The 144,179-nt window shown below is 26.7% G+C and overlaps 3 protein-coding genes across 3 annotated transcripts; all 3 read right to left on the reverse strand.

The window, feature by feature from the left end:
• Window positions 1-13,957: 13,957 nt before the first annotated feature.
• LOC145840938 (uncharacterized) lies at window positions 13,958-53,024 on the reverse strand. Its single transcript, XM_082948294.1, has 8 exons — window positions 52,804-53,024; window positions 42,014-42,170; window positions 34,597-34,723; window positions 31,685-31,824; window positions 16,046-16,159; window positions 15,593-15,760; window positions 14,787-15,021; window positions 13,958-14,422 (listed from the first exon to the last, which is right to left on the reverse strand). Exons 1-8 carry the CDS (start codon window positions 52,883-52,885, stop codon window positions 14,180-14,182), a joined length of 1,266 nt encoding a protein of 421 aa, XP_082804420.1. The 5' UTR covers window positions 52,886-53,024; the 3' UTR covers window positions 13,958-14,179.
• Window positions 52,908-84,025, reverse strand: LOC145841382 (lim and transglutaminase domain protein ltd-1-like). Its single transcript, XM_082948744.1, has 11 exons — window positions 83,942-84,025; window positions 80,671-80,799; window positions 74,212-74,347; window positions 68,712-68,869; window positions 65,088-65,257; window positions 61,523-61,671; window positions 59,471-59,613; window positions 58,360-58,453; window positions 57,475-57,639; window positions 52,979-53,230; window positions 52,908-52,913 (listed from the first exon to the last, which is right to left on the reverse strand). The coding sequence occupies exons 1-11, from the start codon at window positions 83,962-83,964 to the stop codon at window positions 52,908-52,910; spliced, it is 1,425 nt and encodes a 474-aa protein (XP_082804870.1). The 5' UTR covers window positions 83,965-84,025.
• Window positions 84,026-84,053: 28 nt separating this feature from the next.
• Window positions 84,054-104,253, reverse strand: LOC145841383 (uncharacterized). Its single transcript, XM_082948745.1, has 9 exons — window positions 104,218-104,253; window positions 103,789-103,957; window positions 100,479-100,627; window positions 99,993-100,216; window positions 96,984-97,218; window positions 94,323-94,459; window positions 91,397-91,672; window positions 86,994-87,225; window positions 84,054-84,532 (listed from the first exon to the last, which is right to left on the reverse strand). The coding sequence occupies exons 1-9, from the start codon at window positions 104,251-104,253 to the stop codon at window positions 84,296-84,298; spliced, it is 1,695 nt and encodes a 564-aa protein (XP_082804871.1). The 3' UTR covers window positions 84,054-84,295.
• Window positions 104,254-144,179: the final 39,926 nt, after the last annotated feature.

The raw sequence follows: 144,179 nt of genomic DNA on the forward strand, positions 1-144,179 counted from the left end.
TCCCGGTGTACCTATCTTTAAACTGACCTCCTGTCGAACCAATATACACTTTATCCTTATTATTATCATTAACCTTATAATTACTTTTGTTATTATCTTCGTTTGGCAGTATTTTACAGGTATGGAACCAAACTAGAAACGGAATGGAGCATCCTTCACCACGCCAACAATAACATCAGTAGCTCAACAAGATCTGCCAAATATGCAACCTTGAACGAATGGCAATTTTAGCAGAAGATAGTAAAAAATTACTAAATAAAAGACGTGATATTTCAAACAACTGTGCACACAACCGACGGTTCTTCTTCAAATAACACCTTGGCGCTTTCTCATCTTTCATATTTTTCATTCACCTTTCACATACACACACACATTCACTTAACGTATATTAATATAATTATACATCCTAAGTAATATATAGTTTTATTAATTTATTATTTATATATCTATTTCACTTAAGTCACTTTCTGTTCTCCTACATTTCATAAATTTACTTTACCTTCCGACTATAATTCTTCACACCTTTATATGTTAAGTTCCAAGTTTAATTGGAAGCCTGTATTCAAACCACAGATAAACCGTGCTTTTTTACCTACTACGCCCAAGAGAGAGCTTTACTGCAGGTTTATACTTAGCATATGACCACCTTGTTATTTACATTTTAACTTTCATATATAACACAGTTTACTTGTTAAATATTGAAAATATCTGTATGGGATATTTAATTTAAACACCCGACTTCTACTTTATCAATCAATTGTTTCAATAACTATTAAATACAATATTTATGTAATTTAAGTCATTGTGATTTTATGTATGTCGCTGTAACTTAATTATCGGTCAGTACTTTGTAAGCTCAATAACAAGTTTTTGTGTTTGTTTTCTTAAATTAAAAAAAAATCATTTTTGATTTTAATATTTGAACCAAATCTGCTTCCTAATTGTATATAACTTTGATTTAATCATTAAAAAGATTTAATATATAATATACATGTTACATCGTGTTTCTGTGACTTTTATTGTCTTCACCGTTGTTAAGTTTTATTAAATTTTATTGATACACTAATGGTTAATGTTTTATTTTGTTCAAAATAGATTACAAAAATAAAAACTAAATTAACAAACTTTGCAATACAAATTAAATACTTGAAATAACCTCATTTATATCGTGACGTAATTATTAGATTTAATGAAAGTATTTTGTACATTCATTAACAACAGTAAAACTTGAATCAGTTATTCTTTCCATTAACGTGAGTTGTTTGTTTATATTATGATTTGTTGTTTTGTTGTGTATTTGAGTTTACTTTACTTATTTTAGACTTAATAATCAAAAATATTATATAGTTTTATAACAGTCGGATTTAATATCAAGTATTTTACCTAATATTAACAAAATATTTTATTTTAATAAAAACATGTATACACCTAATTTATTCTATGCTTCTATTCTTTCATTACAATAATTATTTTTTTACAAAACCCAGTTAAAGTGTGTTAATTCGTTAACACACAGAAACATATGTTGGTACAATAAAGGAAGATTACTATACAATTTGTTTTTTATTTATATTCCAGTGAAGTTACTTTACTAGGATCTTTTGTTAGCAAATGATAAAACCTATATTTTTGAACAACTTTTTTTTCGATGCATAACTTATTTAAAAAATATAAAAAAACACATTTCATTTTTTTCCTGAAATTCATTTAAGTACTTTCAAAGTAAGTCTTGTCAAAAATTGTATCTTACTAAATTAAACTGAATTTAAATTGAAAAAAAAATTGGCTTTAAAATTTATCTTTTAAACATTTTTTTTGTATCAGAAAGTTTTAGTAATTTTTTTCCTAACACTCAGGATAACCCAGGGTTTTATGAAGCTTTTAAAAACATTAAAACAATTCTTAGTTTTTTTTTAAAAAACAAAGCTATCCTAAGTCAGCCTAAGTTAAAAAAAAATATTCTGAGTTATCCTGAGCTCTACTGTGTCATATTCAAGTTTTCAAAAACTTCATAAAATCCTGAGTTATCCTGAGTGTAAGGAAAAACTTTACTAAAACTATCTGATACAAAAAAATGTTTAAAATATAAATTTTTTAAGGTCAATTTTATTTTAAGTTTTTAAAAATTTACAAAATATATAACTTTTCCTTATCCTAAAATCAGTTTATCTAATACATTTAGAAGATAGTATTTTTTAAATGTTACAAACAGTTTGTAGAAAATCAGATTTAAAAAAATACCACTTTCAAATGCAATTTAAAATTAAATAAACTTAAAACAAATCAATTTTATTATTTAGATTAAAAACTATTTGAAAAAGATCTGTTTCTACAAGTTGCTTAAAATTTATTCATGATCAGACTAAAAATTTTTAAAAATAATTGGCTACAAATATTGATGATTTTTTTAACTCTATGGTTGGTAGAATAACAACATTTGATTTGTTCATTATCTGAGTAAAAAAGAAACTACTTCAACTAAAAATTTTAAGTGTACTGAAATTTAAATAAAACTTTTTGTAAAGTGAAATTGACACTGTTATAACAGTATAGTCTGTTTATTTATTATTTGTTTTAAATTATTATTTTTATTTCAAATAATTTTTTTATTTTATCATATTATGTTATTAATATTATTTGTTATTAGTTTATTTTTACTTTATTAGTAGGTAATTATTGCTAAATTGTTGCAATTTGTTTAATTTTGAATCATTATCACCATCGGATAAGTTTAGCTTGATGGTTTGTTTACAAAATCTTAGCATTTTTCCTTGTAGAAAATCGATCATAACTGTATACTAAAGCGGTGCACTACGATAGATTTGAGTCTAAATTCTTATGAAGTTTATGAATTAAAAAAATAATAATAACTATTTTCATCAAAGCCGGTACACAATGATCTCTACGCACCGGAGCCCGGCTATGCACGTTTGGTATTCAAAAATTCGTTTAACTTTTCTAATACTACATAAAAATAGTTGAAAAAACTAAACTAAACAGGGAAATTAAATAATTAATGGATAAAGATAAAACATTCTTTTTTTTTTCTTTTTTTAGGTTACACGCATACGCCAGTGTCCCTCCCCACGCTACGCCCCTGGTAGTGATTACGTGGAAAAACATCTCAAAGGTTTCACGTAAGAATCGATCAGCATGTTTCGAAAATCTTGAAAAGCTGGTTTGATGGTCGTTCGGAGAAGCCTACGAAAAAATACATCTCGGCGATTGGGCAACATGTTGGACAATCATGAGTGTGCAAAAAATTATGATAAAAAGAACTTTTCAGTTTAAGTGAGAGTGGAGAACTCTTTTCAGCTGATTATTTTAGAAGCCATATACATTCAATTTTTAAGGCCCAGTTTATCTGAGCAGAAAAAGTTCGTATACCAAACAAGACTTTTTAAATCCTTATATTTAGTAATTGGTTTCGAGTAAATTTTTTTAACTTTTGTTTAAAGTTTAGGTTTATTATTATTTGTTATCGCTGATATATTTTAGTTTGATTTTAATCTAACAAGTTTTATTAGTACAGCAAAGTTCTTTAGTATAAACATTTAGTTAAGTTTCACACTTGATCACTACGTCATTTTATATTTTAAAACTTTAGACTACAGTATAGTTTTATTTCAATTTCAATTCAGTTTAACTTAGTAAGATACAATTTTTGACAAGACTTACTTCGAAAGTAATCAAGTGAATTAAAGGAAAAAATTAAAAAGTATTCGTTATATGTTTTAAATTCAGATAATAAATATGTTTTTGATTCATTTTTTAAATGTTTAAACGGTAGGGTAGGGATAAGGGTATAAACTAAAAAAATATTCAAGAAAAAGGTTTAAAAAATTTTTACTGACTCAGCAGATATAGGTATTTATTTGGAAATTTTTCAAGCTAACTGTTTTATCTACTTAAAATGAAGTTTTAGCTTGAAAATGTATTCAAAGTTCAGTCTGAGCTGGATAAAAACTAAGTAAGCAAAACTTTATAAACTCTTTACTTTTTTAATACTCTTATTCCTAACCCACTTTACCCAAAAATGTCAAATTTTAATTGAAAAACAATTTGATAACTTCAATTATAAAATAATACGCTTTCTTGCTGACTCTTTATTTTTTCAGCTCAGACCTTTAAGCTTAGTAGCCGTTTTAGCTTTATTTGAATCTCCCAATTTAAAACTATTTGGAAAAAATATTTGAGCCAATTAAGATACAAGTAGTTTTGAAATAATTTAATCAAAAACTCGACCGATATGTTTAAGGACACTATTTCTAAAATAATTGGAAATTTGAGCCACTTTCTTCACTTTATAATATCAAAACACAATAAATTCTTTGGTTTTTAAATTTATATTTACAGAATTTTTGAGCTAAATAATAAAGCTAAAATAAAGTGTTTTCCTTTTGAGTTTATTTAGTTAGTACTAGAGCCTATAAAAAAAGCGGGACATTTTTGCTTTTTTTAGTCCTTAGAACATATATCGAAAATGGGTAGGTGTCACTTTTGAACGAGTGGACAATTTTGCACGGCTCACTTTCGCACAGATGGTCACTTTTGTACGAGAGGGTCACTTCTGCACGGCGACTCTTTTGCACGTAGGGTCACTTGTGCACGGCAACATTTTTGCACATCGAAACTTTTGCACGGCGTCATCTATTGCACGACGTTACATTTGCATGATGACATTTTTGCAAAGCATCTTTTTTGCACGGCGTTATAACTTCACGGAAATATTTATGCACTGCGAAAATTATAAACGATTGGTCAATTTTGAACAGAGCTTCACTTTTGCACGCTTCTAATTTCAAATTTCTAAAATAAAAAAACTAATAATTGAATTATAAAATTCTATTTTTATCAACTTAAATAAATTTCGCTTTTAAACGCAATCTATTTTAAAATTAAATGTGAATTTTTTTTATATAATTAAAGTAAAGTAGATAAGCACAACTTTTTTTAATATATAAACTTATGTTCATCCAAAATATCAATATAGACTTACACAAGCATTGCATGATTATGAACCAATAAAAAATGATACTTGAGAGTTTGAACTCAAGTTCATCTGCAAAAAAATATTATATATAAAGAAGTTGATTGATCACCAAGCAGAATGGTTAAAGTTAGATTGAGGATTGGAGCTACGTCTTTTACCCTATCCTTGTCAAACTTTACAGTTTTGTTGTTAAATTTTGGGTTGTTTATGTAAAAAGTTTTATTACGCACTATACAATTTTTAATTGAACTGTCACATTAATTTCATTAGTTTCTTAAATGTATTTTCAATCAGTTATTGTTGAGAGCTAAAGTAAATTGTTTTGTTTATACAAGTTACACCTTATTTATAATTCTCTTAAATTTGCATTATTGGTTTTCTACTGTAAGTTTATAAAATTTTTCATACAAGCAGGGTTGCCACTTTACCTGAAAATCTATAAAAACTTGGAAATATCTGCAATTTGACATTCTAAGGAAAAAAACAACTGGTAAAACCTATTAGTTGATAAACTTTATAAATTACCTGGAAAGACCTGAAATTTTAGCAAAAAAGACTTGGAAAATTTTTTTATTTTCAACAATATTTATATCAGGGTTTTATTCTTTATAAGAATGTTTGAAATTATTGATATAAAAAAACTTGGACAAAAAAAAAAGAATAAAAGCTGTTAATCAAAAAATTTTGATAAAACATTTAATGGTATTTTTTACATTTTAAAATTTTCAAGTATAACTAAATCAGAATTCTAATTATTCCAAATATGTACTATAAAAAAAACTTATATTATTATGTCACAACTAAAATCTTTAACGATTCCGTTTTTTAAAAGTGCACTAACTTCTATGTAATTTTATGCTTTTATGATTTCTTTGAGCTAAGTTTAATCAGAACTAAGTTTTATTTTAGTTGTCTGTAAAATAGTTGTTTAACTATTTCCTTTTAATTACTTTTAAATGTTGATTTCCATGAAGCTTTTTTTATTTTTGTTGTTGTATTTGTCTTTTACTTTTTTTTAATTACTAGAAACTTATACGTTTTAATCGAAAAGCTTGGATTTTTCTACTATTACTCGAAATAATATGAAAAAAACGAACAATATAATTTGTTTAAATAACTGAAGCAATTTAAATTTGTAGCATTTGTTTTCAGTTTTCGTCTAATGTTAAATTAATTTTTTTTTTTTTGTAAATGTTATTGTAAGCAATAATATAATCCTAAAGTTCTATAGATTAGCAAATAAGTCTTTGATTTATAAAAATGTGTTTTTTCTTAAAATCATTAACAAATGCAAAAATCTTATGTCGGAAACATAATTAATCTGAGACTTATGTCATTTTTGTTAGAGAAACAATGTACGAGCGTCTTTTTTAAACTCTCCAGTTCTGCATATAGTTTTTGAATTGCTGAAAACATTTGTTAATGTTTACTTTTAACGAAAAAAAAAAAAAAAAAGAATATTTCTTTCATTGATATTTTATAAAAAGTATAATTTGAATCGAAAAAGAGGGGTCCGATTATAATACGACCGTGAGTCCCCTATTATAGTTAGTAAATTTAAACTATCATATCAGGGACAAAAACTTCAAACATATAACTAGTAAATTTAAACTATATTATCAGGGACCAAAACTTTAAATGTAGACTTATAAATGATGTATACCAAATTTGGCCATATTTGACATATTTTGCTAAAACTGCCATAACTTTTCCGATTTTGCCATAAATGCTATATTTTACCACAATTGCTGTAAATCGGAAAAATTTTAGCATATTTTCCCATTTTAACTATTTTTGTTATAATTAAATTTTACCTGCCCTAATTTGCAATAATTTCTCAAGTTTTGCAATACTTGCTAAATAATAATTATAATAATATTTATAACGTCATCATTTGAAGTATTTGTCCCTAATAAAACAGTTAAAATTAACTAGTTATACATTTGAAGTTTTTGTCCCTGATGTGGTAGTTTAAATTTATTAACTAAAGTAGGTGCTTCACCGTATAGTACCATATCAACGTTCACCTTAAGATCTATATTTTTTTATTAGGTTTTTCCATGGTGACGTTATTAAAATATCTTTATAATATACTTAATGTTTTTAAATATATTGCATAAAGCATTAGATGTACTCCAGGATACTTTGGTTTTCGCCTCGGCAGTTTCGACAGGAGCCAGATTAGCAGTAGCTTTGGGTCAATCTTGAGTTTTAGTTGATACCTCGTTCTGCGACCGAAAGCGAGAGGGTTTAAGAGCTAATACCTTATTAATTTTACTTATAAACTTTATTATACAATAAAGTAAAAGACACAATAAGAAAGGTTCACTACTTTAGAAGGCTTCTTGCAGTTCACTATTCTAGTTGTGCTGTAACAAATGGTTGCTCGTACAGTTTACTGGTTCAGAACGTTGGGACTTATACTTCCTTGTTGACACCGGATGTAGAGCTCACGAGTTAAAAAGTTTCAATGTTAAAATAAAGACACAAAAAATAAAAATTATAAGTTTATGCCACCGAATGCGTGGGCTTATGCGTGGAGTTCAATGTTTAAATTGACCCAAAGTGGAAGTTATTGCTGGAGGACAGCTTGGCTTCTACAGTAAGCGTAGGCTTATGAGTATGGCACCTTGAGAATTCAAATCGAGTTGTATGCCCCGTCGACGTTGCTAAAGTAGGTATACAAAATGTATATAGAACAAGATAAAAAGACTACGAAGTTATGAAGTAAAGTACAAAGTAAATGTTTTAGAAAAACAAACAAATACTTGAATAAGAAGGTTTTGCCGGAGATCATCTAACTTTTTCAGAATGGCGGCTTACGCTCAAAGCACCAAGAAAAAGTTTTGCCGGAGATCAGCTTGCTTTTCCAAGATAGTGGCTTACGCTCAAAGCGGCAAGTGACGTGAAACTGCTTTCTTCTTGAATTGAAGTCGGTAAGACCTCCTCTCTCGTTTCCTCGACTGCTTATATACGTATCGAATTGCATAAGAATTCCGAATGATCAAGGCATGATTGATGATCATTACATGCTGATTAAAGCATGATACTTGGCGTGATTGTCAGTTAATTCTACATGGCATTAAGCAAAATCCGTCAAGCGGTTGTTATTATTTGATCGAAACAATGTTTTTAAAAACCACAGTGTTTTTATCATTTTAAGAATTAATAATATAAGAAAGCGATTTAAAAATGAAATTATTTATAAATTCGACTTTTAGACTATCGAAGCGAAAATGATAAAATTTTCACGTCGATGTCTAACACGTTATATTCTAAATACCTAAACAAGCAGAGTTTATTTAAAAGTCCAAACAACTATTTATGTACGTAATACTTTCTTGAATTACGGTGTTCTGCTGCTCATAATATATGAAAAACTCTATGGAGTCTGTAAATAATAACGTACAATTAGAAATTATATAAAATTGTTATTATGTGTTTGATACATTTACGATAAACATTTCTAAAAACAAAAAATATTAAAAACTACGTTAAAATATTAAAATCTAAAGTTTCATCAAGAATTTTTTTATAAATTATACTATTGTTCCTCATATGACTTTAATTTCCAAAAATTAATTATGTTTTTTACCATTTTATTGTTTTAAATATAATTTTATCGTATATATATACAACACATAAATACAAGATTTGCATTCCTTCTAATTTTGCGTTAATACTTTTAAAATTCCACAAAGCTGTTGATATTTTATGAGCAGCAAAGCACTGTTAGTCGATTGAATATATTGTTTACTCAACGACAAAAAGAGCGTTCAAAATAATTTTTCTTAGGACTTGGTCTACAGAAATAGTTTTTGGCTATATTTCGTATTTTGTAAAAAACAGTGTTTTTGTACTTAATGTTAAAATTTTTGTATTTCATTACGAAAACCAATATTTCAAATTCAAAAATCTATTTTATTTAAATGTTTTTTACTAATTATACAGTTTAACTTTATGCAATATGAATAAACTAGATAAAGTCTTGAAAAGTAAAACAAAAACTCATAAACTATTATGAATATCATTTTATAACCTTTTTGTTTTTTCAAAAGTATACGCTGTTAAAGTTAAAAAAAGAGGTTATTTTTTATTTGGTTTATTAAAGTACTTAATTAAATTTTCATTTATCTTTTGACAAAAAACCGTTTTTGAATTAATCTAAGAAGTTATACCACACACTGTATGTTTTAAATTTGCTTTATTATAAATTAGGGAAGGTATACTTAAAAATCAGTCTTAGCTAAAACTGAAAAAAAAATGAGTCAGCAATTTTTTTAAAGCTTTTTCAACTTTTATTTCTTTCTACTGTTATTTCTAACCTACCTTACCCAAATATATTACATAAAAATCAAAGAACATAGTTTAAATAATTAAATTAAAAAATAACATGAAAAAAAGCTTTTTCTTTTTGCTGACCCAGCTTCTTTCAGCTAAGACTGACCTTTAAGTATACTAGTCTAAAACTAATATAATTAATTTCTTCATGAAGAACTTTTAAGTTTTTAAAGTTAGTTTAGAATATCCAACTAACCCATAGTATTCTTTAAAACTATTTACTGATTTAGTATTTTTTTAGGTGAAGTAGAATAGTTCTATTCATATCCCACTGTTTGTCATACTATTAGTCGTTTTATATAATCTACTAATTAAGTTTTCAAAATAATAATACTTTAAAAAGGCTAGTATACTTTAAGGTCAGTCTGATTTGCATATTTCCTTAGTCAGAAAAAAAAATTATGATTTTTTAAACTTTGATTCTTAAAGCTTTATATTTTGTTTTTAATATTTTTGTGTAAGGTGGGTTAGGGATAAGGGTTTAAATAAAAAAAAAACTTATTCTTTATGCTGACTCAGCAAATAAAAATCAGACTTACCTTTAAGTATTATATCCCTTTAAAAAAACGTTGTGGATAAGAAAATATAACAAGTTTTTAAATTTAGTAGATCTTTTCTATTTCTTAGTTTTAAATTTTGTTGTCAAATATGGGTATTTTTTTAATTTTTTTTGCCGGCTATAGTTTTCTTTATTAAAGATTGTTAAGTGAGTGCACACGTGCGCATTTCAAAATAGTAAAAATGATAGAAGTAACAAGTTTAATGCCGCTTTTCGTCTTTACGTCAAGTAGCGCAAATTTTAAGTTTTACTTAGTTTAAGATGTTTCACTTCTTAGAACATAACAAGACTTAACGGCAAATTTAAACTAAAACAGTTATTCAGGTATTTTATAGTTATCATATCGGTTATAGCTATTAGTTTATCATAAATTCACTGAAGACGGACTTTTTTCTGAAAGCGTTTTGAACTAAACTAGTATGCAATAAACTTGTAAATTTTTCAAACCATCGTTTGATTTTTTCTAACTATTGATGCAGAAGAAAAATCACAAGTAAATCTATATATTGATCTTAAACTATATCTTAAGTTGAATCTTTATAAAGTTAATTAACTGTGTGCTTGACTGATTTGAGAACTTCATATAAATCTTGTCAGGTGTTTAATACTAAGGTCCTAGTGCTAAAGTCACTAGATTGTGTTTGACAACTTGTGAACTGTAAGTTAAGGATTAATAACGAACTTAGAAATACTCAATTTCCGTCCGTTTTGTTCTATATTAAGTTTATATAGTAAGGTATACGTTGAAATCACTAAAATTAAATTGAAGATTAATTTTCTAGTCTATATTAAGATTATAAAGAAAGTTATTTATTTTAGAATAATCATAGACTAAGTTAAATTATTACAAAATGACGCATAAGTTATTAGAATCAGAGGGTTATAGGTTCGTTAAGTATTTTTAAAAAAGAGCAATTTTGTTGCTGATGTTAGTTCTTATCGCTGATTTATTTTAATTTATTAAGTTTTCTTAGTACAGCAAAGATGTTTAGTATTAACATCTCGATAATTTTTAAGCCTCCACTTGATTGTTACGTCATTTTATAGATTTAAGCTTTAACGCAGGGCTCGGCAACACATGGCCCGCGGGCCGCATGCGGCCCTCGAAGAGTAAATCTGCGGCCCGCGAGCATGTTGATCTGGCAGACACTAAAAATTTAATTATATTTGATTTGTTTGGTTAAAATTCTGTTTCGGTTTTAAGTATTTTGTCCATATTTTGTCCTTTATATAAAATACTCTATTATTTTTACCGCTAAAAGTTAAAATGACAGATTGTACATTTATGAGTTTTTATAGCTTGTTTTAAGTTTGTACTTAGATTTATTTCAATCATAGGAAGTATTTTTCTTAAATTTTGGTTCTGTAAAGTTTTGCTAATTCACTGTTATTAAATTTATTTTTTGTATTGTATAATATTATTAAACTTTGTACTAGTTTTATACTACATAGGGTTGCCAAAAATTTAGGATAATTTAACATTTTCAAAGAGCTAGTATACTTCAAACTAGTTGTTTTTTTTTGAAATTCTATCTAGCTTAAAACTTTTATGTTGCAAATCTAAAGCTAGTTTAGATAATAGTCATAAGTTTAAGAAAGTTTGGAAATTTTAAAACCCAAGTAGTTAAGTACTTATGTAATCACAATAATAGTAATAGTAATAATACTTACTAGTTTTATTCATTTTAATTAGCATTTATGAATTTTAAAGTACTTAAGTTAGATTAGTTAGTTTAAATTTCTTGTCTCAAAATGTGGCTTGATAGAAAAATAAACAGCTTTTTGCAAAGTCTAAACATTAATTGTCGAAATTAACCTAGTTTTTTATAACAAAAGTAATTTTTTCGTTTATTTATTTTAGTTTTTTGATTAAAAAGACTTAAGTTTTATCAAGTGTTTAAACTTTAAAGGACACATAAAAAAAAAGACTTAAAATTACAATCTTAGCTCGTTTATTTCGTGCTAGTAGGTGATAGTTAAGTAATTTAATTACTTAGTATGAAATTAATAGTTAATTAGACAGATAGTGAGCTCATTAAGACAAAAATCGCAATTTTATCTTTTGATAATAAATTTTGTATGCATATATAACTTAGACTGAAGTATTAGACTGATTGAAACTAAAAAGTTTTAAATGTCTGACTAAAACTAAAACTGCTGCCCCCAAACATGTTTCAAATTCGAAATTTGGCCCCCGAGCACCTCAAGCCTGCCGACCCCTGCTTTAACGTTATAGCTTCATTATAATTTTAACTAATTTCCAATTCAGTTTAACTTAGTAAGATACAAAATTTGAAAAGACTTACTTGCGGAGGTGTCAAATTTGCACGATCGGACATTTTTGCACTAGCTGAGAATTTTGCACAGGTTTAATTTTTATTTTTTTAATAATATTTTTTTTTATTATCACTGTTACCCCTAACCCTTACCCTCGGTAAATTATTTTGATATATCTTTTTATTAATTTGTTTTTAATTAATCTTTTTATTTTTACTACAACTGTTACTGTTTATCCTAACCCTCGGTGGGTAGCTTTTGTTTTCTTTTTAATTTATTTATTCTTATTTACATTTTCCTTGTTTTTTTAGTAATAATTTTTGTTAGTTATTTCTACTATCACTGTTACCTCAACCCTTACCCTCGGTCAGTAACGTTCATTTTTTATTAATTTACCTTTTATTTTTTTACTCTCGTGAAAAATGACCTTCGTGCTAAAGTATCTTCGTGCAGTTTAGTCCCTTCGTGCAAATTTGACCCATTCCCGAACTACTTGAAAGACTTAAATTTAAATATAATGAAATGTGTTTTGTTGTATTTTTTGAGTTTATTTCATAGTTTCTTCCAATTGGTGCGAAATCTCTTTTAGGCGATATTGGTTAGTCAGTGAGCAAAAAATAGTGAATGGAGGTGATTCTAACTAGTATGTTTTTCTAGTGTTTTAAAAATTCCAAGCTGAATAATAAATATTCTTCCTGAAGTAAAATTTACAAACGTACTTAATTTTTTTATGTATTAAAACTAAACATTTAAAAGCTATATCAATACTAAAATTTATATTAAAAAATTCCTAAAATACGTACACTTTAAAAGTATTTCACTAAAAGCTCATTCGATCAAGTGTCATCTTATTTTTAAGTCTGAATTGTTTTTGTCGTTAATTTTGTTAGGCCTTGGTCTAAATATTCTAAACAACGTCTTTATATGTTCTACTTCATTTTTTTACCAGCTTATGTATATTTCTTGTTCGTAAACCTATCATTTGTTTTCCAACTTTATATTTCTAGCCTAAAATTAAAATAGTTTTGTTGACTTGCTTAAAACTATTAAACTTAGAACGAGTTAGAACTATTATATATCTTACAGTTGAAATATTTATTTTGATAAAAAAATTTGTCGATAAATTACGCTTTTTTCTATACTTGTTATAAATGAGAAAACTTATTGAGAAAATTAATCTTAAATAAAAAAAAAATCAGTTGTAACAGAAGGGTTCAAAATAGTATTTATATAAGTATTTTTTTTAATTTTCAGTTGGCTGTTACAAAGCCCAGTCGATTTTTTTTGATAATTAAGTTAATTGTTTAGTTTGCTTACTAATTAGTTTACAACTTTATGAGCCTGGTTTGATGAAGTTAAAAAAAAGTTTTTGTTAATTTGAGAATATTTTTAGTATGAGATTTATTATTTTATGGTGCATAATTAATATTTTTTGCTTGTTCTTTAGAAGTAAAGTGATCAATTAAAAAACACTTTTTATATATCTGGTGTCATATATGCAGAAAATAACTAAGGTTAAATTGTTCAAAATTTAAGCGTTAAGATTAAATTGTTTGAACTTAATCTTTTGGAATAAAGTAAACTTATTAAGAAGTTAGAGGTCTAAGTTGTTGAATAATTATTTTTTGAACAAAACTTGATAGTTAGAAATAATGATTTCATCGATCTAAAAACTAAATAAATTTTTAGTGATAGTCAACAAAATACAATTTTTGTATACAAAAAAATTATTTGTGTGAGTAAGTTTAAAAATTACACAAAAAGGGTTGGTTAAGTTTAAAGTAAATAATAAAAGTCATTGTAAACAATTATTATAAAGAGTACTTTTTATAATTTTTACAATTTTGATTTAGAAACTAATCTTTACAGTTAACAGAAAAATACTACTGACAGCATTACCAGACTTGGTTAATGATGTGTTTTTTTTAAATTACACACATTACACAAAGCAACTTAATAAAAAAAAAAACTATACATCATAGTAATAGAACCAATAAACAGTTTTGTATTTAGTGTTGTAATATTTCATATTTCAATACATGTTTAGCCTCGCTTATTTGGTGCTTGTTTACAACGGCAACTACTACTCTCATATCACCTTTTTGAGGTTTGTAATTAAACTCATACTTTCCAGTGTCACCAGGTTCATTTATGGCCTGGATTATTCTATGATTGTCGACTATTAAAATAACTTCTTTAAAACATTCTTTTGTAATGAACTCTTCTTTTTTCACAATACTATATAACTCAACCTAAAAGATTTTCAATAGAGTATTTCTAATAATTATTTTATGAAATAAAAACCTTGATTCGGATAGTACAATCAAAGAGTTTTACGTTTTTTAAGGAAATGAACTATAAAATTTTACTATGTGTTAATAAAAATATATTTAGATGACTGTTTGTGAACATTTGAATATTACGATTACTCCAGAAAATACCAAGAAAAATTGTTATCGAAAAAATGAGTAATTAAAACTATCAAGTTAAGTTTAAACTAAAAAAAATGCCTTACATAGTTGGTAAAATACTTAATGTTTGATAAAAATAATTTGGCAAATATAAAAAACTTTAAAAAATCTAAGCTTGAATTAAAAATAGTAAAATTAAACTTACAGCAAAGATAGTTTCCTTTGCCATTCTAAAAAAGTGATTTACTAGTCCATTGTTTTGTAAATCGTGAACAGTATTTGACCACAAGTCTAAAGAAGTTGGAAAGCTTTTTACACTACCAATAACATTTTCAACATTTATAACACAATAGTAGAAAGGCTTAAACTTTTGATCTTCTTGTTGATAAGAGAAGTCAGAACCACACAAAGCGAGCACAAACCATCCAACCTCTGGAAATCTAATAGTACAAATGTACGTCACCAGCACAAATTAGTTAGACATTCGTTTTAGTTAAATTTTTTTGTCTAATTGCCAAGCATTTTCAATTCATTTATTTTACTCAAAAAATTACATAGAAATATTATTTTATAAATTAAAAAAGGTATTCAAAAAATTAATTTCCATAATTTGTAATAAAGAAAGTTTACTCCCTAAAACGAACTACCCAAGGTTAAGAATCGCTGTTTTACACAATTTCATTGCAAAATATTTTCTTTTTGATAAAAATAACTAAAAAAAACTTTTAGAAAACTTATATGTATTAAACCTTTAATTTCCTGAGTTTGATTTAATTTTTAATTTTGCTTGCTATTACATAGTGCACAATCAAGTATGCTTTAAAAAAACCAAAATTTTCAAGTTAAAAGTTTAAGAATTTAAATAAATTCATAAATTCTGATTATCTTTTCATTAAAAACATTCACACATTATTTAAATTCTATATGATTTTAATAATATAAGACTCATATACTAATGATAAACTTTAAAGAAAAATAGTTAAAACTTTGTAACTTGAATTAAAAATAAACCTAGCTCTAAAGAAACAACTATTAAGAGTTGATTTTTCACTTATCACATAATTATCAAAATCTACAGTGTTTGGTGAGTTTTGACTTATTTTTCTTAAAATAGGTTTGATTGCAAAAGGAAAACTATACTGAACGGTGAATTTCATATCTTCTCCTTCAGAATACACCCTAAATATAAAATAAAGTTTCATTTGAAAAATTAACTACCTTCGATTAACAGTAAACTATAGATATAACTTAGAAAATGCTACAATTATAGTAGCCCATTGTATTAAGAATAAATTAGTTCAGTTAAAAAATATTTTAAAAGTAAAGTTTATAGTTCATTTTTATATTAACTTTGTATTTATCAAGTAATTGGTTTAAAATGGCCAACAAATAAATAAGTTAAGTTAATTATTAGGTAAAAACCTATAAAACTAAAATTTAAGCAACTTAATTTTTATGATTAACCTGCACGGTAAAATAGATGAAAACTGGTCTTTCGGATCATTTATTCCGAACTTTTTCTGTGTCCATGATTGACTATTAGTAAACTCGGTAACTGTAATCTCCTTCTCATGGAGCCTAGAAACAGATTATAAAATTAAATTTTAATTTTTAAAACAAAACACTTTTATTGGTACAGTAAGTAAAAACTAAACAAAGTTGGCTATTGCACTACGTGAGTTTCCGTTTTTGTTAAATTCATCCTATGAAACCTGCATTACTTTTTGATAGATATGCCGTCTAGTCAAATTCCTAACTTAAGACGATCATCAAAGAGAGTTGCAATCCACAAATGGATACTTTTTTTCCTAGCTTAAGCTATACAAATAATTAAGAATACTATCATAGTCCAGGAAAATACACATTGTAGATTAGAGTATCTTGAAAAATGTTTCCACATTTCAAGTTAAATATAAAAATTGCCTTTTGATTAAAATTAATTTTGCGCAAAATTTTAAAAGTTAACTTTATTATTATTATACTAAAATACATAGAACAATGTAAAACTGTTTTGAATATATAAAGAGCTTTTAAAGTAATAAGCAGAAGAATATTAAACGTACCCATAATCATTTTATTAGTTTCTATGCACAGGAAAATAGACACTTTGCATACTAGTTTTAGTATCTGGCTGCTAGATTAGCAAGAACAGCCAGAATGAGTGGCAATTTTAATAGGAAAATAGTATAATTCAGGGTAAGGTCAATTTAAAGCATTTTAACAAGTACAAACGTATTAAAACAACTAGAAAAATAGTTAACGCATCTTTGAATTAATTTATGTTAAAAATATTAGTATATTAAAAAACTCTCACAAACCGTTTTAAAATTATTTTAGCGTATATATACTTCATAATAGAAAACCCATTTTTAAGTATCAAGAAACATTTATTTTCGAATACTTTTAAGAAACATTATGCTTACGAGTTAAGTTATTGTAATTATGTAAGCAAACTAAATTTCATTTAATTTTAAAGCTTTAACTCAGGAAATAAAAATCGATTAGTAAGCTTAGATATAGATAACATAAATCAAAAATAAAAGCTATTTCTAACTTAAAGTCGACTACTTTCTCTCATTTGCTACTTAATGCCTATTAATCTACTAATTTTTTCCACACAAGAGATAAACTTTACTTCTAATGGAAACCCTGGTGTAAAGATTTTGTGTTTTATGATCTTGAAACAAACGGTTGTACAAGCCGTAGTTCGGGAAACGCAGCAGAGTAATAATTTAGAAGATTCTCTATTTGCTAATCGATCTTTTTAATGGGAGTTCTCTAATCTGAAAGCCTTTATAATTGTTTAGATTGATAGTAACTCTTTATAAGATTATTAGAACTCATTTTAATGAGCTATAAATTATTTTGAACCTATCTTTCTTAAATTTAAACTAAGATTACGGATTTCGAGCATTAAGGGGCTAGCGTAAAAGACAACTTTTTAGTTTTATTTTCAAAATTAACAACAACTAAGTTACCATTCAATTTTTATCGTTTATCAAAGTTCAGAAATATTTATTTAATATAATTGACCAAAGTTTGAGAGTTTCGTAGATTTGTTATAAAAGGCGCACTAAAAAGTCAAAAAAGCCTGTTCCACTAAAAATCTCTATCTGTGACGTTTTGCCCTTTGTTAATTAATTTATAATTTTAATTTTCGACCATTTTTGTCATGTATTGGCGGCTAGTGTTTATTTTATTGATAGTTGTTGTAATCATGAGCGTGTTCATATTGCCAACCTGTATTTTGAAAAGTATTAAAACTCCTGTTTATAAATAAACTCAGCTGAACATTATTCGAATACTATTTATAAATTGTTCGTTTATGTATTGGTGTTGTTAATTTAAATTACAAAGATTAAACTATGTGTAACTGTAAAACTGATTGTTGTGATTTCACACCTAGATTTAAGTTATAAAATTAAAATATTTACGATTTATTTTCTTGAACATTTTTATAACCATGGAGCAAAAAAACGTATACCTTGCCCCCAGAGCCAAACGCTCTAAGCGTTTGACTAATAAGAATTTAACAGTAAGAGAAACATTAATTCTACTAAAAGTATTCCCTTAACTAAGGACTCAAGGGTTACAATTGGTGACTCTGATTTTGACACCTAACCTTCTAACTCAGGAAATGTTAATAATGCCACAATGGCTAACCGTTCAGGCAACAGGACTTTAAGAGTTTCAGGCAGCAATCCAGTTAGGGCCAGTGTCCCCACTCCAGTGAGGTAGATCAGTCATCAAAAGGACTGTTTGGAGTTCAGGCTGTAAGCAAGATAGGGTTAGAGTTCCCACCCCATGTGAATTGACCAAATCTTTAGAAGAAAAAATAAGGAACTAAAACTCCGAAATAAAGAGTTGGAGAAGCAGAAAGCAGCTAAATTACTATAAAAAGAACTCTACCAACTCAAGCTCCGAAACCTTGAATTGACGAGACAGATAGGTCAAGAGGACCAGGCTAATCAGGAAAGAATGAGGTCAAGTCAAGAAAAAAAAACAGGTATGATGTAATGCAGAGCCTTTCCACTTCTATAAGGCAACCCTCAATACACAAGGAGAGCCTAAAGTTTGCAGCCAGCCCTAGATATACAAACCGTGGATGTGGCAACCCAGAAATATAATGAGAAATGTGAAAGCTTTCATTTCACGGAAAGACTCATGTGACATCAACAATGAGAAAAACAGACCGTACAACCTGAGAGAGAGAAAAATATTATTAATTATGCAGAGAGTTTCAAGGTGTAATGCATTGGCAATTCATTCTTGATAATAAGTAGTTTCATGAGTATCAAAATAAAACTGAACGTCCAATAATCAATCAACAAACTTGCTAAGTGCAAGTCACTTGTATTAAGTATAAAATGCATTGTTGCTGATGTTATTTTTTAGTTAAACGAAATCATTTTTATAAATGGTTTGCAGTCAATTCAAAGCTTATTGGACCACAGGTTGTTTGTTTGGTTCTGAGTAGTTAAAGCAGTTCAATTATAACTGATTTGTATTTGAAAATACTGCTTATTGGAACACTAATTGTATATTTGGCTCTGAGTAGTTGAATTGGAACCCAGCAGTTTGTTTCCAGTTTGAATTAAAACAACGCTTTTAACTGCTATTATATACAATTTATTTAGGGATTATATTAAATTAAACTATTATCAATAAAGTTTTTTATTTAATAAAATTGCCAATTTTTTAGATATTTATTTATTTGTTTTGATTTTATAGCTTGATAAATTTGGTATTTAACATTGCTTGCTTGTCTTGTTTTTTTTATTGAAATTATCTTAGACTCAAAGCTATACCTAACATAAACCCTAATTATAAACCCCCTCTAGTCTAGATTTAGCTAAGCTACCTTCTAGAAAACCTTCACCGCGGTTTAGCATGGCCATTAATGTAACCACCACTCTGGGGCATCACCCCACGAGTTTTATTGGTTAACTCATCAAAAATGAAATTTTTAGGAAGTTTTCAGACAAATATTAGCCTCTTAGGTTTTAACCATCTTAAAATTTGGTTTCTCAGGAAATGTTCAGAAGAAAATCAGTCTCAAAAAGTCTTTTTATTTGAGTCTTTAATGAGACTATTTATTCCTGTAAGTTTAACTATTTAGATATTTTAGAAACTCTTTTGATTCTTGGAAATATTTTATGCCTTCAAAGGTAAAATAAAGGTGAGAGTTAAAGCAGTTTTTTTTTTTTTTTTCATTTTATAAAAATGCAGTTTTTTATTAGAATGATAGTTAACTAAAAGTTAAAAAAAATCTTAAGTGTTCTTGCAGAAAAATATTTTTCTTTTAATTTATCTTGAGCAAGATTTTTCTTTTTTGTTAAATTTGTAAGCATCATTTGCTTGTTCTCAGAGACTTAAAAATAAAAAAGTTTTATACTCTAGCTTAACACTATATAAAGCCGAGCGCGGCTCGAAAGGAGAGCTTTTTTTTACAGTTTTTGAATATTCTTGAGTAGAATGTTAAAACTTCCGTCGTAGATAAGCGTCGCAGCTTTTTGCAGGGTCATTTTTCGCTTCCGTTTCGGCTAGCTAACATTGTTGGCAAGCATAGTTACAATTCGTTACAATTAAAACAAACGCTCTTTTGTATTAGCAGGCAATTTTTAGATTTATTGTGAACCAGACTTCACTATTTTTTGTTAGAATCACACATTGTTTGACTTAGTAACAAAATGAACCTCGAAAAATGTTTACCAAAACGTGTTTCGGTCTAGTTGTGAACGTCACTTAGATTGTATTTTAGCGAATATATACGTTCAGCTTTCGTTGTATTTTAGCGACTGTTTGCTCAGTATTGCACTTATTTTGTAGTCCTCTGACTTCAATAAACACCGCTGAGAAACGAAAGCAAAAGTAATTCATTGCACTTTCCGACTTTCGTTGATCGCTATAACCGTTTTTTCGAGCTCACTTCTACAGTGAATTATTTTCTTGTAAGAATCGCCGAAAAACTAAAGCAAGCGTAATTCATTACACTTTCCAGCTTACGTAGTTCGCTACAACCGTTTTTGAGCTCTTCACTTTTACAGTGAATTATTTTCCTGTCAAAATCGCCGAAAAACGGAAGCAAGTGTATATTTGTCCGGTATTGATTTCCAGCTTTCGTTGTTTTTTTAACAACCGTTTCTCAAGTAGAAATTTCTATTGTAGTTCAACGAAAGTGGACTTTTAAACGTTTCATACGCTTTAAGTCCTAGCTTGGCTCTGACATCAGTAAGAATAGCTGAGGACTGTAAACAAACGCTAATACATTGAATAAAAGTTGCCTTGCAAACAAACCATCGAGCTCTGACTTGCATGTGTGTGAGTGTTATTTTTTATCGCTTGTTGTTCAACATTGTAAAATAAACTTAGAGTGCCAAACCTATACTTTTAGTATTAACAGTAGAAAGTAGTTAAGTAAGTGTAATATTAATCTAAATAGTGTATCGTATTTTGTTCTCTATTAAAATTGTATAGTGAAGTATACGTTAAAATCACTAAGATTAGATTAAAGATTTACTTTCTAGTCTATATTAAGATTATATATTAAGTAAATATTTGAATCATATCAGACTTATTAGAATTTCAATAACAGCAGAGGGTTATAATGACATCCTTTATTGCACGATTACGCTAACCTTCGATAACACTAACGAATATAAATCCGATATTTAACAAAAAATACGCCAAAACTGTCTCGCGTCGAGCAGCTTTCCACTTTTACCGGTGGAAAGTGATTGTGGATCATTGTATCCAACACCTGGTTATAACCACAACAATCACAAAACGGCGTCAGAAAACATAAATAAATCTAATACAACCGTAGATCAAGTAATAAAGAGCCAAGAGCCCTTTTGATCACAATTCAAAAGGTTGTAGTTAACTTAACGCGCGTAATAGAGCTGGGAAATATGGCGGTCGCACGGTACAAGAATAAGCAAAAAGTTCGACTTTCGAAAATTCTGACAACAAGGAGGGTCACTGCTCACAGCAAATTAGACCCTACGTCCGAAAATTTGCTCACGAAGATGAGTTGAACAAAATGGCGGACGTACGGTGTGGGAATAGTAGAGAGGCAGACTATTTGTCACCTTTCGAAAGTACTAACACTAAAGAGGTTCGTTGCTTACAGTAATCTGCACTTTCCGCTCAACGACTCATGCACGACGGTGAGAAAAAACTCGGTAAAAACGAACTGGTCAGGGACGAGCGAAGAACAGGCTTCGTGCCAGTTTTCTGTGCTTAGAGCAACCTAGACCTTACATTCACCGCAAACCGGTCTACGTCCACGACAACAGTGCTTTTATTAGAAATACTAGCGCGGACAACTTCGAGAGTAAGTTTCACCGTTTTACTAAAATTAAGAAACCGCACCAAACCCTGAATTATTTAATCAGGGAATTTGAGCGACTAAATGTTACAGATGAGCGCACCAAGTATAACATCAAAGTCGGCAATTAGGTTCCCGACGAGGTGGCGCAATACTATGGGTCGGTCAGTTCTGAAAATCACAATTTTCATTTTTTCAAATAATTTGTTGAAAGACGTGATCATATTTTAGCACCCGTTCTTGGTAAACCTCCGGTACACACGAGTACTACTTCGTTTAGTGCGTTTGTGGCCGAGGCTACCGAATGGGCAACGGCTCATGAAGATGACCGTATTAAGTTCTTCTTATATCGTCATGCTCCTAGCTCTCTAAAAAGCAGAATTGAGGAGTGTTTTCTAGAAGACCTTACTCAATTTAAGCGCCGTGTACAGGTCATATGATCGCACCAAAGTGACGACCATCCTGTATCGTACCCACCAGTCAACTATGACAGGTCGATAAAAAACCAAAGCCACCAGAGACACGAAAGACGTCTTAATAACGGCCATTATGGTTATTAACCATAACGATGGCAATGGTGGTAATTATGTGCAAGATTTTAATGACCAGAACGAAAATTATGGTAACGGTGGTGACTATGCACAAAGCTTTAAAAAATGAAATAAAAATTACGGGATATAGTAATAATTACGGGCTTAACTTTAACGTCCGAAATAAGAACTACGGTAGTTCTGACAGTTGTGACTACAGTTTAACGGTAGAGATCAGAATTACAATAATAATTCTGATAACTACAAAAGTTATTATGATAATAGGGGACAAAACTTTAATAACGGCTATAGTGATTGCCGTAATGTTGCTCATTCGAATGAGCTGCCCCCATAGGCTGAATAATGTTAATTATTTTTCACGACAGGGAAACTTTGTCCCACCCTCGCAGTGAAGCGAGGCTCAGGGGGTGGGGTCAACGATTCTCGTATTAGATTCGTCAAAGATACTCCAAAAGCTTGTAAAACAGGTTATAGACGATCTAAAAATAAAACTGCACATAGTTTTTATAATAAAACTTTCTCTAAATCAAATGTAAAAATTGAACCTAATTACTTACATTTTGATAGAGAATTACAGAAAGAACATGCATATTATAAGAAGAGCAAATTCTCTGTCGTCCCTTTTCAAAACAAAAACATCCAGCAGTTTGTTTCTGCTGACAGTGATCAAAATATTTCAGATCTTTACATACATAGTGATACTGATCGTCATAAATACAGAATTGATATTATAGACGTAAAACTGTCAGATATGAATCCAAATGTCCATATGAAGGACAATATAATGCCTGTATGCTCGGAAAATTCTCGAGACAATATTAAGGCTGAAAATGATAACTTTCATAGTAGCGCTTCCATGAAAAAAGCGTTAAATTCGAATTTAGTTGTCTGAGGGAAAGACAAAAACGAGCTAAATTGCTCGAGAAAGCTACCGAAACAGTTTTGATACTGCAAACGATATCTTTTATAATAACGCTTCTATGAAACAAGCGCTAATTTAAATTCAGTTGTGAAGAATAACTCCTTGTCAATTTAGTTTAATAATTTATTAACAATGTAAAATATGAAACGAAAACAAGTATAAATATAAACATTAAAATGAGCTATAGTCTAATTATTCTACAAGTTGTCTGTGAAAAAGACAAAAACGAACTAGATTGCTCAAAAAGCTATTAAGACAGTTTTGATACTTCAAAAGATGTCTTTTATAATAACGCTTCTGTGAAATAAGCGTCGTATTTGAATTTAGTTGTCTGTAGAAAAGTCAAAAACGAGCTAAATTGCTCGAAAAGCTATCGAAACAGTTTTGATACTGCAAACGATATCTTTTATAATAACGCTTCTATGAAACAAGCGTCGAAATTGAATTTAGTTTTCTGTGGGAAAGACAAAAACGAGCTAAATTGCTCGAAAAGCTATCAAGAAAGTTTTGAAACTGCAACCGATATCTTTTTTAATAACGCTTCTATGAAACAATCGTCAAATTTGAATTAAGTTGTCTTTAGGAAAGACATAATCGAGCTAAATTGCTCAAAAAGCTATCGAAACAGTTTTGATACTGCAAACAATATCTTTTATAATAACGCTTCTGCAAAAGAAGCGTCGAGTCTGAGCTTAAATGTTTATATAAAGGGCAATAAAATGCCTAATTGCTCGACAAATTCTCAAGACAATTTTCTACGAGTACTGGATATGAAAAGTTTTTTAATAACGCTTCAGTAAAACAAGCGTCATATTTAATACAAAGTGTTTGTGTAAACGATAAGCACGAACCTGACTATATAAAGGTTAATGTTTATGTTTTATTATATTTCTTGTGTTTTTTGCTTTTGAGAAAAATTACGTTGTTGTATTTATGGGTTGTTTGACTTGCAAGTGTTTTTTATGTATGATTGATGCATATTTTGAAAATTTTTCGAGTATTAAGAAAATTGAATTTTTTGAGCAACAACATTATTTTCAAATATCTAGTATTTTTTGAAATGCAGTAAATTAAGACTTAATCCGACTAAATTTATCAGATGTTTTTAACCTCAGCCGATGCGTTAACAAACATTTTATTACACAGTTAACCGAATAGGAGTGTTTAAAATAACGTGTACAAATTTAAGTCGGTAGAAGAATACTCAAAATGTATGCAATCCTAACTATAAACACTAAGTAAAACCGTTTTTGCTTACAAAAATGAATTTATTGATCATTAAAACATTTAACAAAGTTTTTTGCTACCAAATACTCCATAAAGTTGTTCAGCCGACAGTTTAAAAACGTTTCCGACTTAATTGAATTACAATACTTTAAATAACGCAAAGTTTAGTCGCACTTTAAAATGCTTGTCATATTAACAACATTAACCTAGATGTTTTGTTTGTTTCAGTTGTAAGACATCTTTTTTGCAATTATTAAAGTATCTACCAAATATGAAAACAGCTCACAAAAAGAATGACTGATTTACAATCTTACACAAACAAAACGACTTTGCGTTTAATAAAAAACCTTACTACTTCGACAACATCAACATTAAATGCTAACAATTAAAACTGATTCAAAACGACCTTTGTTTGTTTCGAAGAGCATAATATCAAAATAATACATCATTGATTTCATTTACAAGAAAAACAACTATTCAAATGATGTGACATGGAATCTAATAATAGTATATTAAACTTTTAAGTATAACTAAAACTAAGGGTAAATAAATCATTAAAAACCGAAAAACATATCAAAACATTACTAAATGGATTTGTTAAAAATATTCTACCATGCTTTAAAAAGCTTTTGCTTACGCCAGAGTTGGAGTTTTGCGAAGTTAACAAAAATCTTGCGATACAAAACTTCGACGCGTTTTCACATGCTGAAGTCAACAACAGCAGAAAACTCCTATTTTAAGTTGAGTTTAAAATTACATCAAACTTGAAAAAATTGATTTCATTTCACATTTGAATTTTTTGTTTCCTCAGCTGAATAGCTATCAAATATAAGAAACTTGAAATAGTTTAAAACGATAGACAATCTTTTTGCTAAAGTTTGTAAAAGCAACACTTTTAACACTAAAACAAAAAATAAAAATGCAGCTACATATCTTAAGCTGTTAAAAGCTTTATCTTATTTATTTCCTTTATTCCACAATTTCCCAGCATTTCATTTCACAGTTAAATTCATTTTTATTTTTTTGTTTTTTAGAAAAAAAATTATGAAATATTCCAATTTTGGGAGTCACTGAACAATATAAAAAATCTTTATATAAAAAAAGTTGGGAAAAACAACTTGTCAACACTAGAAGATCGAAACTTACAAATGCAGCTGCAAAAAAATTATACTGTTAAAAGCTTTCTATTATTCATTTATATTTCAAAAATTCCTAGCTAAGAAAACTTCATTTTACAGTTGAATTTATTTTTAGCTTTTTGAATGAAAGAGCTATTAAACATTTTAATATTGGGAGTCAGTGAGAAGAACATTTAAAATTCTTTGAACAAAAAATTCGTCTAAAAATATTTTTTTAACACAAGAAGAAAAAATTAATACATGCAGCTGAGAATATTGGACTGTTAAAAACGATCTTTCATACAAATATTTTCAAAGTTCTCCAGAAAAGGAAGTTTAATTTGACAGTTGAATTAGTTCTTGGTTTTTATATATAATAATAATAAAATATTTTGATAGTCGGAGTACGAAACTTACAATATATTTTATGCGAAATATAAAAGGTTCCTTAGAAAATATTTTTTTCAACACTAGAAGATAAAAGTTAAAGGATGGAGCTGAATTTTTTCAAGTTAATAACATTTATAATAACATTAATAACATTCTACTTGAATAAGATTTACAATTTGAAAATCCGCTTTGCGGTGAAACCTAGTAATTGTTTTTTCTCAGAAGAAATAAATTATTAACAACATTTATAGTTTAACTGTCAAATACATAGTTTCAAAATCTTTAAAAGTTCAACTTCACCACTAAAAAATATTGATTTTATAGAAAGGAAACAATTTAGAATTAAAAGAACATCTCTAACAATGAAGTAAAAATACCATAAACAATACAAGCAAACTAACAATATAAACAGAGGAAGGTATTAATAAGCAGCATTACTAAACTATCGACGGTCGATTTGATTCATATCACTTGACAAATAACGTAGGCTGAAGTATATAAAAATCGAAACTAAAACATGCTTTTGTATTAAAACAATCTTTTAAGCTGATCAAAAAATAATTGCTCTTTTATAGTACCTTTAACAAACGCTACACGCTGAAATGCAAAATCTCTAACATAATCTTTCGAAGTAATATTGACTACAATTTCACCTACAAAAGTTAATAATGAATTTAGAAAAGTTCTTTTCACAATTTACTTATAGAATAATAATTGTAAATCAAAAAATTGTTTTTAAACAATCGAGAAAATTATTTAAGTCTACCAAATAAACAAAAATGTAGCAAATTTTATTTTTTATGTATTTAAGAATAAAAAATAACAAGTTGTACTATTTAATTTAACAATGTTATTTCTCGATGAGTTGTTAGACTTTATGCTCGAAATGAACAAAAAATTTTTAGTTAGTGTTTTTTACTTGCAAATCAGACAACCTATAAAGATGCTCGCCGCGAATTTTTCTTTGCAATGAAGCTCAAGAAAATAATTGCATTTTAAAAAACAAATTGTATGACAATATATGATGGTTCACGAAATTACCTTCAGAGCAGTAGTGATCCATTACAATAAACTATCTTTAAAATCCTTATGCTTGTGTTTACCACTTGTATGAACAAGATCTTAGAAATTGAAGATGCCTGGTATTTGTAAGGAATAATCAAACTCATGATCAAATTAACGTCATCAAGCTTTATAAGTTGCTTTAACGCTTTATCACGCTAATAAGTACAGCAAACAAAATATAAATAGAAGCACGCAGCTTTGTCTTTTTTTTCCTTGCCACCAGAATGTGCACGCTTGTTTGTACCATTTATGTGCCCACTGTAACACTTAATAGTGTTTTAGCAGTTGAAAGTGGCTTTCTTTCTTTTTTCTCTCTCATTATTTAGCTTAAAAGGGCTAGAGCCACGCCCGAAGACGGCTTAGTTTTTAGTGACTTTAGTCAATTACGCTTCTATTGCTTGCAAAGTGCTGTATTCCCATCGTTACACTGTAACGATGGCGACTGTTTTTTATATGGACATTTGAGTTAAAGTAGTTTGTGTACCAACGCTATTATATAACAGTTGGAAGTTCTGATAGGGAAGTGGATCTTATTACGACAGTAAAAAGCAAGTACTCAGCAAATGCTAAGCAATGCTTGAAACTTAGAGAGGGAAAAAAAAAACTTTCATAAACCCTCAGTTGTCATGTACTTGAATTTCTAGAGACTAATACGATAATTAAATATGTTGTAATATACTTTTGCAAGCGTAAAATATTGTGTGATAGTTTTGATGTTATTAATGGTTAACTTTTCACAATAAGAATTTTAACTAAACGATTTGTACATTGATTACATTTAAGTTTATAACATACCTTAACTTTTTTGTATAGACAGGTGCCTTTTTCGTCACTTTTTTACAATATTTTTCTTCCACTTCAATAAATTTATATATCACGGCCCTGCATTTATCCATTTTGTATTTTTTTTTGTGTAAGCATGCTTTAGATTTTTTTGTTTCATTTTTTTGTGTCAGAGCTTGAGTCCAGTGCTTAAAGTACTAATCTAGAATGTAACCTAAAATGATTTAAAAACAAAAACAACTCATCTGAGCAGGGTTAGGACTCAAAGTCGGTGTGCCTCTTCTTTTAAAATAGTTTAAAAGATGACAGGATTGCCACTCGTTTTTTCAAAAAATTATCCAGGTTTTAAAATTACACATTTTTGAGTCTATTTTTAGTTTAAAGTTAAGTTTAAGGTAAAATACTGTGTTAAAAAGTATAAAAACATTTAAAAGATACTGCAGAGCTACTTTAATATGATTTTAAATAATTTTATTTTGATAATAACAAACATTTTTATTTATATGATAGATTTTTGGAATCAAATTAAACTTTACTAGTGAACATGTGAAAATTGTTAAAATTTCAGGTTTTTTTAGTGACATTTGTTCAAAATTCCAGGTTTTTTGCAAAACTTCTCAAATTCCAGTTTTTTTTGTCTAAAATGTAAAATTCCAGATTTTTCAAGGTTTTTCCATGTAAAGTGGCTACCATGAGATGAGCAAAAAGTGGTGTAAGCATTACCTGCTTGTTCCGAAAGACTACAACAGAAGAAAAAAATAGTTTGTTACTCTAGCTTAACACTATATAAAGCCTAGCGCGGCTCGGAAGGAGAGATTTCTTTACAGTTTTTGAATATTCTTGACTAGAATGTTAAAACTTCCGTCGTAGTGAAGCGTCGCAGCTTTTTGAAGGGTCATTTTTCGCTTCCGTTTCGGCTAGCTAACATTGTTGGCAAGCATAGTTACAATTCGGTACAATTAAAGCAAACGCTCTTTTGTATTAGCAGGCACTTTTTAGATTTATTGTGAACCAGACTTCACTATTTTTTGTTAGAATCACACATTGTTTGACTTAGTAACAAACTGAACCTCGAAAAAAGTTTACCAAAACGTGTTTCGGTCTAGTTGTGAACGTCACTTAGATTGAATTTTAGCGAACAAAAAAACTTATAATGTTATATACGTTAAAATAGTAAAAATCAATGTGAGTCATGTTTTACTATTTTAACGTATATAACATTATAATTTTTTTCTAGTCTGTTTTACCAACAAAATTCTTAAAAGCTCAAGAAATTAATAAGCATAAAAGCTCTTATTTAATAAGCATTAAATTTTTACTCAAGTTTAGTATCTTTAAGTATTATTTTTGTTGATAAACCATTAGTTTTTAATTTTGTTTTACTTCCACTTATTTTGTTCAAATATTTTTTCAGATTTGTCTACAACAACTGAGGATCTCCTATATGCAAGTATAGGAGTGAAACATTGTTTTGTTAGTAATAAACTGTTAAAAATAATATTGGATAAAAATGTCCAAAAAGAGATTTAAGTGGAGAACAAGTCGAGAACAAAGTGGTGTCTGAACAATGCTTTCTTAGTTAGTTTTGCTCACATAAAGCCTTGATCAATGAGAAAGGTCTTCTGGAATAAATGTCAGAAAACACCACATATGAGAAAATTCCTGTGAGATGTGTGTCAGAGAGCACCACAGATGAGAAAATTCCTGCAGATAAGTGACAGAAAATACTGCCATTGAGAGCAAGGTAGTAGAAGATGATAGGACCAGTCACGGGACCTGATTCAACCGTGAGCATAAGCGACGACATTTGAACGCAGTGATAAGAGGGAACGGTCAAGACGGAGAGGAGTTTGAGAAGAAGCAGTAGCAGCGACATTTTTAAGCCGAGATGAGATGGAACGGTTCAGAGGATGACGAGTGCGTGGTGAAGTGGCAGCTGACGCTGAAGGAATAAAAATTTTGTAAGACTTAACTAACTCTAATAACTTATCTGTGAATAAAAATTGCTCAGTTTTTCATCGTAAAAGTTTTTGATCTTTCACAAAATTCATGATATAATTCAGCGCTTGATTAATTTTTTTGAATTCACATACATTTAAATTTCTTAAATTTAATTTAACAAAACAAACAAGGTGATAGAAACTTCTCACAAGGGCTTCAGTTGAAAGGCCAAACGAAAGAAAATGTGACAAATTAGCCCTTTTTTATTAAATTGTAATTTTAACTTTCGGTCATTTTTGTGTGTTCGCGGTTAATGTTTTATTTAATTGAGCTGTTGTTGATTATAAGATATTTCTGCATTTACTTTGTACATATTGTTTATAAATTCTTTGTTTCTGTATTGCTGTTGTTAATTTAAATTACAAATGTTAAATTATGTGTAACTGTAAAACTGATTGTTGTGATTTCTCACCTAGATTTAACTTAAAAAATTAGAATATTTATGATTTACTTTCTTGTATTTAATATTTACTCTTTTGAACATTTTTATAACCATGGAGCAGAAAAATGTAGATCTTGCCCCCAGCGCCAAATGCTCTAAGCGTTTGGCTGATAAAAAATATAACGGTAAGAGGAGCTTTAGCTCTATAGTTAATTCTACTAAAAGAAATCCCTTAACTCAAGGGTTACAAATCCTCTTAATATTTTTCAAAAAAAAAACATTGGCGAAAGTCTGCAGAGCAGAAGCCTGGACTCTCGTATGCCGTGAGACAAAGCTCAAGTTTAACGTAGCAGGACGAAACCGGTTTCAGTCTACCGAGGGCTTGTGGTCTGATAATCGAATTGGTGTGATCAACCCTTTTCTTACAATTTTTGAGCAAACTTTTTAAAACTTTTTCAGTCTAGTCAGCATAAAGTTTATAAAAACTAGTAGTAATTTAATTTTTTATATAATTTTCCACTTTTCAAAATTTAACACAAATGAAAATACTTTTTTTTTATTGGTAATAAAATTTTTGAGTTTAATTTATTTAATTTTGTTCTGACATACTTTTCTAAAAACGGCAAGGAACTCTGCCTGAATTTTTCTAAGCCCTTGCTTAAAATTGAAGTTAAAATCTTTTATAGTGAACTTTGTAATTTCAGAGAAAATTGACTGTGAAAAACATTCGGTTTATAAATTTTTAACAGATATTTTTACAAAAGTAACTGTATTTTAGAAACTATACGAAATTTTAGATTTTTAGAAAACTAGCGGATTTTTATCTTAGTTATCGGATCAAGTTTTTAAATGACCAGTTATGAAAAATCCGTTAGATGTTTAACTTATTTTTTTAAATAAAAAATATATAACGAAAACAGCACAACATTAACTTCCGTACACGATATTTAATAACAGACTGAAAATATCGACTGAAAATATGTAGATCTTTAGATAAAAATAAAGGATACAAATATTAATTCATAATACTAACTCAAAATAAAAGTAGCAACTTATGCTTTTTTAAAGAGAAAAAAAAAGCTTATGTCGTTCGTCATTAACTAAAAATACTATTATTGTAAACTGTTTGTTTATGTGTTACATAAGTTTAAACTATTGTGCTGATGGCACTGTATTTGCCTGATTACAATAATCAAAACTATAAACTAAGTTTTTGTAAAAATTCTATAAACAACTATGAAGTGTACATAGTTACAAAACTCAAATCATTATAATTTTTTAAAGATTGTATAATAAAAAATTTAAGAAATATCAAAATTAAGCCATAAACATACTTGCTTGAAATTCCACCCCAACTAAAACTTGGACACTGTGGAAAGCTTGGAAAACCTTTTCTTGTAGGTTTATAAAACTGAACATTAAACGTGTAAATTAAGTAAAAGTGTGAACTCTGATCAGGTAAAGAAGCATATATCTGAATAAAGTAGTCTGAATTGTTGTTAAATAACAGTAAATGTTAAATTTACATTGAAATAAAATACAAAAAAAGAATTATCAGAACGCTTTTATCATAATCTGTACAATATGAATGTTAAACAAACTAAATTTTATAAAGTAATTCAGTAAAAATGTAATAATCAAACACAATTTAAAAGAGCTGACAATTAGTGATTCAAAATGACTAAGTTGAAAACTATTTCATTCTATAGTATTAGAATAGGGGTGGGCAACAGAGTTGGTAAAATACTAATAGTTGTTATACCAACTAAGCACAGAAGCGTATAAATTTTATTTGTTTTATGTTAAAAATTTCACGCCTGATTAAAAACATCACTGATTTTTACCAAGCCTGATGGACAACGTACGGTCCGAGGAGCGAAAAAGACCGGCTCACCAATGTTTAGCAAATTAAGTGGAATCCAGTCCGCGAAGAGTAAAACTGCGGCCCACTAAACCAAGTTTTGAAACTTATGATAGATCAGGGGTCGGAAAACTGCAGTCCATGAAGATTAAAATATGAAAGGTACAACCTACGTTCGGGAAAAAAAAAGAATATTCTGAGATATTCTGATACCACTAGATATTCTGAGGTTTGAAATGAGGAGCAAAAAAAATGTTCATAGGTAAAATTTATGGGTAATATAAAATTTACACTAGATATTCTGAGGTTATAGTGAATAGCAAAAAATAAAGGTCTTTTAAAATGAATTGTATAATTTTCGTGAATTAAATTAAACACTTTGGACCGCAAAGGACTAAATTTTTTAAAGTCTGGCCCGCTGGCTAAAAACCTTTTCCACCCCTATAGTAAAACAAGAAAAACTAATTATTTTAGTTAAGTTGTAATATTACTAAAGTTTTAAAACGTTTACTTTTTGTTTGACCAGAGCATAAGTGATAATATTTTTCTCTTGTAAGTTTTATTGCTTGGAATACTAACCGACTCATTAATTAATTATTTTATGTTACGGCCATAGACTGGTCAAAGCATATATTAAGTATAAACTACTTATATAATACAAAAACTGAAATGAATATTTGAGATTAAAATAGTTTTGTAAAAATTTTCCGATACAAACGTAAGGACCGCGATTTTTCATTGTAAGTTTTCCAAGAAATTTGTAACAAGGTCCGTCAGTCTGCGCTATCAATTTGTTAGTCGACACTATATAGTCTTATGTATGCATATACATATAAATACAAAAACAGCAAGATAAGTATTAATTTAAGTAGTATTTACGCTCATCACGAAGGTTTAATGCTAGTGTGTGAGCCTTAAGGACTGTTATACTCATTTTATCATATATTTTTTATTTACTTTTTATCGTAATAATTTTCTTTGTTGTTACTTTTGTAATACTTTCAGGAAAGAAAAAAAACAGAAAAGATCTTGAAAGAGGAATCATTTACAGGCTGGAAAGTTAGGATTATAATTAAGGTTTAATACAACTTTACACGACTAAAATTTAATAACTTTAATGGTATTATTCTCTTTGTAATAATGTAAGTTAAGATAAATATAAGTTGTAACTATTAATTTTTAATTATGGTAAACCTAAATGATCTGAATAAATAAGGTAGAAATTGATTTAAGTTAATTACTAACATGAGTGGAGGTACGCATAATTTATTTAATAAAGAGATATTAACTAATTTATATATTAGGTAGACATTGAGCCTACAGCAGGGTTTCACAAACCCCTTTTCATAAACGCCCCTGTTTCAAAAAACTAAAATTATCGCCCCAATTCATTAAAAACCCAAGAAAATCAAGTGTAAGTTTCAAATCGCCTGTAAATTGCGCCTAATAGTTTTTTTGCACTACAATACAAACACCAGAGTAAATAGTGTAAGTTTCAGATTTCTCGTGAAAACTATCAAAGAACTTTTTTTTGGCACAATATCTAATGTTAGTTTCAAATTTATCGTGAAATGCACCACTTTAGTAATCACGACCCTTTTGCAGCTTATCCCCTTAATAAAAAGCGTACACGTACAGGCCTTGCCTACAACGTCCACATACAAGTTAATGTTTAAAATAAGTTAATTATTAAAGTAAATCTACGACTGATCAAGTAGTGGGTGACTCGGCAGTGATTCCAGAACCTTCGACGAGCCTAGCATTACAACAAAAGTTAATTGGTTTCGAATTCATTTTTTTATTTTTGAGTTAAAAAAGTTAAAAAGTTAAAAAAAAATTCCTTAAACTGTTTAAAAGTTGTCATATACTTTCAATCAAAAATATTACAAAACAAATAAGCCAAAAAATAGGTAAACAAATAAATCCTCCGATTGAAGTATAATGTTATAAGTAATGGACAGACTGCAAAAATTAAATTGAAATTGGTTATAGACTGAAAGAAAAGATTTTTTTGTCATTTTAGTTAGCGCCTTCCATAAAGAAACTTATTGAGCTCATTAAGTTTGATTTCTTATATTCTCAAAAATTACTTTATAAGAACAAAAAGTGTATGATCTCAATATGAGCTCTAAAAACAATACCAACTTGTAAAAAACAAGGTGAACCCTTTATCGTTTCAATCAAAACTTGTTACTATAAATTAACTATTTTATAAAGTCGGTATTAAGTTCATAAGAACTTGATTTTGTATTGAAAAGTATAAATAAAAGTCAGACTAAAGCAACAAGTTGTATATAACATTTAGTAAATTAATATTACATATTTTACAAAACTTTATATAAAGTTAAACAGAGATATATTAACAGCGATATAAGACTACTAAACCTTATATACAAGTTCTTTACTTTCTTCAGTAGTTAGTGTGCATTTAGATGTTATACATGTAAAACTTGATGTACTTTCGATCATTGTTTCCACAGAATCATCTCCTTTTACATTTCCAACCATAAATCTAAAAATATTTACAGTTAAAAAAATATTTTTCTCTCATATATTTTAAATTAAGATTTTTATTACTGTTAGAGAACATAATATATTTACAGGGTTGCTAACGGTTTTTGACAAATTTTTTCCAGGTTTTCTGAATTTCTTCAAGGTTTACGAAAGTATAGGTTTTTTTTTGAATTGGATATGATACAACGACTACATATCAAACGGGTAAAATTTCTTTGCATAGACTCAATTTTGTTAATGTAATTTTTTTAATTGGGTGACCAATTTTGTGTATTGTATTCAAGCTTAGGACTAACGTATACTTTAAATAGTTTTGTCAGTACAGTAGCAGAATTTGTTTTAAAACTTTTTAATATTTGGTAAGATGAAACTTGTGCAACATTATATAAATAATTTATGTGTTCGTTCCATTTTAAATTTTCAGAGATTTACATTCCTAAATCATTAAAAACTTTAACTGTTGGTATATATGTGTTATTGATTAAAAGGTCGATCGGGTCAGACGGTTTGTTTTTCTTGATTGTTAGAATTTTACTAGGGTTTAAGAAATTTACTTAGGGTTTAAATCAAGTTTTCTTGTTTCTAGCCATTTGTAGATATTATCTAGAGTAGATTGTTAAGAGATATTTGACTCACTAAATTTTTTTGTATCATATGTAAATAAACTCAAATCAATTTTAATATCAATGTTTGAATTATATTGTTAACGTAAGTTAAAAAAAGAAGGGACCAATTACAGGGAAGAATTACTAATTATTACACCACCTTGTCGTACTTCACTGACTATCGATAAAAGGTTTGACAACGTACCATTAATGACCACTCTTTGTGATCTCCCATTCAAAAAACTATTGAACCAGTTCACTAAGGATTCATGTAGTCCATAATGACTGAAAATATACTAATAATAACTTGTGTGATACTGAATCGAAAGCTTTTTTAATATCAGTGTAAACACTTTAACACATTTGTTTTTGAGATAAGGAACTATCCATGAATGTAAGCATGTTAGTAGTTGAATGTTCGACGAGCGGTTAGGGACAAAACCAAATTGTTTATCAGACAGTAAATTATATTCAAAAAGATGATTTAGAATTTTTATAGATATAATGTGTTCGAAAATCGAGAAAAGCCACTAGTTAAAGATATTGGCCTATAATTGTATAGTATCTAAAACACCTTGTGTTTGTTACCTTTCTCGAATAGACTTAATGACAAAAGACATTTTCCGTTGTTTTGGTACTTCAGCTAATTCTATAGAACAATTGAAAATCAATGAAAGAGGAAAAATTATGGATGGAATTGCATACTTAATAAAATAGGGCGGGACATTTTCTGGGGTTCTAATGATTTTATTTTATTGAATTATTAATGTCTTCATAAGTTATAAAAAAGTTTTGCACTTTACTACAACTTTTTTGAGTTACTTTAAAACTTTGGTGGTTATCACATTTTTAAAATACTTATTGAAAACTTCTGTTAAAAAGTGAGGCTATTTAAAATCTGAGGTTAATGTTTTACCTTTATCATTGTCATATAAAAGGGGTATTGCAGTACTTAATTTAAGTTAAGATTTTACATAACTATATTTTTTTTTAAATTTGGGTTTTTGCAGAAATTTTCTTCATATTCAAAATTGTATTTTTTAACGGCTAATTGATATTCTTTTGACATATTTTTATCGTCTTTAGAAAATGGCCTTTAGAATACGTTACGTCCTTTACCTAAAAATGTAAATTTGTTGTCATTATAATGTTTGGAGCATTCCGGGTAGTAAAGTAAGTGATCTTCAATTGCCGAAGGAATTTTGGTCGGTTTATTACCTCTATTGGCCATCCAGTTTTTGAGGGAATTTGAAACATGCCGATCCTTTCTCAGATGGAATCTCTGAGAAGTTCTCCCAATATAGACACTGTCACAGTGACACTTAAATTGATATTGTTTTCAGGATCCGGAGAAACATCTTTAAATATTCCATTTAGAGGTTTTCTTGTGGAGTGAGTAACTTGAAGATTCACTGCTCCAAATGTATTATTGATTGTGCCCAAGAAGTTAGCTTCATTACATTAATAGGGAAGTCTTAAACACACTAAGCACTTTTTTGGGCTTTGTTTTGCAGGACTAGTGAGTTTTGTGATGGTCTTGTCAATAGTTTACTTGATAATATCCGTTGGGTAACCTATTGATCTGAATATACTACTAATACTATCAATTTCTTTATGTAATTTGGCTTTTGGTCATATTTTATACGCTCGAAAATTTAAGCATAAAATAAGATTTGTTTTTTGTTAAGTAGCACAGAAGGACTTCCATAGGATGTATTGGCCAACAAATGTTGGCTTCCTATATATAGTTGTAATAAAATAAGCTGATGTTAGTTGTAATGACACATCTATAAAAGGTAAACAACCGTCGACTTCATTTTCACGAATGAATTTAAGTGAAGGATGTAGGTTAGAAATTTTATTAAATAAATCTTCTACGTTGTAGCCTTTTTTGTTTGAGATAAAAATATCATCTACATAAGGGTAGTTGGTGGTCGCGGGCCCAATTTCAAGTTTATAAAATCTTCGCGGGCCGCAGTTTTAGTTTTAATGACATTTAAGTAATCCTTTGGCTTTAGTCACACTAGAGAAAGTTTTACTTTTATTCTCTTTATCATTTCAATGACTTTTAGCTACACATAGAATGCCTGTTTAAATTATATATATTTATTTGAATAAAATTTACATTGAGTAATATGCTTAAGGCTTAATAACTATGTATTTTCTTAAACACTTAATAATTTAAACTAGATAATTTTTTAAATATACTTACAACCTAAGTACCTATAAAAGAGCTTAAAAACATTTATGGGTCACCTTTATACATTTTTATATTATGAATCACTTTTTCATACTTTTAAATGTATTAACTTTAAAAAAAATTTTTTGCGTCTTGAATAGTTTGCACTCTTTAAAAAATTCAGTAATTAGTCAACTAAATAAAATTGATACCTATTTGTATTGTAAAAAAGCTAAAACAAATGTTAACATAATTAGTGCTTGAATACTTAAATGTACTATTTAAATGTATGTCCTAATTTGAAATTAATACTCGGATTCGGTAGATCACTATTTAAAAGCAAATGTGCAATGCACCAGCATAAAGTTTTGAAAGTACAAATTTTTGCTTCTATTTTTAATATAAAATTAAGCTAAACGTAAAAAAATTGTCTTAAATAATAAAGCAACAATAAAATGAAACTGTTAAGCAACTTTAAATGTGTGTTTAAAAAAAAAAGTATTTATATGGTAGATTTCCTGTGTCACATCGTTATTTCTTTACTTACCATCTAAAAATTGTTTGAGTTCTAGATTTTTTCAAAAATTTTCAAATTCAAGGATTTTCTAAGCATAAATTGTCAAGTTCCAAGCTTTTCCGGGATTCAAGTTTTTTTGCTGATTGTTCACACTTATATATGTACAGCTTATATAAACAATATTTCAAACTGTATCAGCTGCAAGACTTAAAATTTAACATATTTTATAACTTAAACAAACACTTTAAATTGAACAAAACATAAATCATAAGTTTAATTTGCCACCCTAAAAAGCAAAAAAGCCTGCCTGAATGACCTAAAAAACTAGCCTGATGTTTTAGTATACAAAAGGCAATTCAAGCCAAAAACTGAAACATGACTAAGTTGGTCTTAGATTTGAAGTCTTCAAAAAGTCATAGTTATTGTGTGTGGCAAAGTTTAGTAGTTAATTTGCTTGATTAGAACTATTTTGATTAATAATGCACAAACTTAACAAATTTACTATCCCTAAATCTAGTTTGTGTTAAATAGGTAGTTCCAAAATATAGCAGCTGTGTATACTTAGAATGCAACGCATAAAAATTAAATAAACTTGCCAAAAAACACTGTTTGAAAAATGAAAATGTGCACCTAACAAAATCTATCTTAATTTATGTCATATATAATGTTTTAATTGTGTCTATAGGTATTTAAATATTACATGTAGAAACAATAATATTAGAAAATTATGCATAAACTAATCATTATCAAACTTAAGTATTAAATAAAACATAGTTTAAAATATAAGCATCTTTGTATATTAGTGTGTATAGGAATCAATTAAAGTGCAAGGAAACTCCTAAAAAATCAAAATATGTCAAAACAGAAATAAAATAACCCTAGTTTCTTATTATCATGTTATTTTATATGTTTTTGTGCACACTAAAATATAACATTTAGTAATAAAACACATATGTAGAAACTTAGAAATAAAAAACATGTAAAAAAAATCTAAATTGTAAAGAATTGACATTTTATTTAATTATTGTGCATTACTTATGTACAAAATCGAAAATATTTATACTTAGTTAATGTATAAATAGGTATTATATAACTAACTTACTAAATCCAAGCACTCTTTACACTTAATTTAAAGATAATAAATTGCTGTTGTAAGAAGAAAGTTATCATGAAACTGAGAAAAAAACCCTGGTGGAATGCCAATCTGTCTTTTTAACATTTTTCAGTGAAAGCAGTAAAGTATTTTAATTGTTTTAAAATACTATACAGGGACTTATACGAAATTAATTAAATTAAACCAAATTACCGGAAAAATTTCACTTAAGATACTTTTTTCGCTCAGCGGGCCACATTTACATGCTCGTGGGCCGCATTCCATTAAAAAAAACGTGTTCGCGGGCCGCAGTTTGCCGACCGTATCTAATGGAATTTAACTGCTTTTCTTTTTTCTTAAATAAAATAGACTCAAAATACCCGACGAAAACATTCGCCAATACAGGACCTAATGGACTCTCTATCGCGACGCCATCAGTTTGTCTATAAACAAAATTGTTTAATCTAAATTCAACATTCTTCACAGCCATGTATAACATGCTCTTAACTGTTTCTTTGGGGATAATTGGTGGGTGAAGATTTGTGTTGTAAAGTTTGTTAATAAATGTCTATCGTTACTTCAAGTGGGACATTGGTAAAGAGGCTTTTAAAAGAACACATTTGGTCTAATGAAATGAAGTTGTAGCGCAATGCTTTAACGAAATTAGAAGAGTCTTTAACACAAAACTTGGAAAACTTTTTTGAAACTAGATTGAAAACAGAAATAAAAACTTAGCTAAATTATATTGTGAAGATTGGAGATCACTTACTTAACTACCCAGAATGCTTCAAACATTAAACAAACTAACAATTTTAACTAAAGGACATAACATATATCATATAAGTGTTTTAGAATCTCTTTTTATAAAAACCTATAAGCCTAAGCTTTCTAAACAAAAGTTAGTTTACAATACCAACTTGTACAAACTGTTACAATTTTTATTTTTTTATTTAATTTTGTTTTAATATTTTTATTTAGTTTACTTTAAATACTGTATTTAATTGCGTAAGTATACTTTCGTGTAATTTTTCTGAAACCTTAATTCTTTAATACTATAGCTTTATTCCTTTTAAATAAGTACATTGACTAAATTCTGATAATTATATTTTACTTTTCATATGTTTTTTATTATTACTATTATTATTTACGTTTATATAGTTTTGAAACTTGAATGTATATACTTTATTGTAATATCCTTCTACCATCTTAAGTTTTCTATTTACTTAATTATGCTTAAAAAGTCTTGTTTATTTAATTTTTACCAAATTCTTATCTAAACAGTTTTTTTCACATTTTTTATATAAACTCATTATGACGTATATATTATATAGCTTTAATACATTTTAATATTATATTTTATAGCTTAGTAAAAGACAAAGGTAGTTAATAAAAGTGTTTTGAAAAAGTTTATATTTTAAATAAAAAGTAATGTATATGTGGAAATAAATTAAACTAGTCGAATTTCACTGTACCCACATAAAGGGCTTTAATAATTTATTGCAAAATGTAAAGTTTAAAATTTACAGTGATTTCTATTTCATAAATTATTTCATAACGCTAAATGTTCTAATCCTTAGATTTCAAACAGCTGAGGAATAAAACATTTATTTTTATGAAACATGTGTACTGTTTGTTTTGAACTTAACATTTTCAAGAGATTATATATATGTATATGTATTTCTGGAAAATGTTATAATTAGATAAACTAAACCACCTTCCACAGGTAACACACTTGAAAAGCTTTTAGATAGTTTATTACAAATTGTTTAATTCAAAAAAACAACACATATGTTTCATAAAGCTAAATGCTTTATTTATTTTATAATGCTAAATACTTTATCTTAAAGTTCGAATTGTAATGTGGTTTACATTAACACAAAAGTTACAAAAAATAAAAAAATACTATGACGTAATTATGAAGTTTTGTAATAAACAAATTTCAGTGCAAAAATTGAACTTTCTTCTAAACAAAAAACTAAAAATCACTAAACTACATATGAGTGACTAAAACATTAAATATATTAGAATTTATTGATTTTTAAAAGAAGTCAGGAATTCTCTCCTGTTATTTAAGCAACCCTCTTTTTTCAACGCATACATAACGGCAGTTGATTCTTTTAAGCACAGCCTACACACATGGTTATTACCATCTGCTATAGGCTGTGCTCTTTTTATCAACTCCGAAGTTAAAGTAAAATCAATGTTTTTGTGCTTAAGGTCACAGACATACTTCGAAACCTTAGTCTCATTTTCATATACACCACCTTTAAAATATTTTTAATAGTTAGCATATCTGAATCTGAACTGAGTTGAAATAAGCCAATGTAGAACTTCTTTTCGAAGTCAGAACTAACTGTTGCCTTGTAAATAATGTTCTCCGAACGGCTATTGCCCCCTTTCAAATCATATTTGCAGCCACCAGCGCATTTACATTGATTCTGATTACCTTAATCAGAATTTTTTTCGTTACGTGAATTAATCTATCTCTCCAAATTAGCCGTAGATGAATGACTAATTCGCATATTATATCTGTTGGAGATTTTTGATAATGGATTGTTTTTGTTGAAAATATTTTCAACTAGATTTATAAATTCTCTGCCGATATATTTTTCAACTGAACTACTGAATGGGGGATTATACCAAATTAAATGTCGTTTTCTTTGAATTTTATTGTACTTTTTAGCTTTCTGCTACGTTTTTTTTTTCAAATTTCAGTTTATCATTGTAACCGCATATTTTCATTATTAATTCGTAATCGTGTTTTGTCTTCAAAAAAATTTCTTGAGCTTGAAACATAATGATAAGCTAGATTATTCTAAAAACTATTGTATATATAGTTCATATAAGAATTCTTAACTATTAAAAATAATTAAAATACTCAAATGAATGCTTACCTTAAAGGCTGTTCATGAGAGAAACAAAACATAACTTCTCCAAAATTGCTTGCTTTAATCCAACTTACATCTATATTACAATTAGATTTACTAGGTTCAATTCCATATAGCTTACATTTTAATTCATTGAGTTTCGTTTGTACTGGACCTATTCTTCCTTAAAAAACTATATTCAAACAGAACTTTAAAATATGGAAAATTTGATGGCTGATACTTTATGCTTTTACTTTAATCAACTTGATTATACTACAGTTATTGACATCTGTAACTTTATAAAATAAAATTACAATTATACGACATTATACTAAAATAATAAATAATCAAATTAATATACTTTTAGAACGGTTTCAGTAAAACGGTTTTAAGAACTGTTTAAATATTAATTAGTTTAATTTAAGTTAACCTTACCTAACTGAAACCATTTGAAATACTTGTAGTTGGAAATTTGAACAAAACTTAGAAAACTCAGTGAGTATTTAAACTTATCAATATTAATGACCTATCAATTTTAAATAATTAAAAGTTAAACGTTTAATTAAAACTAATCATTTGTTTACTATATATTTGTAGAAACAAATATAATTTAAAAAAAGTTATCTTAGTACTGATTTTTATTATGAAATTTGTATAAACATTACTCATTTTAAAGGTTGGATAAGTATAAAAATATTTTAGTTTATGACATAACATTTGGTGTGCAGCAAAATGATATTTTTATGCAATTTATGTTAATTATTTTGTGGTAGATGCTGTCTTTGTTAAGTGCTTATCTATTAATTCTAGGAAACAATTGTCAATTATGGTCTGTACAGACTTGCAAAAGGGGGGTTGTAATAAATGCAATTTATATTTCTATTTTTGTTAATGTTTGTACTATTAAACTGTTTGTAGGTTAAATTATATTTAAAATTACTTTTAATAAGAACAGTTACTTCATAAAGAGTCAAATCTAAATAGTATGTGTAAAGATTAAAGTTTTGTATCAAATATATCTTTTTATTGATTCAAAGTTATTTTTAAAATAGAATTAGTAAAACAAAAACATTTTACTTTATAAAAAAACTACTTAAAACTAAACTAAAAAGTAAAACATTAGAAAAACTAATAACAATAAGAATACTAAAAACCCGCTATACGTATAGTTTTAAGTTAATAATTTATTACTTTTAAGAAAAAACAACTACTAAGTTTCACCGCAGAGCGGATTTTAAAATTGTAGATCTGTAGTAAAACAATAATGGTAAAATGAAAAATTGGTTTGAATTAAGTTTTTTGTTGACAAAAAAAAATTTACAGAGTTAGAAATTATAAAGTTGTAAATATATTAAACACATTGTTCCTGTCATTAATTTATAATGTAATAATGTATAAAATAACACCAGGGGGTATACACTAGAAAGTTTTTTTTTGAAAGAATTGTTGTTGTTAGCTCAGTTATATTATGATATAGAATAAAATGGCTTTTTGTGAAACATGTTATTCAAGCGGAAGATAGAATGAGGATTATATTTAAAATATTAAATTAAAATTAAAAAAAACTTTAGTTAAGAAATAATCATCGAGAATATAATCTACTAATAATCTAAGTCAATAAAAATTATAATAATTTAAATAAACAAAAAACTTAAAACTGGAAATGGGTATATTATAAAGCATGCACAATCTATTTAATATCTTTAAAAAATAATCTACTAATAATCTAACTTAATAAAAAATATAACAATTTAAAACTGAGAATGGGAAAACTATTACGATGCATGCACAAATATCCTAATATCTTAATACAATTTATACCTATGTGAGTTATAATCTATAAATATTCATTCAAGTAATGCGGGCATTAGCTTATCAGTTCGTTTTTTTCGTTTAAGGTTTTTCTTTTATCTGCTAGGGGTATATGGAGTCTTTCTAGGTTACATAAGGTGCACATGTTAGTATGGTTTTTGTTTACTTTACTGATTCTACTATTTTCCATTCAATTGAGTATTTTATATGGTTACTGTTTAAATCCCATTGGTGATTTGCAAGTTGGGTACAACTTTTAGGTTTGCTTTTAAATGGTTTGGGAAAAAAAGGCTTTGTGTTCATTATATCTAGACTTAAATGTTCTTTTGGTTAAGTCTATGTAAATTTTGTGGCCATTTTCGGACGTGGAAACCTTAGCTTGATATATGACGTTATTTAGGCAACACTTGTTATCCACGGGGCAGTTTGTTTTTGATCTACAATTACAAAGTTTTCGTTTTTATCTGAATTCTTCATAAGCTTTTTGTTGTGTGAATTAACAAGGGCCATAACATTTGGTGTGCAGAAAATAATATTCTTATGCAACTTATGTTAATTATTTTGTGGTACATGCTGTCTTTGTTAAAGTGCTTATCTATTAATTCTAGGAAACAATTGCCAATTATGGTCTGTACAGACTTGCAAAAGGGGGGTTGTAATAAATGCAATTTATATTTCTATTTTTGTTAATGTTTGTACTATTAAACTGTTTGTAGGTTAAACTATATTCAAAATTACTTTTGTTTAATGCATTTTGGAATATGCCTTTTATGTTGTTGAAAACTTCTTCATTTTTAGATAATTTGCATAATCTTTTTTAAGTCATTTTTGGTATAGTGTTACGTATATTTTTAGGATGGTTGGAGCTGTTGTTGATGTAGTTAGTTTTGGAATTAGGTTTACGGTAGGGGCAGTAGGTGTTTAGGGATAGGTCAAGGGAGACGTCAAGAAAACATGAGCTAGTCTTGCCAATGTCAATTGTAATTTCAAAGCCTATTGAAGACATTTATTTTATAAGGGATTTTTTAGTTTTTTTAAGGGTAGTTCCAGGGGATTTTTTTTATAACTGCAAGGCTATCATCTCTATATAAGCCTATATTTGATGGACCTGTAATTGAAGATATTTCACTTAGAGTATATTAATTTATTAAATCACAGATTTCGGCGCCCTGGAATGAGGGGTGGGTGTCAGAATGACACAGCGACAAAATGACACGGTGCGTCACTTTGGCACGGTGCGTCACTTCGACACGGAGGGTCACTTTGGCACGGCGACAAAATGACACGGTGCGTCACTTTGGCACAGCGACAAAATGACACGGTTCGTCACTCTGGCACGGTGCGTCACTTTGGCACAGCGACAAAATGACACGGTGCGTCACCTTGGCACGGTGTGTCACTTTGGCACGGAGGGTCACTTTGGCACGGCGACAAAATGACATGGTGCGTCACTTTGGCACAGCGACAAAATGACATGGTGCGTCACTTTGGCACAGAGGGTCACTTTGACACGGCGACAAAATGACACGGTGCGTCACTTAGGCACGGTGCGTCACTTTGGCACAGCGACAAAATGACACGGTGCGTCACTTTGGCACAGCGTCAAAATGACACGATACGTCACTTTGACACAGCGACTAAATGACACGGTGCGTCACGATAGCATGGATTAACAAACTTATATGCAAAACTAAACTTCTTCAGTAATATAACTTTTAATTGTAAAATTTTGATAGTAATTAGTTAAACAAAAGATTTATTATACTTTTTTCAAACTATAGTAGCTTGATACATTTGAAACTATATATGTTACATTGCTTTAAAATTTAAGTCATAGTATAAAAACATAAATTTCTTAAGTTTGTTTTTTACGTTTCACGACTTTTCATATTTATGTAATGAATAAAATTTAGTATTTTTGTTGTTAAGTTTAATTAATTATTATCAGGAATTGTTAAAAAAAATAACTAAGATTTAAATTAATACAGAGTTATTTCGTAGTAAGAATAAGTCATGCGTGTTTTAACTGTAGTTTTTAAAAATACAGAGTTAGGCTGCTTTTGTAGTAACTAGCCATTTATATTAAATATGTATATATATTTATATTTAACAAAAGTTAATAAGTTAGGATGTTTACTTAAAACTCTGTATTGAAAATATATAATAAATTTGTCTCAAAGCAAATAATTAAAATAAACGGACCTGGAGCCTAAATTTATGAAAAAGTTAAAAATAGTATTATGAACAGTTGAGAGAAAGTTAAGAGTCTGATGCAACCATTCATGCGCATTTATATATTTATCACTTTAAAAAAAATCACTAGAAGAGGTTATACATACAACATTGCTGCTGCAGCCTTCTAATTAAAGCTGCAGCCATTCTATTAAAGTTAACTCTTTAAGTCTTTTTTATTTTTACAAAACATTTTAGTCTAAAATATAAAAAATTAAACTTAGAGTATGACAGATATTATAGTATTTTATTGCATATAAGGATTTAATTGCATTTATATTTAATACAAAATCAGTAAATAAACTTCATAATGATACAGTAAAAGCAGATTTTAATTTGCGTGTAAAACATTTCTTCTACTTTATGTTCTTGAGTTTTATTACAAAGTTTTAAAAAACTCGGTTTTGTCTTAACTCTGTTATGAAAATAATATTTAATTTTATATTTTTAATCTTGCAACCTATTAAGTCGCCAAAATAGCGCAAGTATTAATTTTTTTAAGCATAAAAACGTAAAATAAGAACCGCATTAGAATTTAGAATTACAACAGCAGAAAAGTTGCTTTCGATAACGTCTGAGTTTTAGTTTATAAAACAAATTTTCCTCTGTATTTACATCTACTAGTTTATTGTTTTGATGTACTGAATGATTGATCTAAAATGAGGTTTGTACTTTTTAAATAAGAATGTTGCTGAAGTTTAAAAAATATGTTTATATGAGTTTTTATCTTTTTAGTCGTAAAATGGCAAGTTATTTTCTAATTTTTATTACTCGTTTCAAGTTCTAGTACTAAACTGTGTTTAATATTTTCCATTCGAAAGTAATCAAAAATAAATTTTGTTAATTTTGGCAGTCGTATTTTGTTAAAAATATTGCTGCTTTTGCATCTTTGTGAACGTTGTTTGGTATAAACAACTAGTTGTTGTTTATTAAGCACAGCTTTTAAGCACACCTAACACCTTGCTATTGCTTAAAAACGAGCATGTTTTTTGTAAGTACGACGATGAGAATAGAAGGTATAAACATTAAGTGTTTCACTTTATTTTATGAAGTCACGATCAAAAATTCCTGCGGTCTTTGTTTTTAAAGTTAATCAATGTGATTGTTGCTGATTCTACAAAACCGGTTAGAAGACAGGAAACCGAAAAGTTTCCTAGAAAAATAAGATCGTTGTCCATACCAATAAAGATTGAAGTTTCACAACAAATCGTTCCCTCCCTTTTTAATCACCGTGTCATTTTGTCGCTGCGCCAAAGTGACGCACCGTGTCATTTTGTCGCTGTGCCAAAGTGACCCTCCGTGCCAAAGTGACGCACCGTGTCGTTTTGTCGCTGTGCCAAAGTGACCCTCCGTGCCAAAGTGACGCACCGTGTCGTTTTGTCGCTGTGCCAAAGTGACCCTCCGTGCCAAAGTGACGCACCGTGTCGTTTTGTCGCTGTGCCAAAGTGACCCTCCGTGCCAAAGTGACGCACCGTGTCGTTTTGTCGCTGTGCCAAAGTGACCCTCTGTGCCAAAGTGACGCACCGTGTCATTTTGTCGCCGTGCCAAAGTGACCCTCTGTGCCAAAGTGACGCACCGTGTCATTTTGTCGCCGTGCCAAAGTGACCCTCTGTGCCAAAGTGACGCACCGTGCCAAGGTGACGCACCGTGTCATTTTGTCGCTGTGCCAAAGTGACGCACCGTGTCATCTTGTCGCCGTGCCAAAGTGACTCTCTGTGCCAAAGTGACGCACCGTGTCATTTTGTCGCCGTGCCAAAGTGACCCTCCGTGCCAAAGTGACGCACTGTGCCAAGGTGACGCACCGTGTCATTTTGTCGCTGTGCCAAAGTGACGCACCGTGTCTATTTGACGACCGTGTCATTTTGTTGCTGTGTCATTCTGACCCGCTCCCGGAATGAGTCCATAGCTATGTCAAAGTTATTGTTATTTGATTTTTTAGTCAAATTTTTTTTGTCATAAAGTACAATGGTTTGGCAAGTATGCATAAGGGTGTCTATTTCCTGTTTGTTGAAAATTGTGTATTTTTCTGCAAATTTGATAGCTTTGGTGAGGTGTTCTTTTTTATTGAAGGGTAAAATTTTTTTATATCAAAATTAATGAAGCATTTATTGGATTTATCATTGAAATTATTGAACCACTTTATAACTTATTAAGAATTTAACCATTGGGTAAGATTTGATTTTGATCTTATTTTTTCAATGTGGGTTTGTAAATTTACTTTAGCTATTTTACCAAGGAAAGACTTTGATGGTTCAATTGTTCTGTAACTAATGTTATGGGGGAAATTGGGTTTGTGGTCCTTGACAGTTATAAATGCTTCAGCTTTGAGGAACTTAGGAATCTTTCTATTTTTGTAGTATAGTTGGATAATATTTGAGTAGCTTCTTCATTAATTTTAATTGTTTGATCATTAGGTTTTATTAAATACTCACTTGTTAAATTATTCATGATTAATTTTTTGTTAAGTTGAGGGCTGGCATAATACAGGTTGGAAATTTCGTCAGATTTAACAATTACCATTTTAGTGTTTAACAGTTGTTTTTATCATTTGATAGTTTTATTTGGTATTTTGATTTGAAGTTAATAAAATTGATATTCTTAATCATGTCAAATAAATCGTCCTCAAAATTTTTTAAATCTTTTTTTTCAGGGGCTGATCCTTTAGAGGCAAATATTCTGTTAATGTCATCTTGTGTGGGAGTGTCCGGATAATCATGGGAGTCTTTTAATTCAAAGAAATGTGCTTTCCACCTGAGTTTATTAATAAATTTGGATGTTTAGTCAAAAATTTTTGTCATGAAATACTTTTTGTTACATAAAGGAATATTTTAGAGAGAATGTTCAAGTCATTTAATGTTAATTTGTCTTTTTTTTCATTCTATTTGAGAGAGTGCTCCAACTTTAGCTGTGATTTAACTATTGAGTTCAAAACAAATAAATAAGACAAAGTAATCTATCCACTAGGGAGATTGATAATTAATAATTTATTACTTTTGAGAAAAACAATAAGTTTCAAGTTATAGTCATTTCATTGTTTACAAATTTTCGGTTTGCGAGTTCTAATGAACACGATTCGAGAACTTAGAGGAGGTAACTAACTATCCATGTAGTTTTCAGCCCAAACTGTTGAGAACTACATGAGTAGTAGAGTTAAAATTCTATTTAAAGCGAGAAAAACGTACCACTTCTTAGTTCTAGAACTGTTGTTTATTAGAACTCACGAGCCAAAAATAGGTAAACAACGAGATGTTTATAACTTTAAACTAAACTAATAGCAGGTTTTAGTATGTTATTGATTTTTTAATGTTTACTCTTTAACTCTGTTTAAATAATAATAACTCTTTTTTCTCACTACCAGGTTCTAGTGGCAAAAAAAAAGTTTACGACCTTGCCAAGTTTAATAAAATAGTAAAGTATTATTATCTAAATAATCTCTTTACATTTTAGTAAATTGAGCAACAATTTTTAGTTAAGACAAATAACTCTATTAAAACGGTTTAATAAAATTTTTATAATTATTAATATTTTTATTCTATTAATTCTAATTAAATTATAATATTTATATCAGTAAAAAAAAATTTAATTAAAATTTAAAACTTTTACATAGACTATTTACGCTTGAATCTTAATGACGTAATTGTTTTTAACTAATTTAAAAAACAACTTATACTTATCTAAAATTCAAACAAAACTGATGTCAAAAGTTTTTTAGCAATTTTGTTTTGATGATTGCTAAACAAATTTATTTAACAAAAGATCTAGAAACAAACTTTCAAAATGAGTAATTTGTATATAAATTTTCTAATACATAACTTAAATATAACTATAACAGACTATAAAAGTCACCAGCTAGATAACAATAAAGTGCTCGAACAAAACGTGAGCGAATAAAAAATGACTATACATTCAGAACAGACGTTTAATGGTACTACCGAGGTTTCACTGCTAAGCAGCTCTTCAGGTACTATAATAAAACGACAATCTAAAACACGTTATATCTACAGATATAAGAAGGTAACTAGGGGTAATTAGTGATACTTTATTAAGTATTTATAATAAGAATAAAAAATATTAACAACATAATTTAAAAGAAAAATAACAAAAAAACAGAAAAAATTAAAACAATAAATTAAAAAAATAATAAACAGACTGTTCATACTGTGATTACAGTTTTAATCTTACTATACAAAAAGTATGGTTTAAATTATTTAAACTTAAAATTTTTTTAAAAAGCAGTTTCTTTTTTTATTAAGATAACAAACAAATCAAACTTTGTTATTCTATCAGTCATAAAGTTTAAAAATTAAACAATTTTTGCAGCAAGTTATTTTAAAATTTCTTTAGTCACATCATGAATTAATTTATAGCAATTTGTAAAACAAAATTTTACAATCAATTTTAGTCTAAAAGACATAATAGATTAATTTTAAATTTAAATTTATTTAGTTTTAAATAAAATTTTAAATGGTATTTAAAAAAAAATTCTTTCTACTAACTGTTTGTAGTATTTAAAAAATGCTATTCCCTAAAGATCTTAGAAAAACTGATTTTAAGATAGGTGAAAAGTTATATTTCTTGTGAATTTTTAAAAGCATTGAAAAAGTTGACCTTAAAAAAATTATCTTTTAAGCATTTTGTTTTGTATCAAAACCATTTAGTAAAATCTTTACACACACTCAGGATAACTCGGGATTTTATTAAGTTTTGGAAACTTTAGTATGTCTCAGTAAAAACCAGGATAACTCAGAATGTTTTAAGTATTTTTAAGCTTAGGCTGACTAAGGATAGATTTGTTTTTTTTTAACTCAGGGTAGATTTAGTGGTTTTAAAAGCTTTGTTATAAAGCCTAGTTTCTATAAGTTAACAATAAAAAAATTCTTTAAAAGAATTTAAAATGCTTATGATGACACATGATATAAAAAACTAACTCAGGACAGTTATTTTGACTCAAAGAGTGGCAAGGCAATCCTGATATCTTCAAAGTTAATTGTTTTTTGTAAAATATGTTTTATTATACTAAAGAAAAAATAAACACTTGTTTTTATTAATCTTTAGTATATTATCTAAAAAAATATGCAAAGTGATATTGTATGGAATGTTGCAAGTCTAAAAATATGTCAGATAGTAAAATTATCTGAAGTTCAAAAGCTTGAATTGAAAAATAGCAGACCAACATCAGATATTGCTATTACTCAAGACTGCAGTTCAAGTGGTGTGAACTTTTTATTTTTAATCTTGTTTATATTATAAATTTTCTTCATTTGTTAAGATTTATTTTTAAAGTTTTATATTGTAATACAGGTAAAAATGTAAAAGTTAAAAAAAAAAAAACTAGCGCTTTAGATTACTTCTACAAAATATTAAAAAATTTAAAACTTTCAATTTTAATACTGAAGATACATTTTTATATATAAGATTAAAATAGTATATTAAAAGCTGCAACAAACTAAAAGTATGAGTTATTTTGAGTTTATACAATTATTTTTTAATGATATATAATATATATTGAACATTATTTAGAAATTGCACAGAGAAAAATGTTTTGAGGTATTAATTGTTATACTTAGTTGACTATTTATTTGTAGTTTAAGGCCATAGGGGGGGGGGGGTAAGCCATAACTTTTAGAAGTTGATCTTATTTTATATATTTTTTTTAAGCTTTAAGATGCTTTTTGTTATTTTAAAAAATTCGAATTATTTTTTGAGATATGACCAGTCAAAGTTGGGCCGCATTATAGGTTCCCTATGGGAAGGGAAAACTAAAACAGCGAAAAAAGGCTAGTTTGTTTAAAATCTATCTCCTAATATAATTTTCAAGCAATCTTCTTCAAACTTTAACAGTTTAATCTTTATACAAGAACAAAAACACATTACTTGTTAACTTAAAAATTTGTAGTAAAAATATATTATTTTTTAATAAAAAAGACTATTTTTTTATAAAATTTTTATTTATTTTAATTATCTAAATTCACAAGTAATTTTTTTTCTTGTAATGTAAGGAACATTTTCTAAAATTTGAAGAAGATTGCTTGAAAAATGAAGTAGGAGATAGATTTTTAGTATTTTTTTAAATTTCCGAGAAAATTGACCCCGAAAAATTTGAGGCCCAAAAGTTTTAATTTAGGAGGTTTTTTGAGAAAAAAATTTGCGCACCCCCTGACCAAAACACCACGCTACGCCACTGGTGTACACATAGCTAAAACCACTTCAGGTACGAGTAAACTTACTTTAACAAGTAATTCCGAGCCAAACACGTTATCTGACCAATACAATGTGTTATTACGGAACCAATATACGATTTCATAGCATTATAATGTGACATCATAAAATCATGATGCAATAAAAGAGCATTACAATGTGTTAACAAAAAGAAATATATTAGCAGAGGATTATGTATTTTGTTGTTAAGCTACACTTGTAACCTGATGGCGTAAGGGTCTCAACGACAGCTTAGAAAGCCGAGTTAAACGTTGCATGATCGAATTTCAGTGATCGACACATATACAAAAAAAATTGTTTAATATTCTTACTATTGTCTTAATGGCTTTATAAAGAAACTTTTGTTAGAAAACATAGTTTTGGATTTTATAACCCTAAGGACTTGTTTGGAGTGATTTTACATGCTAAAAATAATAAAGAATTTGTTAAGACATAATACTCAGTTCAAAATCAGTATATATTTTTAAATAAAAACTACAGATCTTAAAAAAAGTTTATATTATTTGACTTTTAAGAGCTATTTACTTTAATTATTTAAGTACTTTTTTAATTACCTTGCTTTAAAGAAGATGGAAAACTAGCTTGTATAACTGAGTTGTCTCCATGAGTGTTATTATTAATAAGATATCGAGCCATTTCTTTATAGACAGGAGATTTGTCAGGACTAGTGCATATATATATTACACATGTACTATACCCACTAGATGGAGCTCGAATAAAAAAATTAACTTGATTTTTGTCTTCTTTTTCTGTGCAACTTTGCAATATACGGTCATGCACTGGTTTGTTTGGAGGCGAAGCAGAAGTAAAAATGTTCGCAGCAAAATCGTAAATAATTTCTTTACCATCTAAATATTTTCTTTTATAGAAAAATTCTAAATTTGCCTCTCCTTTTTCGTCGCAAGATATAATCGTTTCATTAAGAGTTACTGATATATTTCGTGTAAATGCCTCAGGCGTCAATCCATAAGCATGAGAAACCTAAAATATTTAAAATAAAAGTTAAAAAATGTATATTAATGATTTCCTATTAACCATACATTTAAGTTTTTCAACATTTTAACAATATAAAGTAGATATGTTTTGATAGAAATTATTATAAAACTATGCAAAAACCTAACAATTAGAAGCCACAGTCTTTAAATTAAATTGAATATCTCACAAAATTGAAAGTGACAATATAAATTCAAAAAAAAGTTGTATTTCGAAAATAATTCACAGAGGGGTAAAACTAACGTAAGTACTTGTACTACGTAAATAGTAATAACGTAATAATAACAAGTAGTTATTAACCAGTAATAATAAGTAGTTATACGTAAGTAGTAAAAACTATTAGAAGATACTCAAAAAAAAAAAAAAAACTTGTTTGGAATATTTGTAAGCATTACCTGCTTGTTCCCAGAGACTTAAAAAAAGAAAACGTTTTATACTCTAGCTTAACACTATATAAAGCCGAGCGCGGCTCGAAAGGAGAGATTTTTTACAGTTGTTGAATATTCTTAAGTAGATGTTAAAACTTCCGTCGTAGTTAAGCGTCGCAGCTTTTTGTTTGAAGTGAGTGCGCTTTGCTTTTGCAGGTCATTTTTGCTTTCGTTTCGGCTAGCTAACATTGTTGGCAAGCATAGTTACAATTCGTTACAATTGAAGCAAACGCTCTTCTGTTTTAGCAGACACTTTCTAGATTCTTTGACTTAGTAACAAACTGAACCTCGAAAAATGTTTACCAAAACGTGTTTCGGTCTAGTTGTGAACGTCACTTAGATTGTATTTTAGCGAATATATACGTTCAGCTTTCGTTGTATTTTAGCGACTGTTTGCTCAGTATTGCACTTATTTTGTAGTCCTCTGACTTCAATAAACACCGCTGAGAAACGAAAGCAAAAGTAATTCATTGCACTTTCCGACTTTCGTTGATCGCTATAACCGTTTTTTCGAGCTCACTTCTACAGTGAATTATTTTTCTGTAAGAATCGTCAAAAAACTAAAATAAAAGTAATTCATCACACTTTCCAGCTTACGTAGTTCGCTACAACCGTTTTTGAGCTCTATACTTTTACAGTGAACTATTTTCCTGTAAGAGTCGCCAAAAAACGGAAGCACGTGTATATTTGACCGGTATGGATTTCCAGCTTTCGTTGTTTTTTTAACAACCGTTTCTCAAGTAGAAACTTCTATTGTAGTTCAACCAAAGCGGACTTTTAAACGTTTCATACGCTTTAAGTCCTAGCTTGGCTCTGACATCAGTAAGAATAGCTGAGGACTGTAAACAAACGCTAATACATTGAATAAAAGTTGCCTTGCAAACAAACCATCGAGCTCTGACTTGCATGTGTGTGAGTGTTATTTTTTATCGCTTGTTGTTAAACATTGTAAAATAAACTTAGAGTGCCGAATTTATACTTTTAGTATTAACAGTAGAAAGTAGTTAAGTAAGTGTAATATCAATCTAATTAGTGTATCGTATTTTGTTCTCTATTAAAGTTATATAGTAAAGTATACGTTGAAATCACTAAGATTAAATTAAAGATTTACTTTCTAGTCTATATTAAGATTATATATTTACTATTTAAGACGGTAATTTAAACAAATTGATTAAATTCTATTTACTAATGTTTTATAGAAATTACTATTACCGAACGGTTAAAGTGTAAATAATTTAAACTAATTACTTTAATATAGTATTTAAACTTAAATCTCAATGTGCATTAATATGAATTTTGATATTTTAATTCGAAGCCTAGACTTAAGCACGACTAAATCATTTATGTTTGACTATACTCAGGGTTGCCACAGAATAAGCTGAGAAAAATTTCCCGACTTTTTACAAAAGTTTTCCTGAATTTTCTAAATCTAAACTCTTAATTTAAACTTATTCTAAAAAACATAACCAAACACTTGAAACTATATTAAGCTTCAATCTTATTTTCATATAGTTTAAAATAACAGTTTTTTTGATGAATCCAATCATCGAACTTCCATTACATCACTTGAACTACCTGTGTATGATTTATGTATTTGCAATAAACAGCTCTATCAACAAAATACTAGTACTTTCTAACTTGATACAGTTCTAGTTTGTATGCATACATATAATCTTTAGTTCTTCTTCTGGGTGTAATAGTTTCTACTTTTATACTGTTTTGAAACAGAGCTTTGTTAATACTAAACCCTCGTTCGACCTCAGCCTGGTCATTGTGCAACACAAATAATGGAAACAACTTTCCGAGAGAAAAGATTTGGCAGGAACTTTCAATGTATCAAAATAAATTTGGTCCAAACGATCTTCACTTTGCTTTAAGCTCTTGAACTTAATTCATTCATTGGATAATTTACTTAAGTTCTAAATTTTTACTTTGTTATGGAGTGCACAGTGTTGGCAAAACACTTAACAACAATTGTAACTCCTAATTTTTCAAAGCTAGGTGGATTTAGGCATGAAATATTTTTTACGAATGTACTTCCAATAGCCATTCTGCTCTGGAGATTTTCAACCGCTTTTATAATAAATACTCTTCATTAATTGTTGAAATATAAGACCTTTTGATCCTCAACTAGGCTTGATCATTCAACCTTAAGAATTAAGGCTGAGGTTCGTAACTATCACGTCTTTCATAATGATGCATAGAAATTTAATTACCAAGCACGAAATGTCCTCATGCATAAAGGCAACAACAGGCTGGGTACTCTGGTACAATGTTAAAAAGGTTGCATGAGAGATATCACATAACTAAAGAAATGCAAGAAAAATTTTGTGTTTATATCACAGTTTTACTATGGATGTTACCTTGTCACAGATCATCAATACTAAAAGCCATAAAAAAACTGCTCGTTCACGTAGGGTAGTTGTTCAATTTGTTAATAGAAAAATTTGGCGGTTTTATAAAAAATATTTTATTAACTTTTACCAGATGAAGGCATTGGAAATTGACTATTTTAGTAAATTCCTAGGAAAATTTTGCAATTTTATCTGATTTAAAATTTTTTTTGCGGTTTTATAAAGGATTTTTAATTAAATTTTTACCACGTGAAGGCTTTAAAAAATAAGAAATTTTGTATATTTGAACTGACAAAGTCTAACGTAGTATCAAATTTTGTCAAACTTCCTGTCTTTTTCGGACTTTTTTTTTCAAAAACCCCCATTTATTACAGACTTTTGTATTTTTTTTAGTTTTTCCTGACTTTTCTTAATTTTTCTGAATTTGTGGCAACCTTGTATACTACTTTACTCATTTCACCGAAAGAATGCTTAGATTAAAACTATACATTCGTTATCAATAAGGCTTTGAAAACAATCACCAGGTAAAATTGTAGTAAAGTGTTTCCAAAAAAAAAATATTTAGATAAATAAGGCTTACTATAAATTCTGGTGCGGCTAAAAGACGTCTTCTGTCAAATCAGTTTCCAACAATAAACATATTATCTATAAAAAACTGTAGATCCTAAAAATATTCGCAATAATTAAAATAAAAAAAAGCTAATTCTCTCAAAAAAAAAAAAACAAAAAGACTCTACATGTTTTGAAATGAAATTTTAAACACGTATTAAGTTTTAACTACCTACGCTGTTTTTATTAGTTTACAGCTTATAAAACCTTATGGCGGTTGAGACAGGTTTAAGACAAAGCTTTTATTAATTTAAAAATCACGAACTTTTAAAATATATATGTTTTTTATTGGACTTTAAATTAAATAAAAACTTAAATCTTTGTTAATATGTATGATTTTATGACAAAAATTAAAAAAATTGTAGGATATAGTTCAGAGGTTGGCAAGCATTTAGTAATCGCAGGCCAAGTTTTGAAAACAAAAATACCCCCGGGCCGCAGCTGTAGATTTTACTCTTTATCACATACCCGTTATATATAGTATAAGTTAAGTCCCGTAAATTGTACTTCAGACTTTTTCTTTTTGCTCTTCATTTCAAATCCCAGAATATCTAGTGTAACTTTCAAAGTCTTCTTTTGCAAGCCGCAGTTTTACCATACGGGCCACATCCCACTTAAAATAAAAACATGCTCGCGGGCCGCATGTCGTCCGCGGATACCGATCTCTGTTATAATTATTATAAAACTATACAAAGCATAAATCTAATTTGAATGTGACAGCTGACGCGATTTTAGATAACACTGTAATCTTGAATTTTGAAACGAAACTATTATAACCTTCAATATAAGTTTTTTTCAATCTGAAACAATAAATAATATCTTATTTTTACTTAATCATAACCTTTGGAAAAGGTGGTTGTAAGACACTTTCATAAGTTTCTGGGACATCTAAAGAATTAATTTGATAAAACGTCACCAAATTAAACACTGTACTCTCTTCAGTGTGGTTCATTAAGTAAACTTCAAGTAAGTATTTCCCAGCTTTTGGTAAGTACACATCTACTAGCTAAAAATAATTATTAGAATAAACTAATTTTATAAAAATGCCTACAAAAACGCTTTACGTACATTGCTTAACTTAATAAGATTTTATTTAATTTCATAAACAATAAGATTTATAATAACCGTGCAAAACTTAGGAATTCACCCAGGTAGGAAGTTTATAATTCTACAAAACCATTACAGAATGATATAATCATGCTCTATAGAACTATTGAGTTCCCACCTGAACGAAAGTTTATAGCATCTTTTTTTTGAGTTTTTAAACTCGTACTTTATTGAGTCACTAACATATCAATTTTATCAACTTAACGTTAGTATAATTTTTGTTTGTTAAACTTTAAGTATAAATAATTAAATTATATTTTCTAATGTAATATATTAAAGGCATGATTTTAAACATTTTAGCTAATACTTTAATGAAAGTTGAAAATAACATTTCAGACAAAAAAGTGAGATAAATCATTGTTTAATTGTTCTGAAATAAAATAAAAACGTTATAAATTGCTTATGACTTAGTAAGTAAGAAATAAATAGTATTATGTTTTGTTTAAATTTGGTGAAAAATTGTTGATAATTTTTAGACAAAATAAAGTAATAAATATTATTTATAAATAGAATAAAAAAATATTCATAAGGAAAAATATTTTCAACTGTTATAAAAAGCTTGTATATCAAAAGCAGGTTTTACTATTGTTTTGTCATTTATCTAAAAATAAAAGCTTACATCTTTATCTGGAGTTATTTGGTGATGGACAAATCTATTTAAAACTTGATCGCCGATTCTTGCACACATCTTATTACGGGTAATTAATTCAAACCTAAATATAGTTATTATTTTAAGTTAAATACCACATATAGTTAACGAATTGAATTAAGTAATAAAGTATTTAACTTTATTTTTGCATAATCTAGGTCCAATAGATTTTATATCTTACTAGAGCAGGGTTACCCAAAGTGGGTCTAGTGGCACCCTTGGGGGCCATGACAGATATTCAGGGGGCCATAGGGTTTAAATTTGAAACTTACACTAGATTTTCTGGAGATGCAGATAAAGAGCAATAAAAAAAGTCTTAGGTGTTTTTAATGGTAGTTTTGAAACTTACACTAGATATTCTGGAGGTGCTGATGAACAGCAAAAAAAAACAGGTCTTAGATGTTTTTAATAATAGTTTTTTGAGTTATCTTGTTCGAGGAGACCCTAGCTTTTTTAATTTCTTTAAAGGGGGTCTTTTGAAAAAAAGTTTGGGAAACCCTGAAGTAGAGTAATATTTAGTAATAAAACATTTTAAATTAAATAGTTAAATAAAACAACTAAACGTTTTTTTTACTAATCGCTTAGAGAAATATAATAATAATTTTACAAGTGGTTGCTAGTAAATTTTTATGTAGTTTTATAAATGTTAATGATTAGTTTGTTCTATAAACAGTGTATTCGTTATTTTTTGATTATACAAACAAAAGTTTTGCCTTTTGTTACTTTCATTAAAAGTACGATTTTTCTTTTCTAAATAACAAAAAATTAAAAAACATTGTCAAATGTTTGGTGTATTTTTTGCTCCGCAGAGTTTTTTACTTGAAAATAATATTTCATATGATATAATCATATTTCTAACTTATAAAAAATTATCTTATTATTTGTTTATTTGAAACTAAGGCAACTGTGTAAAATGTAACGAATACGCATGGAATACTTTAATAAATTTTATAAAAAAACACCTGTACTATTTTGAAATATTTTTTTAATACAGAAATTACCTAGTATTTTAATAATATCCGTTCAGTTCAAATATAATCTTGTAAACTAAATTAAATAAAACGTACAAATATTACGTAACCTATATGACTCATATTTTCTTTTTTCTTTTTCGACTTCAAACTCTAAATGAAGCAGTCCGTTTTCAACTTCAATTAATGCGAACATTTCTTCTGGTAGAGTGATACCGCCATTATAATAATGAGAAAACTTTTTAGGTGCTGACTGCAACATGATAATTTGTCTAGTTTAGTTGGCTTAAAAAACTACTTCACAAAAAATAGTATGTTATATTACAGATAATTTATACACATTTTTCTTAAAAAACTAAAATACAGATCAAAATTTGTATATTTGTAAAAACTTAAAACTCTATATTAACACCGTCAAAAACGAAAATTCTTCAAGTATGATTTACTAAATTTCATACATTCTTAAACTCTGTATAAGCAACAATTTTAGGTTAAACGCCAAAAGTCAACACCTACAAATAAAAATTAGTCTTAGGTAAAACTAAATTTAATCTGTATAAAAAACCAACCGTTTTATAATTGTAAAATTAAACCGAGAGAGTGTGACTTGTTTGAAACTTTTATTTTAACTATTAATACAAGAAAATAAATCTAGCAGCATTAAATAGTCACGACATAAAACATTAATATAATGAGGTTTAGAGACATTGTTTTATAAAAATGAGCATTAAAATTATTAACTTATTTTTAAAAATAATAGAGAGAGAGGGAATAAATTTTTAATTTAATCATTAACATACTGAAAACTCTTTTTAGTGCTTTTTTACATAGCTATGACACTGTTAAAACAGACAACAAAGAGTTAAGGAAAATGATAACATTTACCTCATTCTAGTATAAACTATTAACTACTGTAAATAGACAAGTAATTAAATTGAGCTCGTAAAATTTGTAACTTCTACAATGTACTTGTCTAGTAGTTTTTTTTATACATATAACAGGCAAATGTACTTTTGGGGTGAAAACTTAGAAAAAATTCATTTATTAAAACAGGAGTTGAAAAATGTTTCATCAACCAGAAAATTTTTTAATTTAAGACAAATATGGAACGCACCAAATATGTTTCAAAAGTAGTTTTAATTGTTATGAACAAAAAAATATGTAGTTTAAACTTGCTTTTTATCACAAATATACATACTATGAGGCTTTTATACTTTTTTATTGATAACAAAACATTTGAGTCAGTCATTTAAAAAGGGTTTATGAATTAGTTTCGTTTAGCACATCCTCAGAATAATCTTGCTATAAACTGATAACATTGTAGTGTGAATTTAGTTATAAAGAATAATTTTGAAATGTCTAGCAAAAACTAGTTACGTCATAAAGTATAAAAGTCTGTTTAAAAGGTTTAAGTTAAAATTGACTTATACTTAGCTAATTTCAAGTAACTTATAATACAAATTACTAAAAAAAAACATTTAAGATAGTAGATCTCTTTGTTTGCAAATTTTTGGCTCGCAAGTTCTAATAAACAAAGATTCTAGAACTGAGCTCGAACCTAAAAATTTGCAAACAAATAGATTTTTACAATTTAAAACTTTATAAATAGCGTGTTTTTAGTACTATTGTTTTCGTCTTTTGTAATGTGCTTTTTATTTGATTTAGTTTCAGGTAAAAAAAATCTACTATCTTAAATGTTTTTGTTTCAGCAATTTGTATTATAAATTACTTCAAATCAGCTAAGTATAACTCAATTCTAATTTAAACCTTTTAAACAGACTTTTATACTTTATGACGTAACTATTTTTTGCTAGACATTTCAAAATTATTCTTTTTAACTAAATTTACACTATAATATTATCAGTTTTTAGCAAGATTATTCTGAGGATGCGCTAAACGAAATTAGCTAATAAACCTTTTTTTAAATTAGTGACTTATGTTTAAATTTTTTAGTTAAAACTAGTACCAAAACCAAGCTATCCAAAAAAAATACATTTAGTCTTATTGTACTTAAATTTCAGGTAAAATAATACGTTTTTCAAAAAATGACAACAAGGAAGAAAATATTGTTTTAGTAAAATAATTGAAAATTAAAGGAACTATCGACTGAGGGTAACAAAAACATATTAAACATAAGATAACCGCGATCTTCTTAAACTTACAGAAAATTCTTCCATGGAAACGATTTGATTGCTAGGTAAAAGCTGCCATGTTTTATCGTCAGGAAAGTGTGTGTTTATGAGCTCACATGGATCAGTCAAAAAGAAAAAATCATCATACTTTTTATGACCGTTGCTATCTGCGTCAAACACTGTAAAATTTTACATTAAAAGCAAACAAAATTTAGGAGAACGATCATAACAGAAACATCTATTTAAAATAAACTGAAAAATAAACAACAACTGAAATTCCTGGAACTCAAATTAAAAAAAAATAATTTAAACAATGTATTTAGACAACAATTGGAAAATTAAACACTTGTTTTTGATAATGGCATGTAAAATTTGTGTTATCAAGCTCTAGTTTAAGTACTTTTTAATAAGTTTCTGTATTTTTCGACTTATTTACATTATACTGCACATATTTGTTTACTTTAATAACTTGTTTTTAATCAAGTTTGAATTGATTTAAATATAAGATTTAAACAGTTTTTTTCCGGTACATAACTTATTAAAAAATATAACAAAACACATTTCATTTTTCTTAAATTTATTTGAGTACTTTCGTAGTAAGGCTCATCAGAAATTGTTTCTTACTAAGTTAAACTGAATTAAACTTGAAATAAAATTATACTATAAAATAAAGTTTTAGAATATAAAATGACGTAATAATCGAATGTTAAAACTAACTAAAAGCTAATACTATAGAACTTTGCTGTACTAATAAAACTCGTTAGATTAAAATCAAACTATAATAAACCAGCGATAAAAATGAAAATAAAACTAGACTTTAACAAAATTTTAACGGGAAACTGATTACTATAAAACTACTTAATATAAGGATTTAAAAAGTCTTGTCTGCTTACATAAACTGGGCCTTAAAGATTGAATGCATAAGGCTTCCAGAATATGTAGCTGGAAAGAGTTCTCCGCTCTCACTAAGACTGAAAAGTTCTCCTTCTTATAGTTTTTAGCACACTCCGGATTGTCCAACAAATGTTGCCCAGCCGCCGAGTAGTATTTTTTGTTGGTTTCTCTGAACGACCACCAAACCAACTTTTCAAGATTTTCGGAACATGCTGATCGATTCTTACATGAAAAATTTGAGATGTTTTTCCCTCGTGGTTTTCACTGTGGTTGTTCCACTACGACAGTGACAACTAAATTTATAGATGATGTTACTTTTTTCATGGGTGGGAGAAACATATTTGTAAATTCTACTTAGAGGTTCGATCAGTATACAAAACTGTTCTTAAATGAACAGGGCTGAAACCTGGTTTATTTCCTCAGAAACTTTCTTAAAAAACCTCTCAGAAATATTTCCAAGGTAAGGAAATATTTAAGGTTATAATTGTTTAAATTAAATTAATCCAACTATTTGAATTTCTTCTAAATCCGATCATCCGTTACCAATTAATTTATAACCAAGTTTTTCACTTTCGTATTATTATTCTACCGTAAATGATATCTATCCGATTAGATATCCGTAAACACACTCTTGTACGAGTTATAAAAATTTACACTTAAAAAAATTTTAGTTTCTGTCCCTTATAAAAACAATAAAATACTTTAGCAATGTACGGCATAATTTTTATAAGTGAAAGTTTCGGAATTTAAAAGCCGTTTTATAATTCAAATAGTTAATCATGTAATATGACAAATTGATTACTAAGATTATAAATAATTTAAACTTTAAACTTGTTAAAAAACTTCAGCGTCTTAGAAAATATATACCGGGAAGAAATTTGTTACCTATTAATATTCTGGATATTTATAAATCTCTCTCAAAGTTCTTTACTTCTACACAGAACAGGGTTGAATTTTTTTTTTCAGGTTTAAAAAATCAAGTTTTTAGGTCTATTTATAGTTCAAAATTAAATCTAAGGTAAAAAACTGTGTAAAATAGCATAAAAAATATAGATAAGATTCTGTAAAGCTAATTTAAATATGTTTTTTAATTAAAAAATTTAATTTTAAAAAAATTATGATAATAAGCTTTTTATGATAGATTTTTCGTATCTAACCGAATTTTCACCGAAATTTCATTACTATACACATAAAGATTCTTTAAAACTACAGGTTTTTTGGCAACCCTGATTTAAGTTTGCTGTAATTACTTTACAGTTCACGGAAAGCTGATGAGGTACAAAAAATTAAATTTTATATTATTTATCTAAGTCTATTTAAAAATATTGTTTATTGAAAGACAAATAAAAGCGCTCAAAATTTTTGGTCCAAAGACCTGGTGCACGAAAAACCTTTCGGTTATCGAGTCACACTGCACTTGGATACCTTTTAACGTCTTGTTCAGAACAAAAAGCTGTTTTAAATATTCATAAATAACTTATTTTATTTTAGCTAATAGATACAACTTTAAAATTTACAAAATATGTTTTTATAATCATCTTTGACAAAAAAAAGTATCCTTAGTGGTAAGCTACATTTTTGTTTATTTGATTATTATGTATATTCAACTGATATTTCAAAACAGGTTTCAAAGCAATGTAAAGTAAAGAATATTAACTTAGTTTTGTTGTTGTAGAAGTATTTGTGAATGATTAACTTTAAATTATAAAATATAAAAAGCTCCTTGTTCCTTTATTAAGTAGCAGTTGTATCATAGAATAAATGTTGCCCTAATTTTTTAAGACTAAAAGCTTAACGATCTAAGTTTGAAATTCTATAGCATTTTTAACCGCTATACTTACAACTTTAAAATTCTAAAATTTTAGTTTTTTATTTTAAACTTTTAATAAGGTGTAAACTAAAGCGATAAAAAATCAAAATTTGATAAAAAACTGTCAACACGAGACTAAAGTATTGCTCTTTAATTTATCATAAACGAATTAAAAATACAAAATCAAAATAACTTTAGAAAATTAAAATTTACAACTAAAATATCCCGAATTTAAAGTTAATCGTTTGCTAATAGAGATCCTAGCTAAGAAAGTCATGGGAATATATAGTGATAAATTTTCAGAGTACTCTTTCTTTATTAAGCTAACTTATGTTTCTATGAAGATTTGAAACTTTCATAGCTCTATTGAAGTGTGTTAAATTTCAACTAAAATATCATAGTTTAGTTTTCGAAATTTAAACTGATATAAATTATTTTAGTTGTCGAATTTTATTTTAAATATTAGTTTTTAAAATTTTGGGCAGTCATAAAATTTTAAAGCTTTACTAGATATTCTTACGTTGCAGATGAACAGCAAAAAATAAAGGGTCTTATAAAAGGTCGTTTTCAAATGATAGTTTTTTGAGTAGTCGTGTTGGAGGGGGGCCATAGCCTTTTAAATATCTTTAAAGGGGACTATTTTGAAAAGCTTGGGAAACCCTGGTCTAGAGAAACTCTTTTTACGGTATTCTATGGAATAAAATTAACAAAAAGTCACAGTAAGAGTTCCATCTACAATTTGGCTTGTTTCAGATAAAAAATCGAAATTCAAATATTAATTTGTAATAATATTATAAAATACTAACTTAAATAATAGCTTATGTTTCAAAATAAAAACTACAACTAGTAAAAGAAGTGTTTAAAAATAAAAGAAGCTAGTCAACTACAAACCAATTGGAGGTAAAGCTCTGCGTACATCAATAAATCTCCAATGAGAATCAATAAAAATAACGTTCCATTTATCACGGTTTTCATCATGTGCAGCCATAAACTGATGATCAGGAAACCACGATGGGGTCTTAATGTAACCTGAAATTTCTTCACAGGTTATACCTGCTTCTCTGTCATTTTTATTTCATATTGGCCTTAGAAAGGTAAATAAGCAAGTGTTACTAAATTGTAGTATGAAAACAGAGCGGATACTATTAAAAGACTCACGGTATAATTTTTGTTGGTCAAAAAATATTTCACAAGTTAAATTGTAACTAGCTACAACTTTTTTACATTTGTTCAACAAATCAGGGTCGGCCAACTGCGGCCCACGGTAAAAACATGATTTATAAAAGTATTAAAAAAGTTTGGTACAAACTTACAATAATGCTTTTTTATTACTATTTAGTAACAACTAGTACGTTAGCAAATTTAATCACATTTTTCGTTTAAAATAGCATTCTAAACTTATTTTTACAGTTATTTTAACTAGTATTTATTTCGGATACCTTCAGCAAAGCAGAGATGTTACGCCATCATTCAATAGGGAATAAACTGTACCTCGCAACCATAAGCAACAGTTAATGCGACGATCTGATTTTCACATGGACTGTTGTTAATGGTCGAGCGGTGCAGTCTAATGTTTGTACAATTATTTTAATTACATGAAGCCGAAAATACTTTTTTTCTTCATAAAGAGGTACAACTAATTCTAGAAAAGTTTATCCGTTACTTTACTTAGACAGCCGATCCCTAAACTAATGATATAATATTTTTAATGTCTTTTTACACCTACTCAAAAAACTTATGTAAATTTAAATATGACTTATAAAAAATGCTTATATTTTAAGCTTAGACAAGCCATAGTTAATTATATTTATAAATTTAACTGATAGTTATTTACCACCTGACATATTCAGCAAAAGCTTTAATAATTATCAACTACACTTTATTTAATGTTTAATTTCAATAGTAAAAATATTTTTGTTTTGCCTTTAGGTCGCGATCAAATCTTTTAAACCTAAAAAAATTTCAGTTGACATGTAGAATATACATACAGAAATGCTTTAGAGCTGTTTTCAAAATGCCTGTCAAACGAAATTGAGAACGTTTACAGCACAATTAAGCTCAGACCAGTGTTTAGAACAGGAAATACCTTAAACAAAACTAATAAAAATGTCCCACCTAATGAATTAAAACCTATAAATTATTAGTTACCGTCGTGGTAGTGGCTGGATTAGTAAGCCATACCATATATTTAACTAAAAGCAAGTTCAACATGTACCGAAGGTGGATAAAAGGTGGCGTAGATATTTCTTTTACCATTTTGAAACCACTGACTAAAAAGTCTAATTTTGGTAGTTAACATCACTAAAGATCAGTTTAGCAGAGCTTCCTGCGCTTGTAAAAAGTCTAAGCTACACAATTATTTAATCAATTGAATCATAAACTCTAAAATGAGCTTTAGGTACAAAATATTTTTTTTGTTAAAATGTGTATCCATCAGACTAAAACAAGTAATCTACCGAATCTAGATATTTATTTTTGAAATCATATCTGCATCTGAATTACACTTCCATACAAAAACTGTTTTACATCTATACAGACACTTTATAAGGATTTAATATATGAATCAACAAGGAGCTTACAATAACATTATTAATCATGCTGAATTAAATAAAATCTATCTCTATTCGTGAGTACTATTTGTGTAAGCAAGATCGATATTTTATATTTAAATAAACAACAAATCCTTTGAAAGTATTATTTACAAAATTGGGCAGTTTTTCTAATAATTATTACCATACGTAATATTTATCAAAATGTCATTCAATGTCGAATATTTTTATAAAATAGACTAAATAACTAATATACTTATGATTTAAAAACTGCTTTTCCAATATAATTTTTTATTGTTTTACAAATTATTATAGGGGTAGGAAACTTTTCTAGTCGGCGGAAAAACTCAGCAAAAAGTCCTTTGTGGAAATTAATTTTGGCGCTAACTTTTAGTAAGTTATATTTTATTTTTATTAAATCTTTAAAAGCAAAAGTATATTTAAGTGATCTTTTAGTAAACACTACTATACTGTGTACTGAAAATAAGATAAAGAGCACGTTTCAAAAAATGTTTTGTTGAAAAGCTCAACTTTAGTTGATTAGCTCTTTTGTTTTCGAATTAGAAAATCCGTCGCGAGCTAAGAGGCTTCTGCTTGGCAAGCCGGACCCTGCCTGCAGGTGGTACTATGTCATTCTCTAACCTAGTGTGTAATTTATAGCTAATAACTAAATTAAATTGTATAAACAATTTCTGGTATACTTATTGCTAATTTTATTATAATTTATTCTCAACTTCTTTATAAATACTCATAAAAGTTATTATATAGTTCATTTTATTTCTGTAAAAGTAGTTAATCAAATTAAAAAAAAGTATTTCTATCACTAAAACTAAGTTATTTATCTTGATGAGTATTTAAATATAGGTTTAAGCTTTATTCTAGTTTTTCATATTTTTATATCTTATGAAATTTTCCTGCATTTATATAAAAGTTCACCAAGCATAAATGGAAAGCCAAACTTTTATTTATGTGTTTACTTGTTAATGTATGATTACCAATTTAAGTAAATATTATCAAAATATTCTCCCAATTTAATACTTTCTCCATTTACATTTCCTAAAGAACCTCATAAGTAGCAAAAAAAAGATAAATGCAGGATAACAAAAGTGTTCATAAGTACTTTGTAAACTCGGTTGTTTAGGTAACGTTTTTCGCATAAATCATGTTCGCACTTTTAAGTCGTTTAGTACTGAAGACTTAAAACTTATTTAAGATAATTAAGTGCAAGTATGCCATGTTTATGCAAGTTAATTCAATACTTTAATTATAAATATTGTTTAATGTGGAATAATATTAATTTATTAACTTAATTGAAACTCAAAATATTTACATAATTAATTGCGACCTGCTAAGAATTATTAGTTTTAAAGATTTAGATAAAGTTATGTACTTATTTACTTAAGATCCAACGACAAAACTTAAAATTTCAAGAAAAAATGTTTAATTGAAATATACAAACAACAATTGATGTAAAGTTAATGTGCATGTAAATATGATCTTATAAACCAACATATGTATACATTACTTAAACCACGATAGTTTCATAACTTATGAAGTCTGTACAGTACAATGGTTAAAACACAAACATGTAAAACGATAATTAAGTTATAATTCAATGTAAAGTGACTTATTTAATTTTTTTGTGTTTTTATTTTCGCTTTACAGTTTATGACATCCTAAAAATTGACAGTTGTAAACTATATGAAAAATAATTTATACAAAAAATAAAATTACCTTAAAATTTAATGAGTAATTAAAAATATCCCGGTCGTAACTTGAACTTATCTAAAATGGCTGTTTAAAGCTAAATTATTAGGATTTTTTTTGTTTTAAAATAGTAAGTGAAAAAAACCTTTACTTATTAATTTTTACTCTAAACTTGACATGGTTAATAAAATCTAAATTTTCAACTCTTTTTTCATAACACTTGATACAAAAAGGAGTATTAAAAAATAACACAACAAACTTCATCAATCTAGTAAATAAGTCAGTGAAGCTTTTAGTTCTGTACAGAATTTCTCGAAAATAACCCATTGGAGTATCTTCATCTATATCGTCAGGAAAATCTACTTTTTGTATGGCTGAAAAATCTTGGTTGCAGATCCATAAAAACAAAGCATACACCTTAAAGTGGTATTAACAAGGTAAATACAAAATAACTTAATAAATTACTTTATTTTGAAAAATAACACATTTTCAAAGTACTCTTTCTTTATTAAGCAAACACATGTTTCTGTGTTGAACATATGTAAGTTTGAAAACAGAGTTTTCAGAAGACTTAAACTTATTTTTTAGCTTGTTGATCTTTAACAAAAAATTATGTTTTACCACGAAGTAGTATTTGAAAATAATATAAAAAAGTACGTATTAGTCAATAAAATATGGTCATAGAACATTAAATTATTACAACAGGACTTTTATAGTGATTTGTCTTATCTAAAAAATATTACTCGATTTACTGTAATGTAAAGAGCTAGTTTAAATAGTAATATTAATGCAAACTAAATATCCTATTCACTACCGAGTTTTAGTGGGAAAAAATTCCGACTTTGTCTAACGTTAATGTGACTTTTATGAACATGTAAAAGTAAGGCAATTTACATTAAACTTTAAAAGTACTAATAACCTTCTAAATCTTTATATTTTTTACTTATATTTTATAACTTGGTTCTAAAGTATAGGTTTTAACTTAAGTGGTTGTTTAAAATTCGTGAGACTTTACTTATTAAATGATATTTTGAGACAATATTTTGACCAGTAGGGCTCGTCAGTCATAAATTAAGTATGAAAAATTAACTTCAAATATATAAATGAAAAACATGGCCAGAACAAAAAACTAAGTTGGAAAACTAATAAAAAAAACAAGATGAATACTTTTATATTCTTCTTTTCTTTTTTACAGTACTTATTCTTACAGAGCTCCGTGTAACTGTATTAATACATATGTCAGTTAAATAAACAAAGTACTGAGCAAATTATTGTTGAGAAAAGTATGCCACTTAAATAAAGAAAAGTACAGTGAAAATTGTTGTTATCATTGTATATTCAACAAACTTGCTTCATTAAAATCTTTATTTACAAACTTTTAGCTAGCAACTTTTAAATATTGTTTTTAATATACATACTAATAATAAAAATAAGTTTTGGCTGAAAAACCAAACCTTAAAATGCCTTTAATTTTAATTTTTTAGTTCACCAAGTAATGTTTGTTAAGTCAAAGTTTAACAAACAGCTGTAAGTTTATCATTATCGGTTGACCTTATAATTGCTATAAGATAACAAATTATATTCTTTTAGTATAAAAACTTTAAATTCAAGATTTAAATTCACTAAGCAATGATTTTGGTTTGAACTACTTCATAAGATAAGTTTTAATAATTTTACCTTAAATTATAATACTTTCCATTTATATTTTTTAAATGCACAATTTGTTATATAAGTGACGAGCCATACTACGCGAAACAATATATTATAACAAAATCTAAATAAAGAGAATGTTTGTATTTAAAAAACAATTAATCGAAAAATTAATAACATAAAAAACCATGTAAGGATTAAAATAAGTTCAAGGTAAGTCAGTCTTCTAGTGTCTTCAATATGAATTGTTAATAGTGGTTTAAAGTATAAACAAAACTAGTTGTTTTAATTTGACCACATGTTTTTTTTTTTTTATTAAAAATAATTATACTTATTTTATTTAACTTTTGGTTATTTTGGGAAGATTTATCGAAAATACTTACAATTAAAAAAAAAAAGCTAAGGCAAATTTCTGTCAATTTTTTTGTATAAATACAAGGCTAGGACCAATAAATCAAAATCAAGAAGTTGTTGATATACTAGGACAATTTGAGAAACTAACATATTGTTATATTATTACTGTGACAATAAACCTCTAAAAACAATTTTTTTTATCGTCAAAAATATGCATACATTAGTACCGCAATTTAGAAAAAAATTAATATATTGAGTGTACTGTTTTAATAATAACAAATTATACAGTATCCTTCTTTTTTACAATAACACATGCTTCTGTGTGTTAACGGATTAACACACTTCAACGGAGCTCTGTAATAAAATAAATACTGTAAGGAAAGAATAGAAGCTGAAGTCCGTATATACATGTGTCCATTAAAAATAAAAATAATTGCTATAGATTTTTGTAGGTTAATGGTTAAGAATAGATAAAATACGTAATGTTATATCCGACTGTTATAAAACTATATAATATTTGTAATCATTAAGTCTAAATTAAGTAGTCTAACGTAAAAATACAAAATAAAATAACAAATCATAGTACATATAGCAATTATCTTTATTTTTAATGGACACATGTATATACCTACTTTAGCTTCTATTCTTTCCTTACAGTTTTTATTTTTTTACAGATCTCCGTTGAAATGTGTTAAGGCCATAGGGGTGTTTTTTTACAAAGATTAACTTTAGCTTTTATAAAAAAACATTAGTTATAAACTACAAGCCAGTTTTTATAGAATTCAAAAATATCATTTAACTTTTAAAATATTTAATTTTTGTATAAAGGTTCCGATACAAACGTATGGACCGCAAATTTTTCGGAAATTTAAAAACTCACTAAAAATGTATATCCTCCTTCATTTTTCAAGCAATCTTCTTTAACTTTTCAGGAAATGTTCCTTATATTAAAAGAAAAAAAACGTTACTTATGAATTTTGATATATTAAAAAAATAAAAATTTTATCACAAAAATTTAAAATCAAAAAGTTTTTTTTTCAAAAAATTAAAATTTTTACAATTTTTTTTTTATTCAAAAGTAACGTTTTTATGTTATTTTACAAAGATTAGACTGTGAATTTTTGAAGAAGATTGCTTGAAAAATGTAGGAGGAGATAGATTTTAAATTAAATAGTCTTTTTTCGCTGTTTTAGTTTTCCCTCCCCATAGGGAGCCTATTATGCGGCCCTACTTTGACTGGTCATATCTCAAAAATTAATTCAAAATTTTTAAAACAATAAAAAGCATCTTGAAGCTTAGAAAAAACTCTATAAAATAAGATCTACTTGTAAAAAACATGGCTTATTACCCAATGGCCTTAATCCGTTAACATTTATATTTTACCACGAACTAGTACAGGGGTCGGCAGGCAGTTGGTACTCGCGGGCCAAATTTTTAAGTTTTTAAAATCTTCGCAGGCCACAGTTTTTGTTTTAGTGATATTTGAATATTCTTTTGGCTTTAGTTTTGGTCACACCAGAGATAGTTTAACTTATATTTTTTTATTACTTTTAATGACTTTTAGCTACACATAAAAAGCCTATTTAATATTTAAATATCTATTGGAATAGAATTAATATTGTTTAATATACTTTAGTCTTAATAAAATATGTACTTTCATAAATACTAAATGAGTTAAACTTGATAAGTTATTTTTATTATTTTACTTACAACCTAACTCTCTATAAAAACCGAGCTTGAAAAACATATATGGGTCACTTTTATATATCTTTTATATTATAAACCTCCTTTTCATATTTGAAAAAGTTTTAACTTTTGAAAATAGTTTTTGCGTCTTTAATAGTTTGCACTCTTTAAAAAATTCTTTTAATAGTTAATTAAATAAAATTAGTACTTATTCATACTGTAGATAAGCTAAATCTAATTTTTTAAGATAATTTATGCTCGAGTACTTAAATAAAATACCTTATTAGTAATTAATTAGTCTTTTACACGGTTGCCACTTTAAAAGCAAAAATGTCTGAATAATATTAAAAGTTTATTAAAGGTTGAAATAGCTTAAAACTTTCTTTTAATCAAGCTTAAAAACACAACAAAATATCATTATTATAAAAAAGCACAATATGTATATTGACAAAAATTACAATTCGTAAACTACATTACAGTCATAAAAACTATTCTGAGAATTCGAAGATTTATTTAAAGTGTTAGAAATAAAAGTTTTAGATAAACCTGAGTTTTATAAAAATTTATTAAACTGCTTTAACCTAGTCTGAGTTTTCAACATTTTAGAACTAGCCTGTGTATTTGCCAACTCTGTTTAAAATAAAGTTCGCAAAATAAAGAAGTATCAAACTTTATTATTAGTGAATTAATAATAAAATAAAGAAAATTATTATAATTCTGATTGAAATGACATTAAGGGCATAGGGGGGGGGGGGTAAACACCCTTTTTTGGTTTTTGATCTTATTTAATATAGTTTTTAATAAGCTACAAGATGCTTTTTACAGATTTAAAAAATTCAAAATATTTTTTGAGATATAGCCGGTCAAAGTCGGAGCCAACAATAGGTTCCTTATGGGAGGCGCAAACTAAAACGGCAAAAATAGACTATTTTACTAAAAATTTATCTTCTCCTACGTTTTTTGAGATAACTACCTCAAGCTTTTAGGAAATGTTCCTTGATATATTTAGAAAATTTTATCGGAAGGAATTTTGAAAAAAATAAAAATTTTATATAAAAAATAAACAAAAAAAAGTTTTTTTTTGTTTTTTTGTTATAAAATTTTTATTTTTTAATTTTTTTAAATTCTGTTCTGACAGAATTTTCTAAATACTGCAAGGAACATTTCCTGAAAATTTGAGGTAGTTATCTCAAAAAACGTAGGAGGAGATAGATTTTTAGTGATTTCTAGTTATTTGCCGTTTTAGTTTACGCCTCCCATAAGGAACCTATTGTTGGCTCCGACTTTGACCGGCTATATCTCAAAAAATATTTTGAATTTTTTAAATCTGTAAAAAGCATCTTGTAGCTTAGTAAAAACTATATTAAATAAGATCAAAATAAGATCATTTTAGTTAATTACTGTGCATTACTTTTGTACAAAACGGAAAACATTTGCATTTAGTTTATTTATTAAATAGGTAATTGAGTAATTAAGAAGATAGTTATTACGAAATTGAGAAAAAAAACCTGGTGAAACGCTAAACTGTCTTTTTCAAATTTTTAAACTAAATCAGTAAAGTCTTTTAATTCTTTTAAATGTTATACAGGGACTAAAAACTAAATTTATTAATCAAATTTAGTTAAAAATATATTTTTGCTCAGCGGGCCACATTTACATGCTCAGGGGCCGCAAAATTTTCTTTCGCGGGCCGCATTCCATTCAAAAAAATAACGTGCTCGCGGGCCGCAGATTTACCCTTCGCGGGCCGCAGTTTACCGACCCCTGAACTAGTATTTCAAAATAATTAAAAAAACTACATATTAGTCAATAAAATATGGTCATAGAACATGAAATTATTTTAACAAGAAACATGTGCTAGTGTAATAAAAGAAGGATACTGTATAATTTATTGTTATTATATATTCCATGTACCTTGTTTCGCTAAGATCTTTTGTTAGCAAACGATCAAATTAATATTTTTAATAGTGTACTGTTTTAGTTTTTTATAATACAAGTAATCAAAATAAATCGAATGGTAAAATATTATTTAATGTTAGCGATAATACTAGAACAAAAAAACTACAAACGGTTTCATATTCACTCATCATGAATATACCTAGCTCTTGCATCAAACTAGCAAATGTTGCTTCAAGTGAAACATACTTCGGTAATTTTTCTTCCATATAAGCTTTTATATGCGGCACTATGTCAGTTGTAAGTTTTCTGTAGTTTTAAAATAACTTTTTAGATAAGTCTTTTTAAATAATCATACGCTATTTATTAAAATACAGTTTGACCTTTTTTAGAACTTAGGTTAAATATGTCCTAATAAATAGTCAATTTACGTTTTCAGACAAATGATGATTTACATTTTACAACACAGTATTTAAATTTTACTGAAATATAATTTTGAAATCAAAATAAGCTTAGTAGTTGTTTAGCTATCTAAATAAAACATTACTTATGATAGATAACGTTACAGGACATTAAACCTTATACATTCGGAAGAATTAGGTAAAAGAATACGGAAATCATAAAACTATTTTTATAACATAAAATATTTTACTTGATTAACGAGGTTTCTCTGACTATTAAACACTAGCATCTTTACTCATTCCGTAAAAACTTTAACGAACAAAACATGTAATGAAGAAGTGTACAATATTTATATATGTAGTTATATCAAATCAACTATATTACTTATGTTTAAAAAAGGCAATAAATGTTTTTTTTCTACGATATGTTAATTACAGGGTTACCAGAGGATTGAAAACAAACTCTCTAGGTTCTCTAAATTCTTACATTATTTTTAAAACTGTGTTAAATAGTATTGAAATATTAAAAGGATATTGTAATGTTATTTAAAAACTGTTTTGTAATAAATAGTTGTGTATATGATAAATTCTCGTTTCTAATCGAACTTTCATTATTTTAGATGAAAAAATTGTTTAAAATTTCAGTTTTTTTATTAATTTTTGTTCAAATCCCAGGATTTTTTTGCTTTAATTGTTAAATTCTAGGACTCTCTAGGATTCCAGATTTTTTGGCATCCCTGTAGTTACTACTTTTATTTTTATTAAAGGTTCTTTGCAGGAAACCGGTTTAATGTAAAAATATTAGTGCTCAGGGCATAACGAATAAATTACGATAATGATTTGCTTTGTACTTACACTAATACTCAAACAGTATCCTGCTACTAGACACATTAAATTTTATGCACATTTTTGAATCTAGTACACTTTGTTAAAAAACTCATCTAACTTCTAATTAATAAGGTGTAAGGTAATACAAGAACTCATAAACATATTAAAACAGAGTTTCCAGAAGTGAGCAGAATCAGGCTATTAAGGGGCGTTAATTAGTAAGGCGGTGTAAAAGTGAATGGGTAGTTAAGTATTAAGGGGCTTCCGATAAATGGGGGCGATTGTTGATTAAATTTCTGCAAAAGGGGCGTTTACGAAAATTAGTTTAGTAAACCCTGAATTAATAAATTTATACTTACGAGCATAATTATGTTATAAAGAATTTAATTATCCAACTAATACATTTAATAAATAACACAGCAACAGTTGAACTACTTTACAAGCTAACAATAAAAATGAGCGTTTGTATTGCATGTTTCACGTATATATACACACTAATTTTTTTAGATTCGAATGTGCTGAATAGTGGAAAACCTTACAGTTTACATGATTTAATATAATTACATTTAACTAATTTTTTTGTTTTGATTACAATATAAAATTACTAGTATACTTTCTTTGCCTTAAGAAAAATAAATGTAAGGTTTGATCATACCAATTCAATCATCAGACCACAAGCCTAGGTAGACTGAGACCGGTTTAGTCCTTATTAGGGCTCATCAGTCAGTCACAACCGAAAAAGTTACAGTCACAATCTACAAACGGCTTATCATGATAAACTTATATATCAAACCTTATATTTAAGTATAGAATTTGGAACAAATAAATAGGACACAGTAATCTATCCACTAATAGGAGATTGATAATTAATAATTTATTATTTTTGAGAAAAACAACTACTCAGTTTCACTGCAGAGCAGATTTTCAAATTGTAAACTTGTAGTAAAATAATAATTGTAAAAATGACAAATAATTAAAAATTGGTTTGAGTTAAGCTTTTATAAAAAAAAAAAATAAATAAATTAAAAATTATATTGATGCTAAACAACCTTTAAAATAAAAACTATTAAATTATATTCCATAGACAAATACAATTAAACCATGGTATACAGTGGGGTAATGATATCTAATGGATTTAAAAAGATAAAACCTTTATAGAGTTAGAAATTATGGAGTAGTAGATACATATTATTAAGCACATAGTTCTAATAATAAATTAACAATGTAATAATGTTTAAAATAAAACCAGGGAGTAAACACTAGAAAATTTATGAAAGCATTGTTGTTGTTAACACAGTTATATTATGATGACAAAGAATAAAATTGTTTTTTGTGGAAGAAGTTTGATAGGCGAAAAATAGAATGAGGGTTATATTTCAGATGTTAAATTTAAAAAATAAGATAAAAATAAAATATATTTAGTTGAGAGATAATCAAAAAGAGTATAATCTACTAAAAATCTAACTTGAAAAATTATAATAATTCAAGTTAAAAAAAAATAATAAATTACAATTGGAAATCGGTATGTTATAAAGCATGCACAATTTATCTAATATCTTAATGAAATATATTTTACTAATAGACAGACTTCAAAAAAAAAACAAAAAAAAATTAACAATTTAAGACTGAGAATGGGAATACTATTATAATGCATGTACAAATAATATAATATCTTAATAAAATTTATACCTATATGAGATATAAACTATAAATATTCATTTAAGTAATGTGGGCATTGGGTTATCAGTTCGTTTCTCTTGTTTAAGGTTTTTCTTTTGTCTGCTAGGGATATATGGAGTCTTTCTAGGTTACATAAGGTGCACATGTTAGTATGGCTTGTGTTAGATTTTACTGATTCTACTATTTTCCATTCAATTGAGTATTTTATATGGTTACTGTATAGATCCCATAGGTGATTTGCAAGTTGGATACAATTTTTGGGTTCACTTTTAAAAGGTTTGGGGAACGAGGTTTTGTGTTCATTATATCTAGACTTAAATGTTCTCTTGGTTGAACCAATATAAATTTTGTGGTCATCTACGGATGTGAAAACCTCAGCTTGATATATGACGTTATTTAGGCAACACTTGTTATCCACGGGGCAGTTTGTTTTTGATTTACAATTACAAAGTTTTTCGTTTTTATCTGATTTTTTCATGAGTTTTTTGTTGTGTTAATTTATAAGGGCCATAAAATTTGGTGTGCAGCAGTATGATATTTTTATAAAATTGCTCTTAATTATTTTGTGGTTGATGCTGTCTTTGTTAAAATGTTTATCTACTAAATCCAGGAAAAGTTTGCTAATTATAGTCTGTACAGATTTACAAAAGGGGGGATTGTAGTAAATTCAATTTATTTTTCTAACTTTGTTATTGTTTGTACTATTAAATTGTTTGTAGGTTAAACTATATTTAAAATTACTTTTGTTTAATGCATTTTGGTATAAGCCTTTTATGTTGTTGAAAACTTCTTCATTTTTAGAGAGTTTGCATAATCTTTTTTCAATCATTATTGGTATATTGTTACGTATATTTTTAGAATGGTTGGAATTGTTGTTGATGTAGCTAGTTTTGAAATTAGGTTTACGGTAGGGACTGTAGGTGTTTAGGGATAGGTCCAGGGAGACGTCAAGAAATTCTGTGCTAGTGTTGCCAATATCAATTAAATTGAAGACATTTCTTTATAAGGGATTTTTTAATTTTTTCAAGGGTTGTTCCAGAGGATTGTTTTATAATTGCAAGACCATCATCTCTATACAAGCCTATATATGATGGACCTGTAATTGGGGATATTTCGCTTAGAATGTATAAGCCTATAAAATCGCAGACCTCGGCACCCTGGAATGAACCCATAGCTATATCAAAGTTATTGTTATATGATTTTTTGCTCCAGATTTTGTTGTCATAGAATATAATGGCTTGGCAAGTATGCATAAGGGTGTCTATTTCTTGTTTGTTAAAAGTTGTATATTTTTCTGCAAATTTAATAGCTTTGGTGAGGTGTTCTTTTTTATTGAAAGGTAGAATTTTTTTTAATATCACAACTAATGAAGTATTTATGGGATTTATCATTGAAAATATTGAACCACTTTATAACTTATTAAGAATTTATCCATCGGGTAAAATTTGATTTTGATCTTATTTTGTCAATGTGGGTTTATAAATTTATTTTGCAATTTTACCAAGTAAAGATTTTGATGGATTAATTGTTCTGCAACTAATGTTATGTGGGAAATTAGGTTTATGATCTTGTATAAAAACTTAACTCAAACCAATTTTTAATTATTTGTCATTTTTACAATTATTATTTTATTACAAATTTACAATTTGAAAATCCGCTCTGCGGTGAAACTGAGTAATTTATTTTCTCAAAAATAATAGATTATCAAACCTTATATTAACTGAAAAAAAGATAAGTTCCAAAACTTCTTCTTCATACGTTTTTATGGAAATATTTTTGATATCATGTCTCAAAAGTTAAATAACATTCTATGATATATACAGGGTTTCCAAATGTTTTTAGCAAATTTTAACCGAGTTTTCAAAACTTACTCCAGGTTTCAAAAGTACACATTTTTGGGTCTATTTTTAAATTAAAGTTAAGTTTAAGGTAAGAAACTGTGTCAAGCAGTATTAAAAAAAATTGAAAAGATACTGTAAAGCTACCTTGAATGTGTTTTTAAATAAAAACATATTTTGATGATGACAATTTTTTATATCTATATGACAGTAAGAATATTATAGTTTTAAGTATCTCAAATCTTCCCTTGGTTGTGTGTTGTACTTCGTGATTTTTTTGTCTTTATCAAAATCGTTTTAAATAAAAAAGTCTTTTTTATTTTACAAAAAAGCTACAAATTTTTAAAAGCAACAATAAATATAACTCGAAGCAACAATAAATATAAACAAAACTATATTACCACTTTACAGATAATTGACTAGAATACTATTATTTAACATGTTTTAATGTTTGTAAAGTTTTTGATTATACATTTCTAAATACCTAACATAGTTAAGGTAATACACACTACTACTTTTATCGACTTATATATTATGATTATTTACTCTATTTATTTTTGATTTTTTAACTTCAACCAACAATAAGCTCGATTACAATTTTTAATACTATTTTTCTTTTCTTTTTACATTTTAAAGTATTATAAAACATTAAATCAAACACATCAAAGTTTAACAATTTAATTTCATTTATTCCTTTGTCTTTGATTTAATTTTATTTCATTTTTTTTTTAATTTTATTTCATTTAGTTTTTGCGAGTTTAAACTAGAGATACTAATAAGATTTACTATTTGAAAAACTTTTCAAATTTTCAAAGCCAGGGATTTTAAAACAAAGTTTATATTAAAACTTGATTTATAATTACGTCATAATTTAATTTTTTTAAACTTTTTATATGCAAGAAAATTTTGAATTAATTCAGTTCTAATTTAATTGCCTACTGAAGGAGAAATTTTGAAAGTACTTTAGGCAATATAACGAGTTTTTATACATTTGTAGATTTTTTTGTAAAATAAAAAAGACTTTTTTATTTAAAACGATTTATCTATATGATAAATGTTTTGTGTCAAACCGAAATGTTACTACTGAACATGTTAAAATTGTTAAATATTCCAGGATTTTTAGCCTAAATTGTCAAATTCCAGCTTTTTTCCTGGTTTTTATAACCCGTATACAATTCCAAATTCTTATAATGTTTATTTTTTGTTATAAATATTAAACCTGCATACTGCTTTAAACTAATTAAATTAGAAACAAATGTAGATTATGCTTATTGTAAGTTAAATTATATTAACTGCATGTTATTTATAAATATAGTATGCAATAAGAGCAATATTGACATGTGTAAGTTTTAAATTTATAGATTGAAAGTATTAACACATAAATACATATTGTGTACAGATTTTGATTGCACATCTTATTATTTTCCTAAAATATGCTTAAGTCTTTAAATCCTCCGTAGAACTGTTCAGTCTTAATGGTCAGATAAACGCCGTTAAATGAATAATTTATTTTCGTAATACTAATTTAAATACAAAAAAGCTTGTAGATAAAAGTACTATTTTCTATTAAAATAAAAACTACTTTAATTGAAACAGAGATAAAACAAAAAGAGAATATTCTACTTTTACTACTTAAATTAAAAAATATGTCTAGTAAATTCCAGGCATAGTATTATATGGTTGCATATGACTGTTAAAGTATTAAGTTGCTAAAATTATAATAAGTTAAGAAAAAAATGGAGATTCCTGTTTAATGCTTTCAAAATAATAATAAGATAATTTTATTTCGTATTGTTATGTTTATTACTTCCTTTACAACACTTAATGTTATTATACTACTTGTTCGCACAATCAAGCTTTTTTTAGAAAATATAATTAAACTAACTGAATAACTTCATCTTTTCGTATATCAGGTGGATAGTGTCCTGAAGCGTGTTTTTTTATTGATTGAACATTTTGGAATTCGTTATCATTATATCGCTTTTCTAACTCTTCAAAAAGATAAGAAGTTTTGCTAGAAGAAGTTAATAAATTTAAAAATGAAGTTTAACTATCTTATTCTTAAAAACTCGCTACACTTTTAATTATTGAAGGTTAATATCGTCCTTATGATCAACTTTTTAAATAAAATAAAAGAAGGCAACTATCCGAAAAGAAAACTTATTTTTACCCAAAACTGAACTGTTGTTCTTTTTTAACCTGATTTAGTGAACCACATTTATTTATTTTGTTCTGACTTAAGACTTTACAAAGCTTTTGAGATATATTGAGGTTAAAAAAACATATGTATTTTAAGGCAACTTTTAAGTTTCTTATATTTATTAAGTCATTAAATAATCAGATGTATGAAATTAGTTTAAGTTTAAGAAAAACCAATTCATATTTTAAAAGCAATATATGTACTAAATGTAAACGTTCGTTACATTAGTTAGAAAATATTTATAAAACTAATCCAAATAGTTGCCTAACGAAACTACAAATATAACTATCAAATAAAAAGCTTCACAACTTCGATAAAAATTTTATATAGAACTTTAGTGAAGTAGCATGTAAATTTAACAGCTTTACTTAATTATAGTTTTTTACAAAAAAAAATATTAACTACAACTAACGGTTATGAAAAAGATAATATCATCTCTTAACAATTTTAACACACTTTTAAAAGCTCAACTTAATTTAAAATTACGTAAAAAAAACACTTCTACAACAGTATAAAAATGCATTAACTTATATAAGTATTTAGCAGTTTTAGACGTTAAAATAACAAAAATACTTTAAATTATCTTTTATTAATCAAAATTAATAGCCTAAATAATTGATCTTAATTTGCTCACTTTGCCAGTATTTTTCTGCTTGTAATAATTTTATCTTAAAATACGTGCACATACATTAATGTCAAAAGATACAAAACACGTTTTCAACTAATATACTCTACATACTTTCAACAATATCGCATATAAAAACTTGGCTATCTAAATAACAACAAATTATAATTAGTTTTTAAAAAAATTTAAATAAAATATATTGCTTTAACAAATGTTAGTCTACTAATAATTGTGAACAGTTTCTTTGGTAACAACTATTAAACAAGTTATTTTAAATCGCAAGCAAGAATAAACTGCTCTCTGTACTCATCAAAATAAAAAATAAATTTATTGTCGTTTTTTATTATAAGAAGATGACAATAAAACAAATCAACAGTTGTTAACACGTTATTTTAAAATAGAGATGCTCAAAAAATTAAAAAAAAGTGCTTGTGAATAAAAATTATTATTTTTTACAAATCTACTTTTATTTTAGTGTGCACAAAACTTATTTTCAGATAATGTTCTATACACAGTTTAGGCACTTTTCTTATATAAACATACTATCTAAAGTTTTTCTGAATCTTTAATTATTTCATTTAAAGTAAATATATATTTTTAGGTTTTGATGTAAATAACAGAAAGTTAAAGTGTTTTAAGAGCAAAGACAAATATTTTTTATATTTAGGCAGTTGTATAAATTACATTCTTTAATCTTTAAAAATCTAGTTAAAAGAAATTTTTCTATATAAACTAAAATACTCTAGACTTGAATTTTTAACTTTTTTTGTATAAAAAGCTCTTAAAAGAGCATTTTGTAAATTATTTAAGGTTCTTGTTAATATAAAAATAAAATTTTAAATACTAATTAAAAATATGTATATAAAACATGGGAACGGGTCAAATATGCACGAATAGACATTTTTTCACAAGGGGTTGTAAGCATATCTGCTATATCTCTTTCTGACAAAATTTATAAAGCACGCGAAAAACGCGGAAACGGTATAAAATTCGAACACCGCGAGAGAGGATAGGCGTTAATGTGTTTTCGTATGGTCATGCGTTTAGGCGTATGTGCTTAGTTTTCGAGCACTACTTATGATTATGTTTGAGATGTATTTTTGAATCGCTTACTAAGCATTATTTGTTATTCGGCATTGATTTATTAACTTGACAACATCACTAATTTACATTTAGCGAGTCACTTAGTTTCTTTTCTAAGATCGTAGATTATTACATTGTAAAATAAATATTGAGTGTTAATTCGCATTTGTTTACTAACTAGATTTTAACCTAGTTAAGCTTAATTTATATTTTTAGCACTTATTTATAGGCTAGATTAAACTAGGTCTCTTATAGAGGAGTTGTAATTGTAACTTACTTTCATTAACACGATCAGTAGCACTAGTCACTGATATATGAATATGAGTGCTAGCAGCAAGAAATACATCCCTTTGTCAGCCTATGACCGCTCGAGGTTAGTTACCGAGCACGCAACGCGTGCTGAAGCCGCTAAAAAGGTTTTGGATACTAGTATCCACATACCAACAAGTAACCCTGAGCCGACTAACATATCAGACTAACACAAACTGATGTCAGACGATAAAGGTAAAATGTTAGTATCAAGAGCTGAGGGCTATAGGGTCACTTTTCCACAAAGACATTTTTGCACGAGAGTAAAAGAAAACACATAAAAAAAAATTACTAATAAAAAACAAAAAATAATAATAAATAATAAGTCACCGATCGAGGATTAGGGGGTAACAGTGATAGTAAAAGTATAAAAGAAAAAGTAAAAAAATATAACTATTAAGATTTATCAATAAATTCTTTAAAAAAAAATTAAATAAATAATTAATTAGTAAGAAAAAAGAAGAAAAAAAAATACCGACCGAGGATAAGGGGGTTAGGGGTAACAGTGGTAGTAAAAATAAAAAGTAAATAAAAATAATTATCAATAAAGTAATACAAGAAAAAATAAAAAACAAAAAAGGAGAAAAAAAAAGTTACTGACCGAGGGTAAGGGGTGACACTGACAGAAAAAATAAAATAAATAGATAATTAAAACAAACAATAAAAGTTAAAAACAGTTTAACCCGTGCAAAAGTTACCCTTCTTGCATATTTGACACCTACCCATAAAAAATATATATCATCAAAATCAAAAAACTTTTTTCATAATGATTGGTTTAAAGTTCAGTAAACTCACCGAAAAAGTTAGACTATTGTAAATATTACCAGAAAACGACCTAAAATAAACTTTTAGTAAATTAATAATTTAACTTTTAAAAATTTAACATGAACTTATTTTTTAAAATCTTATTTCTTTACTAAAAATAATTAAACAACTCACTTTATTTTTTGATTCTTTGGCATGGTAGAAAAATTTGATCAGAACCATGAACTATTCATATTTAAAAATATAAAGTAATTTTTTTATCTAGGTTAAAAATTGACATATTAGCAAACTTGGCTACACATATATTAAATCAATTAGAAAGTACTCCTACTACAAACATTAAAAAATCCATAGTCAAAATTTACTTTAAACAAACAACAAGGCTGTGAAATATTTACTGTAAAGCTATGGCAGGTCGAATTGTTTTGTGTTTTACTTAAAAAGAACATATACAAAACAAAGTTATTAGCTGATGAATTAAGTTTGGGGAAATTGTTCTTTACTACATCTCTAACACATTATAAATTGTTAGCTGACAACATCATACTGAAGTGCATACAAAACTTCATCGCTTCCTGGTTTCGGCATGACTGCAACGCTTATGTGGTTGTTATCTGAAGACGGCTTATATGTCCATTTATATTTGCCAGCCATACTTCCTGGGCGAGGAGATATCATCTTTTTATTGTCGACCAGAAGAAATACCTCAGCGAAAGGTTCACGAACCCAGTAATCATGCTTTTTGTGGAAATTAAACAACTCAACCTGAAATTAAATTCATATTAGGTAATAAATTACAAGTTATAATGCGTTTAATCCTAGATATATAAATAAGCAAAACCCGTTCAAAATAAAAAAATATTTTTTGTACAAAATACTAGATTAGACTGACGACGTTTCGCTGCCCATTAAGTTAATAAAGCTTAATATATGAGGATTATGTGAAGATTATCTGACAACAGAAAAAAGTATGCCAAAAAGTGTGTGTACAATATGTATTTCTGAATTAGACATATCTTCTATTTACTTATATTCATACATACAAACAAAATACTAATTGTTATCTAAAAATAAAAATAAAATCAAACATTTTATGTTTAAATCTAATTTAAGGAAAACAGCTTTATGTTATTATATTAACTTATTTATGGTATAAATTACTATAAATGTAAGTGTTAAAATATAGTTTATGAAACAACAAGTCATATTATAAAAATAAACATACCATGTAAGTTTCAAAGTAAACAAACTTCTAATCAAAATAACTTATATACATATTAAGATTAACCACTATGTCACAACAGTAAGAATCCTTTGGATAGGCTACTAAAAAATTGACGATTCTTCTTCAAATAACACATGAGATGTACACGTTTATTTATTTATTTTCACTACACAGTTTTAAAACAAATCACAAACATTAAGTACAATTAAATACAAAACACTAGGTATTTTCTATCCTTCCTACTACATTGTGGTATCATCTGTTAAAACTACTCCACAGCTTGAGGTAAAAGCTTACAACTAGGCACTTAATTTAACAAATAGTAATTTGATATCGCTTATTTCATACAATTTATACATTGAAATAGTACTTTTTTATTGATCACTATAATTATAAATGTGGCCTGCAGAAGACTTTTTCTATACAGAGAGGCCAACGGAAAACTTACAATTTTAAATTGTTTATAAAGTAACTTTTGATAAAAACATTGCATACTTTGGAGCTTATATGATTTGTTGATATTTTTAACTTTTTTAAACAATGTTTTATAATATGACTTGTGTTTTCAAAATTTAATTTTTAACACTTACCTTGATAAAAATTCATACCGTAAGTTAGTTAATTTTATAAGCTCATACTGTTGTCTTTATATTAGACTTTTTTACTTTTAGATTTGTATTTTATAATGCAATGGAATGCATCTTTCATATGCTTTTCCATTGTCTAATTTTAAATGTTGAGTTTTAGAAAATTAGCCCAACCAATGATGAGTGTAAATATAAATCTAATTGAACTAAAACCATAACAAAGATTTTATAATAGTGATATAGAATCGGTATTGAGATCTTCTTCAAAGTTGAAATTAGACTTAGTGTTGTAGAACTGTGTTGTATTTCAAATGCATATTTTATGGTGTAAATATAAGGGTTATTGATTAAACAATATTTAATTGTTTTAAATTTCTTTAAATATTTCATAGTTCACATTATTTAAAGCTTAAAAGTTTTTTTAACTTAAACTTAAATTGTTATTAAGTTTTATCTATTCCAACTTATTTATAAAAGTAACTTACATTTTTGAAATAGTGTTCTTATAATAGTATTATGTGGTTCTTTGTATAATAGATAAATTGTTTAAACTGTCTTGTCTGATTTATATTAAGTTGTCTCAAATAAAATATAGTACTTATAAGATAGTATTTAGATAATATAGTATTTAATTATGATGAGTAGTACCAATAAATTAAGTGTACCAACGTACACTCCTTACAATATTTTGTTTAACTTATAAATACTTGTTTATAGCAAAATACATTTAAAGTATAAATATAAAGTGCACATAAATGTTTATTATCTTATTTTAATGTACATAAACAGAGTTGCCACTCTTTGAGTCAAAAAATATTCCCTGAGTGACCAGAAATTTCCCTGAATAACCTTTAACTTCCCTGGGTTTCCCTGAGCTTTGTTTCAAATCCTTAAAAATGTTGTTATTTATTTAAAAATTACAATCTTAATTCAAAGAATATTGAAGAACTAGCCGCAGGGCTAAAAATTTTCTAAATAAGCACTTAAAATTATATAATATCAATTTTTTTGAACAAAATATTGAAACTGGATTAAATAAATCTCATTATGGATTTTAAAAAATTCCCTGAGATTTTGTAGAAAATCCTGAAATTTCTCTGAAATTTTTAGAAAAAACCAAAACTGCCCTTAATTTCCTGAGTTAAAAAAAAAAGAATAAAATTCCCTGAGTTTCCCTAAATTCTCTGAGTGTGTGGCAACCCTGCATAAATCTTTAAAGACTCTGTAGAGCTGATAATATGGGAGGCAAGACATTGTCAATCAAATAAAGTATTCGCGTACAAAATCAGTTGAATGATAAAGCTTTAGTTTTTTTAAATTCTAAATAGGGTCTTTTGCTAACAATTTTTTTACAATTCATTATACATTTATAAAAATAATCAACTATTGGTGTCTAAAACAAAATTTAACATACTTCAAAATCTGTATCGACACCTTGCTTGAAATGATCAATTCTCAAAGCGCTATTTAAAACATGACACGAAGCTGACCACAAAGCATACGTTGTAGGAAACGGTTTGGTTTTCTTACTTGCTTCTTCTGCTATTATTAAAGAATAATAAAATGGTGTTAGTTGCTGCTCATTCAAGTCTCCACCTAGTGCAGTTTCAAATAATGCTAATACGTACACTCCTTTTTCAGGAAACCTTTGAAAACCGTTTTAAAAACTTAAAAATAATTTAAAAAATTCAGAAACATTTACACAAATTTGTAATGACACATCTTTTGTTTAAAAAAATTGTCACAAACGTAAAATACAGTTTAATTATCTTTTAGTGTATTAGGTAACGCTTATTATAAATATAAAGTTTATACTTTAGCTTAGTCAGAGATTGGCAAACTGCAGCCTAATGAGCATAAATCTGCCGCCCTCGATGTGTTTTTAAGCTAAACACATACTTTACTAAAACAATAAAAAAAAGTTTTAGTGGTAAAAACAGTTGCGCATCAATTTTTAAACAAGTAATTACTAGTGCATTATTATTGCTTTTTTTATCAAAATTAATGAAATATTATTGGGAGTCAACTATCTCTAATTTCATTTTCATGTGATCAAATCAAACTTCTAATTTCATAACTTAGTAAATTTAAACTTGATCATTTAATATTGATCAATTTAAATTTGTTCACATTTAACTTGATCAAATAACACTCGATAATCTCAAACTCGATGATTTTAAACTTGATTAGTTTTAAACATTTTATCGTTGTATGAGTAAAAAATTAAGTTGAAAAAGTTAAAAATCCGTGTGAATAATATATATTATATTTTAGTCACAAATATTCAAAAACAGTTTGGTTTAAAATTCATTAAACTTTTTTTTAGACTTATTCTACAAAAATATATGGACGGCTCTAGACTCGCTTTTGGAGCTTGTGCTACACCCGAAAGAAAAAAACAATAATTTAATACTTAAACTTTGATGGAAAGATTAGAGCACAATTTTTAAATATTTTTACTTTTATATTAACCTTAAATTTTATCTGAAAGTAAAATAAAGTTGTTTGAACTTAGTAATTTTTATAATTTCTGTTGTCTTTTTGGTATTTGCTAGATAGAATTATAATTTTTTATCTAATGTAACTTACATTCAAAGTACACCGTCAACCATGTAAATACACAAACATACAGTTATATACTTTTTAACGTATTAGACTTAATGTTATTTTTAACTTTTATACTTTTTGCTTTTTTTTTAATGTTTATAAACTATACAACATTATAAAATTTGTGGTTGTAAACAAATAAAATAGTAGAAAATTGTTAAACTTTGATACTTTCTTACCATTTCAGCTTGAGTAGGAAATGTGTTTCAAAAAATAACAAACATTTATTTATTACTAAATACAGAAGCTATAGATCTTGAACGTTTGTTTAAAAATACTTTAATTCAAACTTTCACTGAGTAAAAAACCGTAAAACTTCAAAATTGATCTACATTATATATTAATAACTAAAAAATAGAAATTTAGTTATTTATCAGAAGTAAAAATAAATATTTAAGTAAAAACATCTGACAACTAATTGCTTAGTATTGCTTACCGACCAAAAACTTATATATAAATTATAGTTTGAAATAAGTAATATATTATAAAATATATACAGTATCTAACTAAAAACAGTATTTAAATTCAGAATTTAAGAAGTGGTACAAATTTGACTACAGAAACAAAAAACCTGACAATACATTAGTGTTAGAAAGATGAAAGATAAGTAGTCGATAAATACTATGAAAATTATTTTTGTGTTGAGAAACATAAGTATCTTTTGTAAATGCTATAGAACATTAGATTAAACTATTTTTTAGATACTAAATTTTATTAGATAATTATTGGCTTTTGACTTATATTCAATTCAGTTTAAAAACTTTTTGTCTTAAATTTTATAATACTTCACTAGTAAAGAAAAAATTCTTGCTGTGTTTAAATGCTTAACTTTTTTTTTAACTAAAAACTATAACATTTATAAAAGAGCTAATAAAAGAAGTTAAAAATAGATATATTAGAAATCATCGTTTTATAAAGCTTAAATATAATTTCTTATTTATAAAACTAATTTAAAAAATAAATAAATAAATAACCTTAAAGGTTTTTTATACTTGTATCAAAATAACTAAGATGTATGTAAATTTTTACAGTAAAACTAATAATATAAATATTTTTTGTTTTACTTTAACAAAGCGTTCGCAGTAGTTTTTTTGAAGTTATTTTATACTCAATGATGATTAGAATATTTTAAAAACAAGTGTATAAAATACTTTCTTTAATTAAATCTACTCTTTTATAGTTCTTAAGTTGTAAAAAATATAATAAGAAAGAAAGTAAGTTTAACCACAACATTCGAATATTTTGGAAGTGTTCTTATAAAATAGCGAAAAGCAATTTGAATAAAAAAAAGATGATGTAACATTTTCGGGAAGTTATTGGCGTTTTCTACTCAAGTTGTAAAGAATACAAATATAGAAGTTTAAAATGATCAAGTATAATATGATTGAGCTAGAAAAGTGAAAAAATTAAATAATGAATTTTAAATGATCGCAAGTTAAATACTATATAAGCTCTATCATATTAAACTTTATCAATTTAAACATCATCAAATTTAAACATTTTATCGTTTTATGCGTAGCAACTATATTAGCCAAAATCAGAAATTATTTAGAAAAAATTACAGCTGATTTCTTATTTGAATTCGTCAATATATTTGGTCTAAAATTCTAACTATACACCCTTTAATTTATTTTATTATACTAAATAAACGGCTTTAGACTGGTTTCTTGGAGCCTATGATACCAATTAAATTTCATTTGTTTAAAAAACGTAGCATTTAAACTGTGTTGTTTTGAACTATACTTCTTAAATATAGTAGCATAATGTTTATTTTTTAATTTTGGTTCTTATAATTTGTTATACTGACAATATTATTTCAATTACTCAACCACAATATTACTAAATTAGTGACAATTATTTGTACAGTTGCCATCTACCTAAAAATATATGTAGCTTTTAAAATACTTTACTTGTATTTTAAACTTTAAAAAATTACAATAAAAGTTCTCAACTTATACTTAATATAAGACTTTATCTTATTAGTTTGATCATCTGACCGCAAGCCTTCGGTAAACAGAGACCGGTTTCGAATTTTAAAGGATACATTAATCAGTCACATTAGAAAAACCGGCAGTCTGCTATTTACAAACTGTTTATAAAACTTTCACATGAAGTGACCGTTTGCTGGCATTAATCAGTGACGTCAGCACTGTCTTTTGCCGTGCAACGTTTAATACATTGTCCAATAGGTAAGACAGCTGGTACGCTCGTATTGAAAACGATCAACAAAAACATCGGCAAAAGTCTGCAGATCCTAAGCTTGGAATTTCGTATGCCGTGAGAAAAGCTCAAGTTTAACATAAGGTTTGATCATACTAATTGGATCTTCAATAAAAATGATAAATTATATTATCACTTCAATTTTTTTAATTTGATTACCAAAACAATGTTTCAACAATTGTTTGAACAAGTGAAACATTGTTTTGGTAAAAACTGTAAAATATGAAGTGAAAAATACTTTACTACTAACAGAGCTAATTTATTAGTTTTTATCACAGGTATTTCTTCAATTTTCATGTGAGGGTTTTATATTTATATAATTTTTTTTAAATATAACAAAACACATTTCTTTTTGGCTTATTTTTTATTTATTTTACTTTACTTTATAATAAACTAGACTTAGTAAATACAAACTATATATATAGTTTTATAACAGTCGGATTTAAAATTATAACTGAATCTATCATTAACCATTAATCTACAAGAATATATAGTAACTCTTCTTATTTTAATAAACACATATACACACCTACTTAAGCTTCTATTTTTTCCTTACAGTATTAATTTTTATTACAGAGCTCCGTTGAAGTGTGTCAACTTTTTTAAACACAGAAACATGTGTTAGTTAAATAAAGAATAGAAGAATCTGTTTGAACAAGTTTAAAATTATCGAGTTTAAAATGATCGCGATTTAAAAATGATAATTAACCCTGTTTTCTATACAGAGCGACCTGTGATCAAACCTACTAGAAAATATGCAACTTGTAATATGCTGCTGACCCCTGGTTTAATTAAAAAAAGTATATCTAAAAGCATAGAATATTTTGAAGAGTATGCCACTATCTATTAAATACAAAAAAAGCAATATAATGAAAATAACGAAATTATCTTAGTATATAGTTAAAACTTTATATATATATATTACAAAAAAATCTACTTTAAAACCTAATTAAAACATACTTAATAAACTATAAAATTACTTATTAAAACCTGATTTTTACAGAACACATTTCTAGACTTGAATGCTCAGATATACAATAATGGTCGTGATCAGAAGTGTTTCCATTTGAATGAATCATTTTTAACATTGGTTTTATAGCAAAAGGCGCATTATAACCTACTTCAACTTCCATATCCTCACCACCTTCATAAAAACGACATGGAAGTTTTATTGATACTTGATTATCTCTTTTAACGCGAAATTTATGTTGTGTCCAAGACTCAGAATATGAAAAACCATTGATGTTTGCATTTAAAAGCTGCAATCTATAAAAATAATATTTTGTACTTTAACTGTTTAAAAATATAGGTTTAATTGTTTGTTAACAAAAGGTCCTAGTGAAGTAACTTCACTGGATTATAAATAAAAACAAATTATACAGTAATCTTCCTTTATTGTACCAACATATGTTTCTGTGTGTTAACTAATCAACACACTTCAACTGGGTTCTGTAAAAAATAATTACTGTAATGAGAGAATACACCTACTTTGTATACACCTACTTTATTCTATGCTTCTATTCTCTCATTACAGTAATTATTTTTTTACAGAACCCAGTTGAAGTGTGTTGATTAGTTAACACACAGAAACATATGTTGGTACAATAAAGGAAAATTACTAAATAATTTGTTTTTATTTTGTACTTTATAGATGGCAATCAAAGTTCTTAACTTAAATAAAAGGAGAATGATCAATTATAAATTTTATTAACAATACAATGTTTCACTCGCTTGAAACTAGTCAAACAAGATCTTCAGTTGTTTAAAACCTGTAAAAATTTATATAATAACATGAAGAAAGACAATAGGCTAAACTTGAAATAATAGAAGCTAAAAATACAAAATAAAATTAAAACAAAAAACTGAATAAAATCTAAGTAAAACTTATAGCTTAAATTTACTAATGTATAAAAATCATAATGCAATTACATTAGATTTAGAAAATGAAAGTTACTTAATAATCATATAATCTTAAAACTCAAACAAATAAATAAAAATAATTATACCAACATTTAGCAGCCTTGCGAAATTTGTAAATAACTAACAAAGAAAACAACTCTTCAACTAAAGCATTATGTTAAATTTTCTCGTTTAGAAATTTTGACTATCGTATAGTGACATAATTATATATTGGGTTAAATATTTGCTTGTACAAATTAAAATAGTTCTTTACTTAACAAAATGCTCTCAAGTTTTAAAATAAAGTTTTTTTAAATGTACACATGAAAATATTAATTCTTTTTTTTTATTTAAAGAAGTTCGCTGACGGGGGCTAAATTTAAAATAAAAGTAACGTTGTAACCAAAACTACTGTTAACCCCAAATAATTTTATTTTCAAAATTTGGTCCGCAACTACCAAATGCCTGCCGACACCAGTGTTTTTTTTACAAAAAATTCGAATCTGATTGAAAAGTTCCGGTGTTTTCCCTAATATTTTCTGTGTCACCAACTTTTTTAATAACATTTTTTATGTATTATTTATACCCTCAACCCACCGTAAACGTATTAAATTAAATTTAAAACTACATAAAAAAAAACTGCTGACTTAGCAGTGTTAGAGGAAACACCGGAACGTTTTAACAAGACTCAAAAAAATCAAATCTAGTTTTTAAAAACTTTGGTATTGTAGCTTTGATTAGCTAGTTTAAGTTTTTTTTTGAGAAATTTTTAAGTTTATATCTTGTTATAGTGAAACCTAAAGGTTAGAGTCAGATCATTGAGCTATAAATTCTTATTTATCTCTCCTTGAGGCACTACAAGGTCTACTTATAACGTGCAGAAAAATAAACCACAATCATATTTAAATGGTCCTTAGCTCTTATAGTTGCCTATTTATAAAGTTAACTATAACTGTAAACTAATTAAGAATTGACAAATTTGTAACTGTTTCGTTAGTAGTTTGGCTTATGTTCATACTTAAACAATTTTGTTATTATCATTTACAAATATTTGTTTCTTTAGCACAAAGTTCTGCTAATAAGTAGAAAATCCTATCCAAGTTAATAATTATAACATGATAAAAATTTACTATTGTTTTTTTTAAAACAAAGCATTTGTAGTATATTATAATTTTCGCATGACTACTGCTGTTGTTATTTTAAAACATATCAAAATAGAGCATATGGTAAAACTAGACAACAGTATATTTAAACATAAATTTTCAAAATTGTAAAATTAACTTTATTTAACTCAAAGATTCTGTGATTGTATTCTAGTTTTAGTCCTTTTAAATATCATAACTAATATAAGAATATTATTTGGTTTTAAATCTAACTTTAATTGTTTCAAAGTATTTTTACTTATACATTATTGCTAACTTTTGAAAATATATTTAGTTTAGAATTTATAACACATATCAGTAATAAAAATTAATTAAAAATTTTATTATATGAAAGGGTAGCTGTAAAACTTGCACGAACGTACATAATTGCACGAGGGAACAAAATTGTACAAAGATAAAATTGCACGATGACACTTTTGCACGGGTTATTTTTTTTTCACTATCACTGTTGTCTCTAACCCTTACCCTCGGTCGGTAGCGTTTTTTTTTTCTTTTTTTTATTGATATATTTTTGTTTATTTATTTTTATTGTTTTCTTTAATATAATTTTTATTTTTACTATCACTGTTACCCCTAACCCTTACCCTCAGTCAGTATTTTTTTTCTTTTAGTTTTTTATTAATTAGACTTTTAATTTTTTTCTCTTTTTTTTTAATATATATATATATATATCTGTTTTTTTTAACTCTCGTGCAAAAATTACAGTCCGTGCAAAATTGACCCTTGGTGCATAATTGTCTTCGTGCAATATTGTGCACTTTCATTCTCGTGCAATTTAATCCCCTCGTGCAATTTTGACCCGTTCCCATATGAAATTTGTAAAACTTATTTTACTGCTATAAACAAAGTCATACTTATTTTGTACCCCACCCCAGTAGTAGCTAGGACATTTGGGAAGAGGCAAACTTCTTTTAGCTGGCTTGAAAACATTTATCATAAAACTGTAAATTTGTGGTATGTTTTCAACTTGACCAACTGGTGCTGCATAAACCTGCAAAGCAGTAGTTATTAATTTTCGTTTTGTTTAACTATGAAATCAAATTTAAATGTGTTTTAATAATTACAGTTCAATTTTTCAACACCTTAATAAGTATGCGTAAAAACCAGACTTTTGAATTTATTTAAACAATTATTTAACAAATAGTTTGAATAAGTCTAATCGATTGAAAATAGTTACAGTTATTTTTCACCATTAAGAAATAATATAACATAACTTGTAAGTAATTATATGGATGACAACAAAAGCGCAGACACAAAAACTGAACTTTTAGATTGATTCAAATTAAAAGGCAACATTTTTAAACATAGTTAGTATTTTCTCTTTTAGATAAAGCGTTCTTAGGTTTTGGTATTTATTTGAACACACATTTTATACGTCATGATATCTTAAAAGCAATTTAAACAAAATTACAGTTCTCATTTTCAAAGTTTCATTTTTCACTTTATGAGATTATAAAACTTATACTGAAAAAACTTTGAGAATGAGTAGTTTTTTAAAAGTTTTATCTTAAATATGGTACAAAAACACTAAACATTTTTACAATAAACTTATTAAATTGAATTTAATACTTTTATATGATTTAAGTCTTTTTTTGAAGTTTACGTGAACATTTAAATTTGGGCAGAGTTACCAAGACTAAATTGAGTAGTATGTTTAATCACTTTGACTTTTATTTTAAAAACTCGATTAAAATTTAGGGGTTTTTTACCTTTCTGGTATTTTTTCTATGTTTTAACAGATAGATAAACAATGGTATAAATAATATTTAACTTACCAGCTGGTTCAATAAACTAAAAATAGCCCCTAAAACTCAATTCATAAAATTCGATATCACTAAATTTTACCTATCCATAACAAAAAACATCTTTAACTAACTTATTAAAATTTGCTAAATAAATCACACCAATCACAGACAACGATCAAAAATTAATACTAAATTCCTGCAAGTCTACAATCTTTCACGAAGATAAAACATGGGAAAAAATAAACACCTCTGACCTCTTAAACATTAGCATGGGATCCTACAATGGAGCCGAAGTGTGCGACATAGTAGGACTTTTCATGCTAAGCGAAATTTAAAAAACTAATACATTTAATGAAGAAGAATTCGGTATATATAGAGACAATGGCCTTGCGGTCATCCAATCTAAATCGCCGAGAATAACAGAAAACACAACAAAAGAATTACACAAAATTTTTAACAAATGGGGTTTTAAAATAACACTAGATGAAGGCCTAATCCAAACAGACTATTTAGATGTTGAATTAAACTTACCCAACAAAACATACATCCCATTTAGAAAACCAAATTCGGATATCTTTTATGGGAGCAACCAATAAAACCACCCTAATCAAATAGTACCTATAACTATTAATGAAAGACTAAACAATTTATCAAGTAACGAAGAATCATTTAACCGTGTAAAACATAATTATTAATCAGCACTAAATTCCGCCAATCACAAATTCAACCTAACATATTAAAAGGCAAATTAAAAACAACAAAAAAGTAAAGAAAAAGAAAAATTATTTATTTCAACCCACCTTTTTCCCTAACTGTAGCAACTAAAATAGGCAAAGAATTCTTAAACTTGGTAAATAATCACTTTGACACAAATCACCAATACCACAAAATTTTTAACAGGAACACACTCAAAATTTCTTATAGCTGTATGGAAAATTTCAAAACAAAAATGCTTAAACACAATAACAAAATATTAAATTACCTAAACTTCAAATAGCAAGAAAAAACCTGCAACTGCAGGAAAGAAAAATGCCCTTAAATCAATAACTGCCTATTAAAAAATATAATCGACCGAGCTACTATAAAAACAGACGATATAACAAAATTTTACGTGGGTTCCACTAGTACAACATTTAAAAACAGATATAGTAACCATAAAGCAAGTTTACTAACAGATTAAAAAGACACAATACCGAATTATCGAACTATATTTGGAAAAAAAAGACGCAAACAAAGTGTATAATTTAAAATAGGAAATACTCTGCAGAACTTAAACAAAACCGAAAAACAACAAAACATGCCATTTATGTTACATACTTAGAAAAGTACGAAATTGAAAAAATTAAAAAATATTCATCATTAAATAAAAGAAAGGCAGCAATCCTGTCTCTACAATCAAAACATGTATTTTAAAAGAACAAAAACCACTAATATTAATAATTAAAAACAATAAAATAACACCAAAAACAAGAACAAACAAAGCAAAAAATAAGTTGACTTGTATTTAAGTTATTTTTAAGTTAGGCCAACTAAAATTATTCAATTTTATTTGAAACGTCAAAATGTGTTTTTTATGTGATTCTTTAAAAATTTTGCTATGTATTTCGTTCTGAAGATAGGTCTTAAACATTGAAACTGAGTAAACGATACGAAAAAGGTTGTTTTTTACATTATAAATATAACTTACCATATATAAAACAAAATACTCTACGTACAAAACAACTGTTAAATACTTTGAACGAATAAAATATTTGAAATTTAGATACCAACTTTAAACAAAAATTGTTTTCTAATTTCAGCATGATTGCATCTAATTTGTATATAACTTAAACTAGGAGTGCATTCTATCAGTACTTCAATTTGCTCGTCAGTTTTATCGCATACAAACTTTAATGGTTGATCATGCTCAAAACAAATTAAACATTCTCCATATTCATCACAGTTTATCCAGGATTCATCGCTACTGTTTCCAGATAAACCATCTATAGGGTATATTGCTACCAGCCTGTGGTTTAGTTTATTTAAGTCTTTGATCTGGTAGCTAGACTTTTAATCCAAAAGAAATGGACTAATTGAGCCAAATTATTAAAAAACAGATATCTTTATTTTGTTTATCTTTTTGGTATACAAAATCCATAGCAGTTTAAATCACTTTTTAACAAATAAATCTTACTTTAAAGATCTTCAATTTAGCTACCATTAGCTTTTTACTGTATTTTAAGATTTAAATGTACAAAGTTTAAGCTCAATGAGTCTTTTATGGATGGAACTTATTTAAATAACAAAAAAAACATAAAAGTCTATCTCTTCCCACAATTTATAATCAACTGTTCAAAATTTTCTTAGCCTAATCTAACTTAATAATAAATATCCTCTTGTAAGAATTTTTTTTTTCCTAAATTAAATTAAAAATTCAATTTTTTTTTAATTTTGGTGTTAATATTTTTAAACTGTTACAATATAATTTTTTTCATAATGCGAGGAACATTTTATAAAAATTTGAGTTTAATTGCTTATAAATCAAGGAGAAGATAGACTATCAGTGAACTTTTTAAACTCTGAAAAAATCTGCAATGAAAATTTTCTTCTCCATACGTTTACTTTACATACGGAAACTTTTTACTATATCTGAAAAGTAATTTTTTTTTCCTAAAAAAACTACTTTATAGTACAGTAACCTTCCACCTAGGTACGCACTTTGAACACAGCGCGAAAGTGCGTACTCAAATGGCAGTGCGTATCTAGGAAGTTTTGGTCTTAAATTACCTACATAAGCTTAATACAGACATACTAAAAGTTATTAAAGCTAACAAATGACTCTTAAAGCAAAGTCCCAAAACATAAACTTTCATCATAAAAATATGATATATTTGTTGAAAAATTATTAGAAGTCTTGAGTATTTATTCAATGTAAGTATGAACATGTAAGTATTTATTTACGTAGTAAGTATGTATATAATCTAAGTATGTATATTAAAATTTATTTTCAATCCAAAATTTTTTTAATCTAATTTGTTCCTTATACTTTTAAAATTTATATAGAACATATAACTCATTACTAAACTTAAATATTTAAAAACTCATAAAAACATTGATCACGCTTTTATTAAATTTTGTTTATTCAAAAAAGTTAGTTTAGGGTTATAAAACTTTACTTCTGCTTACTAATTATCTAGAAATTTTTGCATATTAACTTGTTGTTAATGGTTGAAAACACAACAGTAAAGGATAAAATGGTTCGGTGCTCTTAAATGGAAACAGTGTGGTGCTCATAGTAGACTGAGGTTTCCATAGTCAATATTGGCAGTGACATAAGTAAGAAAGAGTGTTTAACACTTCTAATAATTTCAAAAGTGTACTTTTTACTTATTTTGTTGATAGTTCATATTTTTGTTTATCTTAATGTAATTTCATAATTTTATATGCATTATAATTTAAGATTCAATCATTGGGTATGTAAAATTTAATATTGCACTGTTCATTACTTTTGTTAAATTAATAAACTTTAACAAGTTTGTTTTAAATATTCAGTTTTTATATGCAATTTGTAGGTTCATACATTATTTTCTTGTTCATTTTGTTTTCATTTATTTAAATTTTATACGGTATAATTTGTTCAATAATATAGTAATTTTGTATTACTACCTTAAAGTTTGTTTTCTTAATTTCATATTAAAAAAAAACATTTTGAACACAGCGTTTTTCGGCTAAAAAGTGCGTACCATACCAGCAGTTCGAACCTAAGAAGTGCGTACCTAGGTGGCAGGTTACTGTATACATTTTGAGCTTTATAACTAAAACCAGTGCTAATTTTCTAAAAAAAAAACCTATTCTAAGACCAATATGATTTTGATTTTTAAATATAATGAATATATTAACAGTTTTTTTTGGTAAAAAGACTTTGTTCTTATTTTTTGATTTTTTTTAAAAACAGTTTTATACACACTGTCAGTGACAGGCAGAAGTTGTAGGTACTTTTGAAATAAATAACAAAAATCACCAAACGTAATTAAAAAATACGTAAAAATTAACAGATAATAAAAACTAAAACAAACACTGTTTTGTATTAGACCACAAAAATAATATTTATGGTGTAGAGATATTATTCTAGAAGATCAGGTAACAATAATTTAAAATTTTAAAAAACTACAAACCTATTGTAGTTTACATAAGCCAGTATTTATTTCGGCCATCATCAACAAAGTTGAGATGTTTTATGCCGTCGATAATAAACAATGAACTTCACCGCACGATCAACAACAACAGCATGTCTCGGATGCGTTGTTGTTGACCGTGCGGTGAAGTTCATTGCTTATCATAGTTTACATAAGAAAATATAAATAAAACATATGTCTAGCATATTGTTTGTAACACTGTCTTACAACTTTAAGTTAATTGGTGGGAACAATTATAGCAAATTTTAAGAAAAAAAAACATTATAAAAACATTGCTTGATTGAGAAAAAAAAACATACTAAACGAATGAAGACGGAATGCTTACAATAAATCTTATATTTTTTACTATAAAAACAATTAATATTTTTCTTCTTCAAACGAAACTACATTAACATAGAAACAATTCTTGATCAAAAATATTACAAAACTACTTAAATCTTATAAATGCCGTTTACCGTTTGATAATTCCAAATAACTTTATATTGTTTTATTAATTTAAAATAAAAAAAGTTAAAGGTATATTTAGATAAAGGTTTTATTTGTTTTTAACTATTTTTATAAATATAAAGCGTTTTTAACTCAAAACAGAAAATTTTTATAATACTTGACGCAAAGTTCTTCCAAATTACGCTGGATAGGTCCGACTTTACCATGTCTTGTATGCGGAAACGGTGGCGGAAGACTTCCGTAACCTCGATTTTTTTGACATATCAAAAAATGAGCAACATCTACGTAGTTTGGCTTTCCACTATCAAAACTTGTATTCAAATACAAAATAAGAGCAGAGTTTCCTTCACAAGGACAACGCACCAAGAATGTTGTTTCAATCTATTTCCAAACCAATGTTACGTCAAAATCTTATTTACTTAAACTAAAATAAGGTATCGTTTTATCATATTATTATGTTCTAAAAGTTACAATAGCACATAAACATAATTCAACAATATTTCTAAATTTATGTAAATCTAATCCCTATTGAATATAAAACCAAATATACAGCAAGGTTTATTCATATTGTAAAATGAAATAATTAAAACTTCTATCTCTTCAATTTACAATGTATTATAAAATAAAAAGCTTTAAATTATACCTCACTGTCTGTAAAACGACTAGTTTGCAGCACTCTATCTGCTAAAGGACGATCTTGAGAGGAATCTGAATCATATACGTTTTGAACAAATTCTAAGTTAATTTCTTTACCTTCTAAATCGAATCGAGGATAAAAAATAGTTACTTTTCCTTCATTGAGTTGATTACATTTTATTATAGAATCTTGTGGTTTAACTAAACCGATGTTGTGTGAATATGCATGAGGACCCAATCCAAAGTAAGAACAAATCTATTTCAATTATTAAAGTACGCCTTGGGTAATTAGCAAATCAAAGTCTTTTTTTTTAAGCATGTTCAAATTATGTCTTAAAAAAATACAATAACAAAAACATCGGCGAAAGTTTGCAGAGCAGTAGCGTAGGCTTTTGTAGGCCATGAGTCAAAAACTCAAGTTTAAGAAAAGGGTTGATCATACTAATTAGAGAACAAAAACACCAGTGAAAGTCTACTGAGCAGAAGCCTGGACTTTTGTATGTCGTGAGACAAACTTAAATTTAACAAAAGGGTTGATCATACCAATTCGTTTCAAAAATAACATAGGCGAAAACGAATGCTCTGCAGACTTTCGCCGATGTTTTTATTGACGAATTGGTATGATCAACCATTTTGTTTAAAAAAATAAATAAGACTATAACATTTCCGATAGTTTATTTCCTAAATCGTTTTAAAGAGCTTTATGCTGTTGATTTAAATAGTTAAACGAACACATTTTTTATAACTGTGATGATAAATTCTAAGATTATATTTAATATTAATCGATTAGTAACCCTTCTTAAAATATTAATGCTTCTTTTATTAGTTAATCTTCTGAAAAAAAGTGGTTGTACAGGGATATTTTTGTTAGACAAAAACTAAAACTATAAAAACCTAAAAAAAATTTAAATTTTAAAGTATTTAAACCATGACAAACTGTTACTGTTGAAATTAGTTTTACCTAATAAAATAAATGTTTTTAAACTAAATTTAGATACAAATTAAATAAACAAAATGTTAGCACAATAGGTTCTAAAGATTAAATTAGTATAATACTAGTAAATGAATATTATTTGCTTATATAAAATTTATAGAGTAATAAAACGATACTTTTCTGTAGAAAAACTGCAATATTTTTCAAGAATACTATTTGTACAGTAACTACAAGTACTAACGTTAGGAAATGGTGGTTTAATATCCACTTCTTTTAAGTTTAGTTGAGCTTGAGATCTACTACAGCAGTTAAGTTGATAAATTGCTACAACATTAAAAATATTAGCAGCAACTTTGTTTGACATCATATAAATTTCTAAAATATACTTTCCTTTACGTGGCAAAAATACTTGCACAATCTGTTTTGAAAAGAGCAGTATTTAGTGCAGGATAATAATGTACTAACTTTAACACGAACGAATATAAGTCATTTTAGAAAATATGCAAAAAATTTGTGTAATTTTACTGAATCGCATTTAAAATAGAAATTAAAAAGTAAGCAACAAATTATGACATACTGAAATACATCATGCAAGAACTTAAGTAGACATGAGATATTTTAGTATTTTTTTTAGAATTAATTTTTTATGAATTAAAAGAATTAGTTGCGTCATTTTTAACGACTGTATCCACATACAAACAGATGCTTTATTAAAAAGTACAAAATATCGTTTATCTGGACTAGAGATCAGCAAACTGCGGCCCGCAGGCCAATTTCGACTATAAAAGCCAAAATTTTCAGCCTGCGAGATAATTTTAAGTCAAAACAAAAAAAAAAGTAAGAAAAGTATTTGAGGCAAAAAGCTTACAATCAGGCTCTTAATTTAATATTCACATTCTACTTTATTAGTGCCCTATCATTGCTAGTTATATAAAAATTTTGATTCAAACTAATATTGATTACTACAAAAAAGTTAAAATAATTGCGACCTACAAGCAAAATTTCTTTAAGAAACTGTCCTGCGACTTATGAAAGGCTACTGACCCCTTAATCTAGACTGAAACAACAGTTTCTCGCAACTATGTCTGTCTGATTATTTCTAGTAAGAACAAAATCAGTTGTTAATTGTTACAGAATCTGTTGTTAATGGTAGTTTGATGCAGTCATGTACTTAAGAGTATAAAAAAAAAAATTTTACTAAACTAAACTTAAGAAATTACAAAAAGAATGAGGATGTTGAAAATAATTTTTAATTTTTCTCAATTATTCTGCCTGGCTAAACTCAATAATGCCAACCAAATTTAAGAAAATTAAAAGTTTAACTTAGAAAACATTTATTGTGCGCTTTATTTAGGCGTTAACAACATACTTTTTAACAGCTCTATACTCATCATAACTTTTTTTAACATTACATTAAAGGCATAGGGAATGAATCACTTTTTTAACAGCTTGATCTTAATTTGTAGAAATTTCACAAGCTACATGTTATTTTTTACAGAAATTCGGTATTCAAACAAATATCGAGATATAACCAGTTTAAGCCAGAAAGTACAACAGGTTTCTTACGGAAGTAAAAAACAAAAATAGCATATAAAGGATTGCAAAATTTTTTGAAAAATTTCTTCCAGGTTAATAAAAAACACACTTATTTCGGTAAATTTTTAGTTTAAAGCTAAGTTTAAGGTTAAAAACTGTACTAAGTCGTATAAAAACATTGAAAAGATACTGTAAAGTTACTTTAAATGTGTTAAAAAAAAACTTTGATAAGTATATTTTTTTGATCTTTATGATAATTTTTTTGTGTAAACTTTAATAATTAACAGGTAAAAACAGTTGAAAATTCCAGGTTTTTTAGTGATTTTTGTTTAAAATTTAAGGTTGTTTTCAAAATTTCTCAAATTCAAGGTTTTTCTTGATTTTTAAGCTTAAATTGTCAAATGCCTGGTTTTTCTAGGATTCCAGGCAACCATGTAAATAATTAAAAAGCAATAAAAATATATCTCCTCCTACACTTTTTGAAATATATATAGATAAGCAATATTGTTAAGTGCAGTTTATTATTACACTTTACAAGGTCGAACTTTTTTCCCACCGAAACCAGAAAAAGAAATTAAATATTTAGTTTGCGCTAATATTTTTTTGTATAATTTCTAAAAATTTTTAGAAAACTTTTCTTTCATAATTTATAAAATTGTTTTACTTGGAACTTTTAATTTATCTGTATAAAAAATACATGTAATTTAAAAAAATATTTAACAATAAATGAAAACATTTTATTTTATACATAGTTGAAATAATAAACTAAGTCCTACATCTTTAGTTTCATCTGTATAGTGTAGTATGTGTCTCGTAAGAACTTCCTTACCAACTTTTTTTTTCATACCATCTCTTGTTAAAAGTTCACACTTATAGCTTTCATAATTTCTTACTTCTTCAGGAATTTCAAGTTCTAATGTAACATAGCTAGCATCTGTAACTTCTATGTTACCTGGTAGATTTTCGGGCAATTTCATACCACATGTGTAGTACGCTGGCCACGTTTTAGGAGCAGCCTTTAAAATATAAATCAAAATTTTAAAATTGCTAAAAATATTTTTAAACATTACTTAAAATTAGCAACACTCAAAGAAACATATTCTCAAATTTTATAAAAACACTACTATAAACCAGTATTGGCAAAAAAATGCCATGCACACCCATTTAAGACAGCCAAATTATACTATGGACTGGTGAACATTTTAGTAAGCACTACTCTAAACTACTTCATTGACTTCACAGATACATAGTTTTTAGATGAAATAGATGAAGAAACAGTCGTCTGCCGCATAACGACGCATGTTAAACACATGTTTTACAACAGGTTCGTAATAGTTCTAGTAAACAAGAAAAAAATTCAGAAAACTGATTTATAACCAGTTACAAATAGATTTTTTTCAAGAATAGACCAACAACATGAAATATGAGTATTAAAGATAATTATAAAACAGAAATACAAGTTACAAAATCAAAATATATTAATACCAAAATAATTTGCACAAAAAAATAGTATACATTTATTAAAATATTTATGAGCTGATCATTATACATATGACACTGCCTCTTTCTTTGTAATATAATTACTTCTTCAAATAAACTTATTTCAAAATCTAAAGCAGGAATATTATTATAAACATTTTAGCTAAATATACTTTTTTAATATTTGTAAGTAAAAGACCTTAAAATATATTAAAACTAAGTATTATACAAGTTATAACTTAAATTATGAAAAAAAAAACATTTTAATGAATGACAAAAAACTATTTGTTTTAAACAGTTAGTTATATAACATGCATACTGCATAGTATATATCAGCGTAGTTACACGGTAATCTATTGTGCCATAAAAATTTTTTATGCAAAACTATTCTACAAATCAAAAATTCTAGGCATTTGAAAAAAAAAATATTTAGTTTACTTTTTTTATTATAAAAACTCGAAAGACATTTTTCTGGTCGGTCAGTAACTTATTCAATAAGTTTTCAACCTGGTAAAATCTATCCATAACTGGTTTTAACGGGAACAGGTCAAAATTTCACGATGTAACAAAATTGCACTAGTGCATACAATTGCACAAAGATACTTTTGTACCAGTGACGTAGCGTGGTATTTTGGTCAGGGGATGCGCATTTTTTTATCAAAAAATCCCCTAAATTAAAACTTTTGTAATTAGCTATAAAAAGATCTTTTTATAAGTAATATAATTGAAATAAATTTATTAAGTAAAATAAGTTCTAAGTAACTGTTTTAAAAATTACTTATATATTACAAAATTTAAAAAAAGTATAAATTTCATTAGAACTACTTATACTTGCACAAATGTAAACTTACTAAATAAAAATTGTTTTTACTACTTACAGTAAACTTTATATCTTTATAAATATTTATAAATATCCAATAAAACGAAAGTATCTGTTTTATTTACAAAAATATATCAATGTCTTTAATATACAATACAACAGTGATTGCAACACCTCATTGCACATAATTTAAATAAACTTACACAGAAGATAAAATAGACTAATTTTATAACTGTTATTACAATTTATTACAACTTTGTAAAATAGCTAAAAGTATACTTTTTAAGTTTAATTCATCTGATTGTACTTGTTTAAAATAAAAATCACAAACAAAGTTTATTTCTTATAGGCCGACACGCTTTTTCTTGTATATTTACAAAAATAAAGATCAGAAAACTAGCAGTAGTATGTAGCATAAAAAAAAACGTGTAAAATTGTTTAATTTTCTTTTAAGCGTGACGTATTTTTGTAAACTTTTTGTACAAAAATCTGTCATAAGGTTATAATACTGCGGTGCACTAGTTAGTTCAGGGTTGCCACTTGTTTTTCCAAAAAAAATTCCAGGTTTTTAAAATTTTTTCCAGGTTTTTAAAAGTACACCTTTTTGGGTCTATTTTTAGTGTAAAGTTAAATTTAAGGTAAGAAATTGCGTTCAATAGTATAAAAAGATTGAAAAGATATGGTAAAGCTACTTAAAATGTATTTTTGTAGATGAAAAAAAAAATTTATCTATATAATAAATTTTTTGAGTCAAACCGAAATTATACTACTGAACATGTTAAAATTCTTAAAAATTCCAGGTTTTTTGTTCAAAGCTCCCGGTTTTTTTTCAAAATTTCTAAAATTCCAGGTTTTTTTTGCCTAAATAGTCAAATTCCAGGTTTTTCCAGGATTCCAAGTAAAGTGGCAACCCTGTTAGTTGCGTACTTTTTGAGTCTGAATTCTTATGAAGTTAATAAAGCTATAAAATTTTTCCTTATTGAGTTTTTCATCAACATCGGTGCGTACTTTCGCTTGCGCACCGAATCAGTATATTGGGTAATTTACCAAACTTGTAAATAATTGGTATTTAAAATTTCGCTCAACTTTTTGAATACTAGATAAACATAGTTGAAAAAAGGCAAATTAAGCAGAAAAAATAAACTGAAGTCAGCAGATACTGATGGCTCAGTATCTGCAAGACCCGTTAACTTATTTTTTTGTTATAAGCCCTTCTTAGTCTTAATCATTTCTATTAGTATAGTAACCACTTAAATAATAACTTAAACTACAAACAACTGGTTACAAGTTACACAGCAAAGTTTAATATACAATATTTAATAACAAATGTTATTTAAAAATACGTATTAAATCAAGTGAAATTGTACAAAAAGTTAATAAAGCTAAGGAATAATTTAATAATTTGGTACTTTCTTTTAAAGCAACAAATTTATAAAAGTTCAAACGCTTAAATGATTTCAACTCAAAGATTCAATTCAAAATGATAGAAAGTGATGTTTCATTCATCAGAGTTCATCAGTAACTGACCGTTGCTACAACAAAGAATAGCATTTTGTATTGAAAATTGGTCGTTAAGCAAACGTCATAGTGCTTTTACAAATTTAAATTTTGCAGTGCCATTTAATTTGTAAACTTATTTACTATTATCACGAACCAGGGACAATTAGCGATTTCAGCACAAAACAATAAAGGATAAAGATATTAGATTGTTTTAGAGTAAGGGGTAACAGTGATAGTGAAAAAAATAAATTTAAAAATAAAATAAACTAATAAAATCAATTATTAAAAAAATTAAACCCGTGCAAAAATGTCTCCGTGCAAAATTGTCTGCTCGTTCAAAAGTGTCTTCGTGCAAAAGTATTTTCGTGCAATTTTTTCCACTCGTGCAAATTTGACAGCTACCCGGTTTTAACATATACTTCTACAACTAAGTTGCTATTACTTAAAAAAAAATTTAATTTTGAAGAAACTTAGTTATGAAAATAAAAGTCACTTATGATTAGTGTTTTTAAATATATACTAAACAAAATCAATACTCGCTAAATTTTGAACAAAATAACTTCTAATTATTGTGTAGTGTTTTTTTTACAATAATTAAATGCTAATGACTAAATTTATTTATTAAAAATATATCTAAAATAAGATTGATAATACTTTTTAATAATTTTTATTTGCTAAAAATTTAACTACTCTTTAAGTAATAACAAAGCATTAGATAAACTAAAAACAGAACTTCTAAAATTTTTCTTTTTAGCCACACAAACGTTTTCTTTTTTAAACAATTGAAGTTTTTTAATTCAAACTTTGAAAAGTATATTTAAACTCAGTAATATTTACATTATGTTTTATTCTCAATTTCATGTTTTTTAAAGTTTTTAGAGCCGTAGTAAAATTTGTCTTATACATTTTTGTTACAGTTCTAAGGAGTTTATTTAATAAAAAACATTTAAATGACAAACGTGTAATTTTTTTAATACTACGAAAAATTCCAAAGAAATAAAACTGACAAACTAAAAAATATATAACTATGTTTACTAATTACTTCGTAATCATCAAACTTTATAATTTTTGGAATTGGCAAAAGCTGCCAATTTTTATCATCAGGATAATGAGTATTTATTAGTTTCTGAGGATCAGGTAAAAAATAAAACTCTTCAATCTTTCCCCGTACAAACTTTTTATCTTTGTCCAAAACTGTATAGAAATTAAAATATTTACTCAGAAAAAAATTTACAACATTAAAACTATTAAGAACACAAAACATTTTATAAGTAGCATACACTTAAGAAAACTAAATAAGCAATTTCTAACTGCATTATTTATCTTAACTTACTTAACAAATTTAAACAACTTGTATTAAATAGTTCATTTTATGATATGTTTTTTCTACGTAATTAGACAGCTTTAATGTTTGCAAAGGAAAAGAAGTTAGTAAATAATTATGTAAAAAACTCTCTGCTTTCTATATAAAACAATAACTTTTTAAAAGTGTGTCAGTTTGGAAGCAGCTCCATTTAAAATTGTTGATATATGGGCAATTTTTGGGTTCGTATTCCGAGTATTTAACAATTGTTAAAAATATTTATGTGTTTAATTTTTAATCATTTGTTTGTATTTAACTGTGTATTATATATCAAATACAAAACATGCTTAGCTTTTTTATTTGTTTGGTGTTCACATCAGTTTCATTTAATCTGCACTTTGTTTTATTTTGTTTTGATAAATATTATTTCTAACTGAAGGTAATGTGACAATTTAAATTACTACATTTAAAATTCATACAATCAGATTATAAATTCCACAAAATTCAACTATGGAAAAAATACTTATTAACAGTGATAGTTCATAATTAACTCAGTTTTTTTTTTCGTAATTTGAAATGTAAAAATTTGAATTGTCTTGCACCCCTAAATAAACTATTAATTGATTCGCTTTTAAGATAAAATAACTACTTGAAGCAAGCGCACGCAGAATCAACTCAGACAACAAAATTTTTTCGATTTTCTTTTACCCTTAACAAATCCCCGCTAAGGTATAAAACTAAACTTCTTTGTTATTTATAGAGTTTAATAATTTTAGTTGTTAATATAGTACTTATCTAAAGGAGTTAAAAACTTTTTATTATTTTTTTTCAAATGATCAGTTTTAGAAACATTCATAAAAAGAGAGATAAATTTACGAAGGTTCGTGTCAGAAAAGCATAGCGTCACGTTAGCACGGAGAGACACATTAGCAAGGCATCGCTTTAGCACGAAGTAACACTTTAGAACGGAGTGTAACTTTTGCATGTAGCTTCACCTAAGCACGATCGATACAATTTAGTAAGTAAATTAAATAATAATTAAAATTATATTAAATAAAATGTTTAAAACTGAACTTAATCCAGTCAGCATCTTGTTGAGTACTCATTTTAGGCAGTTAAAATGTGAACTTAAGAGGGAGAATTCTTACCAAAATTATTTTCATTTTAAATTATAATTAAGTGTAAAAGAAATTGTAACACAAACCCCAGCAGCCTATTTTTGTGAATTACCATTTATACTAAAAGTAATCACTCTCAGGGAGCAATTAGTTAGAAAACATTCTTTGTAGGCTCTACTTTTAGAGAGAATAATTTAAAAAAATTACTTAATAATGGAAATAAGTACTATAAAGCAAGAATTTTGTAAATTGATTGATTAGTTTTTCTCAAATGCTATATTATTATAATTTATAATTACTAAAAGAACAAATGCTACTTTTACTTACAGTTTATTAAATCATTTAACTAACCTAAATAAATGACATTTAATGACAAAGATTAATGAAATTTATGTTCAAATTAATTTTAAGCTTAATGAAATGTTTTTTCGGCATTTAGACACCCTTATTTCTAAAAATTTATGTAGTATCTGTAATTCTGGTATCTTACGGTCAGAAAAAAAAGACCTGCGATGTAATTTCAGCTTGAAAATAATTTGTAGAAAATAAATAAATTAAAATTTTAACAAAAAAATTTGAATGTTTTCTTATTCAATTTTCTTCAGTCAACAGATAGATTTGTTCAAAGTTTTCTTATATAGTTTTACCTTGAGATAATTTTTAAATAATTGTAAATATATTATTGTAAAAACTGATCAAACAAAAGTTAGTTTATTTATCTTTTTGTGTTTAGAAAACTTCTTTAGTTATTAAATCTTTTTAAATTTTGGTAGCTTTATAATACTAGATCTTTTAAAGTGTACAACTAAATGATGTTAAATTATTTAATAATTATTAAGCTTCAGAAACTGATAAATGCAAAAAATTGGTTCCAACACTTTTGAAAGTATTGTCTTAAAAATATTATACTGAAGTTTTTACAACTATGACTTTAAATTAAGCTGTTTCTTAAAGTTCTAAAATGATAAAAATAATAAACGAGCAAAACAGATAGAAAAACTGTTGAGTTAAGTTTATCTACCCCTGTAGTAGTCTGTACATAAATTTTATAACCCTTAGATAATTATCAAAAAAATTTGCGAGACGCGTCCATGTAAAATAAGAGGAGCTTAACATATTTTTGTATTATGATATTTCAAGCTATATATTTTCTAAAATAAATTAAGTAACTTATTGATAGTCTACCAAGTTGTCAGAGCTAATTAAAAACAAAAGTAAATTATTTATCAATATTTATAATCCACATCTTTTATTCAAAATTTAAGCTTAAAATTCAACCTTATTAAAATAAATATTAGCTAACTAACTTTTTTTTAAACCTAGTTAGTAAACTTACTTTTATATCTGTTAAGGTTTGTTTTAAATTAAGTAGTAGTACCATTAAAATAAAATATTTTAGTAGAAGCTTGAACCTTTAGCACATTATTAATTTTTAGTTTACATGTTGCATACTGAATAGTTCGATTTAATATTTTTATACATAAAAGTACAAATGAAACCATAAAAAAATAATTGTGCAAAATAACTTCCGTGCCCAAAGTGACACCCAGTGCTACAGTGAAATAATACTCTATGCTAAAGAATCAGTCTGTGCTCTAGTAACACTCCGTGCTAAAGTGTTACTCTGTGCTAAAGCGATGCCATGCTTTTTTGACCCGTTCCTATTTACAATTGTTTTTTAAAAACCTGTTTAAAAGTTATAAAAATGTTGCTAGTATATTTTTAGAAACATAAGCAATAAAGTCCAATGTGTTTTTAACAAACTTTTGTATAAAACATATATATAAGTTGCCAAACAACTTTAATAAATATTTCTTTAAAATCAAAGTTAAACAAATTTTACAGTGAACAAAACTTTCTCTTTAGCAACTTATTTAAGCAAAGTTTAGTAAACTTTTTACAAATACGTAAAATATACTAAATCACACTGAGTTTGCATGGTTATTTTCTATAATGGAATTTATTAAACTAATAAACTTCGAGGTTAGAAAAAAATACATTATTTTCTAAAATATCTAAAAGCTTAATGTCTTAAATAGTATTTTAGCATTTTAAAATTTAAGATTCGATCACAAAAATTTATAAAAGTTTAGTAGAAAAAAATTTTGGTACTTGAAGAAGGTAATGCACGCTTCACATCTATAAACCTCCAATGTCCGTCAACAAAAACTGCATGCCAACAGTCGTGAGAAGGATCTGAAGTCGTACTAAACTTATGATCTGGAAACCATGATGATTTCTTAATGAATCCAGTAACTTTTATGCATGGAATAATGGCTTCCCTTAATAATTGAAACTTTATTTTTATAGTTACAATCTTTTACAGGATTCATAGACTTTTTCAAATATTAAAATGAAAAATTTTGAAATTTTATTGAGCTTTCTACAACGTTTCAATTAGCATCTTCAAAATCAAATATAATTTTATTCTAATTTAAAATAAAATAGAGAGGTCCTCGACCAGAAACTTTAGGTGCTAATATATACTTTACATAAAACACATAGGTTTTCTTTAGACAGAAGTTAACTAATAATATTTTTGAAAAATTTACAAATTAGATGGGTTTTCTTTAAAACTTATTAATCTAGTGACGTAATAATGCTTTAAAGTGTTTGTTTAATGTTCGTACAGTCTCACCAGCATATGAAAAAGATTTCTTAAAATTTAAGAAACCTTAAATTTATTGGTCACTTATTTAAGGTTTTGTAATTGTTTAATTCAAACAATGATGACGTAACAACCATACTTTAAGGGCATTGGGGGGGGGGGGGGGAACCAAGATTTTTTTTACAAAAATAACATTGGCTCTTATATAAAAGCTTAAAGTATAAACTACAAGCCAGTTGTAACATATCAGTTTTGTCTTGTTCTGAAGAGATTTATAAAACGCGCTAAAACGGTACAAAAATCCGAACACTGCGAGAAAAGCGCGTTAGTGTTTTTGTAAGGTCAAGCGTATGTGCTTAGTTTTCGAGCACTTCTTTTGATTATTATTGAGACGTATTTTTGAGTCGCTTACTAAGCATTATTTGTAAAGGTTCATTGATTTATATTCTCGACAACATCACTAATTTACATTTAGCGAGTAACTTAGTTTCTCTTCTATTAGATCGTAGATTGTTACATTGTAAAATAAATATTGAGTGTTAATTCGCATTTGTTTACTAACTAAAATTCAACCTAGTTAACCTTAAGTTATATTTTTAGCACTTATTTATAGGCTAGATTATACTAGGCCTCTTATAGAGTAGGTTTAATTGTAACATACTTTCATTAACACGATTAGCAGCACTAGTCACTGATATATGAGTATGAGCGCTAGCTACGAGAAATGCATACCTTTGTCAGCCTATGACCGCTCGAGGTTAGTTACCGAGCACGCAACGCGTGCTGAAGTCGCTGAAAAGGTTTTGGCTGCTAGTAACTGCATACCAAAGAAAAAAAGAAAAATGTGAACGCTCACAATTATGGTAATGGATTGGTGTGGAGAAATTTTTATTTGAGAGTTTTGTTTTGTTCTTTATTTTGAACTTGTTTTGCAGTTTAGGAGTGCGTAGGCACGAAACTTAAGTTCTGCAAGTTTTTAAGTCTTGTAATAAATTTTTTTATATAAAAATCCCTTAAGGTAGGTTCTGTGTTAAATAAATTAATTTATTAAGTTAATCAACCTATTTATATAAAATATATATATGTATCAATCAACGGTCGTTGTGTATGCTTTAAAAAAGGAGGGTGGCTTAAACAAGAGGAGTGAACTCATACCGTCTTGTCAACATATAAAAAAGCTCCTCTTATAATTCAATAATTTTTTTAAATAAATAAATAGTAACTTATGTGTACATTTGTTAATTTTAGTTGTTAACTTAAGGGAAGTTTAACTTTTGTACTTAAAATCTGTCCTCTACAAAATTTCATAATTACGTCAGTGTTTTTTTGTATAACTTTAGTATTAATGTTTAGCAAAAAGCAATTCAATTTGAACTACAGCTACGAATTAAAAATTAATTAATGTTTATATGTAAGATATGTACTGTTAATTTATATTCGAATTTTCGAAAAAAAAACTATTTAAAAGCCCTTCAGGTGGACTCTGTGAAAAGTGATTTAGTTTATCCAATCAAACTATTTTCTATATATATATATATATATATATATAAAGGTTTATTTAAAGATGCAAAACTCAAAGGACTCGAGTTTCGTGACTATTCACTCATCAGCTTTAAAACAAGTTTAAAATAAAGCACAAAAGATGAATATGAAAAAATAATGAAAAAATGCGGATACGACAACAAACTTAAGTTTAAAAAACCTGAGCAACAACCTAATAATCAAAAACACAAAAGAAAAAGAAATGTAATCTGGTACAACCCTCCTTTTAGTAATTCTGTAAAAACCAATATTGGAAGAAAATTTATAAATCTAGTCAAAAAACACTTCAATAAACAAAATCCGCTAACAAAAATTTTCAACAAGCATAATATGCGAATAAGTTATTCGTGTACGGAAAATTTAGAGAATATCATTAAGGCACACAACCAAAAAATTTTAAATCAAAACTCAGGAATTCAGAGTCAATGTGGCTGCGCTGGTAGCTGTAAATATAATTTAAAAGGGGGCAATTGCCGTTTAGAGAACATCGTCTACAAGGCCACAGTTAACTCTTGTGTTGAGACGAGGTTCTATGTCGGCTTGTGCTCCACTCAGTTTAGATTCAGGTATGCCAATCATAAAAAAATTTTTTAAAGGCGGCATATATGAAAATGACACTGAACTTTCGAAGTATGTTTGTGGCTTAAAGCGCAGCGGCATTGACTTCGAAATATCCTGGGAATTTATAAAAAGAGCACAGCCTATAGCCGACGGCAATAGCCCAATATGTCGGCTGTGTCTCAAAGAGGCATCAGCCGTTGTATATGCACTGAAAAACAAGAGATGCCTAAACAAAAGAAGCGAGTTTGTATCGTCTTGTAGACATATAAAAAAGTTGTTTTTAAAGTTTAACAAGTTTTCATTTCATCTTAAAATAACCTAAATTTCAATTTGCACCTTAATCTTATCTTTATCTCTTTCAATTATCTGTCCTAATATATAGTTACTCACTGAAGTTATATGAATTTTTGCTAGTTTATTGTCGATTGGTGAATTACTTTTTGCACAAGCCGTTTTGCATGATTTTTGATAGTTTCAAAATTACGTCATAATCTATTTATGCAAAAAATGTTTAACTTTCATTAGTGATTTTGTTTTGTGCTTTATTTTAAACTTGTTTTAAAGCTGATGAGTGAATAGTCACGAAACTCGAGTCCTTTGAGTTTTGCATCTTTAAATAAACCTTTTTATAATAAAGCCCTCTAGGTGGGCTCAGTATGAAAAATTTAATTTATTAAGTTAAATAACTTAACTCTATCATTGCTCCTATTTATAGTTGAGCACGGTAAACTTTTATAAATTCTAAATTGATCAAAAAAGATGTCAAACTTTAAGAAGTTTGAAATTAAGCATTCCACGAAAAATATCCCTAATGCAAGTGAATCAGTATACAAAGAAGCCCTCATACAAAAAACACAACATCTTGTTAGGCGTATGAGGTGGAAGGCAAAGTTTTTCGAAGAAGAAGTAGTGTCAACAGAAGATCATGACAAATACGGCTTCATACTCACACGTACACCAAAGCCGATAGAACATCTGCAGGCTTTTGAAGAAAATCTAATCAGAATGGTGCAAAACGTGGAATTCAGGAAAACAAGAAGCCAATTCCAGACGGAACTATTAAAAATTGTGCGTGATATAGGTAAGTGCAAAAATTTGATTGTACCTTTAGACAAAACTGCAAACTTTTATGAAATTTCAGTGAGTGAATATAGAAAATTATCAATTAATAACATTACTAAAGACTATGTAAAATGTAATATAACAACTTTAAATGAAATAAACTTAGAAGCTAAAAACTTAACAAAAACACTTAAAATACATGAAAGAATAAAAAAAACTACAATTAAAAAGTGCATATATAACGGTTTAAGACCACAAAGAGAATTTTTTAACACACCCTAAATGGAGATTGATTAACCCCACTAAGTCTGATGTAGGACGTATATGTAAGGTCAAAATCGACCGCATCAACAAAGCTGTGCGTCTGAAATCCAAACTTATGCAGTGGACCAACACAGACCAAGTCTTAAGTTGATTTATTGAATTGGAGGAACAGAAGTAAAGCTTTTTCAAGTTCGATGTGGTCGATTATTATCCTTCTATTAGTGAAGAGTTGGTGATTAAATCACTGAACTTTGCTAATAATTACATTAGCGTACCTGCCGAGGACTTAAATCTGATAAGAAATGCCTGCAAATCGGTACTCTGCGAACAAGGAGCTCTGTGGCGTAAAAAGGGAGTAAATACCACCAACTCACTTTTTGATGTAGCACAGGGATCTTACATGGGCGCAGAACTATGCGAACTTGTTGGGCTTTTCTTGTTAGACGGGTTAAAAGATATCTTTGGTTTCGATAGAGTTGGGTTATACAGAGACGATGGTCTAGCTGTATTGCCCAACTCTTCTGGCTTTAAAGTTGAGAAGCTAAAAAAACAAACTCATGCCTTCTTCAAGTCTATGGGGTTGAGAGTCACTGTGGAATCTCCACTAGTGACAACTGACTTCCTAGATGTGAAGCTCAACTTGAATGATATCTCTTTTATGCCTTATAGGAAACAAAACGCTAAAATTATGTATGTCAACAAACAATCAAGCCACCCTAAAAACATTATAAAACAAATTTGTTATATAATAAATCAACGCCTAAATAAACGATCAAGCAAAGAAGAAAATTTTCTAAAGACAGAAGATGATTTTAGAAGATGAATATGAAAAAATAATGCAAAATGCGGATACGACAACAAACTTAAATTTAAAAAACCTGAGCAACAACCTAATAATCAAAAACACAAAAGAAAAAGAAATGTAATCTGGTACAACCCTCCTTTTAGTAATTCTGTAAAAACCAATATTGGAAGAAAATTTATAAATCTAGTCAAAAAACACTTCAATAAACAAAATCCGCTAACAAAAATTTTCAACAAGCATAATATGCGAATAAGTTATTCGTGTACGGCAAATTTAGAGAATATCATTAAGGCACACAACCAAAAATTTTAAATTAAAACTCAGGAATTCAGAGTCCATGTGGCTGCGCTGGTAGCTGTAAATATAATTTGAAAGGGGGCAATTGCCGTTCAGAGAACATCGTCTACAAGGCCACAGTTAACTCTGGTGTTGAGACGAGGTTCTATGTCGGCTTGTGCTCCACTCAGTTTAGATTCAGGTATGCCAATCATAAAAAAATTTTTAAAGGCGGCTTACATGAAAATGACACTGAACTTTCGAAGTATGTTTGTGGCTTAAAGCGCAGCGGCATTGACTTCGAAATATCCTGGGAAGTTATAAAAAGAGCACAGCATATAGCCGACGGCAATAGCCCAATATGTCGGCTGTGTCTCAAAGAGGCATCAGCCGTTGTATATGCACTGAAAGACAAGAGATGCCTAAACAAAAGAAGCGAGTTTGTATCGTCTTGTAGACATATAAAAAAGTCGCTTTTAAAGTTTAACAAGTTTTAATTTCATCTTAAAATAACCTAAATTTCAATTTGCACCTTAATTTTATCTTTATCTCTTTCAATTATCTGTCCTAATATATAGTTACTCACTGAAGTTATATGAATTTTTGCTAGTTTATTGTCGATTGGTGAATTACTTTTTGCATAAGCCGTATTGCATGATTTTTGATAGTTTCAAAATTACGTCATAATCTATTTATGCAAAAAATTTTTAACTTTCATTAGTGATTTTGTTTTGTGCTTTATTTTAAACTTGTTTTAAAGCTGATGAGTGAATAGTCACGAAACTCGAGTCCTTTGAGTTTTGCATCTTTAAATAAACCTTTTTATAATAAAGCCCTCTAGGTGGGCTCAGTGTAAAAAATTAAAAAAAAAAAAAGTATTTGGTATAAAGCTTTTAAATTAGAAATTAAAACAGTTCAACTAGCTAAGCTCTGAAAAACATAGCTGATGTAAACAAATTCAAAGAAACAGCTAAGTTGTTGAACTAAACTGTAATGTTTAAACTGTATTTTTTAATGAATTTTCATAATTATGACTTATATAATCTACTCAAAACAAAATAATGAAGATTCTTAAAAATTTTTTAGAGATTCAACAAAAGGTCTTAAGCATTTATATTTACAAATACTGACTGATTTTGTCTTTAATAACTAAATATTTTTTTAGAAATAAATTCACATTTCAATTTGATCTTAAAAGATATCAAAATTTTCAAGCATTTGAACTGTAAAAACTGAGATTCTCAGATTTTTAAATAAAAAAACTGATTTAGCCTGACGTTTTTCAACTTTTTTCAAAAATACTGATTTAACCTGACTTAGCCTGATTTAGACTGACACGAACGAACCCTGAACTAAGTAAACAAAAATTTAAGTAATAATATATATAAACATTTATAAATTAAAATTATAAACTAGAATAAAATAATATGTTACATAAATATTTACACATTGTTAAACAAATATATATCTAACTAATCAAAAATTCTTAGTGTAATGATAATACCCGACTTAGTTAATCGTTTAGCAAGAGAGCAATTAGCAGAGCTTCACTTATCAGGATCTTAAATTTATTTCTACACTCTTTTAAAATTCCAAATTATTAACAGTTATTTTTTTATTCTTAGAAACATTACAATTGATAATGTGGTCAGATACAGCTTTTTTGTCTTTTAAATGTTCTTTAACTCTTTCTACTAATGGTCTTGAAGTGAATCCAATATACTGGATACTCTTATCATAAGAGCATTTATACTAATAGACCATGTTGAATTTCAATTCATGGGGTGTCTTACCTTTATTACTGAAATAATTGCTTACTTTTCTTGTGATAAAAATTACTTTGAAGTCTTCGATGTAGTTGTTTATAAGCTTTTCTAGTTTCTTTTTATATTCATTACTAGGTTTTCCAATATAAGGTACCTTTACGATATTTTTAGAGTCTGAGCTACTTGGTTTTTTTCTTAGTGCAGTCTTTATTAATGTTAATAGATCTTTCGATTATGTCATCAACAAATTTCTCTGGATAAACATTTTTAAAGAATTTATCTTTTAAGTTTGTGATTTCTTGTTTGTAAATGCTTCGCGTAGAAGCTATAACTCTTGCTCTGTTCACAAACCACAGTATTAGAGCTCTTTTCCATTTAGTTGGTGCCACTGCACTAAAATTTAAAATGACTTTGTATCGATTTCTTTTTTGTGTACTTTTGTTATTATTTCTTCTCTCTTTAGTTTTATGTTAATGTCCGAAAATGGGAGTTCGTTTCCACCTAATTCATATGTGAAGTTGATAGATTTATGTAGTTAATTTAACTTTTTGTGGAATTTTTCGAGTGAAACATCTTTTCGGAAGATACAGAGTATGTCGTCGACATAACGAAGGTATAAAACTGGATTATTTTCATCTTCAGTGTTGAAGAGATTTTTCTCTAATGTTCCCATGAAGTAATTTGCTATAAAAGGCGCTAGCGGGTTTCCCATGCTTACGCCATCTATTAGTGTATATAATTCCTAATTATATTGGAATAAACCTCCAGTAACAGACTTTAAAGATTTAACATGTTTGATTGTGGTATTGTACTATCACGTACTACATTTGCAATCATCTGTATTGTTTCATTCAGTGGTACATTGGTCAATAGTGAGACTACGTCAAAGCTAATGCAGTAGTCACTGTCTTTACGTTCATATTTAGAAAGTTTTTCTAAAAACTCCTTATGATATGATGTTTGATTATTACATCCAGATATTTAGCTAATTTATATGACGGTGTATTTAACATTGATACACCGTCATATAATCACGGTAATACTTTTATGGACTTTACACGTGCCATACAACTTGCCCGTCGAGTTACCACCTGTAACTAGGTAGTTATATGTCTTTTTGTCTATATGAGGTTTAAGGTTTTGCTTTATCATTTCTCTTATATGTTCTATTCTTCTTATTAGGGGGTGTTTGGAGTTTTTCCTTTTGTCCTTTTCTACTAATTTGAATTTAGTCTTATCTTCAACAATAGTATTGAGTTTATTTAGATAATCATCTTTAGACATTAAGCAAATTCCGTTACCTTTGTCGTATTTAACATTTTTTATGTTTGTCTTATTTTTCAGATTAAAGAAAGTTTTGTGGAATTCTTGATTTTTCCTATTTTGACATATTTGTTTACTTTTATTGAGAAATGTTCTTGCTATTCCGTTAATTTCATAATTTAGATTATGTTGTAAATTGTCTTTTTCATTAAAGCATTTTTAATTACCCGTTCAACTTCTAATTTTATTTTATCTGCATCAATGTATTTTGGTAAAATGTGATGTTTTAATCATCTATACAGACAATTTTTTTCCCCAATCGTTAAACTAAACTAGTCAAATTTAGTAGATAGTTTGGGCTTCTTGGTCTTTGTCTAAACCACATTTTTTCAAATTTAGAATTATGTTTCATATTTTTGTAAACCCTTTTACTAATGATCATATTTAATTTACAATATTGAAAAACTGATAATTTTTTACCCAATATACGTTTTATTTCAGAAACTTCTGACTTAATTCCAATTAATTTATTTTCTGTTGTCTTTAGTGCTTTATTTACAACAAAACTATGGAGGTCACTACTATACTCAAAAAAATTATTTTTAGGTGGTTTCAATTTTAAAAAATCAGGGCAGAGTCCAATATTTAAACATTTTTTCCAAAAAATTATGTCTAGTTTTCTTTTATTTGTTTCAATCATTAGATTCTCTTATTTTATTAATTTAATTTTGTTTTTTTATTTATTCTAGTTTACAATTTTAATTTATAAATGTTTATATATTGTATTACTTAAATTTTTGTTTACTTAGTTGTTTAACACTAATTTTTAGTTATTTTGCACAGTATTTTGTTGATAATGACTGATGTAAAGTCGAAACGTCGTCTGCAAATAAATTTTAAACTTAGAATGTGTTTCTCTTAAATTTGTATTTATAAATCCCACTATCCCCACTTGTTTTTTACATTTATTTATATTCCAAACATGAAGATCAATTTAATGTGTAACAGCCGGAGAATATTAGAGGATAAGGCAGAGAAATCAAAGCTAAGCAACTGCAAAGATAAATGAATGGTGGATGGCAATACTTGCTAACTAATACCATATATAAAGGGACAGTGGTATATGCGGAAAGTAATAGGCAATACGTTAGGTTTACCGTTAAAAATATATACACGTCTAAAAGTTAATACACAAGACACTAACTTTTATTCAATAAGAGTAAATACAAACTTAAAATTACTGTTTTAAAATATATTTAGTGTTTAAAGACAGAAATTAAACTTTAAATATTTATTGGGAATTTTTAGCACGAGCTAAAATTTAAGTTATACACGGCTGTACTCTTTATTCTATAGAAAAGTTAGATAACAAAATTATATCCAAACTTAGCTTTAAATATAAAAAGAACTTTTTGCTAATTGTAAACATTTTTCTAATTGCTATTTGAAATAGTTTTTATTACTGATGCAAATTTAATGTATATAATTTAAAACTCATTAGTTTAATGACTTAAAAATGCTTTAAAATTTTAGCTTAACTTGTGCACGTTTTGACTTATGTTTACGTTTTTATTTACTAAACATGACTGGCGATCTAATCTACTTTGATAGTTATATGATTTTTTTAAATATATACTGGCACCTACATCTTTGTAGAAACCCTCTCTAATTCATTATTACTGCATAACAAAAAGAAATATTTACCAATAAGTTAAATGCAAACAGCAAAATAAATAATAATATTGTAAAAATGTTTCATAATACCCCACCTAATTAAAATCAAAACCTAAACTCAAAGTATTCAAAATAAAAGTTAACAAACTACTAAAATCTGTATGATTTAATATTTATATATAGAAAAATTCAACTTCGCTTTGGACACATTAAAAATCTACAAAACTTCAACGATACTTTAAAAGTAGTTAAACTTTGAAAGTAGTATTTTAATATGTAGACCAAAAGAGATAAATTCAATCCTTTTGTTTAAACAGCTCTTTCAATTTGGTGGTAGCTTATTTTAAGCACAGTCTACACACCTGTTTGTTACAACCGGCTATCGGCAGTGCTCTTTTTATTACTTAACAACAAAATTTGAGTTATATATTTATTCAAATATAAATACAATTGCTATAACTATTTGCACAGTATTTGCTTCATTCAACTGACGCACACTTCTCTATACTAAACAATTAACACAATTCTACAGGGTTCTGAAACATAAGTGAATAACTGTTTAACACAGAGAAACGTGCATCAGTTGAATAAAGCAAGTACTGTGCAAATTTTGTTACTATTGTATATTCCAGGGGTCGGCAAACTGCGGCCCGCTAAGGATAAATCTGCGGCCCGCGAGCACGTTTATTTTTTGAGTGGAATGCGGCATGCGAAAGAAAACTTTGTGGCCCGCGAGCAGGTAATGGTGACCCGCTGAGCAAAAATATATATATAAGTCAAATAGTTTTTGGTAACTTGGTTTAATTTGATTGATTTCGTTTTAAGTCCCTGTATAACATTTTTAAACAATCAAAAGACTTTTCTGCTTTAGCTTAAAATTGTGAAAAAGACAGTTTAGCATTCAACGAGTTTTTTTTTTCTCAGTTTCTTAATAAATTTCTTCTTACAACAGCAAGTTATCATCTGAAAATAGTTTAAAGAGTGCTTGGATTTAGTAAGATATTTATATAATAGCTACTTCATAAACTAACTAAATGCAAATATTATCAGTTTAGTAAAAAAGTAATGCACAATTATTAATTAAGATGTAATTTCTTTACAATTTAGGTATTTTGTTTAACACGTATTTTATACATAATTTTCTTTTAATGTTTTATCGCTATAACTTAAATTTGAGTGCGCACAACAACATTTAAATGAAATAGTAATAAAAAGTAAAGTTTATTTTGTTTTGGTTTTGATATATTTTGATTTTTTAGAAGTTTCCTTTGCACTTTAAATCATTCTCAGGCACAACAGTCCACACAAATATTCATTTTTTGAACTATTATTTTTTTTGATACTTATTTAGATTAAGAACAATTTTCTATTGTTATTGTTTATATATGTAATATCTTAGTGTGTGAAGACATATTTAAAACAATATATATGACCTAAATGAAAACAGTTTTTGTTAGGTATACATTTTCATTTTTCAAACAATATATTTTGGAAAATAATATATTTTTATACATTCCATACTAATATACACAGGTGTTGCTTTTTGCCTATTTAATACAAACTAGATTTAGGGATAGTAAATTTATTAAGTTTTTATAGTCGTAGTGTACGGCTCGATAACCGAAAGCTTCCTTTGTACACCAGGTCCATAGACCAAACTTTTTGAGCTCTTTTTTATCCTTTTAAAGCCATTTATATAATTAAACAAAATAGTTCATATTTAAGTTAATAAACAAGTAAACGTTGCCACACACTCAGACTTATTCAGGTTTGTTTGAAGACTAATCAATTCTCATGCCAATGTAGGCAATTTTTTTATTTTTGGCTTGAATTGCTTTTTTATTCGAAAATACCCTTAGTTTTGATCACTCACGCTGGCTTTTTTATTTGAAGAGTGGCAAAGTAAACTTATAATGTATGTTTTGTTCTACTCACAGTGTTGGTTTGAACTATATATATATGTTGAATTTCTAATCTTGTAGCTTCTATAATTTAAAATGAAATTTATATTAGTTGTATACATATAAATGTGAACATATAGTGTTGCCAAAAAACGTCGCAATCTTAAAAAGCTTGGAGTCAAACAATCTTTGCTAAAATAATCTGAGAAAAACCTGGAATTTAAAATTTTTTGAAAAAACCTGGAATTTTTTACAATTTTTCACATGTAAAGTAATGAAATTTCGATTTTACACAAAAAACCTAACATTTGAATATATTTTTTTGTTATCATCATTTTTTTTATTAAAAACATTTAAAGTAGCTTAACAGTATCTTTTTAATTTTGCTAAACTATTCAAGACAGTGTTTTATCTTGAACTTTATTTTATACTAAAAATCGTACCCAAAAACGTGTACTTTCAATAACCTGGGCAACCATGAAACTGTTTACATTCTTTTTAAAGGTTAAAAATAGCGCTTATATTTTTGTTTGACATACTTCATGTTTATACTTCACAGGAAAAACATTCTTTTAAATAGGTAATAATAGAATTTTTAAGTATAATGACTAAGTATTTTAATTTTCTTATCTTTAACATCCTTGTAGGTAATCAGATTTGTATGGTTTCGCAGTATAATCTTTTGTTTTTGTATGTAAAACCTTATATAGAAATTATCATGAGAATTAATGTAATGCACAGTAACTACATTTGCTACTTTAAAAACTTTCTTAAGAGCATTTTGTTTAAACTGTCTTAAGGGATTTTTTTACATTTCTTGGAATAACTTCTAACTAATCTTTTTTAAGTTTACATTTACTCTTTAAAAATGCATTTTTTTTATTGCAGATAAAAAATTGCTATAATGCTCAATAAAAATAAGTTTTTAAATTTCATTAATGACTTAATAAATGTTTATTCTTCCTTTAAAAGTATTTAAGAAACTTAATTGAAAAATTCAAGCTGAATTTTATTTTTTTTTATATATAATTAATTTACTGTTAATAAACTTCGTTATTTCTTTTTTTGTCAACTTTATTTTTAAAAGGTAGTCAAACAAACAGGCTATTTTAAAAAACTGAAAAATTAGACTAAGTTAAACCTGTTATAGACATAACATTAATGTTTTCAAAAACTCAGGTGTGTGAAACTTTCACATTTTAAACACTTTAAATAAATTTTCGAATTCTCAGAATAATTTTTATGACTGTACTATAGTTTATTAATTGTATTTTTTTTAGTTTACTTAAACATTTTGCACTTTTTTATGACAATGATAATTTAGTTAGGTATTTAAGCTTGATTAACAGCAAGCTTTCAGTATTTTCAACTTTTAATAAACTTAAGCTGGTTTGATATAACTTAGACATTTTCGCTCTCCAAGTGGCAACCATGTAAAAGACTAATTAGTTACGAACAAGCTATCATTTTAAAGTATTTGAGCATTAATTATGTTAGAAAATACTTTTTACTTTTTTTAGGATACAAATAATTATTAATTTTATTTAGTTAACTAATTAGTAATTACTGTTTTTTTTAAGTTCAAAATAAATAAAACGCGAAAACTGTTTTCAAAGTTTTTTTTAAGTAGGAAAAAGTGGTTCATAATATAAAAATGTATAAGGTGACCCATTAATGTTTTCAAGCTCGGTTTTTATAGATAGTTAAGTTGGAAGTAAACTAATAAAAACAGTAACTTAACTTGATTAAGTGATTAAGATAGTACAAAGTTTTTAAAACTTAAGTATATTAGTCAATGTAAATTTTATTTCAATGAATATGTATAACTAAATAGGCATTTTTGTGTAACTAAATGTCATTAAAAATAATAAACTAAATAAAATTAAAATTTACTTCATTTTGACTAAAACTAAAACCAAAAGAATTTTTAATGCAACTAAAACTGCGGCCCGCGAGCAGCAACTGCCTGCTGACCCCTGATGTGTTCAAACAATCTTGCTGCGTTAAGATCTTTATTAACAAACAGAATCAACAAATTTTTGGACATTTATTTGAGTTATTTTATTTATTTAGTAAAACAAAAGACTGACAACTAAAAGTATTAGTTAAGTTTTGTAATAAAAGATTCAAACAATCAAGCTTGTTGAAAAAAAAAACAACAAATAACTCATAAAAGATATTAAGTTGCATACTTTATACTTAATTAATTTTCATATCAACTGAGATTTTAATATTTTAAAACCTACTTCATTAAAAATTCGAAAAGGTCAGCTACAGTTTTTGTTTTGTCAACAATCTCTTTTATAAATCCAAACGGAGTTACTTCTTTATGACTATATGTGAGTTTCATGCTTGTAGCTGAATGAAAATCTTGATAACATATCCATAAAAACAGTGTCCGTATCTATAAAGGTAGGTTAAATGCAAATACAAAAAAATAAAAACTTAAAACCTCACATAACATTGTTTAAAATTTGATCATATTAAAACACAACTAAAAAAAACTCTACCTTTTCAAGATCAGTCATCAAATCTATTCTTAGCTCATCAAATAAACTTTTAAATGAAGATTTTGGATTTGGAATTTTTGGCATTCTACTATCTATATGGTTTTCAATCAAAGAAAACATTACTTCGGTACTCATTTTTCTTTAAAAAAAAAGTATTTAGAATTTTACACCAACCGGCTCAATAAAAAATCTATAAAAAGTGTTGACAAAAAGCTATAAAAATCTAGTTTGAATTGCTAAAAAGTAAAACGTAGCTTAATTCAAACTAAATTTTTTCATATATACACACTACAAATTATATTTTCATCAAAAATACTATTTAAATAAATGATGATCATGTAAACTTAAATATAACTTATATTAAGGGCAAAGAGGGGTCTGACATTTTTTTTACTAAAAATAAGATTGGATCTTATATGAAAGCTTGAAGTAAAAACTACAAACCAGTTTTTATAGAATTAAAAAATCTTATTTAACTTTTGAGATATTGTAATTTTTATAAAAAGTTTACGATACAAACATATGGACCGCAAATTTTTTGAGGTCAATTTTCTTGGAAAATTAAAAAATCACTAAAGGTCTATCTTATACTTAATTTTTTTGAGCTAGAGACCTCAAACTTTCAGGAAACGTTCCTTTTGTAGTTTATAAGACTTCAAATGTTTAAATTTCAAAAATATTAAAACATAAAAGTTTTAGATTAGAAAAACGAAAAAAAAAGTTGTTTTTTTTAATTAAAATTTAGTTTCAAAAATTAAAAATAATCCTGCATTCAATTTTTTTTAAATTTAATAATACACTTTCTGTGAGAATTTGAAAAAGATTGGTTAAACATTAAAGAAGGTGATAGATTTTTAATAAAATGGTATTTTTTAACGTTTTTAGTTTGCACCTTCCATTAGGAACTTATTGAGCCCCCCCCTGATGCCCTTATAGAAGTATACAAGTAATTAAGCAACACTGAACAGAATTTTATTCAAAATAGAACAAATTAAAATTTTAAAAACTGCGGTGCTCAGACTACCATTTAAAAAAGATTCTGTACCGAATTATTAAAAATGGATTGTTTTAAACAACGATAACTGTTTTTATAACTTATATATCTCTATTGATATAAATATGCTAAAACAAAAGAAGTATTAGAAACATTGAATTTGACCGTAATTAGAGCAGAATATATTGCTAATAAAGTAAAAGTACATTATTGAAAAAAATAATCACTAGTATAATTTTTATGCACACTGCTGTGCATAATTCCACAATTTATAAAACCAAGGTATATTATATAAAGAACAGGGTTGCCACTTTTTGAGTCAAAAGAAAATATCCTCAGTAACCCTGAATACTTTATATAAGGTTTTTGCTTCCGGAGAAAACTCAATACTTTTCTAAGAGTAGTGAAGTACAGTACTAGACTAGAATTAAAGTTCTTGAAAATTTTGGTTATTCTAAACAAAAAAATATTTATACTGAATCATTTATATCTTATTTAAGATCTAGAAAAAATATATCCTGAGATTTTTTAAATCTTAAAATCATCGTGATTTATTTATAAAAACAAAACTATCCTGAGTCAGGCTGAGTTTTAAAAAAATATAATAATATCCTGAGTGTGTGGTAACCCTGCAAGAAACTAGGAACAGCACTTAGGCAAATGAGTAATGTAAAAGTATTTAAAACTAAACGATAACAGTAACAAACATAAACTTGTTATGGGCATAGGAGCTAAGACACCTTTTTTTCAGTCTTAATTTGATCATAAATAATTGAGGTTATAGTAACTTTTTTACCTTTTTTTATAACTTTAAAACAACTTTTGAGATATAAACGTTTATAGTTTGAGAGTTTTAAAGATTACTTATGTAAAGATAAACTAAAAAGACAAAATCGATATTTTTTTTCGATTTTTGGTCATAAAACATTTTTTTTCTTTTTTTTTTTGTTCCAATAGATTTTTATAAATATTACAAGGGGCAGAACCTAAAATTTCAAGGTCAAAAAACTCAAAATAGAAGAAACTAACATTAGAATAATGAATAACTTACTTAGTTGTTTATTTTTTAAAGTTACTAGTTCAGATTACAAAACTATATTTGGTTAGTAATAATAAAAATTGTAAAATATTATAAAAGACAAATATAAAATTATAACAATAATTTTTAACAATTTAAACATATACAGTACTACAGTTATCAATACTAAAAAAGAGGTAATACTTAAAAAAGGACTATTTTTATTTGTTCAGTAGCTGTTATTTCAATGAAAAAGTGTCAAATATTTTGGTAGTTTTAACAAGGATTACAGTTAAAAAAGGATGAAAACTTTATTATAAAAAAACATATATACTTGATCAGATTATTATTTCAAAAAGAATTGATTTAAGATCTTTTATCTTTTTTTTTAATGAAATGTAATAAGTTTTAAATTTTCTGAGAAAGACTTTTTATTATGTAGGAAAACATGATCATAATTTAAAAACAAACTCTAGAAATATTTTCTTTGGTATATCAGGAGGCAGAGGTCTTCCTTTTGGAACTTTTTTTTTTGGAGCAACATATTCATCCTCGACTTCTCTTTTTTTACGATCTTCTAACTCTTGATAAAGCTGAGACTTTTTGCTAAAAATATTGAACTTAATTTATAATTTGTTATTATTTTTTGAGTATAAAGAGTATAAAAAACATTCTATAATAACTGTTAGTCACTTTATATGGTCAAGAATTATATTTTTAAATAAGTTTCAAATCAGCTTGTTCTATACTTACAATTGGAGCCGATCATTTCTAACCCGCGTTCATTTCTAACCCGATTACTTCTAACCCGATGGTTTTTAACTTGATCTCTTCTAAACCTATCATTTCTAACTCGATCACTTCTAACCCTATCATTTCTAACTCGATCACTTCTAACCCTATCATTTATAACCCAGTCATTTCAAACCCAATCATATCTAACCTGATCAGTTCTAACCCGACCATATCTAACCCAATCACTTATAACCCAATCATTTCTAACTCAATCAGTAAAATTTTTATTTATTTTTAGATTTCTTTATACAGAATAAATTTTTTAAGCAAACTTAACTTTAAGTTTTCTTTTTTTGAAATTTAAGCTTTCTGTTGTAAACAAAACTTAGTGTTTGTACTTAAAATATACTTTTAATAGTAATTTCAAATCAATTCATTACACTTTCAATTTATTTTCCTTATTTTGACTTGTTTCTTTATATGATTCTGCTTAAATCAAACTTTTTTTTACTATATAAGATTGACTACACTATAATCATCATAATCTATGAAATAGAGAAATTAGGGTCTTCTTGCTTAACAATTTTTATACTAATCTAAATTCACTGACGGAAAAATATCTTTGTTAAATATTAAGAAAATGTTTTCAATGTGCTACACAAACTATGAACCACAAAAGAGTCTTTAAACGTTTTTTTAGTTTCAGTAACACTAAAAAAAGTTTTATTTAGCATTTCTGTTTTTTTAGTTTTTAACAAAAATATTGCTTTTTGTTAGTGAACTTAGATTCTATTATTTAATTTTTTAACTAAGTAGGAAGACCCTAAATAAAGACAAAGACTGAAAAAACCAAAAATGGCCAATATCCTAAAAAATATTAAGTTTATATATACAAACGGAAACACTGACTATTGTAGTTATTTTGCTGCAAATATCAAAAAAAAAATTAGTAAAAATTTATATGCATTTTTTGAGACATTCTCAGCAGCAGAAAAAAGCTAAAATGTCCCATTTTTCTATGGGCCCATTACCGATCCAATAACCAAAATAAACAAATAAAGCGTATTTTGTTTTAGCTGTATCATTTAGCTATTAAATTCTGTAAAGAATATACTCGAAGAACAAAGAAGCTGTTGTGTGTTAAAATTTTTCCTTACTTTATGATTATCGTATTTAATAAAATGTTTATAAACTTTTAAAGTTTATGCTTTGTAGGGTTCTTAAGGTAAACTGTTATAACTCTATCTAAGCTAAATCTTCTCCTTAATTATGAAGCTAGAATTTTTAAAAAGTTAAACGCTTTTTTTAAGTTAAACCTTTACAAATAGGATAGTCACATACAAAAGGATGTTCATATTACAGGCTATAAGCCATGCTGTAAGTCTAGTGCAAACAGTGTACAGTTGTTGAGTAATGTATTACTATATAATAGTCAGTTAATTTCCATTTTCAGCTTAAAAACTTTCTACAACTTGCACAGACCTATTTCGATAATGAATATAAAACAAACATTAAGTGAACCTAAACACTTTTGTTTTAATAATCAAAAAATCATAATTTTGAGATATAACCTTTCTAAATAAGACCTATAAAATAGTTATGTCATATAATAAACCAAAAAAGCATGTAATGTGGACTGATCATTTACCTTCATTAATAAATATCTACTTAGAGCAAAAAAAAATTAATGACACTTAAACAGACTTGTTTGTTAATATAAAACATGTGCGAAGATGATCGAATCTTGTCTAGTTAATCTTCTTTAAAATATTCAAATATGTTGATATACTATATGAGAAGAATTATCATTTGATTACCTTTATACATTAGTTTATTGAACGATAAAAAAGTGCTCAAAAAGTTTGATCCAAGTACCTGGTGCACAAAAATTTTTCGGTTATTGAGTTGTATAGCATTTGGATACCTTTTAACGTATTTAATTGTTTTGAGTACAACTAAACTAAAACTTATACTAATATCTTTATTATTTTATATCTACTTATAAATAAAAATAAGTAAAAAACAGTGTACTTATTAAAAAAAATAAAAAACAAAATTTTTTATAAAAAATAAACAAAAAAACAGTTTTTTCTTGTTTTTTTTGCTATAAAATTTTTATTTTTTAATCTTTTTAAATTCTGTTCCGACAGAAATTTCTAAATACTGCAAGGAACATTTCCTGAAAATTTGAGGTAGTTATCTCAAAAAACCTAGGAGGAGATAGATTTATAGTAATTTCTAGTTATTTGACGTTTTAGTTTGCGCCTCCCATAAGGATCCTATTGTTGCCTCCAACTTTGACCGGCTATATCTCAAAAATTATTTTGAATTTTTTAAATCTGTAAAAAGCAACTTGTAGCTTAGTAAAAACTATATAAAATAAGATCAAAAACCAAAACCCCCTATGCCCTTAAACATAAAAGTATTTTATTGCTATTTTCATAATTTGAAAAGGGTATTTAAAAGATTCATTATATAATTTATTTTAGTAATTTTATAATTATATTTTCTTTTTTTTTCTTCATTAAGTAAAAAATAAAGTTAAGTTAAATATGTATTTTTTGCATGTTTTTATTGACACCCTAGTAAAATTTAGAATTTAAGAATTTCAACGTCAGTGTAAAAAAAAATATCTTCAGATTTAGTATATTAAAAAGATGCAAACAAAATCTTTTTTGCAGTACACATTTTTTAATAAGAAAGAAGCATTCAGAAACAATTAGCCAATGTATTTTTCGAATACAATCTATAAAACTTGTTTTTTTAATTTTGATTATGTATTTATAGTAAAATGAGTTCTTTGTGTTATTAAAACTTTAAATTTGGTATATTCTAAATATTTACAAACAGTTAAAAAATATAAGTTTTTGAATTAGGAATTTAAGTTGTCTCATTTTTATTTTTAAAACAAAGACATTTGAAATATATTTTTTTAAATGCGTTAAGCAAAACAACTTTATAAGAGCCACTACTTAAAAAGTCCGATAACTTTTGTACCATAAGGAATTTTTTCATTTAGTTTGGAATGTTCAACAGAAACAACCTCAGACTACAATAAAATTAAATATTTGTTAAGATTTAAAAATACTGATTTTTTAAGAAAATTTGTTTACTTTTTCCTGTCAAACGCAATTTGGGTCCACTGTGTATAGGGTAGTTTAAAACAGCTTTTAAATTTTAATAAGTTTTCAACTTGTGTACTTTTTACTTTATAGATAACAATAAAAGTTCTTGACTTAGTGATAAGAAGAATAATCTAATTATAATTTTAAATTTTATTAACAAAACAATGTTTCACTCGCTTAAATCTAATTAAACAAGATCATCGGTTGAATAAAATCTGCAAAAATTATTACATAAACATGCAAGAAGACATTAGGCTAAACTTGAAATAAAAAACTATACAAAAAAACAATTAAAACTTATAGTTTAAAGCTATCAACAGAGTTGCAACTAGTTTTTTCAAAAAAATTTCCAGGTTTTTAAAAGTACACATTTTTGGGTCTATTTTTAGTGTAAAGTTAAATTTAAGGTAAGAAACTGTTTTCAATAGTATAAAAAGATTGATAAGATACTGTAAAGCTACTTAAAATGTATTTTTTAATAAAAAAATTTTTGGTGATGACAAAATTTTTTATCTATATGATAAATTTTTTGAGTCAAACCGAAATTCTACTACTGAACATGTTAAAATTCTTAAAAATTCCAGGTTTTTCCAGGTTTTTTTTGCCTAAATAGTCAAATTCCAGGTTTTTCCAGGATTCCAGGTAAAGTGGCAACCCTGTATCAATTTAAGAAAATCATAATGTTATCAGGTTAGTTTATGTTAATTTTTGATAAATGTAAGCTTCTTAATAATATTATAATTAGAAAAAAAATTTATAAAAATACTAACCCTTAGCAGGCTTGTTAAACTTGTGAACAATATAAAAGAAAACAATACTTTCAACTAAAGCATTAGACTGACTATACTGATTATAAAAACTAAGTTTAGTATTGTGAGTAATTATAAAATTATGCTTAAAAATCTAATGACTTTATAAATTTAAAATTGGTTTTAATATTTGCTTGTACAGGTTAAAGTGGTGATGTATATATCAAATGTTCTTAAGTTTCAAAACATAACTTTTTAAAATGTACTCATAAGCACATTAATTTATTCCTTTTATTTAAAGAAGTTCCCCCGTCAGCGTTTGCTATTTCCATCTTCTCTTAAGTACTGGTCATGCAGATTCTCTGCGAATTCCTTATTTGCCCGATGTGATGTAAAATTTTCCATTTAATGTTGTAATCAATATTGTGTTTTAGTTTCCAACCATATTACGACAGTTTGGTGGCGTTTTCCTTATGGATTTTTATACATCTAATGTGGCCATACCACCTTATAGTAGCTGCAGATAATATGCATGACCAGTACCTATGAGAAGATGGAAATAGCAAACGCTTACAGGGGAACTTCTTTAAATAAAAGGAACGAAATATGTTTATGTGTACATTTTAAAACTTAAGAACATTTGATATATACATCACTATTTTAACTTGTACAAGCTAATATTAAAACCAATTTCAAATTTATAACGCAATTAGATTTTTCAATCATTATTTTATAAATGCTTACAACAAGATACTTAACTTTTTTAAACAGTATAGTCAGTCTAACGCTTTAATTGCAAGTATTGTTTTCTTTTATAATGTTCACAAGTTTACAAGCCTGCTAAATGTAAGTACTTTTATATGTTTTTTTTTTATTATAATATTATCAAGTAGCTAAGATGTATCAAAAACTAACACTAACTAACCTGATAACATTATGATTTTCCTTAACTTATAGCTTTAAACTATAAATTTTATTTGGTATTTTGTTTTATTTTTTTATTTGAAGTTTAGCCTAATGTCTTCTTGCATGTTCATGTAAAAACTTTTACAGGTTTTATTTAACTGATGATAACGTTTGATTAGGATCAAGCGAGTGAAACATTGTTTTATTAATAAAATTTAAAATTTTGAATCAAAGTTTTTAACTTAGTAACTTTAGTTTTTTTAAATGATATAAGCATTGTAATATAAGTATGAAGAAATACTGTAAAACAAAAACAGTTCACAATCTTAATTAGCCAAGGACTTTCCTTGTAAGGTAACTATTTCTCATCAAGTAGCAAACCTCGCAAGAAAAAAATAATAATTTTATAAGTAATATCCATAGTTCATTAACTTACAAGTTTTATAATATAAGCATTGTTATTTTATCGATTTTTAATTGTTATTTAAAAGAGGTTAAAAGTGTAAAATTAAGGTAGTTGACGTTTGAATAGATCATTTTTTAATAAATATCAACATAATTACATTCCTAAAGCTAGTTTAGATTATTTATAAAATACAAATTGAAGTTTATGATGTATCTTAGTTTTTTGAAACAATAAATACCTGTTAAAAAGAATCAATTTATTAGTTAGCGTTTGTTTTAACTTTATTAAACTGTACAAAAATGTTATTTATAATCTTTTTTTAAATAGTTAAATTTAGCTTTAATGTTTCAGTATAAATTTGAAAAATTATTATCAATTGAAAAATATATACGATACACTGATTCCTAACTTTTAATTTATATGATATAATTCCCTAATTAAATGTTTATAACTGTTAAATTATATTTAGCATACATATGTAAATTAAAAGACTTATACTTATTTGTTATGGGTAGGTGTCAAAAATAAACAAAATATAATTTTGCACAAGACGTTACTTTTATACATATTCACTATTGCACAGAAAGTCAATTATGCACAAAGTCTTTATTGCAAAAACTTTGTTTAAGTTTTTTGTAACTATATTTTAATTTTAGTTTCCTTTTTTAATAAATAATATTTTTTTATTAATACTTTTTGAAATTTGAATTGGTTTATTTTAATTATACTATAGTTTTGCTTAATTATAACTTAGGTGTTAAATGCAAAATCAGTGCTAAAATAACAACTTGTACAAACTAACTTCGTGCAGAAGTGACCTGCCCCTACTCTATACAAAAACATTCTGTATATTTTTATATTTATAATCAAAATAAAATTCCTTAAGTTAAAACTGAAACAATTTTCACTGAATTTGCTTGGAAGGGCTTTTAAACACTTTATATATTGCTATAATCATCAACTGTATGCTTTAAAAATTAAGGCAAAATGTGTTGTGCAGTACAGGAATAAACAAAATATAACAAAAAAATTATGTTAATTTGAATTTTCAAAAATTCAAAATTACATCATAATGTTTCTTAATATAATTGAGAATAACTAAAGTCAAAACAGAATCTTTTTCATCTAACAATTTCAGAAAAACTTTCTCTGTGACCCAACACACTACCCTAAACATACAATACAGAGTAAAAAGATTTATTAAAATACTTTTATTTTATATTACTACTAGTTTACTTTTAAGATTTTACTTAAGAATAAAAACTATAAACTCACAATTTCATTTTTATTTGATTGATATTTATGGCACTAAAACTTGAATACTAACTAAAACAAAGTATAGGCTCTTTCTGTCATGTAATAACAATTTAATTATTTATGAAAACTTTGCATAAGATTTATTTAGAGCTAGTTTAAGTATTAATTTTCTTAATTGCTAGTGTCCGAAATGCATAAGTTTTTTTTTCCAGGTTTTAAAAAACATGTTTTTTGTATATATTTGTTTTTTTAATTAAACTTTAGTTTAAAAAACTGTCTTCAACAGTATAACAAGAATGAAAAAATGCTGTGTATGTGCTTTTTTAATGACAATAATTAAATGATACAGAAACTTTTCTATCTTTGAGATAGATTATTTGAGTTTAATCAAATTTTATAATGTAATTTTATAACATAATGTTTGATATAAAAAATTAAGACTTTCAAAACAAAACACACATTAAAACTAGATCCTTAATTTCTTCAACCACTTTTTTTATAGGATGGCAAATTGTAATTGGGAAATATATTTATTTCTAAAATCTATTCAGATTTTATAATTTAATCCTGTTTTCAAGCACAAGTTCAATTATCCCTTTTTAGAGAAGATAGAGAAAATAGAACTTAAGATGAGAAAAAAAAACTTAATAAAAGTTAAAATTTTGTGAAAAGATACTGTATTGCTATTTCTAAATAATATATTATATATATATATGTATATATGTTATATATTTGATTACAACCTTAAGTTATTTTATATAAAGTTCTAAAAAAGAAAAATGTTGTATTTAAAGCTATAGCCTTTATATAACATGAAAAGAATTTATTGCTTGATTACAGGTATTTCCAGATTTCCAGGTAAAATGACAAATAATTTAATATTTATAATCAAAACTTATGTTTAAAGTTGCTGTTTATTATATAAATTAGAACCTACTAGATACTAACTCAAAAATATTTTTAATTAATATTTTTCAATCTATATATAAAGTTTATATAAAATTAAATTTATCAAGTACAAATTATTAAAACAAAAGTAAATTTCAAATTTGAAAAATAGAACAATAAAATAATATTTATAATACTATAACAAAACTTAATCTGCTGCTTATAATGCACTTTTAATAAAAAAAAGTTTTTAATATTGAGTATCGTGTTTATATGATTACAATAACTATTTCTTATAAAATCTTATTTTAATTATTCAACAAGTAATTTTTTTTTTCTTAATTCCAGGTTTTTTTGATGATTTTTGTTTAGAATTCCATATTTTAGGTCATTATTCAAAAATTATCAAATTCCAGTTTAATTTTGTTTTAGTTTTAAATTTTAAATTACACAAAGTTAAATGACCGCTCTGTTACTGAGACTTAAACTAATAAGGAATTTGAAAAGGTTTTTTACATATATAATGTTTTAAATCTAATCATAGTGGTGAAGGGGTTCTAATGACAGCTTTGACAACACTCTGAGTTGAACATTGCAAGATTAAAGCCCATTGATCAATACATAAACATAAAAAAAAAGACTATATGTACTGTAACTAGGCAAAAAACATTTTTTTAGTTTTTAACCAGCACTGTACTCTGAAAGAGATGTATAATTATCCACAACATAAATACTTATATTATTGTTTGAAAAACAAGTTAACATTATTTATTTTCAAGTATAAAATGATTGAAATTACTAAAAAATAAAATATTTGAACTTAACTTTTCTACTATATAATTGTAATTTTAGAAAAAAGTAATTTTATATGATTTAAGTAGTATTTTAGAATAAAGAAAGCTAAATTACTAAAAATATAAAAATTTTGTGCAATGTTGAGTCTTTTTTTTTTTTTGCAATGTTATTGTCAACTAATATATTAGTTTCAGCAACTTTACATATATTTTAAGAATTTCTGAATTTAACTGAAGTTTGATTTTGCTCCTGTGTTACCTAAACAAATATTAAACTTTAAATGTAATTCTAGTGTTTTTAATAAACTAACTATTTTTAATACTATTTTATTAATACTACATATTTTAAACTTTTTTTTTTTATAATTAAAAAATTATATAGGTATTAATCTAGTCTTGCAGGCTTCTAGCAAAATTTTAAAACTTATGGTGAGAAGAACTACAAACTTTAGATTATATTTATAAAGCAAACAGTTAAAGCTATAGTAATTAAATATAAACACTAACAATCTTTTGTATAAAGGACGACAAAACATCTAATCAAAATTACATTAACAAGAGTATCAAATTTAAAAAAAGCAATCCTAAATCCTGATTCAGAATCATTGAGAGCAAGCCTGGGCATTTCTTTGCAAATTTAATATAGATTTTAAAATAACATGATGTTTACATACAAATTGTTAAATCAAAGAAAATCTTAGAAATTATGTTTGCTAAGATAATAATTTATTTATTAACATTGCTAAGATAATATTTTACAACTAAAAAGTATACTATTAAAGTATAGAGAGTAATATAATTTTATGTTTTTTTAAATAATTACAAATTCTACATAAATATCTATGTTATTCATAACTTTTTTTTTTTTTGTTCAAAGAGAATTTTCTAAATTTTGCAACGAACATTGCAAGAAACATTTTCTGAAAGCTCAAGGTATCTATTTTTTAAATGTAGGAAAAGATGTGAAATTTTTTAGTGAAATAATATTTTTTAGCATTTTTAGTTGCACCTCCCATAAGGAACCTTTTGTTGACAAAGACTTTGCCTTACTACATCTCTTGATTATTTTGATCTTTTAAAATCTGTAAGGACCATCTTGTAGCTTAGGTAAAACTCTAATAAATAATATTAAATTGTGTAATAATGATTTAATGTATAAATATATCCTTAATATATAAGGATTGTTTAAAATTCAAGTTTTTCCTGTTTTTTTTTATGAATTTGGTAAAATCCTTGGTTTTTCCAGATTTTTTTATTTCTAAAATTTTGGATTATTTAGCCTAAATTGTCAAATTCCAGGATTTTCTATGTTTTTATATTTAGTGGCCATCCTGTCTATCTCAAGTCTAATATTGCAGCTAATGTAATCAAACAATACATATACTAGTTGTAGTATATAGTCATTAATATGTTTTTAATTAAACCAAAACAATGAAATGACATGTTAACAAAGCTAATATATTTCAACCTACTTTTGACAGAGATGTTTAGTAAAAGGTTTAATGTAAAAGTTTTATGTTAAATATATATTAAGATTTAAACTATAAGTGTTTAATAATATTAGAAAACTAGAATTGATTTAAATACTATTTGAAAACTAATAGGACTATGTTTTTCATTTTTGAAAATTTATAAACTTTAAGCTTCTAAATTTTTATCTCTGACTTTCCTTTAAAAATATATTATTTTTATCTCTGACTTTCCTTTAAAATTATATTATTTTTAAAACAGTTTTGAGAATTTTTAAATTACTAACTTTTAGTTAATTATAAAAAGAAAATTTTAAAAAAAAGCTGACAATAAAAATGGTTAGAAAAAATGCAGAAAAAAGCTGTCTCAACTCAATAAAAAAAAAATTGAATAGATTTTGAGATCTTTCGTTTAATTTTAAAAAAATTATTCTGTTAAAAACTAATTAGTTTTTAAAAACTAAAAAAAAATTGCATACGTTTATATAAGGATATAAAGTTTAAACTTATTCAAAATATTACTTAAATATGAAAAAATGTCCAACAAGTTACAGTAAATTAGGGCTTATAAATATATATTTAAAAATTACAACAAGAAAATAATAAAAAATTAATTTGAAACTAAGTAGACAAACTATCACTTAAATTTTGTACTGTAATTACTGTAACTATAAACAACAATGGTAAACAAAAATTTAAAAAAAACCTAAAACAGAACATAAGATAAAAACCTTGAACACTGCACGTTGCAGCATTTAATGTATTCTCCAAAGTTCGATGTAATCTTGTATCGGTAAGTTATCTTATAAATAAACAAAAAAAAACTAAAAAATGGTATGGTGTATTTCTCAAGGTTTTAAGTTTTGAGATTCAGTCTTTGATTTTTAAGTTTAGACTAGCAAAAATATCCTTTTTTGTCTTTAAAACCTTGTATCGGCTTAGTTTTCTTTAAAGAGTCATAATGCGTCTTTAAAAATAGTATAGGCATCTTCTATTAGGTTATAAATGTTTAGTTTAGTCTCTGGTTTTTAAATTTTATCTAATTATTTAAATATATGTAGTCATAAAAAATATATCTTATCGTTTTAACTTAAATACCTAGCTAGTGCTAACACTCCTCAATTTTAATGATTATCTATATGAATACAGCTTTAAAATTTTTAACAGTCGCTAATTTGGCTATTACAAATTAATTTAGTTTATTTTCAAAACATGAGCAATAGTTCAAGTTTTTATTTTATTTTCAATGTTTTAATTAGCACGGTTTTTAAAAACACAACTAACCACAAAAAAAAACGAAAATGTTACAATTTATACTATTTAAAAAAGGAATGAGTCAGAAAAGCACTGGTGACACTTTAGCACGGAGTCACACTTTAGCACGGAGTGTCACTTTAGAACAGAGTGTCACTTTAGCAAAAGTAACATTTTAGCATAAAATTTATTTTGCATTTTTTTTCTTTGCTTAAATCACATTAGGTACTGTATTGTTTAAAAATCTAAAAACGAACCATGCAACATGTAAATTAAAAGTTTACAGGCTGTAATTAGTTACAAGTTTAATCTTTATTTAAAACTAAAACAAAAGTAAAATTAAAAACTTTATTAACTTGTTTTACTATTTAATTTTAGATGAAATTATTTTGATACTTTTACTTTGAATTTTTCGACATAAAACTATTTTAGCAAAGCTAGCGATAAATAAATGCTCTAGGATTATTAAAACTTTTTTTGTATGCCTTAAATAATTTTAATAAGGCTAAACTATAAGCGTCACCTTAAACAAAAAGTGAGATATGTAAAGATTAAAAACTATCTCATTTCATTTTAAGCCCATAGTAGAAACTTCTCAAACTTTCACATTTATTTGTTTGTTAAGTTAATTATTTTAGATAACTAAACATTATTTAAATGAACATTATAAAAGATTTAAGGTTAACACGTGCTAAAGTGACGCCGTGCTAAAGTGAGGCCGTGCTAAAATGTCACTTTGTGCTAAAGTGACACCGTGCAAAAGTGTCACTCCGTGCTAAAGTGACGCTGTGCTTTTCTGAATCCTACCAATTTGAAAACAGTATATATTACTCTGATTAATTTTTTAATCAAATATTTAAAACAGTGAAAAAATTTACATTGAGTAATAAAAACAAAATAAATGAATCTTTTTTGATAAATTACTGTTTTACCTACGTTGCATCCACATAATCAAAATGATAAAACAAAAAAAAGTCATAATTAAAACTACTTAAATTAAAATAAAAGTGTTAATGGTTAACATGATTACAATAGCAACAATAATAAAAGCAAGTTATCATTGCCTTAAAGTATATACAGTCTGAATCTGAACTCTGTAGCAGACATGTTAAAATGCTAAGAAATACTATGGTAATTCAGCAATGAAGCGTATAAAATTTGGTTTGTTTTAAGTTAGTAAAATTACGCTCGAGTAAACAAAGCAGTGCTTTATAACATGTTAGCTCTGTAGCCTAGATAAGTGAAATGATAGTTCCTTGCAAAAAAGCTGCAACTGATTTGTCAGAATATCATACTGTTTAAATCTTTACCTCTATTTCAGCGATTCTTAACATTATCAATTTAATCCCTTGGGTAAATTCCATTGTTTTAGAGGATAAATTTTCTTTATTACAAGTTATGTATAACAACTGTAATTTTAATTTATAAAATAGTATTTAGCCAAAACTTTTTCTAAGTTGAATAAACTTTTTAACTTTTACGGTTTATCATATTTAGTAAGCTTAAAGTTCAAATTGTTTTTTTCTTCTCATATTTAAACACTGTTTTATATTTTCGGGTAAACTTGGTATTGACTTTCCAAAAAGAGTAAAAATTGACAAAGTTTTTAATTATTGCTGCTCTGCTTAATTCTGACCAATGAAAACTACTAATATTTACGAGGTTTTTGACCGAAACTTAGCTTGCATAATAGAGTTTTAAAAGAATAATTACAATGATAATAAAACTAACCAAAAAAATACTAAAAGAACAAAAAAGAAACTAAGAATGATAATAAGTAATATAATAAATAGTGTATACTGTAAATACAGTGTTAACCTAACTATACAAAAATACAAACTTATACTTTATTAAACTTAAAATTTGTAGTTAAAATAGTCTCTTATTTACTTAAAAAAAGAATAAATCAGAAATTTTAATTGTACCAACCAGTATAGTTAAAACTTTATCAATTTTTGTAGCGAAGTAGTCTTTAAGTTATATTCACTTGTTTTCATAAAAATATTCCAGAGTACTCTTAATTTCTATCAGTTAGGTTACTTTTATGATATGTAGTTATATATTTAACAAAAATAAAGTTTAAACATTATATTGGTTGCTAAAGGATCAAAAATTTACTAGGTTAGAATTAAAACAAAAAAGGTATTTTTTACAGTTAGATAAGTATTTGGTTATTAAAATCCACTGTTACAAAACAAGAGTCTCTGAACTTTGTTTAAATAAATAAATAAAGAAATAAAAAATATAAGTTGAGTATTAATAAATTTTAAACAACTTGTAGAAACTATAATTTAAATTTTTTATCATTTAAATTTTTATCTCAAACAAAAAAAAAATTATTTTATAATTGTCATAAACTTTCAAAATGTTAACTTTCAAAGTTTGCTTTCTAAAAACTTTTTATGACTTTATAATAACTATTTTGTTAATATTTTACATAATTTAATATTAAAATCGAGAAAAAAAATGTTTTTGCACATTTCAGATCATCTTAATAAATTGAACTTTAATTTTTTTTTATATAGTTCTTTTGTAATTAAAACTTTTATAGATTTTGTTATATCTCAGTATTGCCACACACTCAAGATTCTCAGGATCAGGACACTCAGATTATATTAAAGTTTTTGAAATTATTAGTATGATTTGATACAGCTCAGGATAACTCAAGTCATATCAAAGTTTTTGAAAGTGTCAGTATGACTTGATACAGCTTTGGATAACTAAGAATGTTTCAAGTTTTTTTTTAAACTCAGGCTAATAAAGTATAATTTTGTTTTATATAATAAATTAGAACAATTTTAGTATTTTCAATAGTTTCAGGACACTTTTTTTAAAAGATTTTTAATGAGATTGAGTTGCATTTTTGTGTTGTATAACCAATTTTGTTAAAAAACTCATTTTTATTTACTTTGGAAAAAAAAATTTTTTTTTTTAGAATTTGTAAGAACTCATAACGACTCAGGACAGTTTAAAGTCACTTAAGAAACTTTTTAATTAACTAAGGACACTATTTTTTTAAGAGGTGCTATCCTGATATCTTGAAATTAACTTAATTTTTATGTTTGATAAAAAGTATATTATGCCATATAAGATATTAAATAGAAAATCATCCTGATTATCTTTTAGATTTTTAGTTCAACATATATAGAAAGTAGTATTAGTGATATTGTACTAAAGTTTCCAAAATTAAAACAAAAATTAAATACGCTATTTGTCGAGGTTAAAAAGATTAAGTTTTAAAACAGTAGACCAACACCAGATGTTAATATTACTAAAGAATGCAGTTTAAATAGTATGTATTTTTTTCTAACATTTTTAATAGAATATTATTTATGTTATGATTTTACTTCTACAAGTTTTTACTGACCTATAAAGTAAAAAAGCTAAAAATATTACATAATAAAGAAGAAAAATGTATTAACTCTAGTATTTTTTGTAATTTCTTCTAAAAAACAACTAAAACTTTTCAACTTCAATTTATTTTGGTTTAAAATAATTTTAGATATTCTTATATTAAAATTTATGATTATAAGGTCTTAATTATATGATTTTGTAATTTTTCAGTTTTGTAAGTTTACAAATAGTGAGCTTATATACATTTTTTGATTATGTATAAATAAATAAACAATATATAAAATTTAAACGGTACTCTTATTAATATGTTATAAATATAAACTTACTAACATAAAATTAATACTTAACTAACTAGTAATAAACAATACTTTTATATTAAAATAAATTTGTTCGCAAATAATTAGTAAAACATAGCCAAAATTACTGATATCTTATTAAAAAAAAAATCATATTAAACAGCTAAAAAAATTTCGTGATAAATATAAAAATAAAAAATAAAATTTAGTCAGTCATAGTAAAAAAAAGTAAAACAAAATACAGGTAATAATATGTATTAACAAAAAGTATTGATCTAAAAAATGAAATACTAAAAAAAATCAATAATATTCACAATATAAAATAAAATAAAGAGTTTATTCAGACTTTGCTTTAAATAGACAGAACTCACGGGTGGGAAGTGTCAGTATACCGTTACGGGTTCTTGTACATTATTGACAGATCTAATACTAAATTTGCTGGCCCCTATTTGTCGTAAATAATTGTTATCGTTTTTTTCTTTCTATTTGAAACATTACGGCAATTGTTATAGTCGTTATTCAGTTTTTTTTTTCTTTTTTACAATTGTTACATTTAAACTTATGAGGTCTACTAACGTGATTTTTGATGACGCGAAAATTACCACCGTTACCATAGTTTTAGTAACGTTTATTATAGTCGTGCCTACAATTACCACCGTTACAATAAGTTTGATTTTGGCTATTAAAATTTCGCACTAAGCTGCCAGAATTGATATTGTAATTTTTATTTTGTTTCTTGAAGTTACGACCGTAATTATTACCGTTACCGTAGTTTTGGTAACGCTAGTTAAACTTTTGTCAAGTTACTGGTATTGCCATAAATTTTATTAACATACCTATTATGGCCGTTATTGCGACGCCTGTTATGTCGTTGGTGGCTTTAGTGTTTTTTTTGACCTGTTATAATTGACTTGTGGATAGGATAGAGGAGAGTCGTCATTTTAGTGTGAACAGATAGCTTGTACAAGCGTTTAAATTGTATAAAATCTTCTACAAACGACTTCTATCCTGCTTTTCAAGAACTAGGAGCATGTTAGTACAAAAAAAACTTAATACGATAATTTTCATAAGCCGTTGCCCATTTGGTAGCTTCGGCCAAATACACACTAAACGAAATAGAGTTTACAGTATTGGAGGTTTGTCGAGAATTGGCGTTAGATGACAGTCATGTCTTTCAAAACTTCTTTGAATAACTAAAAACTTTTCTTTTCAAGACTACTTATTCTACAGTATTGTGACACCTCGTCGGGAACCTATTTTCTGACTATAATGTTGTATTTGGTGTGATCATCTGTCACGTTGAGTCGCTCGAACCCCCGATAAAGTAATTTAGGGCTTGGCGTGGTTTATTAATTTTAGAAAATGGTAAAACCTACGTTCGAGATTATCTGCCCTAGTTGCTTTATTAAAAACACTGCCGTCATTTGCGTAAATTGGATCACACGGATATCAGATGTAGATTGTTGTAAAAAATTGACTATCTATTAGCTAATGTTATGAAGCCAAGTTGTTTTGTACAGTTAATATAATTAACCTCTTAA

The sequence above is a fragment of the Thalia democratica genome, chromosome 7 (genome assembly GCF_965202585.1).
Source record: "Thalia democratica chromosome 7, ktThaDemo2.hap1.1, whole genome shotgun sequence".
Lineage (NCBI taxonomy): Eukaryota > Metazoa > Chordata > Thaliacea > Salpida > Salpidae > Thalia > Thalia democratica.

Excerpts from the sequence above, each read along its gene's own strand:
- LOC145840938 (XM_082948294.1), bottom strand. The coding sequence starts at position 52,885 with ATGGCTCGATATCTTATTAATAATAACACTCATGGAGACAACTCAGTT. Across the intron at positions 34,724-42,013 it reads TCTCATGAACAGCCTTTAAG|ATTTATGGTTGGAAATGTAA; the intron begins GTAAGCATTCAT and ends AAATATTTTTAG. Across the intron at positions 16,160-31,684 it reads TGGGGTGGAATTTCAAGCAA|GCTCCATGAGAAGGAGATTA; the intron begins GTATGTTTATGG and ends ATCTGTTTCTAG.
- LOC145841382 (XM_082948744.1), bottom strand. The coding sequence starts at position 83,964 with ATGCCAAAGAATCAAAAAATAAA. Across the intron at positions 80,800-83,941 it reads CCAAAGAATCAAAAAATAAA|CAAAACTTCTTATCTTTTTG; the intron begins GTGAGTTGTTTA and ends AACTTCTTCTAG. Across the intron at positions 57,640-58,359 it reads AAATAACTCCAGATAAAGAT|CTAGTAGATGTGTACTTACC; the intron begins GTAAGCTTTTAT and ends AATTATTTTTAG.
- LOC145841383 (XM_082948745.1), bottom strand. The coding sequence starts at position 104,253 with ATGTGTTTAACATGCGTCGTTATGCGGCAGACGACT. Across the intron at positions 103,958-104,217 it reads TCGTTATGCGGCAGACGACT|GCTGCTCCTAAAACGTGGCC; the intron begins GTTTCTTCATCT and ends TATATTTTAAAG. Across the intron at positions 97,219-99,992 it reads TTGGAAGAACTTTGCGTCAA|GCTGGTAGCAATATACCCTA; the intron begins GTATTATAAAAA and ends ACTAAACCACAG.